Below are 144,179 nucleotides of genomic sequence, written 5' to 3' on the forward strand. Positions count from 1 at the left end.
TTTATTCTTAAAATAGGTAGTCCATGTACCAGTAATGTTACAACCGAAAAAATCAGAATGCCTAGCCTGCCCAAAAAACGAGTTCAAAATGGCCATTTCCAGTTTAAGTTAATTTCAAGAAAGCTGAAAGTACCGGTATTGTCCTAAGACGCTTCACATCTCTGACAATACCTTCACTGTACGATGTACTCAGACAGAAATCATGGTAACACCCTCACAGTATGAGGTGTGATTTCAGCAGCTCATCTGACCATTGTCTTTCTATACAAGGAGTTGCATAATTAAAGTATGTTGCAACAACACAGTCTGCAATGGGGCTGCAGAAAAATAAAATTTGACAACTTTGAGGTATAATGTTTTTTCAGTACTCGGCTGCTATTATTTAAGTGACTGTTTTTGGGCTTACCATAATACCTCAACCTCAGAACCGCCCTTTATATGTAATTAATGATAGCAACCTTGCAGTTGTACTCTAACTATCAGTAATGATATACAATGCTGCCCTCAATGGTACAACGATTAGTATTTCTCTTTATTTAATTTCTTCACAAGTGGTAGTTAGATACAAAATTATCTTAATACAAAAAAAGTATTATTTCTAACATTGATGGATATTTGAAGGTGAACATTTCAAGTTAACAAAACTCTTTGCTTTTCTATTATACAGTATCATACTTTGCTGCAATTCAAGAAAAAGAAAACTACAAAGAACACAAAAACAGATTTCAGCATGAGAAAAATGTGTTAAATGGCGATAAAGTTAAAAAATATACATTAAAGCTGAAAACAATGAGTTTACATAGTTTAATACTTCAAAGCGAAATATTGAATTTAATGACCATTTCAAATAATTAACGATACCCTGGCGATTGAAGCAGTGTTTATACATATACATGTATATACTGTAATTTTACATTAAGTAATAACAGATGAGTAATAAATTAAGCCTGTTTGCATTATTTATAGCTACAGCTGAACATTTCTAGGAAATCGAATTGAAAGACATTTATCACAATATTCCATACCAATTATACAAAATACTGCCAATAATAATTTATACTAAGGAATGATGGAGTAAGTAAAGAAAATAGATCTCTATTTCCGATAGAAAGTGAGACACCCAATGGATGCTAGATTTTCCGATTTATTCTGGCATTTCGGAGTTGGGTTTCTCTGTTTTGGACTTGGTTCTGTACTTTATCTGGCAGGTCTGGATTGGTGAAATAGAAAGCAGCAAACTCTCGAACATTCTCTGGTCTTTTCATTAAAATGTCACTTGAAATGAAAAAAAAAAATCAGTATGATCCAGATAAACAAAACTAGCATTTTCAGTAGTTGAGCTAAATTGAACAATTTCAACCCAAATATAGACCATATATATATAATACTGCTGATAACACCCCCTCCAAAAAAAACATATACAATGTACATGTATGTGTATGGTGGAATGTGAAGTTTTAATGTGATTGATTAATTTCATTACATAGCTCTCAGGAGTATATATATTATATGAAATAGCATAGATATCGACTGCCATGAATATTTTGTGAATGTGTAAATCGTATGTAAACTACGCTTCAAAATGACCTGTTAATGAAAATGAAATGTGGTAAATACTTCATGCCATATTCAGTTTACCTATAATTGCTAGTTACCAGTATTTGAAAAAAAAATCATGTTGTTTATTCACCGAAATCAATTCCAATAGACATCGATAATTCACTTCCACATTGCATTACCAGAATAGTTTCTGAAATTTCCAAAGAATTGCGTCGGTACAATACAGCATTGTGATTAGATAATAAAAGACTAGACCCATTAGTCTAAGCACTAAGTGTCCAGTGTTGAGGACACTGGGTGCTAACATGGTCAAGTATGGTATACCGGTATGCTTCTTTTTGATCTAATGACTTGGACTGTGAGACATCACATCAAGCGTTTACATGTGACCGAAATCATTCCCTTACAATGAAAATAAGTTGAGTTTTACTAGCATTTCATAACAATTCAACAAATTTATTTTTTGTACATTATTATAATCACTACTGGGTACTAATCAACAATTGCAACGATTCGAAAACAAGAGTTGGCAGAGCCATCTCGATGCTGGGAAAATAAGAGTTTAAAGGTGTGTATTTGGAGCAATGGATTGGTGAAAGGCAGAAAAGCAATTTTAACAAGTCATTGTCAATGACACGTCCCCGTTCCGTTCATATTTGAGTGACATATACATTCAAAGCAGATCATGACCGAAATGCACCTGCATATGTACAACACATTGTACTAAATCTGAACAAAATCCATCCATGCATGACTGAGATCTGGTTCCGGAATTGTGAAAATACGTGATTTTAATGCATTTTCGGTCTTAAAATGGCCATCATTCAGCTATTGTTAAGCGGATCATGAAACAAATGCACATATCTATTTGTGACATGATGTACATGTACCATGTGTGTGTGAAGTTTGAACTTGATCAATCCAGACATGTCTCGGATACGGATCCAGAACTGAATTCTTTAAAACAAAATGGCCGCCAGTCGGCCATTTCGAACTTGATCCAAAAAAAAAATGACATGCATTAAGGTCCTATTATGTTTAATGTATGTACCAAATTTGAATGAAATCCGTCCATGCATAACCGAGATCTGGGTCCGGAATGGTGAAAATGTGCGATTACAATGCATTTTCAGCCTTAAAGCGGCCGCCATTTGGCTATCGTTAATGGGATCATGAAACAAATGCACATACATATTTGTGACATGATGTACCTTGTGTGTGTGAAGTTTGAACTTGATCAATCCAGACATGTCTCGGATACGGATCCAGAACTGAATTTTTTAAAACAAAATGGCCGCCAGTCGGCCATTTCGAACTTGATCCGAAATAAAAAATGATGTGCATCTAGGTCCTATTATGTTTAATGTATGTACCAAATTTGAATGAAATCCGTCCATGCATAACTGAGATCTGGGTCCGGAATGGTGAAAATGTGCGATTTCAATGCATTTTCGCATTTTCGGCCTTAAAGCGGCCGACATTTTGCTATCATTAATGGGATCATGAAACAAATGCACATACATATTTGTGACATGATGTACCTTGTGTGTGTGAAGTTTGAACTTGATCAATCCAGACATGTCTCGGATACGGATCCAGAACTGAATTCTTTAAAACAAAATGGCCGCCAGTCGGCCATTTCGAACTTGATCCGGAAAAAAAAATGACGTGCATCAAGGTCCTATTATGTTTAATGTATGTACCACATTTGAACGAAATCCGTCCACGCATAACTGAGATCCGGGTCCGGAATGGTGAAAATGTGCGATTTTGATGCATTTTCGGCCTTAAAATGGCCGCTATTCGGCTATCGTTAATCGGATCATGAAAAAAATGCATGTGCATATGTCCCATATGATGTGTGATGTATGAGTGAAGTTTGAACTTAATCGGTCCATGCATGTTCAAGATACAGGTGATCACGGACGCACGCACGGACGCACACAGGGCAAAACATAAGTCCCCGTTTTCGGACTACGTCCGAACGGGGACTAAAAACTTTGAATTTGTTTCAATGAAAACTTGAAGTATACATAAGGGTACGACGTACATGTTATTATTTATTTATTTTGGAAACTCAATTTTTAACTGAAGGAATTAAACTAAATTAAATAATCATGTTTGTTTATTTTGAACCTTAGAAATGACCACTGTTCAACTTGGGACGTTTAAATGTACTTAGCGTATGTTACTATGAGAATCAACCAATTAAAAAAAAAAAACAGTCGACAATGACTATATTGCATGGCCATAGCCAAATCGCTGTTTAATTGAAATAAAAAAAATCAAAGAAAACAAAGAAGGAAGAGAAACACGAGCAATGTAGTCGAACGACAGGCGTTACGGCAGCCATATTTGTTTCACCCCGATCAATACAGTATTACCCACTATGCACTATTCCCATTAGCGTGGGTACATGTATATGGAAGTTCATAGCCAAGTGTACTGCGGTCAATAACAAGGTAAGAAATTACGTGACAGGACCATCCCGATTTGCTGTCGATTTCCGGGTTCGGGTGCGTTTCATACAAGAAGATCGATACGCACTACACCGCCGAGTGTAGTAGACATAATCCCGATGCAATAGGACGTTCGAAGGAAGCTAATATAACAGACGAAGTAAATTGAAATCACTTCAGTCGAGAACACAAACATATTTAAATGAGTTGGTGAACAAGAGACGATGGCAACCCCATGTTGTGGTAGATTTACACACTACTACAGTTCGACTAATGTTTACAAACACCACGGTCAGTCACACAAAGTCCCCTAAATCCAAAAGGATTTTTAAATGCATGGGGGAACACAAGACGAACAATTGTGCATACTCCACGTTATGACGCAGCGTGAAAATGGCAATTTAAACTTTACTTGCAGATTTTCCCGGGGCAGATTTACATAATACTAACAGTTCGATAACACGGCCAGTCACACAAACTACATCAAAAGGGAACTGCAAGTCGTATAATGCTAAAACAGTACTATGATTTCACAACTTTCGAAATACGTTCGCTTTTTTCGATGTTCACTGTATACCAGTAAATGTCTTCCTGTTCGCAAGAACACAAAGCCTAAACTATCAGAAATTCGTAACACATAATTCGAGTGATGGTACTACAAAATAACTCATCATTTGTAAATTCTATCCATTGAAAAAATATAAAAAACATTTTCATAAACAATTTTTATTATATAAATACACTTTGAAAAGAAACAAGATTCATAAACATAAATCTATTTGAATACCGGTACATTCTCACTACAAATTACACAATACTTATTTTCTAATGGCGTTTCTTCACACCACAAACTATTGGAATCATGCACACGTGTGAGTACTTCGGTGACACATTTTATAGCTACACCCAAAATAGTCCATTTATTGCACAACTGTGACCAAACGACATCATTCTGTTAACATCCACATATTTTCATAAAATTTCCATGGACTTTTTAATCTTTCATAAGTAAAATACACTACAATTTACTCCAGAAAAACAATTTTCCTGGTACATGTATATTCCTACATTCTTGCATACTAATATTACTAATGAGGGGTTCAGACACATTCCAAGCTGAACAATTTTCTTGGACTAATAACAAAGCTGGTCAATAGTTTCCAAGCAACAAGTAAGTTAATCACTTGTGAAATGCAATGCTACCATACCGTGATCTTTTGCTACTAAGCTGCAAGCAATGTGTTTGTTTTTATTCGAAACTTCTTTTAGAATATACTTTTCATTACAAAATTAAATCAAAGAAAGCTTAGAAAGAACTCCCGTGTGCTGAGAGTATTGAAGACACATTAAAAATAAATTAAAAATTACTTGTATTTGAAATATTGATGGAATAGCTGAAAACTAATTATGTAAATCAGGTAACTGATATGAACAGATTTGAGTGTAAAACTAATAAGGCCAAAATCCAATTAGTGTTTTTTTTATATATCAGTGGAACATTCATGGAAAAAATTTACTAATTATGCAAATTAGGTAATTAATATCCTCAATTATTTACCCTAAAACTAATCAGGTCTCTGCATAGTCCTAGAGGATCTATGTAGCAAGTCCCATTGAAATATGATGATCAGTACTCAGATGATCAGTTATCAGGTGAAAAGCTAAAAATTAACTAATTATGCTAATAAAGTGATTAATATGCACAAATATTTACCCCAAAACTAATCAGATCTCTGCACATTTCTTAAGTAACTATGTACCAAGTTTCATTGAAATGTGATGATTACTACTTGTAATATCAAAAGCTGAAAATTAATTAATTATGCAAATTAGGTAATTAATATGTACTGATATTACCCTAAAAAATATCAGGTCTGTGAAGTGTCATATGATATTTATGTACCAAGTTTCATTGAAATGTGATGATTACTACTTGAAATATCAAAAGCTGAAAATTAATTTATTATGCAAATTAGGTTATTAATATGTACTGATATTACCCTAAAAACTATCAGGTCTATGCAGTGTCCTAGGATATCTATGTACAAGTTTTATTGAAATGTGATGATTAGTACTTGAGATATCAGGGGAAAAGCCAAAAATTGATTAATCATTATGCAAATTAGGTAATTAATATTGCACAGATTTTCACCCAAAACTAATCAAATCTGCGCATTAGTTCAGAGCATCTATGTGCCAAGTTTCATCAAAATCCAATGAGTGGTTCTTTAGATATCAGTGGAACAATCATGGAACAGCTAAAAACCAGCTAATTATCATGCAAATTAGGTAATTAATATGCAGTGGAACAGACACACACACACACACAGACAGACAGACACACTAACTGCAAAGACTCCCTTTTTGTGCTACGCACACAGGAGTAAAAAAATAATGATATTAAATATACTGAGTATTTTTTGTTGTCATGCGAACAATTTTTTTGACTGTAATTTTCCAACATTTCGTGACGCCCTTTGTAGAATCAAATTAAGGCCTTTCACTCCTCCTTGACGCCTATATAAAAGATTATAAGGTATTTCGCTTTTCGCCAGCCATGAAGGTCACACCAAACGAACTTGATCAATACTACCGACCATTTCGTGCATTTTTTATCGACGCATGGCGGCATGCAAATCGAGAAAAGTATTGTTCTTGCAACAATTTTGCGCAATACGTCACCATTGTACCGTGACTGATTTCATTATAATTATAATATTTATTCAACACTAAAACAAACTACAGTGAGTTGTTCCATAGACGTATAAAAATAAAAAAAATAAACTACATTGAAATACATTAAGGTTAACCAACTAAACAGAATGCTAAATAAAACTAAATAATATTACAAACACATAAAGAATCACAATAAACTTGTACGATACGGTACAGTTCAATACAATATACTAACTACTATTGCTAAAGAGTGGAAAATCACATCAAAATCACATTGGAGTCATGGTGGAAAGAATATTTTTTAATTTGGTGGAGCAGTTTCCCAGCCGACTTGGGTAGTGATTGGTTTACTATTTCATTACATCTTATGGCCTTTCAAACAGAGATTTGAAGTATATTGCTAGAAATTCATCAAATTGTTGTCTATTTATGTTCCTAATTACAAGGGACAGTGAAAAATTTGCTTATACACCAGTAAGAGCACATTTCAGAAGCAAGGAAACAATTAACCAGTAGTTCCGGAAATTTTCCGAGGGGTACACTGTATGTTTATTCCGGGGGGTATGTTTATTTGAGACATGAGAGTATGATTTATGCATTTCACTCAAAATTATATTTATACATATTAATGAACTCACATGACCCAATTTAAGAGTACTACTTGATAAAGACCATCCTGTAAAGTAAATAGAATTTAAAATGCTTACCCAAGGAATCCAGCAAGTAAAAGATCCACTTCAGGATGCTGTCTTAGATATCTCTCATTTGCCATTCTAGTTTGAATCTACAATTTAAATTAATACAAGACTTATAAATATATATTGTTGAAATCAGCACGATAAATTACTAATAATTCACTGATTTGTGTTAGATTTTGCTAAAACTTTTTAACATCCTATATTTGACCAAATTAAAAAAAGGTGTCTGAAATTACAAGTACCGGGAGTATACAGGTATTGTTTGAATTGTAGCAATAGTCTTATTGTGTATAAAAAGTACATGTCCACGATTTGTAGCAATAGTCTTATTGATTAGCGTATATATGTACTGGTATGTACCATATTTCTGCTGGTCATAAGCCCAGGCATCTCAACAATCAAATCAGGGTAAGTAAGAAGTGGACCTCCTCAGAAAAGTAGAAGATTTTTTTGTTTACTATTGTAACCATGTTATCCTTTGAACAATTATCCAAAAGACAATTTTCGTTTACCACGTAAGGAGTAATATTACATCTTTTTTGCGTCACTGAGTATTTGGAAAAGTAAAAAGATGTCAAATGACCAGGTTTCATGAATCAACGGTCACATTTGTTGGAATTTAGAAAGCTACAATTGTACCTGCATCTAATCGGTCAAAGAGATATGTTTTACCTGAATACTGTAAAATGACTAATTTTCACTGGGTTTAAATTTCACTGATTTACCATTTCAGGCATATTCAGTGGGTTTTAAATTCACGGTTTCGTCATTTAGACAATGTGTTCTATGCTAAATTTTACATATTCACTGGGTTTTAATTTAGCGCATTTTCCAGTCAGCGAAATAAGCTAAATTAAAACCCAGTGAATAATTACCCCCTTTACAGTATTGCAGCATTGGGTTCATCATGAGCGATAACAGAAGAGAAAGAATATGTTGCATTGTTGGCTATGTATTGTGAAATTTACATGAGTTTTTCTCATAAAAGCGTAAACCAACCGACCCTTTTCAGGGCCACCAAACAATCTTAAACAAGAACTACTGTACCAATAACAATTTTTATGCACTAAAACTGTTTACACATATTTTAATAAGCATCTTTATTTTTTTAGTTTATTCGACACCGATGAAAAACACCCTAGTATATAACCAAGGAAGCCCTCAACTCATTAATTAAATGTCTAAAAATAAAGGGTCAGCTTATGCCCAGTTAGAGACGATATATACATTTTGTACAGGTGAATTGTAGTAACAGTCACATTGAATATAAAAATGACCAAGTACATGTTTTCTGCATAGGGGCCATGTCATCCGTTACATATACAAATGTAGACGCATCGGTAATACTCTTAGTAATGTGTACATGTATGTATGAATGTAAATTCATTTATATACAATTGTAATTTTGTGAAAACGTTTTTTCATCTCTGGTATATCACATGTAAATATTTATACTATTTGTACTGTATACTGTATACAGTACAATGGTGTAAGTCAGGTAGACTCTTTTATTGTTCAAAAGATCTTCTTATCACAGATTAGATATTTTAGAGTTAACCAGTTAAACCACCTATCAGATCATTGCTCAATAACAGTTTCAATTAATGCCAATTATGTTACTAACAAGGACATTGACATCTCATTGTTTCCTTACAAAAAATATATCTGGAACAATTCTTCAAAATCAAGCTTCATTTCGCAACTAAATTCTCAAGAAACTACTAGTAAAATTAAACATTTTCTGGAAACTAACTTTGAACACAAAGACAGTGATAGCTTGGTATTAGAGTTCAATGACATAATTCATTCTGCTGCAGACAAATCTATGAAATTTGTCAAAATTAAGAATTCTAATAAAAATACAAAAAGAAATACTAAGCATAAATGGTTTGACAGTGATTTGGAAACTATCCGAAAGAACTTGAAAAACATTTCAAAGAAAGTTGACAAATTTCCAATTGATGTAACACTGAGAATGGAAAGACAAAAACTGAACAAGCTTTATAGAAAGCAAATCAAATTAAAAAAATGTAAATTCAAACAAAAACTGTTGAACAAATTATTAAGTATGGAGAAATATAATCCGGCACATTTTTGGCAAACCATTAAACAAGTTAAAGAATTTAACAACTATGATGGTAAACAAAGTTCACCTTCAGTTTCTGCAGCAGAATGGATTAATCATTTCTCTTCCCTCTATAACGTAAAGTCTGGAACTTCTGACAAAGCTACTGAGTTAGAAGTACAGACAGCACTAGAGGAGAGCATCACTAAACTAAGTGGTAACCCTGATCTTGATAAAAAAATTACCATTAAAAAAATTAATGGTGCTATTCACAAACTAAAAACTGGAAAATCATCTGGTCCTGATGCTATAACCAACGAGATGTTCAAATACTCCACGCCATCACTTCTACTTTGTTGACCTGAGCACCGCAACGGTGCCGAAAAAGTTCGCTATTTAAAATGTAGACATCGATCAGTCTCAGCGATCCATCTGCGTCAGCCACCCCATCATCGTCACCATGTGATGATAATTTCCTTTCTTATGCACTTCTTGACACTTTTTCTAGTTCTTCAATTCTGAGCTACATGTAGATAAATGTTGCACCGTCGTTGGAGTCCGAACTTTCCGAACCGCGATCGATGTTATTTTTTCTGAGACGAAGTTTTGCTTCTTCAGACATTGGCGTCATATTCTTCCTTTTTTGTCCCTTCCTTCTCTAATAATATTTCTGATAACAATTTTAAGGAGCGCTAATTTTTTGATGTGTCACACACGGTGGACTAATATAGAACGATCACAGGGCGTGCGTGCGTTGTTTCCGTTGCTAAGTAGGCCAACTTATGCAAATTAGGTCAACATTTATTGTTTACGCTCAAAGCCGATAATCCTGAAATCAAAGTGAGCGGTCTGCTGTTATAAACACATATCCTAACTTTTTTGTTAAAAATGCTTTTTTTGGGTGTACTGGTTACTATTTTGAGTGGAAAACACATCCATTGCATGCAGATAGACAAATGCCACCAAAATAGACAATAAACAAAAAATGTATAAAATAGTGACTGTTATGTCTACTACATCCTTAACAAACTTTTCAATCAAATCTTATCAAGTGGAAGATTTCCAACTGAGTGGAACACTAGTTATCTAGTACCACTGCATAAAGCTGGGGATATTACAGATGTTAACAACTATAGAGGAATTGCCTTATCAAATTCTATTTCAAAACTTTTTAATATTATTCTTAACAATAGGCTACAATTATATTTAGACAACCAAAACGGTTTTCGAAAGAACCACCGTACAACTGACAGTATTTTCATATTAAAATCACTCATTAATAAATATACCAATAAGGGGAATAAAGCATATCTATATGCTTGTTTTGTCGACCTGCGAAAGGCTTTTGACAGTGTTTGGCGGGAAGGCATGTTGTTTAAATTACTGAAAGCAGGAGTCGGGGGTAAATTTTTCCACTTGATAAGATCAATGTACTGTACCACAAAATATGCAATCAAAACAACACATGGTTGCACTGATAGATTTTTGTCATCAACTGGTGTAAAAAACAGGGGTGCAATCTTAGCCCACTTCCTGTTTAACATTTTTATTAATGATCTTTCTAAAAATATTTATTCAAATCCTGTGAATCTGAAAGGTGTATCAATCAATTCATTACTCTTTGCTGATGATGTTGTGATACTCTCAGATACAAGCGCAGGAATGCAAAATAGTCTTGATGAACTTGAACAGTACTGCGAAAAGTGGAAACTTCAAGTCAATATCAATAAGACAAAAATTATTGTATTTAATAAATTAGGTAGGCTAATTGAAATGGATTTCTACCTAAATGATAACAAAATCCAAGTAGTTACATCATATGTATAACTATCTTGGTATCATTTTTCAAAGTAATGGTAATTTTAAACTTGCCATTGAAAATCTGGTGATGAAAGCACAACATGCATTAGATATTCTTAGGCAAACTATCACTTTACATAACCAAACTCTTTCTATTAGTAATGCTTTACAGCTTTTTAAAAGTAGTCTTACCGATCTTAATGTATGGCTCAGAAATTTGGGGGGTTTTACCTTCAAGATTTACAAATCTAAACAGGATGATCAAATTGATACAAAAAGATTTGTTAATAATCTCTTTAATGACAGATCACAATTTGAGCAACTTCACATTAAGTTCTGTAAGAGTGTATTAGGAGTGCACAGGCGTTCAAGTAATATTGCTTCTAGAGCTGAACTTGGAAGTTATCCTGTTATTACTGAAATATGTGCACAATTATTTAAATACAAGAAAAGAATTGAAAACAACACCGGCAATTGCAGTCACTTAGTACATTGTGCTTATATCTCAGAAACCAAAATCAAAGGTAATACATGGGCAACATTTGTAAATAAATTACAGGAGATAACTAAAACTGGTGATGCTGATGACAATACTCTGCTTAAGTCAAAATTAAAAGAAATCTATGTTGAAAAAGTTTGGCTACCAACAGTCCAGACAACCCAAAACAATAAATTACGTACATACACTCAGTTCAGTATTTGAATCAAGTAAAAAATGCACAACATAGAACCAGCTTCATCAAATCTAGGATATCTGCACATACCCTACCAATTGAAAAACTTAGATATCAAGGGATACCTCCAGAGGAAAGAAAGTGCCAACTTTGTAATAATGGGGCTATTGGCAATGAAATCCATGCACTTTTAGACTGTAACCATACTGGAATAACAAATGCTCGTACTGAATTTCTGAATGTAGTTAGCATTTATAATGAAAGTATCCTTAAACTATCAAAACAACAAATGTTTACAGAAATGTTAAGTTCGAGAGATGGGTTCATTGCTAATAGTGCTAGCAAATTTATTGACAGCATACTAATTTACTATAAGTAATTTTACTTAGACTTTAGTTATTTATGTATTTTCTTTTGTCTCGTGTGTGTACTTGTGTTTTATTATATTTAATGTCTTTTGACCACAGATAATGTAACAAAATATATTATTTAGTGTCAAATAAAATATACTTTAATATACTATACTACTAAGGTACTACATCTCCAAAAATATAATATAAAAGGGAAAATATTATTTGGACATTGTTCATAACTATTCGGTGCAGAATTCGACAAAATTTAAAAAATCCCCCTGTTCGACCCTCACTCCTCAACTTCACTAAGTATATATTTGTTTTACAATGTAAATCTACCACCGCAACACCTAGTACATAGTCAACCCCTGACTGTTGAACATCAGTGTCACAGTAACCTTCAGTCTAGTGTTAGTAACAGAAACGGCATTGTATTACACTCGCTAAGCTGTCAGGGCTGTTAATTTAGACTTCCAAATCTGGATACCTTCAAAGGTTACCATGCCGGCTCACCAGGCAGTTACTCAGTATTCAAAACGGTTGCAGAATAAGAGGATCAAAAGAGAGCCATTCAATGAACATTTTGTTTACGCGCGAGCTGCATTGACGGGTATGCAAAACTGGTGCGTATGCGCTAGCAACTGACCACAAGACACTAATATATTTACTGGCCATTTTAAATCAAATACTCACTTTAAATTGGTTAAGTTTTTCCTGCTGTTCTTGGCTAAGAGCGCCAATATCGTAGGCTTCCATACCGTGGGGAGGGTTGTGATTCGGCATCGCCATATTGCTTCTTGTTGACATGACGACCGGAAGTGCCCGAACGTTTCCGAAATAATTCGATCATTGTCGAAGTTGTTTGAAACTATATATGTAGGTCTCATGCCACTAAGGCCAGACTTTTTTTATTCATTGTTTCTCGAGGTTTTATACGGCAATTTTTTTGAGGAGGGCGGAAAAAAAAAAAATTAATTCTTTTTTTCCATTAGATTTGTGTGATTCTCAAAGAATTGCAAGTGAGATCATTGATCGAAGAGAAGAAATGAAATAACATTTTATTCCATGTATAACCTTGTTTCTCATCTGCGCGAGACTTCGGTACTTTGATCAAGATACTCACACGAAAATGCGACTTGGGTTTGTTATGTGGTGGACGAAAAAAAATGAAGATAAAAATATTTTATTTTTAGCAATTTTTTGCACTAATAAGTCGGCGGGCGTGAGAAATTACGCTGAAATAAAATTTTATTTGGCCTATCTGGCCTAATCAACCAATGGCTGCTCGTAGCCTTGCAAGAACCAATGAATTTTTTTAATATTTTTTTCTCAGGTGCTCCCTGTTTGAGGGCGTGATTTCCTGGGTCAAAGGTGAGACCAGCTTGTGATCTTTTGTTTACTACTTAGCGGCTGTGTACCTGTGGGTTTATTCTGTGTGTACTAGTATTTGGATGTTCTAATCTTGCTGTTTTTCCAGTGATTTCTCTAGGTGCAATCCAAATACAGTAGGTGTGTCTTGTTTACCTGACATTTGTAAGAGTTTGAGCTGGCCAACATGTTAGTTTTTTCATGTGGTTGATTATTTGGCATGTTGATTTCCCATTTTTGAACCATGTTTTCAACTTTGTTCGTCATTTTCATATAGCAATCTCGTCATATGTTAACATTGTCGTCTATGGAAGTTCAATTAGTGGTATGAGCCCTGAACGGGGTCCGTGTCTAATAACGGCTAAGTGAATTGACATGGTCGTCATTAGCCTCGGACCTTTCGGCGGAGGATTTAATTTCAACCAAACAAGTAACGGTTAAATAATATATAACAACGACGTATCTGTATTTTGCTTGTACTATTACTGAATACAGACCTTATATTACTTAATCACTAAGCTCCAAGGGTTCGTGGCTAATGACGGTAAAGTGAAACATCTACATACCGTCTTTCATTTTTGACCACGCAAATAAATATCAAAATTAAAAATAGGTTCAATAAATTCAAGGAAGCACTTAAAAAATGGCAATGTTAAAGTGCGGCTCCGCAATCCCAGGGATTGCATCAGTGCGTCATGGGAAATGTAATTTGCATGGTTTGCCCAGTTGTTTACTTGGTACACTTGGTACTTGGTTCAAAGTAACTTGCATTTGAATAGAACAATTTACAGCGGTGATATAAATCAGAACGGCCACTTTGACACACGGACATGCTAACTTTGGTTCAATCTTACAATTCATAGCAATATAACAATTATAAATCAATCGTTAGAGCGCCCTCATATACCGCATTTCCTCGGATATAGATATAATAACCGGTGCAACTTCATATTTTTTAGGCAGTCTCCGTGCACCCGTACGCGCTCCCCGACTGTATCTTGGACATGCCTGGGCCAGCAGGCAATGACAATGCACGCTTTCTATACTAATTCCACAGCTGGGCAAGGCTGGCTAGCTAACTGGGCGTAAGCACAATACATTACTATTACAGCAATAAATATCACAACACAAATCAAGATGTCATTTTAGCGGCCAATTTTATACTTAATATTCCACAAAATTAAGATTTTCTGCCATTCCGAAAAACACATAGAACATAATGGGACCTTGATGCATGTGTATGCGCCGCTGTTTGAACCACATTTTCACGTTCGAATAGATTATTTTTACTCCCAATTTTAAGACTTCCAGTCATTTCGGGCATTTTTGAGCCTAATAGCGCGAGCAATGACGATCTCTTTGGGTTAATTTTTAATTGGCCGTGGGGCATTCCATGTCGCATACGACTTATTTACCACTTCCGTGTCACTGAGAATGTTCTAGAACCGTGCTGTGTCTGGGTGGAATATTCTATATTTTTTAGAAAATGGTTGAATAGGTAATAGAACACTGTAGGAGGCAATAGAAGGTAATGGAACATTCTAGAAATTTGTAGTAAGTTCCAGACTCATTATGTATGCTGATGTAATGGTCTATTTATAGACAGTGGGGGTATATATAGGAGAGTTGTTCAGCACTGAGTTCAGACCGGAGATCTTGTTGAATTGCATTGGAGTTTAAGTATCTAGTTATTGGAGTAGTGGAGTTTTACCGCGTTATTGTACTTGATGTTTGCAGAGTATAATAATACCAGTACCAGTTGAAACCTCATCTGTTGGCTCCGTGTTCGTATGTTATCATCGCCGCCAGGGAAGTCTTTCTGTTACTGTTGCCATTTTGGCATTTGAGCCATCACACCTGTACTATACCAATTACGGTAATATTACGTTGCGTATGACATTCCAACTCTAAATCCAGGTGGCTACCCTTCCCTTGGGATATACTGTATATTGCGGTATAATGTGCATTAACGAATGCTGTTCTAGAACAATGTCTCCGACATGTCTTGAATAGTTGTAATCAAACTTTACGACCCCAGTGTACGTCATGTTACAGTTATTAACATTCATTTGTTGCAAGATCTTATTAATAGTAATAAAATTCAGAGCTAATTTGCCAACTTTAAATTGGCTATTTTAGTTAGCGATTTGGGGGATTTTTTCAGAAAAATAGTGTGCATCACTGCGTGACAAAAAGAGATTGTTCACATGACAAGATGGTTAACGCTACATCAAATTGAACTGCATATGATTGAGATATTCAGCTTCACACACTTTCACAAGAAAAAATATTTTTTTTCCCAGTATTGTCCGCGGTTAGTACGTAACCATTTACACAGAATGGAGTTTATCATTTCTCTCTACGAATACCCTACGAAGGTCCCTCCTACAAGATATCAAAAAAGAAATACCATATTCATTTTTCAGTCGATATTCGCGAGTTGATAATTTTGATAGCTTGTTTGTAATTATATATAAAAGTTATAAAGTAGCCATGGACGTATGGAACAGCAATGTACATGAAACTAGAAATAAACAACATACTTTAGATGTTTTAAGCCAACGGTTTAACCAACACAACGCCGAACTGTCGATGGTTAGCTGCAATCTAACCGTGGCGCCCAATGACCATACCCTAAAACTGACAACGTCGAGTATCCGAAGAAAAAGTTCTTGCTCATTGTATATAGGATTAAATGTTTACAATCATAGAAGACAAGTTAGTGTAGCTCATACTGTTACCTTATACAAACAAACAAAACACAAAGCAGTGACGCAGAACATACAATGACATATTTAATAATATAACAATCACATGACATCCATACAACGAAACTAATTTGCCAGCGACCATGACTCGAATTACATTATTGTACTATCAAAGTGATGTCATAGGATGGTATTTGATGAACATTCAGACAGCTGATGACTTCTTCACTGATCAGCCGATCCAATCACTAATGACGCAAACATACTATCTTCTTTCTTGAGTAGATTATGTGGTGTATCATATTCTATAACTTTACCGTCACTCAGCACAAGTACAACGTCAGAGTCGAGGATTGTGGATATACGATGCTGAAAATATAACATTAAATCAATCTTTATGATGTCAGTTGATATGCTCGACATTTTAGATATTTGTTGTAGGATTTGCCAGCCGCCAAATACTTAGATACCACACCTAAACACACACACATACTTACAGCAACAGTGATGACAGTTCTATCAGCAAACGCTGTGGCAATTACGGACTGTAAAATATTATCCTGTATAGAAAGTATATATCTAGTCAGTTTCATTTGAAATGATTCAGCTGAATTATGATATATGACAATAATATAAGGTTATACTTCCAGAGATTCAGCAAATCCTAAGAAAATAGAATAACATTTCGGAGTAGAAACTAATATAACGTAAAATGGTTAATGAATTAATAACCGTTTTCAAGTCAATTGAAGCTGTTGCTTCATCCATAACAAGGACATGGGCTTTCCGTAAGAATGCTCTTGCAAGACATATTAATTGTCTCTGGCCAACACTAAAATTGTCTCCTTCTTCTGAAACATCAGCATCTGCCGAAAGACAAAAGCAATGGCGATTGAGAATGATTAAACACCGTTACACCTCCACCAATTATTTAAAATTAGTTTATTGACGTTGTAATAAAATCATCATCGCCAGTAGACGTACCCAACTGCATGTCTAGATCAGCTATAACTTGTTTCAACTGCGCAATCTCCAATGCTTTCCACAATTCTTCATCCGTCCTGTCACTTTCTGGATTCAGGTTAAACCTTTAATAATATAAGCAGTTAAGTTAAAATGAAATTTAGCATTCATTTGACAAGTACTTCATTAAATTACATTCATAAATTTACCTTATTGTCCCTTGAAATAAAACCGGATCTTGTGGTATAATTGCAAGCCGATTACGAAGTGTCAACAAAGGTACGGTTGAGATATCAACGCCGTCAATAACAATGTGACCTACAATTGAACCAATGACATTAAACATCCAGATTGTATATATAAATATTTGATTTGGGAATAATCTACAATGTTATTACATATATTTACACCTACCTTTAAAAATGTCAATGATTCTAAATATTGATAATACCAGAGACGATTTACCACTTCCTGTACGTCCACATATGCCGATCTATAACAATAATGACAATGCAACATATGGTCGTTATCCACATAATTTGAAAACCAGCTCAATTATAACATGTAAAAAATATATTTATATGCTGTTTTTGCTTTTCATTCGAACAGAGGGGAGACGTATCCCTACGTTACACTATAGTTTCCTTTCAATAAAACCATATTCAAAACTACAGTAACGTAATCCAACCTTTTGGCCACACTTGAATGTGATGTTTACGTCCTGTAACACGGGTTCCAAACCAGTGGCGTATCGGACAGAAATATTCTGTAATTGGATGGTTCCCTTGTCTGGCCAGGTGGGCGGTGGTTCGTATGTACCTATTACGTGATTAAATGACATATCAACGTATTACACAAATTCACGTTATAACACCATAGCCACGAATGTACACATGCTAACACCCATACAACATGTTAAACACTTAAGTCACCTTGGTAAGGTTCTGGCTGTACATTTGTGTAATATTCGACTCGTTCCACAGCATTCATTTGCATTTCACAGTCTGATGACAGACGTACTAGGTATGTCAAATGTCCAGATATCTGAAATAATACAATGCGTTATATGAATTAAACGTAAATATAATCTTTATTGCAAGTATAACAAGATGTAATACAAAACATTAACTGGGTTTCCACTCACAGTAAGTGCATAGGTTATAGACAAGCCTACCAAACTTGCTTCAAGACCAACAAACACACTGGTTAGCAATCCAGACAAGCCTGATATTAAGATAACCATAGCTCCGATGAGTTCCTGTGTAAATATACATGTGTGTAAGTGTACAGCATATATTTGAAATATGGAATCAAATTTCAAGATGGTTTTTAGAGAATATTAATTACGGATGTTCTCATATACTTTAGTAATCAGCATTCGTATAGTCCACCGTAGATGACGTTGAAATTGTACGTCGACATTCCACAATGCTTCAATTCAATTGTGGAAGTAACTTTCGCGAAATACACAACATACTTTATGTAAATAAACAGTGTGCAAATAGAGACTTACTAGACGAACAGCCACCCACCGAATACCCATGGATAAATATATCTGTGCCACGTTGTGAGCATCCAAGTGTCGTGATAAATATTCCCGGAAGCGTTTTTCATCTCTGCAAAATTCAATATCTTAAAAATATTTTCTTAAATGTACAGAGTTATGTGTAATTGAGAAATAACAAAACAGCTAGTCTAACGAGACGCATACATTGATTCAAATTAGTAAATAGATGAATACTGCTCGCACCGATTAATATAATATACAGTAGATGAAATTTGATAATTGTTGTATTGAGTAACTATTCAAAATAACTAGACGTTTCGAGCAACGGTATTCCAAATAGTTACATAACGACTATCAATAATTGTTTATCCTATAGCATAAGCTACTTAAAGGGCTACAATTTGGTTTATGGTGCATGATGGTACTTCTTGGTATCTCAATGAAAGAACATGACTTCTCGAAAAGACAGACAAGACAGTGAAATAGATTGGATCTATTTTACCTGTAGGCTCGTATTGTGGTCAGACCACCCAGTGTTTCTGAGAAATGAGCATATACAGGCGATCTTGTTATGCTCGTAACCCTTTGAAGTTCCCTTGAAATTGAAAATACAGTTAAATCGTAGTTGATACATTAAACCATTAGATGGCGATAACAGAGTAAATGAAATAGTATATATAGATATATATATATATATATGTGAAATTCTATTGTTAAGTAATATGGCTTCTGATAACGATCGTTAAACATACTCGTACCTTGATGTAGTGAGGTAGTACTTTTGTAACACGAAAAATCCAATGATCACAGGCGTAACAACAGCGAGGAATATTGGTGTAACAACGCTATTAACAATTATGGCAGACAGACAAAGACTCGTATTGTTTAATATTCCAGAAACTGTCACCCATAATCTCTGTGAAAAAGAAACGGATCTTACATCTTTTAATGATTTAACACAGAGTATCAGTAGCATAGTACTAACATATATGTTTAGATATGAGAATTATACAAATATTCAACAATCCATGTTAATTACCTGATCTATTAGATTTGTATCATCTGATAATCTATTCAATATCCGTCCAACTGGCGTTGTGTCGAAAAACCTCAATGGTGCATGGACAATATTACGCAATAGCTTTATATGCAGTCTTTTTGCACCAAGTAACGAGAATATAATCTGAAAGCTGATTGCTACAAATACTAATCCAATATATGTGAATGAAAATCCTGCATATCCACGAAGGTAATAATCCAATTCATCGTCCAACTCGTCCTAGATAAATGGTAAATATAATTTGAAATGTATATAATCAATAAGATTAATACAATATTAGACAAAATTTTGTGAAAACGTACTATTGTTTTGTTATTTGAGTCCTTTCCAGCTTCTGACCATTCTGCCAACCAAAAGTTGTTCAAAATAAGCGCTGTAGCTTGGGCGATATATGCAAACAGAGTTAATAAAACCAATGGATATCTAATGGCCTTTGCATATGCTAAATAAATAGCCCAGGATACTGACCCAGTCTCGCGTTCCTCTTTCACAATTAAAGTCCCAGTCTCATCTGTTAAATCAAATACATTTATTTTAGAAATAACATTTTATACAAATATACATTTTAACTGAATTAAGTAATTGATTCACATTGTGTGGCACAACATAACAGATACAGAGGAATAAATGATGATATCTGAATTATAGTTTATTGTCCCTCGTACTCACCATCGTTATCATCAATATCATCCCCCTTTTTTGAAATTATTGGTTTTAAAATTTCTCCCCCTGTTTTAGTAGTATCGTCTTCACACTCGCTTTCTTTTTCGGATTCGCTTATCATTGTTATCGTCTGCTGCCATTCTGCATACATATCTGGGTCATTACTCTGTATATCTTTGAGATTACCACTTCTAGATATCATACAGTCATCCATTACAACAACCTAACCGTGCACAAACCAATACACAATTTTATATGTAGTAATCAATAGGTATTTTAAAAAAATGTCACTTTGTTGATACAATTTACCTGATTTTTTAATTGTACTTTTACCTGATCTGCATAACGTAAATACTGTATTTGATGTGTCACTAGAATGACTGTTCTGTTTTCATCTTTCAAGAATCCCAGAATTCCCTCTTTCATAAGATGGGATCCAACATGTACATCCAATGCAGACAGTGGATCATCCTACATATAATAACAACATATTCAAACTTTGTACAAACCTTGCAATGGATCGATATTTTTTAAATGAGTTCGATTTGTATTATATAAATTATTCAGCGACTTGTTCTGCAACTTTTGCGTCAGTAATATTGCTCGCTAATTTGTTCAGCTCACCAGTAAAACTATATCTGTCTGACTATATAAGGCTCGTGCAACACTAATCCGTTGTTTCTGTCCTCCACTGAGGTTGATACCTTTCTCTCCGATCTCTGTCTGATCACCGGCAGGTAGTATATTTATATCAGGATGAAGTGCACACACTTCTAAAACAGTTTGGTATCTAAATTGTTATAATAATATGTAGACGATGAAAGTTTACCATAATCTGATGAATAAATAACGTAAATGCACTCTTACTTTAGGTATCAATATATTTGTTAATGTTATTTACCTTTTATAATCAAATTTGCTACCAAAAACGATGTTATTCCGAAGTGAAACGTTTTGTAGCCATGGTTTCTGGGGACCATAAGAGATTTTACATCTTGCTCTGAAATATAAGGTAATCAATGAAGCGACAACTTTTGAAAAAATATCCCACATTTATAAATCTTGAACACAAACTTACCTATTGAATTGTACTGTTCCAGATAATGTCGTCAATTCTTTTAGCAATGCAGATAATAAAGAAGACTTGCCACTACCTACCATTCCAACTATCATGGTTAGTGTTCCTGAGACGTGAAAGGAAACATTAACAGTTATCGAAACATTTTATTTCATAATTTTATTTAGATATTTGAATAACATATGAATGTATAGATTAAGACATTTGCGGAGAATGTGGTTACAATAAAATATCAACGAAAGCTTAGAAAGAATCCCATGTGCTGAAGGTATTAGAAGCATAAAAAAATAAGGAATACTGTATTTTCTATATTAGAAGCACACCTTTATTACACAGTAAAAATTGTGCTTATTGCATGGAAAATCATTGACATATTGTATTTTCATTGCCTTATTTTTACCATATTCTTGAAACGTGTTTCATTAAAATCTGTTGAATGGTAAAATTTTCTGATTAGTATGCAAATTAGGTATTATTAATATGCTACAATAAACTAATCAGGTCTGCGAATATTCCAAGGCAACTATGTGCCAAGTTTCGTTGAGTATATGAGAAACAAGTGAAAATGCTTAAAATTGTCTAATTATTATGAACATTAGGTAATTAATAGGCACGTATTTTAACCAAAAACTAATCAGGTCTGCGCATTATCCCATAGCATTTATGTACCAAGTTGTATTAAAATATGATGACCGTGCTACATAAACAAATGAAAATGATTAAAATTGGCAAATTGAACATTTCTAAGTGTAGTTATTTATTAGAACTTTGCAAACTCGGATAATTTTGTTATGATAACAATTCGAGATTGAATATTTGTCTCATTCTCATTGACTATTTTATCATTACCTGTAGGTATTTGAAGATTGATATTACGTAAGAGTGCTGCATCTACATCCCTGTCCCAAGCGAAGTTACCATCTGTAATCTATAAAACAAGGTTAAAAGTAAACTTTTTTTAACATATTGTTTTTTGCTACTCTTTTTCAAATTTTGAATTACCTTTACCTTTATAGCAACGCCCTCTGGCAGGTCACTCGTTTTTGTCAAAGCCATATGCGAGTCCATACAATCAAATGTGCCATATGATAGTGTCACGTTGTTATCCAACAGAGGATCAGTATGTTTCTCTTCATAATACTCATTGTTTGGCGTGGTCTGCTCAGTATCACCGCTTTGGTTGTTATTCCCGACCTACAAAATAGAAAACAAAATAACTTAAAACTTCATCGTAAAAGGTGATTCAATTAATAGCATAAGGTAAAAGCTAGAAAGGAAACATATTTGGTGTGTAATATAATCCAATACATACTTGAAATGTGTCGGATTGCTCGAAATATTCATCACTACATTCATTATCATCGTCGATGGAAGAATGATCATATCCCCTGCTTAGTGGTTGCCGGCCATCATCATGCTGTTCAATTTCGATAGCAATAAAGAACTGTTGCAATCTTGCTGTACTCGCAATAGCTGACACAAAGAAGCCAATGGCATTTGGTAACAACACTAAAGGAATTATCAATTGGTTGAAGAGTGCCAATGAAGAGAAGGCCAGCTCTGGCGTCAACGGAGTCGGACTGACGGCAGAGTAAACAGCGAATGACTGGACAATGAAATTAAATACATAATGTTAAGGTAGAATGCTATTCTTCAACGTGTGGACATATGTTAGCGCCAATGGCAATATACTATATGTCGTTTCATTCATCGTTATATATATATATATATATATAGTGGTTTTAAAGAGAAACTTTTGAGAGAAACTGTCAAATAATAAGCATGAAATAACAATTTAGCAGCGATTCCTATTGATTACAATAACAACACATTTAAAACCCAGTAAAACATTTTTAAATAACATGTTTCAAGTACATTGTTGACGCTATCATTTGTTAACCCTTTCTTTCAGCCATATGAAACGTGCTCTAAAAATGTCCTAAATATACATACATATAATTGTATATGACAACTTTATTCATTCAGTATTGTACATGTACATCGATCCCATTATTTTATTTCATTTCTTTAACATCATGACATGACATTTCACATATGTAAAAATAAAATAAATTACATTCCTACCTCAAATTTTGTCAAATTCTAATCATTGCCACAACGCATATGTACGCAATAGCAATGTTTTTTTTTTATAAAACACTTAACTAATATATCATAATGTTGTACTTACAACAAATGTTACCAATGTAGGTAGAGCCTGTGCCAGGAAAGCTGAAACGTATAAGCGTGGTTAATTTACTGTGTATAGTCACTTAGGCGAAATAATATGTATACAATACACTTATCGCCAATCAACTAGTATAATTCAACAGACAGGGCCTAATCTTAGCACGTCATTAAAATAGTTTAAAATAAAACCATAAAATACATGACATGATGTATACCCACAGGTGAAAATCATCAGGATGCCTAGGTTCAACATTCTGCTCACTTCACTTGTACGTACAGTCTCAATGGCAGATGAAAATAATTCTTCCCACCCGTAGAGTTTTAGCAACTTGATTCCTTGCAAAAGTTCATTGGATTTCTTCATACGCTGATCGGAATATTTCTGTAATAGATACACTATGTACTAAAATGAATGTCATGTAAACACATATAGGGAATACTATAGTTTGTAGTGTCTATTGTGTAGTTACACAGTGATTCAAATCAAATACATTGTTCACTCACCAGTACTGATCGTTGAACGTTAGACATAATATTTGCAATCTTATATTGTAATGGTGTGGCGATCAGAAAAACTGAAGCTCCTATCAGAGATGCTACTCCTAATTCAAGGTATAGTAGTATCAAAATCACAACAAGCTGGGAAGAGAAAAAAAACATGAACAGAACAGAACAAAAATTGCGTTGAACATTGTATTACTATGTAATACTAGGCAAACCTAATAACACTTTACACCAAATATTAAAATAGTTATCAATACATTTCAGAAATTGTCATTTGAAGTGCAGTTTCAAAACATGTATAATTTCACGTCAGATATTTAAATTTGCTAAATTGTGGTACAATTCTGTGAATTAGGCCAAGAGTTCTCCAAAATAAAAAAAAAACATTCTACAACACATTTGACATTACAATAGTTTTAATTCATACTATAAAGTACAAAGCATTACAGTCTGGTTGAAATTTGAAGAAAGGTGTACATCCATTCATTTTCTTTTGACCACAAAACATTACGTCATCTGTCTGTGACCTGTTATTATTATTTATTCAAGTGATATATTAAAAATACAACATTGTAGTTATATGACAGAAAAGAAGCTCTAAACACTGCCTAATACATATAGTATAGAGCGAAGATTAAAACACCTGATATGGTATGGTCCAGAAGAATATTTGAAAGAAACAAAAGAACTGCAATGCCATTGCATCCACGGACATGTGATTAGTGATCTGACCAACAGTTCTTTCACCACTAGATAATGCCCAAGATGATAAACGAAGTGACTTCTCATAAGTGAAGCTCTGAAATGAAAATTACGTTCTTAGTATTCAATAGCAACTCGAATAGTAGCTCAGATTTGCAAATGTGAATAGTAGGCCAACTAACTCCCTCCTTCAAATCATATTATCGGTAAGAATATTCAAAATGGATTTGGGTTTGGGCAAGGTCATAATTAAGTATGTTTACATGCCATTCTCGGGGCTCTAGTATGGGTCAGACAGTATATTCAAATACAATACCACGTATATATTGCGACCGAGACTTCTACTATACATGATCAACATTTCAGAAAACCTATTAGAGATCATACCAGGGTTCAATTAGACGAACCGTGTGATTGGAGAACAATCAAATAAGAACAATTCCTTGTCCGCCACTTCATTTTGGTTCAACGTTGGGAAGCCATTAAATACTGCTTACAGCTATATTGATAATCAAATATGCAAAACTTTGTCTGACATTGAAATTAACGTACAACGCCAGCACTAGAGAAAATTGGTATATCTGATAGATATTAACCGAAGTCAACATTTTTATTAGTTTCTTCACTTCTGTAACCATGCTTAAATTATTCGACAAGTGATTATTTATTCAGAAATATTCACTCGCCTCAATGTTCCATCGTTCATTAAAGTGATAGATATTATAACATATGATTGAACTTACCTGTAGTGCCGATCGTACATTGACGGACTGGAACACAGAGTTATTTAAGGCCTGATGTTGAAATAAAGATTTTGCTAACACTGCCAAGAATATAACACCAAGAAGTACAAATCCGTTGCTGAAGAACTCGTTTACTGTAATATACGGAGTGATCTGTAATTCAAATCATGGAAATGTAAACGTTCATCATTTAATGTACGAGTGGTTTATTAGCTATACCTATAACATTTACGTGTCTTGACGACAGTTACTTACGTATTGATCAGGTTCTACGTCACTATACAGAGCAGCTGCATAGGTCACCACTCCTCCAACTGCAATAGGTGGTATGAAGCCCAGTGTATCAGCAATCAGTTTTAAAATCAAACACTGCAGGATGGTTACACCATAGACACGAATGTATGTTCGCCAAACAGATGGAATGCCATTCTTTTTTCTAGCTGCTCGTTCCTGTCAAAGACATAATAAAAAATGCACTTACATTAGTCGTTCAAGTTGAATGGATATTTGGAGAAGCTGTAATTTCTTAGCATTAGGACTTTTGGAATACATGCACAACCTCAGATTTACCATTTTTGTCATATATAATAATGCTTACTAACCCGTTCTTTTTCATACCCAGCTTCAAAAGCCCTGTGAATATTTTTACTCGAAGATTCGTCTGGTAAACACCCCAAATCGGACAGCTGTAACGGTTTCTTGTAACCGAGAATGAACACCCAATTCAAAGACCAGAACGCGACACGGGATAGTATATTTGTATAATTGTACACAAAACGCATGTTCTGATTCTTCAGGTCACGTGGGTACGGCTTTTCTTCGTACAACCAACCCCAAACCTGTTGAGATCAAACAAAACATTCACTAATAAAGCATGTATATTCGCTGGTTTATGTGTGTGATGAAATAATAGGCAAAGAAATGCTTTGGATCGAAATACTTTTATCTGTAATTTCTTGTTGTTAACAAGCTCTAATATTCAGTTTCGTTTTAGTAGCCCGAAAATCAGGACAGTTTTATCAGTACAGATGCAGAACCACGCGTTCACTCCGAACGGTAAAACAACACAAATGAAACACACACTTTGAACACGTAAACAGACTTCCAACATATTCTTGTCAATGAACAAGTTGAGGGACTGTCGTGTCATGTTGCTGTGCTGGAGTGTTTGCAGCTGAGACTTCGGACATTAAAATCACAACAGGATTTGTGTAGGTAAACCCTTAGCTTCGAGATGATTTTTACTAATGATAATACTAATTTTTTGCCTCGTCGCTATTGTCCTTTCAGTCTAGACGTTTTTTTCAGCATTTATTAGGAAAGTGCTCTGTCGAAGTTCCAAACAATACACATTTACTAGTTTTCAAGAAATAAAATAATGTGTACATTTTGCGCGACGTGGGCGGTTACGAACGATGGTAAGCCTCAATTTGACCTCACACTACAAAGTAAATGAAACACTTCACATCGTCTTGGCAACAGAGATACTGCGGACTATATGTAAACATAACCTGTAGTTTATGTTGACAATAAACTGATTAACCAATAATTTTATTAGGATTATAATAATATTGGTGGCATGTGATCAACAGTGACCCGTAGCCGACGTCTTCAATGAGAAAGCTACACCTGCCCTGTACATTGGGAATGAATACCTGTACAAAAATATATTAGACATTATATTATGATAATGTATGTACCTACCTTGCATCTGATTAAGTTGATTTCAACGCAAACACAACTACAATAAAATATTATGAGTAATAACGTAAGATCAAGTCGTAATATTGTGACATCAAACTCCAATTTGTGAGTCAGGTTAACAAGTTGGATACTTTCTCCAAATATAGCGAATATCCAGTAAGTCAATAATAACCAAGCTAATCGTGGTTGATTCCAGTATTCCATATGATGATAATACACTAAGCTGAGAATGGCACTTATACATGCCAGTATCTGAGGTATATAGAGATGTGGTTGCGTCGTGTCATGTCTGGTAATGTCCGTTAGGATCCCCTCACCGACGGCAACGAGTAAAATTATAAACAGAGACATCACCAATAACCACTTAATCGTGTGACCTGGGTATGGAATCAACGCTCGTGAGTAGTACAGTCGTAGACTTGTAAAACGTCCAAGCAGTACGAGAACGACTGGAATTATTACACAGAAAACTAAATGAATACATGCAATTACAGCATGTACAAAACAGTCATTTTTGAGACGACGTCCCTCGGTCACGGCGTACTCTTTGTCATTTGCGCCACACATCCACTCGAACTTAAATGTACTATTGACAGCCATTGCGATTGTTGTACACTCTCAGAATGACACAGTTTAGAAAACAATAATTAGGTATACGTCATCAAAGGATCCATGCGCTGTGCCTTGACGTGTACCTTACGTGTCGCTGGTGTAGTCGTGAATAACCTTCAATAAAACATGAATGTATAATAAGATATATTTGATATTGCAAACATATAGCACGTGACAACACCACGTGATCAAATTTCACCTATCACCAGTGAGGTTGAAAGGTTATGACTTAAATCAACGCATACAATATTAACATACATTTTCAGGGGCGGATCTAGGATTCTGGAATAGGGGGGCGATAAGTTGGTCGAAGACCTAGTTCGCGAGCGCCGATGGTGCGAAGCCCTTGCGGGGGGTTAAAAATAGGGGGCCCCCCTGATTTTTACAGGTGTTACAGTAAATACAGCGACGCCGAAGTCCAAGTTCTCTCGCTACACATGAAAACATTTTTTCTAAGTAAAACTAGGAATAAAACTCCTCAATAGATGGGTCATGCCTTCGTAAACGGAACCAGATGCACTAGCAGATGCACCAAGAGCCAAGTTTCAGGAGTCACTTGAATAAATATTCACAAAACACTTTCATTTATTCAGCGCATAGGTCTGCCGGGATAATAACCTTAAATATATACTATTTGTAGTCCTAAGGCATTTTGCCGCAAGTCACTCATTTGTAAACATTGCTCTAGACTCACAAATGTCTAAAAAAAACATACCGTTAGCGTTGTGACGGTTTTATTCTTCTTTCTGTTTTCAATCTATGTCACATTTTATCAATACTGGAGATCGATGACACAAGCTCATCCACTATCATGAGAAACGGTCTTTCAGTCAACGCAGCAAACTCTATCTCTATCTAACTCTCCTATTCTAGAATATTCTGGCATAAACTGTGCCCTCTAAATGTTCACTAGTCAATCACATGGTCATTACTGGTCGTAATAGAACATTATGCCAATCATAGACACTTCCGTTAACATAAAAGCCCCATAAAAGTCACCACTGGGGTTGGTTTGTATTCATAAACACGACCTCGGAAGTCTTTTTGCCGAATTATATATGTCAGTATTACTAATATTTTAGGACAATTGTAAAAAAGGTGAATGCAGACCTCAAACTTTTGGTATTATCATCTTTTATCAACAAATGAAGAAATTACATGGATTCTGTGCGCATGGACAAAGCGAGTTGAGACGGTTGGGGTAGAAACCTGGAATAACTCAACTGTTTATTCGCTTCAATCGATTACAAGCAAGTTACAATAAGACAACAACCTTTGGTTGGTTGGTTGAAAGAACTGTGGATGTGGCAACAGCAGTGGGTGTCTAATTAGGCCAGACTAACAGTTTCCACAAACATCAGTGCGTGATTGCCAAACGCTTCAACCCGAATCTGGCCGGTATTGTGAGGGAGCTTACACTGATGGCAAGTCTAATGGAATTTCGCGATCACATGATTTTCGCGTTCACCCCTCGTTTACGCAACTTATATTTATTTTTCAAGAATTGTTATCGGAATCGCAACAGACTGCAAGCAAGTCTAATTGTTTGGTAACTATTTGCTGCAAATGCAACAAAAATCAATATAAAAATAGTACCCACACAGCATTCTACAGGTTACTTGTATTGTAAGGACGTTGTTGACTTGTCCCCGCTACTGAATGGTTCAATACTAGTACTAGTAGTTTATTACGCAACTGTAATCTGCTTTGGATACAGTAAGGTAAAAATAGTGTAAAATAAAATATAAGTAATACAATAAAAAATAACTATAAATTTAAAAGGTCTAATACCTACAAATAAATCAGAAAGTACTACAAATCAGTAAATCAATGTATACACATACAAGCTTTAAGGATGTAGTAGACTTTCGTGGTAATTTTTTTTCTTGTATTAAACGGTGACTTATACAGGCCTTATATAGGCAGCCATACGATCTTGTTTTCTTTTATTAAATCACGTTTTTATTTCAAGAAAAAAACGGCTTTTTAAAACTAAAAAATAATTTACAAGTAACGGAAATCCCTGGAATGTGCACTTCGGCTAAGCCCCTCTGAACCGAAACAATAACATTTGTAATTAGCATAATCCCGCAAATAAACATTGCGTGTACTCGCCCCGTCAAATAACCGGATACACTCACTTTTTGCTGATAGTTCATCACATCGCATTTCTCTACTATATATTACTGTTCATTTATTTTGTATTGACTTAGAGTTAACAGGACCAGTGCAATATAAACGTGACCTTGATACTGGGATTGTGTTTCCCAGAGTGTTCAATAATAGAAGCTGATTTTTTGACTAACGTTATGTAATTGAAACAAAATACAAAAGTATATGATGGATTACAAAAGAGGCTATAGTTAATATGGGCAAATGGCTTGCTGTAGCCATTGGTAAATGTTATTGATTTTGCTGTGACAATGTATACATGTATGAACAATTACGTGAATATTGTGTTGTGTGTACTTGACTGTGACCCACCCACCTCTCAATTGTAATTTGACCAGTTGCTATTAGGCATCACTAGCATGGCTAGTTAAAAGACAACCATGTAAAGATAATGTGAATAGAATAAACGTCTGTTAATGAACAAGAAAATAATAAAGTTTTTATTTTTCATCTTAGCCAACAATAAACAACATTCGAGTAAGAATAAAGTAACAATAATTGTCAAGTTTAACCAGTAGGAGATACAGGTGATGGTTGAATTATCTCACTGGAAGAAAATAAAAAAACAAGTAAGTGGTGAGGATTATATAAAGGTAATGAATGATTTAAGTAATGTGTTGAGTTGTGGAATGTTCAATAGGAAGAACATTGTTGAAATAGATAATGCTTTGAAAATGATTGAACTTTCCATAATTAAATTTTGAGGCACATTGTAAATAACTGGTGAGAGGATGCTGAAAACACTACCGTGCATTCAAGCATCCTCTCAGTGAAAATAAACACAGGTTATGCTCATTTCCATTATAATGAGGTAAATTAGTGTTGTAAACATAGTGTCATGATTAAATCTGGTATGATGCGCATGAAACGATTCATGTGCAAAAGTGCATAAGTGTTGACGTAAGATCCAAATGATAGGTATCACCACCGACAACCAACTTGGTAGTAGTCATATTGCCGAAATACTATATCTTGTTGTTTTCAATGTGCAGCAACAATAAACTGTATACACAACCAGTGGTTAACTGTTTACAACATTGTACAAGACAGTATTATAGACCACATCATGCAAAGCTACAGGGTGTCGTACAAATCTACTTACTTACTTTTAGGCTATTCAGAATGAATAGGTGCAAAGAGTCTATATGAAATGTAATTGTACTTCATAGGAATATCACTGCCTTATATGAATGATATCAATCCCATCAGACTGATAGAACCCGTAAAGGTCATGAATTTATCGCATGGCAATGTGCCATCTGACATATAACCGGAGTAAATTGAACATGTGCAAATACAGCATTGTTGGTTTGCATAAGACAGTCCACACACATGCTATAGGAAGTAAATTCTGGTATCACCAATAACAGGGCTGTAAATGAGTCAACATCAAACCAGAAACATAGAATGTAAATGCATGGACCTGTTTGTACAGAATACCAGTTCATCCCTCATTATTTATGTGGGCCATGTTGAAAAGATCTCAAACCATTATGATGCCAATGAAAACACATTCGGTGTTTCCAGTATTAGGGTAAAAATATTGAGTAGTTAGGCAGAAATTTTATTAGTTTAAATTTGTTTTTTCCCCAACATGTTCAGTCTACATCAAATACAATTATTTTAAACAATTGTTTTTTTGACATGATGATATTAATATCAACTTTTGTTAATTTTAGTAAAAGGTAAATCATTTCCATAAAAAATAAATGTGGCCTTAATAACAAATGGCAACACATGTCATTATTTCAGGTTGAGGTGAGTGATAAGAACTGTTGATCGGGTGGCACCATTTCAAGAATGGCAGCTGGCGACAGCAAAACTTTCACTGATGTACATGTCCGCCTAAATCACAAGAAATTATAATGGGCCAAACAATGGCCATGAAAAAGTAAGACTTGCTGAGGGGCTTCAAATCCCCTTTTCTACTCTACTTTATTTATCTATCATGTTACAAGTGATTTATTGTAATTCCTTTAATATGCAAATATCTTTTGCCAATATTACAATACACTTCATCTAATTTCGTCTGCGCCACAGCTTGTGATTGTAAGGTTTGAAAAAAGGTTCCTTAAGGCCAATGTAATTGAATATGCCCGTATAAATAACGACAATTGAACCAAAACGAGGAATGCGAGAGGGGCCCAAGGAACTCTTGGATTTTCCATATTTGTCGTTTGTAGAAGATCTGTTGGTAGAGTGTGTACAATAGTTTTAGTGCATTTAGGTCCATGATAACAGTCTTCATACTGAGAAACCCAACAAGCACATCGACTATCATCGGTGAGTGTATTAGGGTCTCGAGCCCTATGGGGTGAAACCCTTTAGTTATTGCCGTATGTATTACTCTTATTTTTCCGCCATTGTTTGTAAACACTGTCATTTAGTTTTCAAACTTACTGTGCTGATTGGTGGTGATGTGACCTTGTGCAGAGAACTTAAATTTGTATTGGTCAACTGTCATGGCCGCTGTCGAGGTTCACAATTTTACGAGAGGGGGGGGGGGGTAATCACCCCTTTCTAAGGGCATAGGGCTTTCAATTTGTTTTACTGTATACAGTACTGTCTAAATTTCTGTTATGTCCATTAAAATCTCTTGTTCTCCTGAACAACATTGCTGGTCGCCATGAAACTTAGTATATAGCTTCTACTAACCTATATCTACTTAGTTTAAAAAAAAACAAAATTTGATTGATCCAGTTGGTTTTTAGTGAAAATCGAAAGCGGCCATTTTGACCATTTTGTGGCGGTCTAAAAGTTCCAATTGTTGTTGTTTCGCATATGCAGCCTATGCCTATCCTAATAAGATAAAAGAGGTCATGTGACTTCGTCCGCTATTTTTTTTTCGAAAACATGGCTAAATCCTTTAAAAATCTTCTTCTCATAAAGTTGCAGACCGATTGACATGAAATTTGGCATAATCCATCTACATGCATAGCTCTTTCAAGTTTGAGCCCAGAAGTTGATTGGTCACGTGGTTCGGCCGCCATTTTGTATTATTAACAAAAATTACCAAAAGTTTGCACATTTCTTTCTGATTGGTGCTTCAAGCAATTAACTGCCGATTTTGTATGTAACATGTCTGGTCATAGCTGCATATGAGAAAAATAATATATTTTCGATCAGTCACGTGGTTTGGCCGCCATCTTGGATTATATGAAAAACTGACCAAAAATGTAGGCATTTGTTTCTCAAAGGTGCATCCACAGATCAACTAAATAATACCCCAGACCATTCGTCCCGGTGTTATCGCTATCGCCACACGTGTGCGATAGCGATAACACCGGGACGAATGGTCTGGGGTAACTAAATAAACATGTATGTGACATGTCTGGTCATAGCTTTATATGAAAAAGTAATAAAATCTCGATCCTTCACATGGTTGGCCGCCATCTTGGATTTTGTGAAAACGGGAAATGAGCAATTACATGTGTTGTATTAGTCCGATTGGGGTGAACATTTGTACGTGCATTCTAATCTTGAGATACATTGTTCCAACTGAATGGCACATGGCTAGGTTCTGTGGCTGGGCGCCCATTGGGTGGGGGCTTCTAACCTCATTAATATGCATAACTGTTATATCTCAAGCACTGTTGAAGTTAGAAAGATGAATCCTTTGTTATTATGACAACATTAAACAAGTGATTTGTTTAAAATAACAGATGACCATACATGGTCATGTGAGGTGAGCTCGTTAACATGCATAACTGTTAGATCTCAAACACTATTGCAGTTAGGAAGATGAATCCTGTGTTATTGCAATGTTGAACAAGAGATTTGACTAAAATGGTCATGTGAGCTCATTAATATGCATAACTGTCTTATCTGTAACACTGTTACAGAACATAACCTGCAACTAGTGCCATAATGAAGGCATCAGACAAACGATGTAACTGTCATAAGAAATGGTCATATATGATTATGTAACCTCATAAATATGCATAAGCAATACACTCAAATGTTATTCTCACATTATTATCAGTCACATGGTTATGCTGATGTTGAATATAAAGAAATATTTAACAAGTCTACACTTCATTATGCAGGGATATTGGTATCAACAACCCATTTCAATAAGTATCTGCAGATAACTTTTCTGACAATTCTGCTTGGACCCCGCCAATGCTGCTTGCATGTATTATAAAAAGTGACAGATTGTCCAACAGCATACGTTTATTTGCAGAAAAAAAAAACTGCGAAATACATGTGATTTTCAGTCACGGTTACTCTTTTACCGTGTTTCACCAGTGTGAAACACTCAATTTGACGAATATAAAATTATTGAAATGAATTGATAAATTTAATTTATTTCACCACTCGCCAGATAAAAAGTGCCGTGGGAGCGGCTGCAATGGCTTTATCGCGAACGTACCACACCTCCTATTCACAAGTCACTCAGTGAGGTCGCCGAAGCCTCAATTGCATATCTACAATCAATCACGGCACGGAGTGCGACGATTTCGTGTTAAAAGCAGACAGTATTAAATGTGCCTACTGTGGATGTGTGCCAGGGAAGCATAAAGAACACAGCGGGGAATTCGGATGAAGAATTGGAAGGCACTCAATGATCAAAACGAAGGCGGATATTGGTAGTCTTTGAATCAAATTGATAGCCACAATTTTCCAAATTAACCATGTTATATATTCGCATCACATCTGATCATCAGATGGGATTGAATTTGCTCCTATGAAATTATCTGTTCTTCTATAGGGATGATATCCGCTCGTTTCTCAAAAATGCCAAAAGCAACAATTTGGCTTTGGTGGTTAGTTCTACTATTATGCGACTTACCTTTATTGTGTATATGATTTGAGACATACTGTAGGCCTAATCCTTAGACTGTAACAGCCATGAAATACCTGGCTGAAATTCCAGGATGATATTCACTCTTTAAAGCCCGTTATGGACCATGAAGTACGGAGCAATTCCGTCATAAAGGGTGACATTTTGATCCTGCACCCAATCTTTATCTTTGTTCTAATCAAATAACCCCCGCAAATAACAAAGAATAACATGATTGGTAATGCTCGCAATAGGGGTAGGATGTTCTCAATATATATCTGCAATAGGGGCCTATTATTTGCACATTGTGTAAAATTGTTATATAGAATGACCCCACCGGGGAAATTAACAATACTTCGCTAGCATGTACATTGTATCTATATTTTATAGTACAAGTCATGTTTGATTCCATAAGGATTGTGTAAGACTTGGCCGAGGAATTTTCGACGGGCAAGTGGGAAGTAACCCGGATGAGGACCTATGACCTCAAAGATCTCAATATTGCGTTGAAACCCGGTATATATATATATATATATATATATATATATATATATATATATATATATATATATATATATATATATATATATATATATATATATATATATATATATATATATATATATATATATATATATATATATATATATATATATATATATATATATATATACATATTATATATAAATAATGAAGCTCTCAATATCTGAATTTATGACAGATCAATGAAGAATCTAGGAGAGATCACTTTGATTTGATCTGCAATTGTCAATTTTGTAAGCTGTCTAATTATTTATTTGTTAATGGATTGTAAAATACATACCAAATAAACTATTACCCTAGATATATCTGGACCTTGTTTTTAATTAATAAATAAGTCAAGAACTGGTTCTTCAGTGTCTTATAAAATATTTCATGTTATAAGAAAGCAATACAAGCAAAGGTTTTTAGAGTAAAATACATTTAATTGACAGTACACAGCTTCATTACACACATTTTCCAACAGACAATATTGTTTCTGCATTATATGAACACAGTTAAAGTAAAAAAACAAACATGAAACTGGTTTAATATATATATATAACATTATGCCAAGGAAAAATGGAATTTTTCCTAAAATTCTATTCTTTCTACAATCAAATTTCTTTTTTACGTAAAATAACTAATTGTTTTGTTATTCAAATCACCAATACTTGCCAAATGACATCATTGTCAATTCATAATGTATAATTTGGAGCTATTTTTTTTAATTGAAACCTATCCATATACAGTGCATATTTTCCAAATATAGTCAATGTTCTCAATATTTAATTGACTAGATGCAAGAAAAGTCTTTAATTTCAAAATATCTAATACTATAAAATGTTGTTCCGACATTTGTTGGATACAATAGGTTGATGAATACAAATAAATTATGATTTATTATAAACTAACAATATAGTTCAGAGCAAATGAGAAATGTCTCTACCCGTCCTTGGTATTAAACTCAAACAAAGTTCCCATTTTAATAGTGACAGAAAACAAAAATTCAGTCTTCAATTACACCCAAATTATAACATTTTGCATTCGGTCGGAGCTGAGACAAGGCATATCATGTACGTGTCACGAAAACGATGCGAGAATGCGATTTTACTCCATCAAGCTTACCCCAGAACAACGACAAAACTTGTCAGTCATACTGTCACAAAACTGTGGTTATAGTAAAGCTATCCAGGTCAGATGTTGGAACTGAGGTCACCGTGTCGGTCGCCGTACATGATACACCGCGTCCCGCCGCGTCTCAAATTTTGGTCGAGCTAAGTACCGCTGAACGTCAAATATCCACAGTTACAAGTAGTATGATGAGTCACAAAACCGGTTTATTTCACAACTGTACTTTCAATGGGCAGATTACAGTCCAAATTGTACAAAAACCGGAATGAAAACGTGGAAAATCCGTTGAATGATTCAAACTGTACAGAGGGGGAGGCAAGCGTTATTTTCGTGCAACGTAATTGCAATATTTTTTTGTTCGTACAACGTAAATTGAAAAAATAAATTACGTAATTCTGTAATCACAGGCTAGACGTACAACGTAATCAATCAAATATTTTTTTCGTACACTGTAAAATTGTGTCATTTTTCTCGGTACGTACAAGACATTACATCCAAATAATAAAATCGTAGAGAATAATCCAGGGAAATTACATTTTAGAAACTGTAAAACGACTAGATGACACAATTCACTACAATATTGAATGTCAAGACGTAAAAGGCCCTCTAACCGAATGAAGAGCATTACGGGGGTAGTATGCGCATGTGTCTCTGCACACGGCAGAGTAATGGCGGAGAATTTGAGTCGGAGAGCTCTTCGGACCATTCAATGTTCCGTTATTTAACACTGTAAACTGTAAAAACGTATTTTTTCCCTTGTAAATTGTGAAAGGCCCTTTTTATTCCCGTAAAACTGTACCAGCTACCCCATTGCCTCCCCCTGTACACGAACCTGTATTTCAATGGCGTTGACGCAGTCAGTAAAAGGTCAGAAAGGTCATCTTTTGTTATGCTAAATTTTGTGTTTACGTTTTTTTTTCACGCGGAATAAAAAACAGTCTGTATTCAATTTGAACTGTGTTGTGCATGTAATTTTAGTATGCATTCAGCGTACAACTACATACTATTCTTATAAATATCCATGTTCAAGGGCCATAATCATGATCTTTTAGTACTATTTTTATGGAATTGTCAATATACTGTTATAATATAATAGCAATAACCCCCCGCAGAAGTTAGGTATACCACTTGATATTGCACAATTCACTCCATATATGCACTCTCCTGCGGCTCGTGCATATATGTCGTGAATTGTGCAATATCTCGTGGTATACTCGCTATCGGCGGGGGGTTATTGCTTAAATATACCATTGATTGCATACACAAATCAATGGATTAACACCATCAATATATTGGTATAATATAATTTGGGATATACAATAGCTGTAATTTACAATAACAATGAATACAATAGAGGTAATTAACATAATACATTGTTATGCAAATTGGTCAATACTCTTACCCGATAAGCTAAACAAACAGCTGTAAAAAAAACTATTTTTACCTCCATTAGACAGGAACGAATTGAACATTGTAAATTTACAACCTAAAAGTATCTTAGAAGAAAATACTCCTGAGGATTTCAGAAGTTATTGTTTTCAGCAAAGATTCCAGAGAAATATTAGATACATAAGCCCTAAACTTTCTGGCCAAATTGTCATCAAGGCGTCCTTGATTTTCCCATGTGTGCACTACACAAACCAATATTTGTATTTTACGATACAGTGTATGTTTTCAGTATTACATTTTTAGCATGTAATATCATATTACTATCAAACAAAATTATTTACAAATACATATAGGAAGGACTTGACCAGCTTTTTTACAACATAATTTTGAACACCATCAACATATACAACTTTGTTCAGGGTTACTACAGGTATTGGTAAAAATAAAGTTAGCCGCGATTTCGGCCAAGTCGTGTGTAGTTGGATGGCTCCCAAAAATTCTATTGTGTTTTGCCTGCAGTTTTGAAGTAAAAGAACTAATGTTTCGTCGTATCGTGTATTTATTTTGCAGTTAAAGGGCTGGAGGAGACAACTTAACACCTACACCTAATACAAAATTACATCTCTTAACTGTAATACATTACAATAATTAAATACGCAATTGTATCTCTTTTAAACAGTACACAATTCGGTTCTTATATTATAACCCAGACGCCTCGAGACAATGTTTAATATTAATTTCATATTTTTTGCAATGGATCATGGGATGGGGGGGGGGTGTCCCCAATATGATATGTATACTGAATAGCATTGAACTTATATAGGGAATTGAAAAACAGTTGCGACGGTGATGGGGTGGTTGTTGGTGTCATGTGACCTCATTCATATGCATGACAGTAATATCTCAAGCATTGTTGTAGATAGGATCATACAAGCAGTGATGTAATGGCATTAGACAAGAGATATAGCTAACATAAAAGATGGCTACCACGAGGTTTGAGTCAAACACCCAATAATATTTTACCATCTCGTGTGCAGTAAAGCTCAATACAATTGCATGCAAATAGAATAAGAAAACAAATGCATAAAGGTTGATCTCACACATATGATGTCATGCAAGAGTTACTATAAACCGTATTCATCAGGTGTACACCAAATATATGTTTGGTATAGTATCTTTGGAAAATTTGTTCATTCTTCGCATGTCCACATTACTTTACCTGGGACATATGCACATGCAGGGGTTTACTGATTCAATCAGATAAGTCTGACTGGCAGCCATTTTGTTTTTTGAAAATGTGGTATCTTATGCATGCTTTGTCAGTTTTTGTTCAAATTTGGTACATGCATTGTACGCTTTAGATTACATGTCCACGGAAATTTTGTTTTACAATCAGATTAAAGATAGTCGACTGGTGGCCATCTTGCTTTTTGGCCATATAAATGTATCACCAAGGTTTTTATTCATGATTGGCACATACATCATAAATATTGGAATACATGTTCATATCAATTTGTTCCATAATCAAACCAAAGATGGCCGACTGGCATCCATCTTGTTTTTTGAAAAATGTGGTTTCCTCGACAGGATTTGTAGTTTTTTGTTCAAATTTGATACAAACATTGTTTATGTTAGAATACATGTTCTTGGTGTTTGTTTTGTGTTCGAATCCAAAATAACCAACTGACAGCCATCTTGTTTTTTTCAAAAAGTATTGTAAAAAAACTTGTGACCCTTCCCTTTATGCCTGTGAAATTCAGTGACCCCCCCAAAAACACCAATCTATCCCCTTTCTGTCTAGTCCCTTAGGAAACGTGAGACGTATTGTTTCCCGGCAAGTAAAATAACTAAAACAAAATTGAATTTTAAAAAAATCAAACAGATCTTATTTAATTTCTTGCTCTCGATCGTGTTGTTTTATTATCATTGCACATTATATTACATATTCTATTAAAAGAAACGATATTACATGTATAATTTATTCAAATGCATTGTAATTTTATGTAGCATATAGTTGAGTTACAAGTCTGGCCCAAACCCCCTCTCTCCATTGTCAGAAAGTAGTTCGAGTTGCAAAATGCCCCAAATTCGTTAGAGTCATATATGGCACCTAGATATAAACATTTCAAAATCAAAATTTCGCATCTTTAATAAAGCTGGCAAACTCCTTATTAAATACAAATTCTACATAAATCAAATAGAACTGGAAAATGTATCATTTTATACCAGAAAAGATGTGACAGACAGAAACTGCCAAATTTGTGAATGAAGAACATTTCCCTTTAAAATGTAGATTGTACTCTGCGGAAAAAAGAAAAGAATTTTATGAAAAAGCTAATATCAGAGGCAATCAACAAGTAAACATAACACAGTTGTTCATCTCCAAACATCGTAAATGGTCCGCCACGATGTGAACGGCTTGATTCGTATTAGCACATTAATTGCGGTGGCCTTCTTTCCCCTGTGTATAATATCGGTTTCCCTTTAAACGCATACACCACAGCAAGGTCGGTAACGATCCCACGACATTTTATAGTCGTAATATATACACTTGTAAACTAGTGTGTGTGAAAGAATGTTCGGTTCCTGACATTTCCCGACGTTCGGCTAATCAGTCGGCGTAGTTGTCCAGTGATTTTTAGGTAGTTAGTGACTGGAGTTAACGAATTTAAGCGTCGAACTCCACGTTCGCCACTGTAGCACCATGCTTCCTTCTCAGTGTGACTACAAAACTTAACAGTTCTTGATGTTAAACGCCGAGTCGGCCAGTAGTACATCAGTAGCGGCGGCACCGGGGGAGGAGGGGTGCTGCAGAGGGGACGGCCGCCCATTTGAAAACAAATGTTGGGGGTGAGGTGGGGGCGTCGCCCCTCCAAATCAAACTGAAACCCTTTGTGTCAGCAAAACTTGCCCCTCGAAATGCAGGAAATAGCGTTTTAGAGGGTCTAGATTTCAGATCTCGCCCTCATGCAAAATTCGTGGTGCCTCCTCTGTACATGGATCTACTTGCTAGATTTCGGGGTCACGCAAAATCACAAGCAGCCACCAAATTATAACCACTCTGTCTTCGTTTTAAATATCATGACGTCACACAGTTTATTGTGTCAATCAGTAATTGGTTCATGACACCTGTAAGAGGATCCACTTTCTGTTTGTGTTGCGTTAAACGCGTCTACTATTATACCATGATAATAATTAAATAAATAAATTTTTGCGTCTTTTGTGTTCAAGACATAATTTATTTCTTATAATATGATTCAGATAATGACCATATGGTCCGTATTATTATGCATATCTGTAATATCACACAGAAACAAACTTGCAACCAATGCTATAATGAAGACATGACACAAAATATATGATTAATCCGGTGACCTGATATTGCCGTGTGACCCACTATATATGCATATATATTATTCCAAGCATATTTTTTACATAAATGTGGCTCAACACTGCTATGCAGCTATATTTTTGCTTGTTTTTATGTAACACGTTTTGATTTAGATTAACTGAATTGAAAACAAACCCAATTGTAGCAGACACCAATTTCCTTAACATGAGGGAAATTACACAATACACTAAATCAAAAGAATAAGGGATAGAACTTAGGACAACGAGTAGAAGTGAACACATGCAAATAGCAGAATAATCACAGAGAACCGTAGAATGGGAAATAATCATAGCGGATCTATACATAAGGCACGTTGGAGTATCAACGCAATTATGATTGAACGACTTCATCAGATTATTGCTACATCATAGATGTAGAATGGATCTCATAACGTACTTTATCAGATTATTGCTACATCATAGATGTAGAATGGATCTCATAACGTACTTTATCAGATTATTGCTACATCATAGATGTAGAATGGATCTCATAACGTACTTTATCAGATTATTGCTACATCATAGATGTAGAATGGATCTCATAACGTACTTTATCAGATTATTGCTACATCATAGATGTAGAATGGATCTCATAACGTACTTTATCAGATTATTGCTACATCATAGATGTAGAATGGATCTCATAACGTACTTCATCAGATTATTGCTACATCATAGATGTAGAATGGATCTCATAACGTACTTCATCAGACCATTGCTACATCATAGATGTAGAATGGATCTCATAACGTACTTCATCAGACCATTGCTACATCATAGATGTAGAATTGATCTCATAACGTACTTTATCAGATTATTGCTACATCATAGATGTAGAATGGATCTCATAACGTACTTTATCCGATTATTGCTACATCATAGATGTAGAATGGATCTCATAACGTACTTTATCAGATTATTGCTACATCATAGATGTAGAATGGATCTCATAACGTACTTCATCAGACCATTGCTACATCATAGATGTAGAATGGATCTCATAACGTACTTCATCAGACCATTGCTACATCATAGATGTAGAATGGATCTCATAACGTACTTTATCAGATTATTGCTACATCATAGATGTAGAATGGATCTCATAACGTACTTTATCAGACCATTGCTACATCATAGATGTAGAATGGATCTCATAACGTACTTTATCAGATTATTGCTACATCATAGATGTAGAATGGATCTCATAACGTACTTTATCTATTCAGACTAGCCAACAAACTCAGGTATAGCTCTTTTTGTATGACGTAGAATGGAATCAGTAGATTGAGGAGTATAACATTTTTAGTAGGCGCAAATAAGACTGCTTATTCCACTGGTATTCAGATATTTCTAATTTTAAAATATGTTTCATTTCTGTTATTAGGCAACCATGACGGATCACAAAAAAATGTTTAATCGTCTTATATCCACAGTAAAAAACCACAAAGCGTCCATTACCAATTTGATTATAATATTGCTAACTGTTGGAAGTGAAGAAATATTCGATGTGACTGTTTTTGCTTGTCCATGTAAACACCGTGTGTTGTACGGATGGCTCTTTATATTTGCTCCAGCTGTATTTTTATTCGGGCTTGGTGAGTGGCCGTTCTGACTTAATCCTTACTTTTAACATGTATAAAAAGAACATGTTTTAGTCTAGTGTGAACATTGTAACACCAATCCAACGTATACTACTATTTGTTAACAGGAATATTGATGAATAATACATTATGGCGGCTGGTAACTGGTTGTCGTCAGATGGAAAGAAAAACTTGCTGTCGACGTACTGTGGGAGACACCGTGATATTGAATTTAGGAGTTGCAATATTTCAAGCAACGCTGGCTCCTCTTGTCTGGATTTTTATTGTATTCATGGATGGCGAGTAAGTCAATAGTGGAGTTTTCATTCGTGTGATCCACTGTCACATTCCAGATTGAGAAGGGGGACACAAAACCTGGTATCTCCACTATGTGAATGTAAATGCGAATTTAGACTAATCAATGAGTGAGAGCCATTCTATGAGTATTGTACCTTGTGTGACATATATATATATATATATATATATATATATATATATATATATATATATATATATGAATATGAAACAATATTATACATCTGACACGAAAAAATTCAATTCATTCGTTTGAATGTGTTATTTTTACAATGCGTCACATTCGATTACTTTCCTTTGTTTACGCTACAGAACTAAAACCTTCACAGAGCACAATACATTGCCATTTATGGCTTTTATACCTCAATAAATTATTACAAGCAGAACAAAGATGTATAATAATAAGGTTGTAACAAGAATACATCAAATTATGCACAACGAGTCAATACAATCAATGTACCGCCTTCGTGTACACTTTGCGTTTTTCTCAGGATAATCCCATATTAAGCGAGACCAGTATGTCAATACTCCGTGGCATATGGGTAGTGTAACGCGGGATTAGTATGTAGGTTTGTACAAACAAAAATTTGCGGTACAGTTTTGCTGATCAGAAATGTGACATAACAGTGAAATTCGTGTGAAAGAAGCATCCATTTCAATCATGTTCAAGATTCAAGGAAGTTTGTTTATTTATTGACCAATTGTGTTTTTAGATTTGTATTTTGCATAATTTAAGATAATTATGTATAAGTTCATTTATTTAAAGTGTCCAAAGCATTGTGCTTCACATTGTTGTAATGCTGACCTCACTGTATATGTTAATCAATGATCTTCCGAATAACATATGCAAATTAGTGAGACATATCATTTTGTACTGCAAATACATGTTTCTGTGACGTACCGAAGTCATAATATGTAATTTTTCACCTCTTTGACAGTTACTTTGCTTGTGTCCGTTCAAAGGACTGTGACATCGATAATCCGTCTCCTGTATTGAAGAACGAAGATAAGTCATACTCTCAGATGATTGGCTGGTTCGTAGTCACAATCGCCACTGTGTTAGTCGTCTGCTTATATTGTATAAAACAATGTTGTAATAAATTTACGTTCGAACAACAACAGTATGCTACAATATATGATGATGAAGAAAAGGAAATATTAACTTCCAAAGCTAAGGTACAGAGTCTTTCTACTAAAACATGTCCTGTAAATACATAAAAGCCCATCAAGTCTTTATCAGAGCGGATAGTTTTTACATTTTTAAAACCCCACACCCTTCGCGTGGCTTTCGTTGCGTACAGAAGTTATTTTCACTGATGCGGTGTATACTGCGGCCGTACTTTCACGAGCGAAGCCACGCGGAGGGTGTGGGGTTCTGTTATTATTACATATGTTCCACACTTGATTATTTCATATTAAAGAAAGAACGTGCAAACAAATCGGATGGAATTTAGATCGGGGAACCCCATTGCCCATTAATATGTTCCAAGACAGTGTTACGCCCTAGCAGCGCGTGTCAGTGTAGAACGCGTGTCACTGTCTGTGTGGAAATAAAATAATCATACGTCTAATCTGAATCACTGTCCGAATAAATTACTCGTGGACGTTTAGTTGGGGCCACGACAGAACCAGAACTTGAACTGGACGATTATGATGGACAGTTTATGTTGAAGTTAAAAGTTCCTCCACAGAATTGTGCATTGGAAAACAAGCCGTGCAGCTGCGGTATTCCACGGACGGGATGACTTTCGTCGACAGCGGTCGTCGCTGAGATGCAAGCTACAGCTTCTTTTGTGATATTGCTTGCTGGTCGTGGATTGATTGAGTCTTGGTTACCGGTTAAAATGTTGCTCATTTGGCGTTAATAATCTTTATTTGGAACTCAGTAACGCCGCAACGTCGCCAGCAGAAACCTCCTGGTATCTCGGTTGCGGCTCTATAGTAATCGCTAATTTTACTGTGGATGGGTCCTTCGAGAGCCCTTCAAAGTTTATATAACTCAATTTCCAGGTGATCAACATACATTAAGTTCTCCCAATCGTAGTATTTTATGTGATATACACCTGACATGCCAAAAAAGTTGCTGAACGATTTGAACCGGATAAAAATAGCAGACGAAAATGTGTTTACAAAATAAAAATAGTTCGGTAGCCAATGGAAATACCGTGTTCATTTGCATATCGACCGTGAAAATACAGAAAACATTATTGCATGGGTGATATGCAAATTAGTTTGACTCAAAATAAGTGACTGCCTAAAAGTACCATTCTGTGATCGTATCGAGCAAGTGTGTTAATAAAATCACTCCAATCATTTAAGATAAAGTGCATCTGCTTAAATATACTCGTGTCGATTAGATTTTTCAACTTTTGATTTTTACGAATCCAATAATACTTAATTCTGAATTTCACACCTTTAAGTTCTGAAATATAATTATAATATAATATAATATAATATAATATAATATAATATAATATAATATAATATAATATAATATAATATAATATAATATAATATAATTCCAAGGGGAAATCAAAACATTTACAGAACAAGTAACATAACACATATATGCGCTGCTGCAAGTGTGTGCAATGATAGCCCACCAAGAGAACAAAACTCTTGGCTCCTGTGCGTGTGCTAAGTTTGCTAATACAATGATGTTCGTTTGTATCGATGTTTAACCACAAGACAATGCAACTTCCTGTTTTAAATAGATTATACCTGCCACAATCACAGTAGAATGCGAAGTGTGTTATCTTCGATTTTACATAGTGCATCCTCTGCCGTCCACATAATTTCAAATTCAGGCAGTTGGTTCGTGATCCGGGAACATTCATATTCTGTTTCAAGCCTCGACTTAATGCTTTGAATACAAATTTCCAGAGGCTCACTCGAGCCTTTGTTTTGCCTTTTATTACGACGGCTGACATGAATTGCAACCTTAGCCATGCACGCTAAGAAACAAAATATACCTTGTGCTTTGCTAGACATAAAGTGCTTCGAGCGATGGGGTGGTAAAATGGTGAACCACCAAATATACATGCGAAAGTCTGGTTGAAGCAGTCGCGACGTGATGTTATTAAAATAGTGGAGTAAGGCGCTATTTGATGGACAATCATAAAAACTGTGTTGAAGTGTGTCAACTTCATTACAAAAAGGACATTTATCTGAATTGTTCAAACGAGCTTTGAACAGAAATCTCCCCGTTGGAAAGGCACTATGGGCAATACGCCACTGCAGATCTCCATATTTGTTAATGACTAATAATATAATATAATATAATATAATAATACTGCTTGTTTAGAAAGTAAATTTGTTTAAAGTTTTATCTTTGAAACTTAATTGTTCAAAATTACTAATTATGTAGAGAATATTAGAATTTGAAGATTTAGTTTCAATTATCTATCATATGAATTTAAAGACCTAACTTTAAATAAACTTCATTTTCAAACAAATTGAATGATAAATAAACAAATAACATGATTTTGTTCTCCCACTTAGATTTTGGTACATTGATGTTTAGGGGTTATTTGTTGTAAATTAAGTGCCAGGTCTGAATGCACATTGACTAGATTATACCAGTTTTCATATGAATAAAAGTGTATAACGTAGATTAGACATATGCATATATCTATATATATCATATAAAATGTATGCAACTATTACTCTACTCCAAGGGATACAAAAAATACACAATTTTTGTTTATTGCTCAAATACAATAAATTATTGCTGCTCTTTCATTTCTAGCAATCAGCTAAGGCCGATGTAGAGCGTAATGCTGAGAAATTCTTTGAAGAAATATCGAAGCTATCAGAACGTTCACTATCTGACAGCAAGTCACGGGATAAATTGACATCTGCATGGAATTCTATTACCATCCTAGGCTCAAGGGGACAAGGTTATACTCCGTTAGATAATTGGTCGAGATGTGAGAATACTGACGGCAAACTGGACAGTACAAATAACGATACGTCCACTGACCAGTACGAAATATCAATAAAATTAGAAACAAAGGCGGGTGGAACCAACGCATGATCATTTAATGTAAACGATATTTCAATCTAATAAATAGTTGCGGAAAGTTAATAATTTTTGGTTTGGGCACGTACTACCGGCATTCGGTTCCATTTACCCGGCGTAAACTATATTTTGAAGAATAATTTGGAAATATTTCCACATGAATTCACATTTCACACAATATAAATAGTATTTGGCAAAATTCTTGTTTCTTATTCTATAAAAATCAATAATAAATAACCCCAAATCATCGTTTCTATAGATATTTTCATGTGACCAGATAATTTTTTTGAGATTTTCAATCTTAGAACAACAGTGTACAATAAAAGCGTATTGTAAACATTGAAGAAATAATATCGTGGTAATCAACTACCTGAAAGACGATGTAGTTTTTTCAATGTTATTTACAGTCACCAGTAACTGATAATAATTTCTCTAGGTAATGAAATGCTTATTTTTGATGAATATATATATAGTGTTAATGAGACTGCAAACTTTAATATGACATCATCGTTATCACAATGTGATTAGTTAATGTAACAATAGAGGGCGGCGTTTATAGCAGTGATTTTTAAAATGTAGCATGCTTTGCATTGTCTGGTTTAAATATGTTGATATACTCAGATTGTCAGATTGCTGCCTTATTATACAGTATCGAAATATAGAAACGAGGTATCTTCTTATTACATGCTTACATGTACGTTAGTATTGATGTACAGTTAGATTTACGACGTGTTTTTTATTATTTTATACTCTAATTGTGTTGTTGGGTGTTTCACCTTGTTATACTGCTATATGTTAATGTATTAATATATGTTATATGTTAATATAATATATTAAAATAGTATTTTATGTACTTACTATTCCCTAAAAGTTTTGAACGTTTTGATCACAATAAACTATCCATTGTAAAAAAATAAATACTGTGCTTGATTGTTTGAGAGAGCTACAATAAATATATATATATATATATATATATTGTAAACCAGAAACATAAAATACAATGCAAAATTGTTTGATTGATTTATCGCTCGGTCTTTCTACTCAACCATTTATTAACATATTTTAATACTGTTTTGATAACAATGAGTAATTTGCTTCATGGCAGAAGCTGTCGATTTTTATGCGTACTACTCAGGTTACAACACGGTATTATGCAAAAAGAGAAGGTCGATAATTTATATGTATCCTCAATAGAATTATTGTGATAGCAATTGTTGCATCCTTAGTCTTGTAGCTCTCTCGACCTTAACGAGATCTCGTGCATCGTTAGTCTCGTAGATCTTTCGCCCTTAACGAGATCTCGACAGCCACTTGCACCTTAATTTTTGTATTGAACATCTACAAGCCCATTTCGTGAAATTATGATTTTGAATATTCGTAAATCCAACCTTGGGTGATAGTATGTGAAAATAATTTTCACAATTGTACGACTGATCACGATAAACTTATTTTCTAACCGTTGTGCGATACATGGTGACATTTGCGGATACAAAAATCGACGTCAAAAAAAAATTCCCATTCGTTATAAACGGAAGCAAATTGATGTAACGATATATATCATGATTTATCTTGGGTTTACTAGTCTGGGAATTAAATTCTCAATTATATATGCATCTATGGAGGCTCCGTGTCGTTCTTGAATGTTACCACTAGCATAGCCATTTTGCATCTATACTGTCCTCTACAAGCTCAATTCCCAGTGGTCTAATTCCTGCATTGTGAACGCATACGTTATAATTACATGTTATTCATTTCACTTCGAATTAAGTATGGTATTTAGTCTTTGGTAATTATTTTATATAACCAGAAACCATTTCTGAAGATGATCTTTCTTCAGTGAAATATTTGTTCATATATTCCACTGACGAAAGGCCAACCTCGAAAAACTTTACTGGAGTCACTTATTTAGGCGTCATGGAAGATCTCAGCGCTAAAATACTGTTCACGCAACATCAAATCAATCAGCGCCACTACATTAAGTAATATAGTGTTCAACTACAAATTGTTTTACCGTTTTCAACTGAAGTTGTATGTTTTAACAATAATAAGCTTAACCACAACTCAGTCACACATTTTATCTGGTCCAGGTGCATTATGTATCTCCCACACAGTTATGCACTAAACACACCGCTCATCTCGTCTTTTTTTTACCTTCAATTAATCGATAAAAGCAAGACAAACAGTCTAATCAGTAGTAAAGAATATTATATAGCTTGAATAACACGGTAAATTCTTCACCGTTTGAGAAAAATGGCTTGAAGCAGGTACAAATCCAGGTTAGTAAAAACAAACAGTCTCTGTTAAAAATAAAAAATACGATACAGCAAAATGTCAAGTAAAAATAAAAGTAAAAATACGACGCTTCGCATGCTCAATGCTATCCTTCTTCGGGTGCACTAAATAATGCTTGTTTGTTTGTATCTTGTGTTATGTTGTTGAAAATATTTAACCCAGTAAGCAAGAGAAACTGCTAAAAACAAGTATAATAGTGTTTCCTTTATCCTGTTGAATGACGTGTGCACATAATTTGCAGCGACTTCATTGGAATTCGAAGCAGTTGATGACCTGAATCTGGTCGTGATGAGGCTATCTGATGAGAATGTGTTTGCCGTGTTTGACTGATGTACAATTGGTAGGTTTTTGTGAAGAATTTGTTGCATAGATTGTAGACTTGTGGCGTGGCTTTGACAGTAGGACGATCTTTTTTTCTAAGGAGTGTGTGACGTTCTTTTTTTCTGGCTTGTGACATGGGCTGTCTAACAGATCTATTATAGTTACAGTTAAGGAGATGGTGACATACTTCATTAAATCTCGTATCAAAAAGATAAGAAGAGCAGATTCGACGAAGACTGCGGACTTGGCTGTATTGTTTGGATTTAAAGCAGTGTTTAGGATGTTCCGATGATGCAAGAAGATATTGGTCATTGTATGTAGGTTGGGTGTACAGGTCAGTAATAAGACAGTCCTGGAAGGGAACTGAATTAAGTGATAATTCGAAGATGAACTTGATAGTAGGGTGAATAGAGTTGACGTTACATATGATTTAAACTATTATACACATATTTATAGTAATTTATTTTTCAGTCATTGTCAACCATTAACCCTGCGCTTTACTAGATATCTAGACATAAAACCTAAAAAACAAATGAACAAACCCATTTCAAATACTCCTTTGACAGATGAGAGAGCACTTCCCCGAATGAACTCTCTACTCAACCAACTCGGATAACTATCATGCATGATTCCAGCTTTTTGATTAAAACAAACAAACAATGCAGATATTATATCCGACAGTACATACAATTTGAATTTAACAATTACTTAATGACGTCACACGTCATTGATCATATATGACGTACTTACATCGGCATGCATGACAAGGTATTGCAATTATTTATAAGGTGACAGGTTATTAAAACATTTTTAATATTTCATGATATTCATCCAATTAAATATTCATATATTATTTAATTGCAATAAATACCACTTTACTCGAATAAAAGACATCTTAGAATACAGTTTGTTATTATGACGTAGACCACCTGTGCATTGTTGCTCCACCTCATAAGTGAACATGACGGTAAGTATGAATGCTGCTATTTTCCAAATTGTATCTCTGAAGTTTACATTTATCAACGTCACTTTTACGAATGGAACTGCGTTAACCGTCGTTAGGCAAACTAGAAAGGTGGATAACAGTCAATCAGCATTGCGTTTTTTTATATTTCTACAGAAGAAAGTGAGTAAGACAGAAATACTGACAAATTTGTTGCAAGATATTGTTACTAAGTTAAGAAAGAATAAGACGACGTTATTGTGCATTGCCATTGTTCTGACTACAATTGGGTGTGCGCAACTTTTCAGCGCACTTGCTTTTGTGTGTCCATGTAAAAACAAGATGATCATAGGGATTATCTTCATCTCAGCCCCAGCTGTTATCATTTTCTGTCTTGGTGAGTACAAAACTGTATCAGTTATATCAGGAAATTTTGAGAGTGCTGCTAATGTGTACACGATGATAGGCAGTGTGATAAATCATATCGTCTAACACATAGCTATCTCGTACTGCCTGTATTATGATTAAACAGTTTGTCTTTCCTATACTCGTATTTGAGTGATATATAATATCCCCGAGGAATACATTTACGCCAACACGATCAGTTGTGTGAAGTCAGGTTATTTTATTTCAGTCACGCCGTTGTAAAGAAAGTAAAGGGTTCGAATGTGACGGAAATATGACTATATTATACATTTAGGAAAGCTCAAGAATTGCATTCAAACGCGTTCGTAACGCTTAGAAGCATATTGCGAATGAATTCTATTGATGTCGCAATAATAACAAATATTGCAAACAATTATAGGATGGCTCTTTGAAATAATTTCAATAAACGTTGAATCATATTACATACACATGCTGGACAATACAACAGAATACATTGCAGAGACATCAGGGAAGTATAATGGCGTTTGAAGACATTTGACATCATTGAAATGAAATGAGCCTTTGCAGAGGAAGCCTGGAAATGAAATGAACTGTGAACAAATTAAATGGATCTTTGCATAATTACAATTATTCTTTACAGAATTATCCGGAAAATAAAACAAGTCTTTACAGAGGCATATGTGAAATTAAATAGGCCTTAATAAACGTATATGGAAAATGAAATTCACAAAATTCAGTCAAAGCTATGTTAACCTTGTTATTCACACCCAAAGTATTTCATCTCTTTATTTGTTCTGAATGGCCCAATGTTTGCGAAAGGAAGATTAAAAATAAATCTGATTATTTTATTCTGGCTGATGTGTAGGTTATTGTAGATATTATAGTCATTTATTTCAAGAATATCAGGAGCATTGTATACTGTGTTTTGTAGTAGCAACTTGTAGAAGCAATGTTTTAACCTTGGAGACACAACCCCTGTGAATGCACCTTGGATTATCACATGTTTAGTCTGTCACACCTTAAAGTTTTATTTGAAGTATATTGTTTTAATATCAGCTGGCAGCAAGACAACATTGTTACTGGTTGTTTTAGGAATAAATGCCGAACCATTAGCTAAATTATGTATTCTTTGGGTCGAGTCTAGTACTTTTCCAGTGTAAGTGTTATATTCTAAGTGAGTTAAAGTCTCTACATGTAGCAATCATACTCGTATTAGTAAGATGAAAGGCTCCATATGGAACAGCGATAATGTTGCAAGTTTGTATTCAAATGTATTGACCAAACTGTCTTGTTTGTTGAAATATCAACAATAATACCAGTATGTATTTTAGATTTATATATTTATTAATTCAAATACAATATGTTTATACTATGTAGAGTTGGTAGAAATAGTATCGCCCATGAAGGAGACTCATCCGATTAACTTTAGTACTTCAACGACTTACAGATTACCAATGTTGGATATGTTGTCATTGAATCATTTCTAGGTATACTGGCACAGAGTTCAACCTGGAGAGTTGTAACTGGGTGCTATACGATGACTAGTCATATAAGCGGAGGTGAATGTCATTCCCGTATATTAGTTGTGATTGGGCAATCCTTGTTGGGACCACTAGTGTGGCTTTTTGTAGCTTTCATGAATGGAGAGTAAGTATTATGAAATGGTATATAGTTACAACGAATGACGTAATGCGATGTACACTGCATTCATTGTGTATAAGTGAACACTGATATATGTAGTTTCATATTACATTTAGCCACTGAATTTATTGTTGCATAACTCTTATATTCCCCAGATATAGTTGATACAGTAACTTAGTTTACATACATAAACCACAGAGGTTTGTTTCATTCTTCATGATAGATTATCGACATTGAGTCATATTATTCTGTTATTAAATACCCACATACTTTGCCCACATTACAGCTACTACGCATGCATCAATTCTAGCACAAACTGTGATGTTGATGAAGACCCGTCAATTGTTGAGTTTTCTGACAAGGACAAGGCACAGTCACAGATTATCGCGTGGTTATTACTGGCGGTCATTTCAATTCTTGTTTTGTTTTGCTATTGTATACTGCGTTGTTGCAATCGTTACTCGTATGAACAGCAACAGTACTATAAAGAATATGTTGAAGCAGAAGAGGATGAGTTCAATGAACAATGCAAGGTAAAGTCGTAATAGATGGCGGGTTACATTCTCAGTAATGCTCGGTCTTTTTTCTTTCATACAATTTTCAACAATATTGGGAAAGACAATGTCACGTATTTGTCACAGATATTTATCAACAACAGACTTCATTATTATAAGATGTTCAACAATGTACCATAAAGATATTCGCGTTTAAAACAGTAATTAACAAACCTGAATAACTTGTCTCCTCCCCGCATTACTTGCCACTTTTCCTATGTAAGATTTATGAAAGATAATAGAATATTTTCCACTTCTCTATGTACAATACAGCGATTCTAGTCTGTCAATCATATTAGGGACAACACAAATGGATCGTGGTTCAATCGTTGTTGTTCTCAACAATGCTCCGACATGTTTGTATGGCTTAGCTTTTCATGCTTTACAATTATGTTGTTAGTAATGAACTAAGCGTCAATCAATTCACGTTCATTATCGTTAAATTGTATGAAGATTGTTAGTCTTAGTATTTGTGGAACTCAAATAATTTTATGTTTATATTTCTGTGTTGAGCCCGTCTCATCTTCAACATTTTAACTTATAGGTGTGTCTCGGAGATCAGTTTTATAACACCCCTATAGTCACATTCTATAGTGCTCTTTTATCAACAAATGAAGAAATTACATGGATTTTGTGCGCATGGACAAAGCGAATTGAGTCGGTTGGGGTAGAAACCTGGAATAACTCAACTGTTTATTCGCTTCAATCGATTACAAGCAAGTTACAATAAGACAACAACCTTTGGTTGGTTGGTTGAAAGAACTGTGGATGTGGCAACAGCAGTGGGTGTCTAATTAGGCCAGACTAACAGTTTCCACAAACATCAGTGCGTGATTGCCAAACGCTTCAGTCCGAATCTGGCCGGTATTGTGAGGGAGCTTACACTGATGGCAAGTCTAATGGAATTTCGCGATCACATGACTTTCGCGTTCACCCCTCGTTTACGCAACTTATATTTATTTTTCAAGAATTGTTATCGGAATCGCAACAGACTGCAAGCAAGTCTAATTGTTTGGTAACTATTTGCTGCAAATGCAACAAAAATCAATATAAAAATAGTACCCACACAGCATTCTACAGGTTACTTGTATTGTAAGGACGTTGTTGACTTGTCCCCGCTACTGAATGGTTCAATACTAGTACTAGTAGTTTATTACGCAACTGTAATCTGCTTTGGATACAGTAAGTTAAAAATAGTGTAAAATAAAATATAAGTAATACAATAAAAAATAACTATAAATTTAAAAGGTCTAATACCTACAAATAAATCAGAAAGTACTACAAATCAGTAAATCAATGTATACACATACAAGCTTTAAGGATGTAGTAGACTTTCGTGGTAATTTTTTTTCTTGTATTAAACGGTGACTTATACAGGCCTTATATAGGCAGCCATACGATCTTGTTTTCTTTTATTAAATCACGTTTTTATTTCAAGAAAAAAAACGGCTTTTTAAAACTAAAAAATAATTTACAAGTAACGGAAATCCCTGGAATGTGCACTTCGGTTAAGCCCCTCTGAACCGAAACAATAACATTTGTAATTAGCATAATCCCGCAAATAAACATTGCGTGTACTCGCCCCGTCAAATGACCGGATACACTCACTTTTTGCTGATAGTTCATCACATCGCATTTCTCTACTATATATTACTGTTCATTTATTTTGTATTGACTTAGAGTTAACAGGACCAGTGCAATATAAACGTGACCTTGATACTGGGATTGTGTTTCCCAGAGTGTTCAATAATAGAAGCTGATTTTTTGACTAACGTTATGTAATTGAAACAAAATACAAAAGTATATGATGGATTACAAAAGAGGCTATAGTTAATATGGGCAAATGGCTTGCTGGAGCCATTGGTAAATTTTATTGATTTTGCTGTGACAATGTATACATGTATGAACAATTATGTGAATATTGTGTTGTGAGTACTTGACTGTGACCCACCCACCTCTCAATTGTAATTCGACCAGTTGCTATTAGGCATCACTAGCATGGCTAGTTAAAAGACAACCATGTAAAGATAATGTGAATAGAATAAACGTCTGTTAATGAACAAGAAAATAATAAAGTTTTTATTTTTCATCTTAGCCAACAATAAACAACATTCGAGTAAGAATAAAGTAACAATAATTGTCAAGTTTAACCAGTAGGAGATACAGGTGATGGTTGAATTATCTCACTGGAAGAAAATAAAAAAACAAGTAAGTGGTGAGGATTATATAAAGGTAATGAATGATTTGAGTAATGTGTTGAGCTGTGGAATGTTCAATAGAAAGAACATTGTTGAAATAGATAATGCTTTGACAATGATTGAACTTTCCATAATTAAATTTTGAGGCACATTGTAAATAACTGGTGAGAGGATGCTGAAAACACTACCGTGCATTCAAGCATCCTCTCAGTGAAAATAAACACAGGTTATGCTCATTTCCATTATAATGAGGTAAATTAGTGTTGTAAACATAGTGTCATGATTAAATCTGGTATGATGCGCATGAAACGATTCATGTGCAAAAGTGCATAAGTGTTGACGTAAGATCCAAATGATAGGTATCACCACCGACAACCAACTTGGTAGTAGTCATATTGCCGAAATACTATCTCTTGTTGTTTTCAATGTACAGCAACAATAAACTGTATACACAACCAGTGGTTAACTGTTTACAACATTGTACAAGACAGTATTATAGACCACATCATGCAAAGCTATAGGGTGTAGTACAAATCTACTTACTTACTTTTAGGCTATTCAGAATGAATAGGTGCAAAGAGTCTATATGAAATGTAATTGTACTTCATAGGAATATCACTGCCTTATATGCATGATATCAATCCCATCAGACTGATAGAACCCGTAAAAGTCATGAATTTATCGCATGGCAATGTGCCATCTGACATATAACCGGAGTAAATTGAACATGTGCAAAAACAGCATTGCTGGTTTGCATAAGACAGTCCACACACATGCTATAGGAAGTAAATTCTGGTATCACCAATAACAGGGCTGTAAATGAGTCAACATCAAACCAGAAACATAGAATGTAAATGCATGGACCTGTTTGTACAGAATACCAGTTCATCCCTCATTATTTATGTGGGCCATGTTGAAAAGATCTCAAACCATTATGATGCCAATGAAAACACATTCGGTGTTTCCAGTATTAGGGTAAAAATATTGAGTAGTTAGGCAGAAATGTTATTAGTTTAAATTTGTTTTTTCCCCAACATGTTCAGTCTACATCAAATACAATCATTTTAAACAATTGTTTTTTTTGACATGATGATATTAATATCAACTTTTGTTAATTTTAGTAAAAGGTAAATCATTTCCATAAAAAATAAATGTGGCCTTAATAACAAATGGCAACACATGTCATTATTTCAGGTTGAGGTGAGTGATAAGAACTGTTGATCGGGTGGCACCATTTCAAGAATGGAAGCTGGCGACAGCAAAACTTTCACTGATGTACATGTCCGCCTAAATCACAAGAAATTATAGTGGGCCAAGCAATGGCCATGAAAAAGTAAGACTTGCTGAGGGGCTTCAAATCCCCTTTTCTACTCTACTCTACTCTACTCTACTCTACTTTTCTATCATGTTACAAGTGATTTATTGTAATTCCTTTAATATGCAAATATCCTTTGCCAATATTACAATACACTTCATCTAATTTCGTCTGCGCCACAGCTTGTGATTGTAAGGTTTGAAAAAAGGGTCCTTAAGGCCAATGTAATTGAATATGCCCGTATAAATAACTACAATTGAACCAAAACGAGGAATGCGAGAGGGGCCCAAGGAACTCTTGGATTTTCCATATTTGTCGTTTGTAGAAGATCTGTTGGTAGAGTGTGTACAATAGTTTTAGTGCATTTAGGTCCATGATAACAGTCTTCATACTGAGAAACCCAACAAGCACATCGACTATCATCGGTGAGTGTATTAGGGTCTCGAGCCCTATGGGGTGAAACCCTTTAGTTATTGCCGTATGTATTACTCTTATTTTTCCGCCATTGTTTGTAAACACTGTCATTTAGTTTTCAAACTTACTGTGCTGATTGGTGGTGATGTGACCTTGTGCACTGCACTGAACTTAAATTTGTCTTGGTCAACTGTCATGGCCGCTGTCGAGGTTCACAATTCGACAAGAGGGGGGGGGGGTAATCACCCCTTTCTAAGGGCATAGGGCTTTCAATTTGTTTTACTGTATACAGTACTGTCTAAATTTCTGTTATGTCCATTAAAATCTCTTGTTCTCCTGAACAACATTGCTGGTCGCCATGAAACTTAGTATATAGCTTCTACTAACCTATATCTACTTAGTTTGAAAAAAAACAAAATTTGATTGATCCAGTTGGTTTTTAGTGAAAACCGAAAGCGGCCATTTTGACCATTTTGTGGCGGTCTAAAAGTTCCAATTGTTGTTGTTTCGCATATGCAGCCTATGCCTATCCTAATAAGATAAAAGAGGTCATGTGACTTCGTCCGCTATTTTTTTTTCGAAAACATGGCTAAATCCTTTAAAAATCTTCTCATAAAGTTGCAGACCGATTGACATGAAATTTGGCATAATCCATCTACATGCATAGCTCTTTCAAGTTTGAGCCCAGAAGTTGATTGGTCACGTGGTTCGGCCGCCATTTTGTATTATTAACAAAAATTACCAAAAGTTTGCACATTTCTTTCTGATTGGTGCTTCAAGCAATTAACTGCCGATTTTGTATGTAACATGTCTGGTCATAGCTGCATATGAGAAAAATAATATATTTTCGACCAGTCACGTGGTTTGGCCGCCATCTTGGATTATATGAAAAACTGACCAAAAATGTAGGCATAAATAAACATGTATGTGACATGTCTGGTCATAGCTTTATATGAAAAAGTAATAAAATCTCGATCCTTCACATGGTTGGCCGTCATCTTGGATTTTGTGAAAACGGGAAATGAGCAATTACATGTGTTGTATTAGTCCGATTGGGGTGAACATTTGTACGTGCATTCTAATCTTGAGATACATTGTTCCAACTGAATGGCACATGGCTAGGTTCTGTGGCTGGGCGCCCATTGGGTGGGGGCTTCTAACCTCATTAATATGCATAACTGTTATATCTCAAGCACTGTTGAAGTTAGAAAGATGAATCCTTTGTTATTATGACAACATTAAACAAGTGATTTGTTTAAAATAACAGATGACCATACATGGTCATGTGAGGTGAGCTCGTTAACATGCATAACTGTTAGATCTCAAACACTATTGCAGTTAGGAAGATGAATCCTGTGTTATTGCAATGTTGAACAAGAGATTTGACTAAAATGGTCATGTGAGCTCATTAATATGCATAACTGTCTTATCTGTAACACTGCTACAGAACATAACCTGCTGTCACAGATCCGAGGATTGGCTAAGCACGCGAAGCACACAATGAATGGTGATGACAAAGTGCATACAGTTAACTAAGCTATTTTATTCTCTAAACCTCATCAACAGATATTCATACTCAGAAATTAACATGAAACTTGTGCACAAGAACTTATCACTAATAAATCACGTTAATCAACAAATCAACGACTTCAATCTATTATCCATTTATGCGAAATACAACAATATGCTTAATACACAGTTACGTAAAACCAAGTTGAGCCATACAAGGCCTTCGGGTCAGGGAATTAAGGCAAAGCAAAACTGTGATAAAGTTTACAGTATCAGTATCCTATTGTAGTCCTGCAGTGTTCTGTCATGCTCCTCAAATTTTGGCATCGACGATACTTCAGCTACCGTCCACATCAAGTCCATAGAGCTTCTAACACTGCCTGTGCCACCAGTAACCGATCCGGGTAGATACAATAGAAACCATTCACCACCACCAGTTGCCAATATTAACGTACGTCCACACGACCACGATACACCAGTTCACAATTACCAAGCCAACTGAAAATAGCAATACCAATTGCACATGCTAATTAATTAAATTCCCATCACACGACGAGTATTCTATAGGACTATTATGTATCGCTACATTACACTTAAAGAAAGCTTAAATAATGCGACATATATAATTCACAATAAATTCCATGCTTCTATTCATCGCTTTAACGCCATATAAATAATTGTGTCTACACGACACTCCAAAATATGCAAAGTACGACTTACGGTTGATATGCCGTCACTCCCCCCTGTTCCATTCAGCAAAGGACAGAACCACAGAAACCAACAACTCGCCCTGTCTGTACACAGGTATAAACGTAACGCTGGTTGACTATTAGTCTGGTTCTGCAGCATGAGCAAGGTGACTAAGAGCCTGAAATGCCCTTACAAACTGCTGCTAGGCAGAGCTGAATACGGTGCTCATACTTCGTGGTGTACTGACTTGCCACGTCCACCACACAACTCACATGAATTTACATAACAAAGCCACCTGCAAGACGCATGCAACCTTACATTCCCATTCATACGCAAATATCCACATCATACACTGTACAAAGCAAATGCAACACTTGGCTTGGTTAAGCTCGACCAAGGGTCGGGCCAATTTTATTTATAAATTTAGCTCGCATTTACATAGCAGAAAACTAGGCTGATTTTCCTACAACACCTGCAACTAGTGCCATAATGAAGGCATCAGACAAACGATGTAACTGTCATAAGAAATGGTCATATATGATTATGTAACCTCATAAATATGCATAAGCAATACACTCAAATGTTATTCTCACATTATTATCAGTCACATGGTTATGCTGATGTTGAATATAAAGAAATATTTAACAAGTCTACACTTCATTATGCAGGGATATTGGTATCAACAACCCATTTCAATAAGTATCTGCAGATAACTTTTCTGACAATTCTGCTTGGACCCCGCCAATGCTGCTTGCATGTATTATAAAAAGTGACAGATTGTCCAACAGCATACGTTTATTTGCAGAAAAAAAAACTGCGAAATACATGTGATTTTCAGTCACGGTTACTCTTTTACCGTGTTTCACCAGTGTGAAACACTCAATTTGACGAATATAAAATTATTGAAATGAATTGATAAATTTAATTTATTTCACCACTCGCCAGATAAAAAGTGCCGTGGGAGCGGCTGCAATGGCTTTATCGCGAACGTACCACACCTCCTATTCACAAGTCACTCAGTGAGGTCGCCGAAGCTTCATTTGCATATCTACAATCAATCACGGCACGGAGTGCGACGATTTCGTGTTAAAAGCAGACAGTATTAAATGTGCCTACTGTGGATGTGTGCCAGGGAAGCATAAAGAACACAGCGGGGAATTCGGATGAAGAATTGGAAGGCACTCAATGATCAAAACGAAGGCGGATATTGGTAGTCTTGGAATCAAATTGATAGCCACAATTTTCCAAACTAACCATGTTATATATTCGCATCACATCTGATCATCAGATGGATTGGTTTTGCTCCTATGAAATTATCTGTTCGTCTATAGGGATGATATCCGCTCGTTTCTCAAAAATGCCAAAAGCAACAATTTGGCTTTGGTGGTTAGTTCTACTATTATGCGACTTACCTTTATTGTGTGTATGATTTGAGACATACTGTAGGCCTAATCCTTAGACTGTAACAGCCATGAAATACCTGGCTGAAATTCCAGGATGATATTCACTCTTTAAAGCCCGTTATGGACCATGAAGTACGGAGCAATTCCGTCATAAAGGGTGACATTTTGATCCTGCACCCAATCTTTATCTTTGTTCTAATCAAATAACCCCCGCAAATAACAAAGAATAACATGATTGGTAATGCTCGCAATAGGGGTAGGATGTTCTCAATATATATCTGCAATAGGGGCCTATTATTTGCACATTGTGTAAAATTGTTATATAGAATGACCCCACCGGGGAAATTAACAATACTTCGCTAGCATGTACATTGTATCTATATTTTATATTACAAGTCATGTTTGATTCCATTAGGATTGTGTAAGACTTGGCCGAGGAATTTTCCACGGGCAAATGGGAAGTAACCCGGATGATGACCTATGACCTCAAAGATCTCAATATTGCGTTGAAACCCGGTATATATATATATATATATATATATATATATATATATATATATATATATATATATATATATATATATATATATATATATATTATATATAAATAATGAAGCTCTCAATATCTGAATTTATGACAGATCAATGAAGAATCTAGGAGAGATCACTTTGATTTGATCTGCAATTGTCAATTTTGTAAGCTGTCTAATTATTTATTTGTTAATGGATTGTAAAATACATACCAAATAAACTATTACCCTAGATATATCTGGACCTTGTTTTTAATTAATAAATAAGTCAAGAACTGGTTCTTCAGTGTCTTATAAAATATTTCATGTTATAAGAAAGCAATACAAGCAAAGGTTTTTAGAGTAAAATACATTTAATTGACAGTACACAGCTTCATTACACACTTTTTCCAACAGACAATATTGTTTCTGCATTATATGAACACAGTTAAAGTAAAAAAACAACATGAAACTGGTTTAATATATATATATATATATAACATTATGCCAAGGAAAAATTCTTTCTACAATCAAATTTCTTTTTTACGTAAAATAACTAATTGTTTTGTTATTCAAATCACCAATACTTGCCAAATGACATCATTGTCAATTCATAATGTATAATTTGGAGCTATTTTTTTTAATTGAAACCTATCCATATACAGTGCATATTTTCCAAATATAGTCAATGTTCTCAATATTTAATTGACTAGATGCAAGAAAAGTCTTTAATTTCAAAATATCTAATACTATACAATTGACGGGAAAATGTTGTTCCGACATTTGTTGGATACAATAGGTTGATGAATACAAATAAATTATGATTTATCATAAACTAACAATATAGTTCAGAGCAAATGAGAAATGTCTCTACCCGTCCTTGGTATTAAACTCAAACAAAGTTCCCATTTTAATAGTGACAGAAAACTAAAATTCAGTCTTCAATTACACCCAAATTATAACATTTTGCATTCGGTCGGAGCTGAGACAAGGCATATCATGTACGTGTCATGAAAACGATGCGAGAATGCGATTTTACACCATCAAGCTTACCCCAGAACAACGACAAAACTTGTCAGTCATACTGTCACAAAACTGTGGTTACAGTAAAGCTATCCAGGTCAGATGTTGGAACTGAGGTCACCGTGTCGGTCGCCGTACATGATACACCGCGTCCCGCCGCGTCTCAAATTTCGGTCGAACTAAGTACCGCTGAACGTCAAATATCCACAGTTACAAGTAGTATGATGAGTCACAAAACCGGTTTATTTCACAACTGTACTTTCAATGGGCAAATTACAGTCCAAATTGTACAAAAACCGGAATGAAAACGTGGAAAATCCGTTGAATGATTCAAACTGTACAGAGGGGGAGGCAAGGGTTATTTTCGTGCAACGTAATTGCAATATTTTTTTGTTCGTACAACGTAAATTGAAAAAATAAATTACGTAATTCTGTAATCACAGGCTAGACGTACAACGTAATCAGTCAAATATTTTTTTCGTACACTGTAAAATTGTGTCATTTTTCTCGGTACGTACAAGACATTACATCCAAATAATAAAATCGTAGAGAATAATCCAGGGAAATTACATTTTAGAAACTGTAAAACGACTAGATGACACAATTCACTACAAAATTGAATGTCAAGACGTAAAAGGCCCTCTAACCGAATGAAGAGCATTACGAGGGTAGTATGCGTATGTGTCTCTGCACACGGCAGAGTAATGGCGGAGAATTTGAGTCGGAGAGCTCTTCGGACCATTCAATGTTCCGTTATTTAACACTGTAAACTGTAAAAACGTATTTTTTTCCCTTGTAAATTGTGAAAAGCCCTTTTTATTCCCGTAAAACTGTACCAGCTACCCCATTGCCTCCCCCTGTACACGAACCTGTATTTCAATGGCGTTGACGCAGTCAGTAAAAGGTCAGAAAGGTCATCTTTTGTTATGCTAAATATTGTGTTTACGTTTTTTTTCACGCGGAATAAAAAACAGTCTGTATTCAATTTGAACTGTGTTGTGCATGTAATTTTAGTATGCATTCAGCGTACAACTACATACTATTCTTATAAATATCCATGTTCAAGAGCGATAATCATGATCTTTTAGTACTATTTTTATGGAATTGTCAATATACTGGTATAATATAATAGCAATAACCCCCCGCAGAAGTTAGGTATACCACTTGATATTGCACAAGTCACTCTATATATGCACTCTCCTGCGGCTCGTGCATATATGTCGTGAATTGTGCAATATCTCGTGGTATACTCGCCTTCGGCGGGGGGGTTATTGCTTAAATATACCATTGATTGCATACACAAATCAATGGATTAACACCATCAATATATTGGTATAATATAATTTGGGATATACAATAGCTGTAATTTACAATAACAATGAATACAATAGAGGTAATTAACATAATACATTGTTATGCAAATTGGTCAATACTCTTACCCGATAAGCTAAACAAACAGCTGTAAAAAAAACTATTTTTACCTCCATTAGACAGGAACGAATTGAACATTGTAAATTTACAACCTAAAAGTATCTTAGAAGAAAATACTCCTGAGGATTTCAGAAGTTATTGTTTTCAGCAAAGATTCCAGAGAAATATTAGATACATAAGCCCTAAATTTTCTGGCCAAATTGTCATCAAGGCGTCCTTGATTTTCCCATGTGTGCACTACACAAACCAATATTTGTATTTTACGATACAGTGTATGTTTTCAGTATTACATTTTTAGCATGTAATATCATATTACTATCAAACAAAATTATTTACAAATACCTATAGGAAGGACTTGACCAGCTTTTTTACAACATAATTTTGAACACCATCAACATATACAACTTTGTTCAGGGTTACTACAGGTATTGGTAAAAATAAAGTTAGCCGCGATTTCGGCCAAGTCGTGTGTAGTTGGATGGCTCCCAAAAATTCTATTGTGTTTTGCCTGCAGTTTTGAAGTAAAAGAACTAATGTTTCGTCGTATCGTGTATTTATTTTGCAGTTAAAGGGCTGGAGGAGACAACTTAACACCTACACCTAATACAAAATTACATCTCTTAACTGTAATACATTACAATAATTAAATACGCAATTGTATCTCTTTAAAACAGTACACAATTCGGTTCTTATATTATAACCCAGACGCCTCGAGACAATGTTTAATATTAATTTCATATTTTTTGCAATGGATCATGGGATGGGGGGGGGGGTGTCCCCAATATGATATGTATACTGAATAGCATTGAACTTATATAGGGAATTGAAAAACAGTTGCGACGGTGATGGGGTGGTTGTTGGTGTCATGTGACCTCATTCATATGCATGGCAGTAATATCTCAAGCATTGTTGTAGATAGGATCATACAAGCAGTGATGTAATGGCATTAGACAAGAGATATAGCTAACATAAAAGATGGCTGCCACGAGGTTTGAGTCAAACACCCAATAATATTTTACCATCTCGTGTGCAGTAAAGCTCAATACAATTGTATGCAAATAGAATAAGAAAACAAATGCATAAAGGTTGATCTCACACATATGATGTCATGCAAGAGTTACTATAAACCGTATTCATCAGGTGTACACCAAATATATGTTTGGTATAGTATCTCTGGAAAATTTGTTCATTCTTCGCATGTCCACATTACTTTACCTGGGACATATGCACATGCAGGGGTTTACTGATTCAATCAGATAAGTCTGACTGGCAGCCATTTTGTTTTTTGAAAATGTGGTATCTTATGCATGCTTTGTCAGTTTTTGTTCAAATTTGGTACATGCATTGTACGCTTTAGATTACATGTCAACGGAAATTTGTTTTACAATCAGATTAAAGATAGTCGACTGGTGGCCATCTTGCTTTTAGGCCATACAAATGTATCACCAAGGTTTTTATTCATGATTGGCACATACATCATAAATATTGGAATACACGTTCATATCAATTTGTTCCATAATCAAACCAAAGATGGCCGACTGGCATCCATCTTGTTTTTTGAAAAATGTGGTTTCCTCGACAGGATTTGTAGTTTTTTGTTCAAATTTGATACAAACATTGTTTATGTTAGAATACATGTTCTTGGTGTTTGTTTTGTGTTCGAATCCAAAATAACCAACTGACAGCCATCTTGTTTTTTTCAAAAAGTATTGTACAAAAACTTGTGACCCTTCCCTTTATGCCTGTGAAATTCAGTGACCCCCCCAAAAAAACACCAATCTATCCCCTGCTCTTTCTGTCTAGTCCCTTAGGAAACGTGAGACGTATTGTTTCCCGGAAGTAAAATAACTAAAACAAAATTGAATTTTAAAATAATCAAACAGATCTTATTTAATTTCGGGCTCTCGATCGTGTTGTTTTATTATCATTGCACATTATATTACATATTCTATTAAAAGAAACGATATTACATGTATAATTTATTCAAATGCATTGTAATTTTAGGTAGCATATAGTTGAGTTACAAGTCTGGCCCAAACCCCCTCTCTCCATTGTCAGAAAGTAGTTCGAGTTGCAAAATGCCCCAAATTCGTTAGAGTCATATATGGCACCTAGATATAAACATTTCAAAATCAAAATTTCGCATCTTTAATAAAGCTGGCAAACTCCTTATTAAATACAAATTCTTCATAAATCAAATAGAACTGGAAAATGTATCATTTTATACCAGAAAAGATGTGACAGACAGAAACTTTCAAATTTGTGAATGAAGAACATTTCCCTTTAAAATGTAGATTGTACTCTGCGGAAAAAAGAAAAGAATTTTATGAAAAAGCTAATATCAGAGGCAATCAACAAGTAAACATAACACAGTTGTTATTATTATTATTATTATTATTATTATTATTATTATTATTATTATTATTGTTTCGACCAAAAACAGCAACATTTATATATCAAAAGCCTAACCAGATGAGTGAATCGATAGAGTACATATTCATCTCCAAACATCGTAAATGGTCCGCCACGATGTGAGCGGCTTGATTTGTATTAGCATATTAATTGCGGTGGCCTTATTTCCCCTGTGTATAATATCGGTTTCCCTTTAAACGCATACACCACAGCAAGGTCGGTAACGATCCCACGACGTTTTATAGTCGTCATATATACACTTGTAAACGAGTGTGTGTGAAAGAATGTTCGGTTCCTGACATTTCCCGACGTTCGGCTAATCAGTCGGCGTAGTTGTCCAGTGATTTTTAGGTAGTTAGTGACTGGAGTTAACGAATTTAAGCGTCGAACTCCACGTTCGCCACTGTAGCACCATGCTTCCTTCTCAGTGTGACTACAAAACTTAACAGTTCTTGATGTTAAACGCCGAGTCGGCCAGTAGTACATCAGTAGCGGCGGCACCGGGGGAGGAGGGGTGCTGCAGAGGGGACGGCCGCCCATTTGAAAACAAATGTTGGGGGTGAGGTGGGGGCGTCGCCCCTCCAAATCAAACTGAAACCCTTTGTGTCAGCAAAACTTGCCCCTCGAAATGCAGGAAATAGCGTTTTAGAGGGTCTAGATTTCAGATCTCGCCCTCATGCAAAATTCGTGGTGCCTCCTCTGTACATGGATCTGCTTGCTAGATTTCGGGGTCACGCAAAATCACAAGCAGCCACCAAATTATAACCACTCTGTCTCCGTTTTAAATATCATGACGTCACACAGTTTATTGTGTCAATCAGTAATTGGTTCATGACACCTGTAAGAGGATCCACTTTCTGTTTGTGTAGCGTTAAACGCGTCTACTATTATACCATGATAATAATTAAATAAATAATTTTTTGCGTCTTTTGTGTTCAAGACATAATTTATTTCTTATAATATGATTCAGATAATGACCATATGGTCCGTATTATTATGCATATCTGTAATATCACACAGAAACAAACTTGCAACCGATGCTATAATGAAGACATGACACAAAAGATATGACTAATCCGGTGACCTGATATTGCCGTGTGACCCACTATATATGCATATCTATTATCCCAAGCATATTTTTGACAAAAATGTGGCTCAACACTGCTATGCAGCTATATTTTTGCTTGTTTTTATGTAAAACGTTTTGATTTAGATTAACTGAATTGAAAACAAACCCAATCGTAGCAGACACCAATTTCCTTAACATGAGGGAAATTACACAATACACTCAATCAAAAGAATAAGGAATAGAACTTAGGACAACGAGTAGAATTGAACACATGCAAATAGCAGAATAATCACAGAGAACCGTAGAATGGGAAATAATCATAGCGGATCTATACATAAGACACGTTGGAGTATCAACGCAATTATGATTGCACGACTTCATCAGACCATTGCTACATCATAGATGTAGAATGGATCTCATAACGTACTTCATCAGACCACTGCTACATCATAGATGTAGAATGGATCTCATAACGTACTTCATCAGACCATTGCTACATCATAGATGTAGAATGGATCTCATAACGTACTTCATCAGACCATTGCTACATCATAGATGTAGAATGGATCTCATAACGTACTTTATCAGACCATTGCTACATCATAGATGTAGAATGGATCTCATAACGTACTTTATCAGACCATTGCTACATCATAGATATAGAATGGATCTCATAACGTACTTTATCAGACCATTGCTACATCATAGATGTAGAATGGATCTCATAACGTACTTTATCAGATTATTGCTACATCATAGATGTAGAATGGATCTCATAACGTACTTCATCTATTCAGACTAACCAACAAACTCAGGTATAGCTCTTTTTGTATGACGTAGAATGGAATCAGTAGATTGAGGAGTATAACATTTTTAGTAGGCGCAAATAAGACTGCTTATTCTACTGGTATTCAGATATTTCTAATTTTAATATATGTTTCATTTCTGTTATTAGGCAACCATGACGGATCACAAAAAAATGTTTAATCGTCTTATATCCACAGTAAAAGACCACAAAGCGTCCATTACCAATTTGATTATAATATTGCTAACTGTTGGAAGTGAAGAAATATTCGATGTGACTGTTTTTGCTTGTCCATGTAAACACCGTGGATTGTACGGATGGCTCTTTATATTTGCTCCAGCTGTATTTTTATTCGGGCTTGGTGAGTGGCCGTTCTGACTTAATCCTTACTTTTAACATGCATATAAAGAACATGTTTTAGTCTAGTGTGAACATTGTAACACCAATCCAACGTATACTACTATTTGTTAACAGGAATATTGATGAATAATACATTATGGCGGCTGGTAACTGGTTGTTGTCAGATGGAAAGAAAAACTTGCTGTCGACGTACTGTGGGAGACACCGTGATATTGAATTTAGGAGTTGCAATATTTCAAGCAACGCTGGCTCCTCTTGTCTGGATTTTTATTGTATTCATGGATGGCGAGTAAGTCAATAGTGGAGTTTTCATTCGTGTGATCCACTGTCACATTCCAGATTGAGAAGGGGGACACAAAACCTGGTATCTCCACTATGTGAATGTAAATGCGAATTTAGACTAATCAATGAGTGAGAGCCATTGTATTGTACCTTGTGTGACATATACATGAATATGAAACAATATTATACATCTGACACGAAAAAAATACAATTCATTCGTTTGAATGTGTTATTTTTACAATGCGTCACATTCGATTACTTTCCTTTGTTTACGCTACTGAACTAAAACCTTCACAGAGCACAATACATTGCCATTTATGGCTTTTATACCTCAATAAATTATTACAAGCAGAACAAAGATGTATAATAATAAGGTTGTAACAAGAATACATCAAATTATGCACAACGAGTCAATACAATCACTGTACCGCCTTCGTGTACACTTTGCGTTTTTCTCAGGATAATCCCATATTAAGCGAGACCAGTATGTCAATACTCCGTGGCATATGGGTAGTGTAACGCGGGATTAGTATGTAGGTTTGTACAAACAAAAATTTGCGGTACAGTTTTGCTGATCAGAAATGTGACATAACAGTGAAATTCGTGTGAAAGAAGCATCCATTTCAATCATGTTCAAGATTCAAGGAAGTTTGTATATTTATTGACCAATTGTGTTTTTAGATTTGTATTTTGCATAATTTAAAATAATTATGCATAAGTTCATTTATTTAAAGTGTCCAAAGCATTGTGCTTCACATTGTTGTAATGCTGACCTCACTGTATATGTTAATTAATGATCTTCCGAATAACATATGCAAATTAGTGAGACATATCATTTTGTACCGCAAATACATGTTTCTGTGACGTACCGAAATCATAATATGTAATTTTTCACCTCATTGACAGTTACTTTGCCTGTGTCCGTTCAAAGGACTGTGACATCGATAATCCGTCTCCTGTATTGAAGAACGAAGATAAGTCATACTCTCAGATGATTGGCTGGTTCGTAGTCACAATCGCCACTGTGTTAGTCGTCTGCTTATATTGTATAAAACAATGTTGTAATAAATTTACGTTCGAACAACAACAGTATGCTACAATATATGATGAAGAAGAAAAGGAAATATTAACTTCCAAAGCTAAGGTACAGAGTCTTTCTACTAAAACATGTCTTGTAAATACATAAAAGCCCATCAAGTCTTTATCAGAGCGGATAGTTTTTACATTTTTAAAACCCCACACCCTTCGCGTGGCTTTCGTTGCGTATAGAAGTTATTTTCACGAGTGATGCGGTGTATCCTGCGGCCGTACTTTCACGAGCGAAGCCACGCGGAGGGTGTGGGGTTCTGTTATTATTACATATGTTCCACATTTGATTATTTCATATTAAAGAAAGAACGTGCAAACAAATCGGATGGAATTTAGATCGGGGAACCCCATTGCCCATTAATATGTTCCCAGACAGTGTTACGCCCTAGCAGCGCGTGCCAGTGTAGAACGCGTGTCACTGTCTGTGTGGAAATAAAATAATCATACGTCTAATCTGAATCACTGTCCGAATAAATTACTCGTGGACGTTTAGTTGGGGCCACGACAGAACCAGAACTTTAACTGGACGATTATGATACACAGTTTATGTTGAAGTTAAAAGTTCCTCCACAGAATTGTGCATTGGAAAACAAGCCGTGCAACTGCGGTACTCTACGGACGGGATGACTTTCGTCGACAGCGATCGTCGCGGAGATGCAAGCTACAACTTCTTTTGTGATATTGCTTGCTGGTCGTGGATTGATTGAGTCTTGGTTACCGGTTAAAATGTTGCTCATTTGGCGTTAATAATCTTTATTTGGAACTCAGTAACGCCGCAACGTCGCCAGCAGAAACCTCCTGGTATCTCGGTTGCGGCTCTATAGTAATCGCTAATTTTACTGTGGATGGGTCCTTCGAGAGCCCTTCAAAGTTTATATAACTCAATTTCCAGGTGATCAACATACATTAAGTTCTTCCAATCGTAGTATTTTATGTGATGTACACCTGACATGCCAAAATGTTGCTGAACGATTTGAACCGGATAAAAATAGCAGATGAAAATGTGTTTACAAAATAAAAATAGTTCGGTAGCCAATGGAAATACCATGTTCATTTGCATATCGACCGTGAAAATACCGAAAACATTATTGCATGGGTGATATGCAAATTAGTTTGACTCAAAATAAGTGACTGCCTAAAAGTACCATTCTGTGATCGTATCGAGCAAGTGTGTTAATAAAATCACTCCAATCATTTAAGATAAAGTGCATCTGCTTAAATATACTCGTGTCGATTAGATTTTTCAACTTTTGATTTTTACGAATCCAATAATACTTAATTCTGCATTTCACACCTTTAAGTTCTGAAATATAATATAATATAATATGGTATCAGAAACGAATAAAACTTGATTGGAGGCCGCTGATATGTCGGATAAAATTAAAATCCATTCCGAGCGTATTCTCCATCTCAGTATCAAGGTCATTCACGATTCTATTCCTACCAAATGGAAAGATACTATCAACACCTACTTCAAAGGGAACGGGAAGTGTAATCAACCTCTTTCACATCATAGCTTTGAACTGCACTTTTCTGATGAACTAAATTTGCCACTATATAAGTTTGAAAAAGGCACAATCTATAAATATCTAATACGTGTCCAGTCAATAACACAACACTTACAAAAACTTGACACTGTTTGGCGGGACATCCTTAGTCTGCCTGAAAGTGCTAAACCCAACTTCAAGCATTGCTATGAAACACCAGTCATTAACAAATATGGGGATCTGCAGTGGCGTATTGTCCATGGTGCCTTTCCAACGTGGAGATTTCTGTTCAAAGCTCGTTTGAACAATTCAGATAAATGTCCCTTTTGTGATGAAGTTGACACACTTCAACACATTTTTTATGATTGTCCATCAAATAGCGCCTTACTCCATTATTTTAATAACATCGCGTCGCGACTGCTTCAACCAGATTTTCGCATTCCGATTTGGTGGTTCACTATTTTACCACCCCATCGCTCAAAACACTTTATGTCGAGCAAGGCACAAGGTTTATTTTGTTTCTTAGCGTGCATGGCTAAGGTTGCAATTCATGTCAGCCGTCGTCATAAAAGGCAAAACAAAGGATCGAGTGAGCCTCTGGACATTTTTATTCAAAGTATTAAGTCGAGGCTTGAAACAGAATATGAATGTTCCCGGATCATGAACCAACTGCCTGAATTTGAGATTATGTGGACGGTAGAGGATGCACTATGTAAAATCGAGGATAACACACTTCGCGTTCTACTGTAAACATGGCAGGTACGATCTATTTAAAGCAGGAAGTTGCTTTGTGTTGTTGTTAAACATCGATACAAACGAACATCATTGTATTTACAAACTTAGCACACGCACAGGAGCCAAGAGTTTTGTCCTCTTGGTGGGCTATCATTGCACATATAATATAATATAATTAATATAATATAATATAATATAATTCCAAGGGGAAATCAAAACATTTACAGAACAAGTAACATAACACATATATGCGCTGCTGCAAGTGTGTGCAATGATAGCCCACCAAGAGGACAAAACTCTTGGCTCCTGTGCGTGTGCTAAGTTTGCTAATACAATGATGTTCGTTTGTATCGATGTTCAACCACAAGACAATGCAACTTCCTGTTTTAAATAGATCATACCTGCCACAATTACAGTAGAATGCGAAGTGTGTTATCCTCGATTTTACATAGTGCATCCTCTACCGTCCACATAATCTCAAATTCAGGCAGTTGGTTCATGATCCGGGAACATTCATATTCTGTTTCAAGCCTCGACTTAATGCTTTGAATACAAATTTCCAGAGGCTCACTCGAGCCTTTGTTTTGCCTTTTATTACGACGGCTGACATGAATGGCAACCTTAGCCATGCACGCTAAGAAACAAAATATACCTTGTGCTTTGCTAAACATAAAAGGCTTTGAGCAATGGGGTGGTAAAATGGTGAACCACCAAATAGACATGCGAAAGTCTGGTTGAAGCAGTCGCGACGTGATGTTATTAAAATAATGGAGTAAGGCGCTATTTGATGGACAATCATAAAAACTGTGTTGAAGTGTGTCAACTTCATCACAAAAAGGACATTTATCAGAATTGTTCAAACGAGCTTTGAACAGAAATCTCCCCGTTGGAAAGGCACCATGGGCAATACGCCACTGCAGATCCCCATATTTGTTAATGACTAATAATATAATATAATATAATATAATATAATATAATATAATATAATATAATATAATATAATATAATATAATATAATATAATATAATATAATATAATATAATATAATATAATATAATATAATATAATATAATATAATATAATAATACTGCTTGTTTAGAAAGTAAATTTGTTTAAAGTTTTATCTTTGAAACTTAATTGTTCAAAATTACTAATTATGTAGAGAATATTAGAATTTGAAGATTTAGTTTCAATTATCTATCATATGAATTTAAAGACCTAATTTTAAATAAACTTCATTTTCAAACAAATTGAATGATAAATAAACAAATAACATGATAAATAAACAAATTGAATGATAAATAAACAAATAACATGATAAATAAACAAATTGAATGATAGATAAACAAATAACATGATTTTGTTCTCCCACTTAGATTTTGGTACATCGATGTTTAGGGGTTATTTGTTGTAAATTAGGTGCCAGGTCTGAATGCACATTGACTAGATTATACCAGTTTTCATATGAATAAAAGTGTGTAACGTAGATTAGACATATGCATATATCTATATATATCATATAAAATGTATGCAACTATTACTCTACTCCAAGGAATACAAAAAACACACAATTTTTATTTATTGCTCAAATACAATAAATTATTGCTGCTCTTTCATTTCTAGCAATCAGCTAAGGCCGATGTAGAGCGTAATGCTGAGAAATTCTTTGAAGAAATATCGAAGCTATCAGAAGCTTCACTGTCTGGCAGCAAGTCACGGGATAAATTGACATCTGCATGGAATTCTATTACCATCCTAGGTTCAAGGGGAGAAGGTTATACTCCGTTAGATAAGTGGTCGAGATGTGAGAATACTGACGACAAACTGAAAGTATAAATGACGATACGCCCACTGCCCTGGACATGAAAACAATGGATCAGAATTAGAAACAAAGGCCGGTGGAACGAACGCATGATCATTTAATGTAAACGACATTTCAATCTAATAAATAGTTGCGGAAAGTTAATAATTTTTGGTTTGGGCACGTACTACCGGCATTCGGTTCTATTTACCCGACGTAAACTATATTTTGAAGAATAATTTGGAAATATTTCCACATGAATTCTCGTTTCACACAATATAAATAGTATTTGGCAAAACTCTTGTTTCTTATTCTATAAAAATCAATAGTAAATAACCCCAAATCATCGTTTCTATAGATATTTTCATGTGACCATATAATTCTTTTGAGATTTTCTATCTTTGAACAACAGTGTACAATAAAAGCGTATTGTAAACATTGAAGAAATAATATCGTGGTAATCAACTACCTGAAAGACGATGTAGTTTTTTCAATGTTATTTACATTCACCAGTAACTGATAATAATTTCTCTAGGTAATGAAATGCTTATTTTTGATGAATATATATATAGTGTTAATGAGGCTGCAAACTTTAATATGACATCATCGTTATCACAATGTGATGAGTTAATGTAACAATAGAGGGCGGCGTTTATAGCAGTGATTTTTAAAATGTAGCATGCTTTGCATTGTCTGGTTTAAATATGTTGATATACTCAGATTGTCAGATTGCTGCCTTATTATACAGTATCGAAATATAGAAACGAGATATCTTCTTATTACATGCTTACATGTACGGTAGTATTGATGTACAGTTAGATTTACGATGTGTGTTATTATTTTATACTCTAATTGTGTTGTTGGGTGTTTCACCTTGTTATACTGCTATATGTTAATGTATTAATATATGTTATATGTTAATATAATATATTAAAATAGTGTTTTATGTACTTACTATTCCCTAAAAGTTTTGAACGTTTTGATCACAATAAACTATCCATTGTAAAAAATAAACACTGTGCTTGATTGTTTGAGAGAGCTACAATAAATATATATATATTGTACACCAGAAACATAAAATACAATGCAAAATTGTTTGATTGATTTATCGCTCGGTCTTTCTACTCAACCATTTATTAACATATTTTAATACTGTTTGGATAACAATGTGTAATTTGCTTCATGGCAGAAGCTGTCAATTTTTATGCGTACTACTCAGGTTACAACACGGTACTATGCAAAAAGAGAAGGTCGATAATTTATATGTATCCTCAATAGAATTATTGTGATAGCAATTGTTGCATCCTTAGTCTTGTAGCTCTCTCGACCTTAACAAGATCTCGTGCATCGTTAGTCTCGTAGATCTTTCGCCCTTAACGAGATCTCGACAGCCACTTGCCCCTTAATTTTTGTATTGAACATCTACAAGCCCATTTCGTGAAATTATGATTTTGAATATTCGTAAATCCAACCTTGGGTGATAGTATGTGAAAATAATTTGTTTTTGTTTTCACAATTGTACGACTGATCACGATAAACTTATTTTCTAACCGTTGTGCGATAAATGGTGACATCTGCGGATACAAAAATCGACGTCAAAAAAAATTCCCATTCGTTATAAACGGAAGCAAATTGATGTAACGATATATATCATGATTTATCTTGGGTTTACTAGTTTGGGAATTAAATTCTCAATTATATATGCATCTATGTAGGCTCCATGTCGTTCTTGAATGTTACCACTAGCATAGCCATTTTGCATCTATACTGTCCTCTACAAGCTCAATTCCCAGTGGTCTAATTCCTGCATTGTGAACGCATACGTTATAATTACATGTTATTCATTTCACTTCGAATTAAGTATGGTATTTAGTCTTTGGTAATTATTTTATATAACCAGGAACCATTTCTGAAGATGATCTTTCTTCAGTGAAATATTTGTTCATATATTCCACTGACGAAAGGCCAACCTCGAAAAACTTTACTGGAGTCACTTATTTAGGCATCATGGAAGATCTCAGTGCTAAAATACTGTTCATGCAACATCAAATCAATCAGCACCACTACTTTAAGTAATATAGTGTTCAACTACAAATTGTTTTACCGTTTTCAACTGAAGTTGTATGTTTTAACAATAATAAGCTTAACCACGACTCAGTCACACATTTTATCTGGTCCAGGTGCATTATGTATCTCCCACACAGTTATGCACTAAACACACCGCTCATCTCGTCTTTTTTTACCTTCAATTAATCGATAAAAGCAAGACAAACACGTCTAATCAGTAGTAAATAATATTATATAGCTTGAATAACACGGTAAATTCTTCACCGTTTGAGGAAAATGGCTTGAAGCAGGTACAAATCCAGGTTTGTAAAAACAAACAGTTCCTGTTAAAAATAAAAAATACGATACAGCAAAATGTCAAGTAAAAATAAAAGTAAAAATACAACGCTTCGCATGCTCAATGCTATCCTTCTTCGGGTGTACTAAATAATGCTTGTTTGTTTGTAACTTGTGTTATGTTGAAAATATTTAACCCAATAAGCAAGAGAAACTGCTAAAAACAAGTATAATAGTGTTTCCTTTATCCTGTTGAATGACGTGTGCACATAATTTGCAGCGACTTCATTGGAATTCGAAGCAGTTGATGACCTGAATCTGGTCGTGATGAGGCTATCGCAAATATTTATATGCCACTGAAGGTGCTCTGATGAGAATGTGTTTGCCATGTTTGACTGATGTACAATTGGTAGGTTTTTGTGAAGAATTTGTTGCATAGATGGTAGACTTGTGGCGTGGCTTTGACAGTAGTACGATCTTTTTTTCTAAGGAGTGTGTGACGTTCTTTTTTTCTGGCTTGTGACATGGGCTGTCTAACGGATCTATTATAGTTACAGTTAAGGAGATGGTGACATACTTCATTAAATCTCGTATCAAAAAGATAAGAAGAGCAGATTCGACGAAGACTGAGGACTTGGCTGTATTGTATGGATTTAAAGCAGTGTTTAGGATGTTCTGATGATGCAAGAAGATATTGGTCATTGTATGTAGGTTTGGTGTACAGGTCAGTAATAAGGCAGTTATAGTCATTATCCTGGAAGGGAACTGAATTAAGTGATAATTGGAAGATGAACTTGATAGTAGGGTGAATAGAGTTGACGTTACATATGATTTAAACTATTATACACATATTTATAGTAATTTATTTTTCAGTCATTGTCAACCATTAACCCTGCGCTTTACTAGATATCTAGACATAAAACCTAAAAAACAAATGAACAAACCCATTTCAAATACTCCTTTGACAGATGAGAGAGCACTTCCCCGAATGAACTCTCTACTCAACCAACTCGGATAACTATCATGATTCCAGCTTTTTGATTAAAACAAACAAACAATGCAGATATTATATTCGACAGTACATACAATTTGAATTTAACAATTACTTAATGACGTCACACGTCATTGATCATATATGACGTACTTACATCGGCATGCATGACAAGGTATTGCAATTATTTATAAGGTGACAGGTTATTAAAACATTTTTAATATTTCATGATATTCATCCAATTAAATATTCATATATTATTTAATTGCAATAAATACCACTTTACTCGAATAACAGACATCTTAGAATACAGTTTGTTATTATGACGTAGACCACCTGTGCATTGTTGCTCCACCTCATAAGTGAACATGACGGTAAGTATGAATGCTGCTATTTTCCAAATTGTATCTCTGAAGTTTACATTTATCAACGTCACTTTTACGAATGGAACTGCGTTAACCGTCGTTAGGCAAACTAGAAAGGTGGATAACAGTCAATCAGCATTGCGATTTTTTATATTTCTACAGAAGAAAGTGAGTAAGACAGAAATACTGACAAATTTGTTGCAAGATATTATTACGAGGTTAAGAAAGAATAAGACGACGTTATTGTGCATTGCCATTGTTCTGACTACAATTGGGTGTGCGCAACTTTTCAGCGCACTTGCTTTTGTGTGTCCATGTGAAAACAAGATGATCATAGGGATTATCTTCATCTCAGCCCCAGCTGTTATCATTTTCTGTCTTGGTGAGTACAAAACTGTATCAGTTATATCAGGAAATTTTGAGACTGCTGCTATGTGTACACGATGATAGGCAGTGTGATAAATCATATCGTCTAACACATAGCTATCTCGTACTGCCTGAATTATGATTAAACAGTTTGTCTTTCCTATACTCGTATTTGAGTGATATATAATATCCCCGAGGAATACATTTACGCCAACACGATCAGTTGTGTGAAGTCAGGTTATTTTATTTCAGTCACGCCGTTGTAAAGAAAGTAAAGGGTTCGAATGTGACGGAAATATGACTATATTATACATTTAGGAAAGCTCAAGAATTGCATTCAAACGCGTTCGTAACGCTTAGAAGCATATTGCGAATGAATTCTATTGATGTCGCAATAATAACAAATATTGCAAAAAATTATAGGATGGCTCTTTGAAATAATTTCAATAAACGTTGAATCATATTACATACACATGCTGGACAATACAAGAGAATACATTGCAGAGACATCAGGGAAGTATAATGGCGTTTGAAGACATTTGACATCATTGAAATGAAATGAGCCTTTGCAGAGGAAACCTGGAAATGAAATGAACTGTGAACAAATTAAATGGATCTTTGCATAATTACAATTATTCTTTACAGAATTATCCGGGAAATAAAACAAGTCTTTACAGAGGCATATGTGAAATTAAATAGGCCTTAATAAACGTATATGGAAAATGAAATTCACAAAATTCAGTCAAAGCTATGTTAACCTTGTTATTCACACCCAAAGTATTTCATCTCTTTATTTGTTCTGAATGGCCCAATGTTTGCGAAAGGAAGATTAAAAATAAATCTGATTATTTTATTCTGGCTGATGTGTAGGTTATTGTAGATATTATAGTCATTTATTTCAAGAATATCAGGAGCATTGTATACTGTGTTTTGTATTAGCAACTTGTAGAAGCAATGTTTTAACCTTGGAGACACAACCCCTGTGAATGCACCTTGGATTATTACATGTTTAGTCTGTCACACCTTAAAGTAGTATTTGAAGTATATTGTTTTAATATCAGCTGGCAGCAAGACAACATTGTTACTGGTTGTTTTAGGAATAAATGCCGAACCATTAGCTAAATTATGTATTCTTTGGGTCGAGTCTAGTACTTTTCCAGTGTAAGTGTTATATTCTAAGTGAGTTAAAGTCTCTACCTGTAGCAATCATACTCGTATTAGTAAGATGAAAGGCTCCATATGGAACAGCGATAATGTTGCAAGTTTTTATTCAAATGTATTGACCAAACTGTCTTGTTTGTTGAAATATCAACAATAATACCAGTATGTATTTTAGATTTATATATTTATTAATTCAAATACAATATGTTTATACTATGTAGAGTTGGTAGAAATAGTATCGCCCATGAAGGAGACTCATCCGATTAACTTTAGTACTTCAACGACTTACAGATTACCAATGTTGGATATGTTGTCATTGAATCATTTCTAGGTATACTGGCACAGAGTTCAACCTGGAGAGTTGTAACTGGGTGCTATACGATGACTAGTCATATAAGCGGAGGTGAATGTCATTCCCGTATATTAGTTGTGATTGGGCAATCCTTGTTGGGACCACTAGTGTGGCTTTTTGTAGCTTTCATGAATGGAGAGTAAGTATTATGAAATGGTATATAGTTACAACGAATGACGTAATGCGATGTACACTGCATTCATTGTGTATAAGTGAACACTGATATATGTAGTTTCATATTACATTTAGCCACTGAATTTATTGTTGCATAACTCTTATATTCCCCAGAAATAGTTGATACAGTAACTTAGTTTACATACATAAACCACAGAGGTTTGTTTCATTCTTCATGACAGATTATCGACATTGAGTCATATTATTCTGTTATTAAATACCCACATAATTTGCCCACATTACAGCTACTACGCATGCATCAATTCTAGCACAAACTGTGATGTTGATGAAGACCCGTCAATTGTTGAGTTTTCTGACAAGGACAAGGCACAGTCACAGATTATCGCGTGGTTATTACTGGCGGTCATTTCAATTCTTGTTTTGTTTTGCTATTGTATACTGCGTTGTTGCAATCATTACTCGTATGAACAGCAACAGTACTATAAAGAATATGTTGAAGCAGAAGAGGATGAGTTCAATGAACAATGCAAGGTAAAGTCGTAATAGATGGCGGGTTACATTCTCAGTAATGCTCGGTCTTTTTTCTTTCATACAATTTTCAACAATATTGGGAAAGACAATGTCACGTATTTGTCACAGATATTTATCAACAACAGACTTCATTATTATAAGATGTTCAACAATGTACCATAAAGATATTCGCGTTTAAAACAGTAATTAACAAACCTGAATAACTTGTCTCCTCCCCGCATTACTTGCCACTTTTCCTATGTAAGATTTATGAAAGATATCAGAATATTTTCCACTTCTCTATGTACAATACAGCGATTCTAGTCTGTCAATCATATTAGGGACAACACAAAGGGATCGTGGTTCAATCGTTGTTGTTCTCAACAATGCTCCGACATGTTTGTATGGCTTAGCTTTTCATGCTTTACAATTATGTTGTTAGTAATGAACTTTTCGCTAAGCGTCAATCAATTCACGTTCATTAGCGTTAAATTGTATGAAGATTGTTAGTCTTAGTATTTGTGGAACTCAAATAATTTTATGTTTATATTTCTGTGTTGAGCCCGTCTCATCTTCAACATTTTAACTTATAGGTGTGTCTCGGAGATCAGTTTTATAACACCCCTATAGTCACATTCTATAATGCTCAACTAGAGGACATACTTTTTCTTCATGGTTATGATTATATACCTTTGCTTAGCGACACTCAATTAATGTAACGTGCAAAAGACATCACGATATGTCTTAGAATCGTTGGATTTTGCCTGAACGGTTCGTTTTAAATGATGTTAAAACAGGGTTTTGTGGGCATAGAAGATATACCGTTAAATTGACATCCCCCTTAGTCGGCACGTCAGACATCACCCATTCCACTCAAGTCAGAAATATTGGTGTTTGATGGAACTATCTACCTTTACTATTGTAATTTAATTTTAAAAGGTATACCACATGAATACTTGATAGAAATCATCCACACTAAGCCATATGATCAGATTACACAAATGCTCAAAAAGTATGCCTTGGTTACGAATCATGCAGCGCAATAAATTCTATTTAATTATACATTGTCAATTTTCAAGATGTAAAACACTTCTTACATGTTATGCTCCAGTGTTTCAAGCCAGGTCTTCAGACAGCGGTCAATTACAACCTCATTATAAGAAAATGACACATACAGCCTATGTGTTGAGGCATTTTGTTGAATTCTACAAAAGTCTGAACAAACTCTTCCCATCTTTTAAGAAATTCTCATCAATTACAGTTAAAGCAACCGAGGACAAAACGCTACGGACTGGAGTCATTGTCTTATTATGGTTCTAAAATGTGGAACTTGCTTCCTAATCGAACGAAGGAGTGCAATGATTTGTATTCTTTTAAGCAAATGGTGTCATTGAGGTCACCATCATTTCAGGATATTTAATTACTTAAACAATTAATTATTTGTGAAGTCTTACTGTTGTTTTTCTCTGTGTTTGATGTTTGTAATTTTTGCTTTTGTTTGATGTAATTTTTAGTAGTCAGTGATATTAGCCTTTGGCTAGGTACTTCAAACTGACTTTAAATAAAAGAATTGAATTGTATTTTATTGCGCCAAGAAACCCACTTTCAATCTATTTATGCCCACTACTATGATAATAATACTTTTTTATTTATCATCTATAATCTCTCAGGCATAAGTGTTTCTACCGATAGTCGATACCTTGAGGCTAGTACCTTCTCTAAGTAAAATACCACAATACTTGCCACCTTCAATAGATTTAGTTCTTACGATATTTACCCGCTTCCCAGAACAAAGATGCTTCCCTCTTCTCCTGTTAGTTTCCACGATATTTGCGTGGCGTCCTTCTCCATGTCACAATTCCCCATGAACTCAATCTGTTTGTAAATATAAATGTTAACTCTCCACAGGTAAATGGACAATTATCTCTTTCCATTGGGTGTCCGTATTGTTCACATGTTCTCTTTCTTTCTCTTAAATTTAGGAAGCAGCAAAGATCGAAGCAAAGACAACTGTTAGCAAGTTTTACGAACAGAAAAACATAAAAGGACAACCAATCATTCATCATGGTGATTGGAAAGAGATAAAAACAACATGGGAGGCCATAACGGTTTTAGGTTCTGGGTTCGCAGGTAAAGAGGGTTATACACCATTGTACTATTGGGCAAAGTGCAGTGAAGATAGATGTGAACGCCAAGACACAGTGGTGATAAATGTCATTAATGAGCAGAACAAAGATGGGGTGAAGGAAGTATCAGAACACGCTGCACCAAACACAGCAGTTGACGAAACTTGGAGTGAGTCTGATGAGGACATACTTCCAGGGTCACTAAGTTCTTGTCACTGATATTATGCCATAATGATGTTATATCATTTAGTGTTATACTTTCAATATATATTGTGTATTTGTATTTTTTCACATTGAAATATACTATGTTTTTAATGAGATTTCAAATTTATTTTATTCGCTTTATTTGTTTTTGCTTTCCGATTGTTACTCGCGATGAAGTGAACAGAAATTAGTTTTTATTTACGTCAGTTTCTTTCCCTTAAATACCAAAATAAATAAAACATCTATAAATCGTCTTATTTGGCATAATTATTTACTCGTTAGTAAAATGAAACCATGAGGCTATATTCTAGACATTCCAGAGGTATTTTCACTCGATCAGCAGCTTGGCGATTATTTAAACACACATAATAACAAAACCTCATATTGAAGTAGATTTCTTTGTTAACGAACCCCCATAATTACATAACAAACCCGCTGAATTCATATGATGCAGTGACGAGATAAACAAAAGCTTCTACTGTTCAAAGGTTCCACAAGATTAAACTAATATTTTAGACTCACAGATAACAAACAATGAAACGAAAAGTTACAATAACATATTTCTACTAAATTTACAATAAAATATTAACAATACGTATATAATATAAGGTAATAAAAATACGTACCGATGAATGTTTGAAACAGAATAAAATATCAATGACTGGGAAATGTTACGTAATGTTATTAGAGACAGATAATACACATAGAATATATCATTTCGTTTCAAAATACCCATTCAAAGAATCTAATCGCTTTTGTTTACAATAAAATACAATACAATACTGGTCGTGTGAGCACGTCGTCTCCAGCGCTCCGTGCGTTTTCGCCCGGTTTTGGTGTCCTGCTTCCGACTGAGTCTTACTTTTGCTTTAGGCGTTTTTTGGTTGTTATTGTCACTACGTGAGTAACTTTCTGGTTTACTATAACATATTTTGGTGCTTTTTGGAGTGTTTATTTGCCTCTGCCTTGGCAAGGTGGTCGGCGACCAAGATGGCTGCCGCTCACACACGACCACCTTCAACGTCAACAAGTCAGTTAACGAGAAATCATGCGATAAGGTGTGAAAATATTGGTAGAATCCCAGTCGAAACCTATGTGGAGGCAATTGCTGATTTGATCGGGGCATGAATCGATCTGTTATCATTTTTCTGTCTAATGTCTCATGAGTTGATATGGTCTCTGCCGCTGGCATTGATGTTGGAGATTTACATGCTTCAGTCGAACCTCTGGTCCGTCCCTCAATTAAAATTGTTTTATCAAATGTACCCTTTTTTTGCCAGATAAATGTATTACTGACACCTTGGCCAACTATGGGCGTGTTATGAGCGCGGTGCGAGCGATCCCACTCGGGTGTAAAAATCCAACACTAAATCATGTTATTAATAAGTCTTTTCGCCACCAGGTTTATGTTCATTTAAAAGATCTAAATATTAATGGTTTATTACATTCCAAGGTCAAACGTACAACATTTATGTTTCATCCGATGAACTGACTTGATTTTCATGTAAGATGAAGGGTACTCACTAAAACGAAGGACCGCGAAGGACCGAAGGACCCCGGCGAAGGACCTAACCGAAAGACCGAAGGACTTAAACGGGTGTAATGACTATAAAACGGTGATACGAATTACGTTGTTATACGTTGCATTTGTTCACAAATTATGCAGTAGCGATTAAATTTACAAAAATAATAAAAAAGCGAAGGACCTCAATTATATTATAAATATGAGCGAAGGACCTCGTTTTTATTGTAAATATGAGCGAAGGACCACGTTTATATTATAAATAAGAGCGAAGGACCACGATTACGTGATAAATATGAGCGAAGGACCACGTTTATATTATAAACAAGAGCGAAGGACCACAATTACGTGATAAATATGAGCGAAGGACCACGTTTATATTATAAATATGAGCGAAGGACCACGTTTTTATTAAAAATATGAGCGAAGGACCATGATTACGTGATAAAAATGAGCGAAGGACCACGTTTTTATTGTAAATATGAGCGAATGACCGTTATTACGTGGCTAATATGAGCGAAGGACCACGATTATATTATAAATATGAGCGAAGGACCGTGATTACGTGACAAATATGAGCGAAGGACCACGTTTATATTATAAAAATGAGCGAAGGACAACAATTATATTATAATTATGGGCGAAGGACCACGTTGATATTATAAATATGAGCGAAGGACTATGATTACGTGATAAATATAAGCGAAGGACCACGTTTATATTATAAATATGAGCGAAGTACCACGTTTTTATTATAAATAAGAGCGAAGGACCACGATTACGTGATAAATATGAGCGAAGGACCACGTTTATATTATAAATATGAGCGAAGGGCCATGATTACGTGATAAATATGAGCGAAGGGCCACGTTTATATTATAAATATGAGCGAAGGACCACTTTTATATTATAAATATGAGCGAAGAACCACGTTTATATTATAAATATGAGCGAAGGACCACGTTTATATTATAAATAAGAGCGAAGGACCACGATTACGTGATAAATATGAGCGAAGGACCACGTTTATATTATAAATATAAGCGAAGGACCACGTTTTTATTAAAAATATGAGCGAAGGACCATGATTATATTATAAATATGAGCAAAGGACCACGATTACGTGATAAATATGAGCGAATGACCACGTTTATATTATAAATATAAGCGAAGGACCACGTTTTTATTAAAAATATGAGCGAAGGACCACGATTATATTATAAATATGAGCAAAGGACCACGATTTCGTGATAAAAATGAGAGAAGGACCACGTTTTTATTGTAAATATGAGCGAATGACCGTTATTACGTGCCTAATATGAGCGAAGGGCCACGATTATATTATAAATGTGAGCGAAGGACCGTGATTACGTGACAAATATGAGCGAAAGACCACGTTTATATTATACATATGAGCGAAGGATCACGTTTATATTATAAATAAAGGCGAAGGACCACGATTACGTGATGAATATGAGCGAAGGACCACGTTTATATTATAAATATAAGCGAAGGACCACGTTTTTATTAAAAATATGAGCGAAGGACCACGATTATATTATAAATATGAGCGAAGGGCCATGATTACGTGATAAATATGAGCGAAGGACCACGTTTATATTATAAATATGAGCGAAGGACCACTTTTATATTATAAATATGAGCGAAGAACCACGTTTATATTATAAATATGAGCGAAGGACCACGTTTATATTATAAATAAGAGCGAAGGACCACGATTACGTGATAAATATGAGCGAAGGACCACGTTTATATTATAAATATAAGCGAAGGACCACGTTTTTATTAAAAATATGAGCGAAGGACCACGATTATATTATAAATATGAGCAAAGGACCACGATTACGTGATAAAAATGAGAGAAGGACCACGTTTTTATTGTAAATATGAGCGAATGACCGTTATTACGTGGCTAATATGAGCGAAGGGCCACGATTATATTATAAATGTGAGCGAAGGACCGTGATTACGTGACAAATATGAGCGAAGGACCACGTTTATATTATAAATATGAGCGAAGGATCACGTTTATATTATAAATAAAGGCGAAGGACCACGATTACGTGATGAATATGAGCGAAGGACCACGTTTATATTATAAATATAAGCGAAGGACCACGTTTTTATTAAAAATATGAGCGAAGGACCACGATTATATTATAAATATGAGCGAAGGGCCATGATTACGTGATAAATATGAGCGAAGGACCACGTTTATATTATAAATATGAGCGAAGGACCACTTTTATATTATAAATATGAGCGAAGAACCACGATAATATTATAAATATGAGCGAAGGACCACGTTTATATTATAAATAAGAGCGAAGGACCACGATTACGTGATAAATATGAGCGAAGGACCACGTTTATATTATAAATATAAGCGAAGGACCACGTTTTTATTAAAAATATGAGCGAAGGACCACGATTATATTATAAATATGACAAAGGACCACGATTACGTGATAAAAATGAGTTAAGCATCACGATTATATTATAAATGTGAGCGAGGGACCGTGATTACGTGACAAATATGAGCAAAGGACCATGATTACGTGACAAATATGAGCGAAGGATCACGTTTATATTATACATATGAGCGAAGAATCACGTTTATATTATAAATATGAGCGAAGGACCACGTTTATATTATAAATATGGGCGAAGGACCATGAGTACGTTATAAATATGAGCGAAGGACCACGTTTATATTATAAATATGAGCGAAGGACCACGTTTATATTATAAATATGAGCGAAGGACCACGTTTATATTATAAATATAAGCGAAGGACCACGTTTATATTATAAATATGAGCGAAGGACCACGTTTATATTATAAATATGAGCGAAGGGCCACGTTTATATTATAAATATGAGCGAAGGACCACTTTTATATTATAAATATGAGCGAAGAACCACGTTTATATTATAAATATGAGCGAAGGACCACGTTTATATTATAAATAAGAGCGAAGGACCACGATTACGTGATAAATATGAGCGAAGGACCTCTTTTATATTATAAATATAAGCGAAGGACCACGTTTTTATTAAAAATATGAGCGAAGGACCACGATTATATTTTAAATATGAGCAAGGGACCACGATTACGTGATAAATATGAGCGAAGGACCACGTTTATATTATAAATATAAGCGAAGGACCACGTTTTTATTAAAAATATGAGCGAAGGACCACGATTATATTATAAATATGAGCAAAGGACCACGATTTCGTGATAAAAATGAGAGAAGGACCACGTTTTTATTGTAAATATGAGCGAATGACTGTTATTACGTGGCTAATATGAGCGAAGGGCCACGATTATATTATAAATGTGAGCGAAGGACCGTGATTACGTGACAAATATGAGCGAAAGACCACGTTTATATTATACATATGAGCGAAGGATCACGTTTATATTATAAATAAAGGCGAAGGACCACGATTACGTGATGAATATGAGCGAAGGACCACGTTTATATTATAAATATAAGCGAAGGACCACGTTTTTATTAAAAATATGAGCGAAGGACCACGATTATATTATAAATATGAGCGAAGGGCCATGATTACGTGATAAATATGAGCGTAGGACCACGTTTATATTATAAATATGAGCGAAGGACCACTTTTATATTATAAATATGAGTGAAGAACCACGTTTATATTATAAATATGAGCGAAGGACCACGTTTATATTATAAATAAGAGCGAAGGACCACGATTACGTGATAAATATGAGCGAAGGACCACTTTTATATTATAAATATAAGCGAAGGATCACGTTTTTATTAAAAATATGAGCGAAGGACCACGTTTATATTATAAATATGAGCGAAGGGCCACGTTTATATTATAAATATGAGCGAAGGACCACTTTTATATTATAAATATGAGCGAAGAACCACGTTTATATTATAAATATGAGCGAAGGACCACGTTTATATTATAAATAAGAGCGAAGGACCACGATTACGTGATAAATATGAGCGAAGGACCACTTTTATATTATAAATATAAGCGAAGGACCACGTTTTTATTAAAAATATGAGCGAAGGACCACGATTATATTTTAAATATGAGCAAAGGACCACGATTACGTGATAAATATGAGCGAAGGACCACGTTTATATTATAAATATAAGCGAAGGACCACGTTTTTATTAAAAATATGAGCGAAGGACCACGATTATATTATAAGTATGAGCAAAGGACCACGATTTCGTGATAAAAATGAGAGAAGGACCACGTTTTTATTGTAAATATGAGCGAATGACCGTTATTACGTGGCTAATATGAGCGAAGGGCCACGATTATATTATAAATGTGAGCGAAGGACCGTGATTACGTGACAAATATGAGCGAAAGACCACGTTTATATTATACATATGAGCGAAGGATCACGTTTATATTATAAATAAAGGCGAAGGACCACGATTACGTGATGAATATGAGCGAAGGACCACGTTTATATTATAAATATAAGCGAAGGACCACGTTTTTATTAAAAATATGAGCGAAGGACCACGATTATATTATAAATATGAGCGAAGGGCCATGATTACGTGATAAATATGAGCGTAGGACCACGTTTATATTATAAATATGAGCGAAGGACCACTTTTATATTATAAATATGAGTGAAGAACCACGTTTATATTATAAATATGAGCGAAGGACCACGTTTATATTATAAATAAGAGCGAAGGACCACGATTACGTGATAAATATGAGCGAAGGATCACGTTTATATTATAAATATAAGCGAAGGACCACGTTTTTATTAAAAATATGAGCGAAGGACCACGATTATATTATAAATATGAGCAAAGGACCACGTTTTTATTGTAAATATGAGCGAATGACCGTTATTACGTGGCTAATATGAGCGATGGGCCACGATTATATTATAAATGTGAGCGAAGGACCACGTTTTTATTAAAAATATGAGCGAAGGACCATGATTACGTGATAAAAATGAGCGAAGGACCACGTTTTTATTGTAAATATGAGCGAATGACCGTTATTACGTGGCTAATATGAGCGAAGGACCACGATTATATTATAAATATGAGCGAAGGACCGTGATTACGTGACAAATATGAGCGAAGGACCACGTTTATATTATAAAAATGAGCGAAGGACAACAATTATATTATAATTATGGGCGAAGGACCACGTTGATATTATAAATATGAGCGAAGGACTATGATTACGTGATAAATATAAGCGAAGGACCACGTTTATATTATAAATATGAGCGAAGTACCACGTTTTTATTATAAATAAGAGCGAAGGACCACGATTACGTGATAAATATGAGCGAAGGACCACGTTTATATTATAAATATGAGCGAAGGGCCATGATTACGTGATAAATATGAGCGAAGGGCCACGTTTATATTATAAATATGAGCGAAGGACCACTTTTATATTATAAATATGAGCGAAGGACCACTTTTATATTATAAATATGAGTGAAGAACCACGTTTATATTATAAATATGAGCGAAGGACCACGTTTATATTATAAATAAGAGCGAAGGACCACGATTACGTGATAAATATGAGCGAAGGATCACGTTTATATTATAAATATAAGCGAAGGACCACGTTTTTATTAAAAATATGAGCGAAGGACCACGATTATATTATAAATATGAGCAAAGGACCACGATTACGTGATAAAAATGAGAGAAGGACCACGTTTTTATTGTAAATATGAGCGAATGACCGTTATTACGTGGCTAATATGAGCGAAGGGCCACGATTATATTATAAATGTGAGCGAAGGACCGTGATTACGTGACAAATATGAGCGAAGGACCACGTTTATATTATAAATATGAGCGAAGGATCACGTTTATATTATAAATAAAGGCGAAGGACCACGATTACGTGATGAATATGAGCGAAGGACCACGTTTATATTATAAATATAAGCGAAGGACCACGTTTTTATTAAAAATATGAGCGAAGGACCACGATTATATTATAAATATGAGCGAAGGGCCATGATTACGTGATAAATATGAGCGAAGGACCACGTTTATATTATAAATATGAGCGAAGGACCACTTTTATATTATAAATATGAGCGAAGAACCACGATAATATTATAAATATGAGCGAAGGACCACGTTTATATTATAAATAAGAGCGAAGGACCACGATTACGTGATAAATATGAGCGAAGGACCACGTTTATATTATAAATATAAGCGAAGGACCACGTTTTTATTAAAAATATGAGCGAAGGACCACGATTATATTATAAATATGAGCAAAGGACCACGATTTCGTGATAAAAATGAGAGAAGGACCACGTTTTTATTGTAAATATGAGCGAATGACCGTTATTACGTGGCTAATATGAGCAAAGGACCATGATTACGTGACAAATATGAGCGAAGGATCACGTTTATATTATACATATGAGCGAAGAATCACGTTTATATTATAAATATGAGCGAAGGACCACGTTTATATTATAAATATGGGCGAAGGACCATGAGTACGTTATAAATATGAGCGAAGGACCACGTTTATATTATAAATATGAGCGAAGGACCACGTTTATATTATAAATATGAGCGAAGGACCACGTTTATATTATAAATATAAGCGAAGGACCACGTTTATATTATAAATATGAGCGAAGGACCACGTTTATATTATAAATATGAGCGAAGGGCCACGTTTATATTATAAATATGAGCGAAGGACCACTTTTATATTATAAATATGAGCGAAGAACCACGTTTATATTATAAATATGAGCGAAGGACCACGTTTATATTATAAATAAGAGCGAAGGACCACGATTACGTGATAAATATGAGCGAAGGACCTCTTTTATATTATAAATATAAGCGAAGGACCACGTTTTTATTAAAAATATGAGCGAAGGACCACGATTATATTTTAAATATGAGCAAGGGACCACGATTACGTGATAAATATGAGCGAAGGACCACGTTTATATTATAAATATAAGCGAAGGACCACGTTTTTATTAAAAATATGAGCGAAGGACCACTATTATATTATAAATATGAGCAAAGGACCACGATTTCGTGATAAAAATGAGAGAAGGACCACGTTTTTATTGTAAATATGAGCGAATGACCGTTATTACGTGGCTAATATGAGCGAAGGGCCACGATTATATTATAAATGTGAGCGAAGGACCGTGATTACGTGACAAATATGAGCGAAAGACCACGTTTATATTATACATATGAGCGAAGGATCACGTTTATATTATAAATAAAGGCGAAGGACCACGATTACGTGATGAATATGAGCGAAGGACCACGTTTATATTATAAATATAAGCGAAGGACCACGTTTTTATTAAAAATATGAGCGAAGGACCACGATTATATTATAAATATGAGCGAAGGGCCATGATTACGTGATAAATATGAGCGTAGGACCACGTTTATATTATAAATATGAGCGAAGGACCACTTTTATATTATAAATATGAGTGAAGAACCACGTTTATATTATAAATATGAGCGAAGGACCACGTTTATATTATAAATAAGAGCGAAGGACCACGATTACGTGATAAATATGAGCGAAGGACCACTTTTATATTATAAATATAAGCGAAGGATCACGTTTTTATTAAAAATATGAGCGAAGGACCACGTTTATATTATAAATATGAGCGAAGGGCCACGTTTATATTATAAATATGAGCGAAGGACCACTTTTATATTATAAATATGAGCGAAGAACCACGTTTATATTATAAATATGAGCGAAGGACCACGTTTATATTATAAATAAGAGCGAAGGACCACGATTACGTGATAAATATGAGCGAAGGACCACTTTTATATTATAAATATAAGCGAAGGACCACGTTTTTATTAAAAATATGAGCGAAGGACCACGATTATATTTTAAATATGAGCAAAGGACCACGATTACGTGATAAATATGAGCGAAGGACCACGTTTATATTATAAATATAAGCGAAGGACCACGTTTTTATTAAAAATATGAGCGAAGGACCACGATTATATTATAAGTATGAGCAAAGGACCACGATTTCGTGATAAAAATGAGAGAAGGACCACGTTTTTATTGTAAATATGAGCGAATGACCGTTATTACGTGGCTAATATGAGCGAAGGGCCACGATTATATTATAAATGTGAGCGAAGGACCGTGATTACGTGACAAATATGAGCGAAAGACCACGTTTATATTATACATATGAGCGAAGGATCACGTTTATATTATAAATAAAGGCGAAGGACCACGATTACGTGATGAATATGAGCGAAGGACCACGTTTATATTATAAATATAAGCGAAGGACCACGTTTTTATTAAAAATATGAGCGAAGGACCACGATTATATTATAAATATGAGCGAAGGGCCATGATTACGTGATAAATATGAGCGTAGGACCACGTTTATATTATAAATATGAGCGAAGGACCACTTTTATATTATAAATATGAGTGAAGAACCACGTTTATATTATAAATATGAGCGAAGGACCACGTTTATAATATAAATAAGAGCGAAGGACCACGATTACGTGATAAATATGAGCGAAGGATCACGTTTATATTATAAATATAAGCGAAGGACCACGTTTTTATTAAAAATATGAGCGAAGGACCACGATTATATTATAAATATGAGCAAAGGACCACGTTTTTATTGTAAATATGAGCGAATGACCGTTATTACGTGGCTAATATGAGCGATGGGCCACGATTATATTATAAATGTGAGCGAAGGACCACGTTTTTATTAAAAATATGAGCGAAGGACCATGATTACGTGATAAAAATGAGCGAAGGACCACGTTTTTATTGTAAATATGAGCGAATGACCGTTATTACGTGGCTAATATGAGCGAAGGACCACGATTATATTATAAATATGAGCGAAGGACCGTGATTACGTGACAAATATGAGCGAAGGACCACGTTTATATTATAAAAATGAGCGAAGGACAACAATTATATTATAATTATGGGCGAAGGACCACGTTGATATTATAAATATGAGCGAAGGACTATGATTACGTGATAAATATAAGCGAAGGACCACGTTTATATTATAAATATGAGCGAAGTACCACGTTTTTATTATAAATAAGAGCGAAGGACCACGATTACGTGATAAATATGAGCGAAGGACCACGTTTATATTATAAATATGAGCGAAGGGCCATGATTACGTGATAAATATGAGCGAAGGGCCACGTTTATATTATAAATATGAGCGAAGGACCACTTTTATATTATAAATATGAGCGAAGAACCACGTTTATATTATAAATATGAGCGAAGGACCACGTTTATATTATAAATAAGAGCGAAGGACCACGATTACGTGATAAATATGAGCGAAGGACCACGTTTATATTATAAATATAAGCGAAGGACCACGTTTTTATTAAAAATATGAGCGAAGGACCACGATTATATTATAAATATGAGCAAAGGACCACGATTTCGTGATAAAAATGAGAGAAGGACCACGTTTTTATTGTAAATATGAGCGAATGACCGTTATTACGTGCCTAATATGAGCGAAAGACCACGTTTATATTATACATATGAGCGAAGGATCACGTTTATATTATAAATAAAGGCGAAGGACCACGATTACGTGATGAATATGAGCGAAGGACCACGTTTTTATTGTAAATATGAGCGAATGACCGTTATTACGTGGCTAATATGAGCGAAGGGCCACGATTATATTATAAATGTGAGCGAAGGACCGTGATTACGTGACAAATATGAGCGAAAGACCACGTTTATATTATACATATGAGCGAAGGATCACGTTTATATTATAAATAAAGGCGAAGGACCACGATTACGTGATGAATATGAGCGAAGGACCACGTTTATATTATAAATATAAGCGAAGGACCACGTTTTTATTAAAAATATGAGCGAAGGACCACGATTATATTATAAATATGAGCGAAGGGCCATGATTACGTGATAAATATGAGCGTAGGACCACGTTTATATTATAAATATGAGCGAAGGACCACTTTTATATTATAAATATGAGTGAAGAACCACGTTTATATTATAAATATGAGCGAAGGACCACGTTTATATTATAAATAAGAGCAAAGGACCACGATTACGTGATAAATATGAGCGAAGGATCACGTTTATATTATAAATATAAGCGAAGGACCACGTTTTTATTAAAAATATGAGCGAAGGACCACGATTATATTATAAATATGAGCAAAGGACCACGATTACGTGATAAAAATGAGAGAAGGACCACGTTTTTATTGTAAATATGAGCGAATGACCGTTATTACGTGGCTAATATGAGCGATGGGCCACGATTATATTATACATGTGAGCGAAGGACCGTGATTACGTGACAAATATGAGCGAAGGACCACGTTTATATTATAAATATGAGCGAAGGATCACGTTTATATTATAAATAAAGGCGAAGGACCACGATTACGTGATGAATATGAGCGAAGGACCACGTTTATATTATAAATATAAGCGAAGGATCACGTTTTTATTAAAAATATGAGCGAAGGACCACGATTATATTATAAATATGAGCGAAGGGCCATGATTACGTGATAAATATGAGCGAAGGACCACGTTTATATTATAAATATAAGCGAAGGACCACGTTTTTATTAAAAATATGAGCGAAGGACCACGATTATATTATAAATATGAGCAAAGGACCACGATTTCGTGATAAAAATGAGAGAAGGACCACGTTTTTATTGTAAATATGAGCGAATGACCGTTATTACGTGGCTAATATGAGCGAAGGGCCACGATTATATTATAAATGTGAGCGAAGGACCGTGATTACGTGACAAATATGAGCGAAAGACCACGTTTATATTATACATATGAGCGAAGGATCACGTTTATATTATAAATAAAGGCGAAGGATCACGATTACGTGATGAATATGAGCGAAGGACCACGTTTATATTATAAATATAAGCGAAGGACCACGTTTTTATTAAAAATATGAGCGAAGGACCACGATTATATTATAAATATGAGCGAAGGGCCATGATTACGTGATAAATATGAGCGTAGGACCACGTTTATATTATAAATATGAGCGAAGGACCACTTTTATATTATAAATATGAGTGAAGAACCACGTTTATATTATAAATATGAGCGAAGGACCACGTTTATATTATAAATATGAGCGAAGGACCACGATTACGTGATAAATATGAGCGAAGGACCACTTTTATATTATAAATATAAGCGAAGGATCACGTTTTTATTAAAAATATGAGCGAAGGACCACGATTATATTATAAATATGAGCAAAGGACCACGATTACGTGATAAATATGAGCGAAGGGCCACGTTTATATTATAAATATAAGCGAAGGACCACGTTTTTATTAAAAATATGAGCGAAGGACCACGATTATATTATAAATATGAGCAAAGGACCACGATTTCGTGATAAAAATGAGAGAAGGACCACGTTTTTATTGTAAATATGAGCGAATGACCGTTATTACGTGGCTAATATGAGCGAAGGGCCACGATTATATTATAAATGTGAGCGAAGGACCGTGATTACGTGACAAATATGAGCGAAAGACCACGTTTATATTATACATATGAGCGAAGGATCACGTTTATATTATAAATAAAGGCGAAGGACCACGATTACGTGATGAATATGAGCGAAGGACCACGTTTATATTATAAATATAAGCGAAGGACCACGTTTTTATTAAAAAATATGAGCGAAGGACCACGATTATATTATAAATATGAGCGAAGGGCCATGATTACGTGATAAATATGAGCGTAGGACCACGTTTATATTATAAATATGAGCGAAGGACCACTTTTATATTATAAATATGAGTGAAGAACCACGTTTATATTATAAATATGAGCGAAGGACCACGTTTATATTATAAATAAGAGCGAAGGACCACGATTACGTGATAAATATGAGCGAAGGATCACGTTTATATTATAAATATAAGCGAAGGACCACGTTTTTATTAAAAATATGAGCGAAGGACCACGATTATATTATAAATATGAGCAAAGGACCACGATTACGTGATAAAAATGAGAGAAGGACCACGTTTTTATTGTAAATATGAGCGAATGACCGTTATTACGTGGCTAATATGAGCGATGGGCCACGATTATATTATAAATGTGAGCGAAGGACCGTGATTACGTGACAAATAATAGCGAAGGACCACGTTTATATTATAAATATGAGCGAAGGATCACGTTTATATTATTAATAAAGGCGAAGGACCACGATTACGTGATGAATATGAGCGAAGGACCACGTTTATATTATAAATATAAGCGAAGCACCACGTTTTTATTAAAAATATGAGCGAAGGACCACGATTATATTATCAATATGAGCGAAGGGCCATGATTACGTGATAAATATGAGCGTAGGACCACGTTTATATTATAAATATGAGCGAAGGGCCACTTTTATATTATAAATATGAGTGAAGAACCACGATAATATTATAAATATGAGCGAAGGACCACGTTTATATTATAAATAAGAGCGAAGGACAACGATTACGTGATAAATATGAGCGAAGGATCACGTTTATATTATAAATATAAGCGAAGGACCACGTTTTTATTAAAAATATGAGCGAAGGACCACGATTATATTATAAATATGAGCAAAGGACCACAATTACGTGATAAAAATGAGAGAAGGACCACGTTTTTATTGTAAATATGAGCGAATGACCACGTTTATATTATAAATATAAGCGAAGGACCACGTTTTTATTAAAAATATGAGCGAAGGGCCACGATTATATTATAAATATGACAAAGGACCACGATTACGTGATAAAAATGAGAGAAGGATCACTATTATATTATAAATGTGAGCGAGGGACCGTGATTACGTGACAAATATGAGCAAAGGACCATGATTACGTGACAAATATGAGCGAAGGATCACGTTTATATTATACATATGAGCGAAGAATCACGTTTATATTATAAATATGAGCGAAGGACCACGTTTATATTATAAATATGGGCGAAGGACCATGAGTACGTTATAAATATGAGCGAAGGACCACGTTTATATTATAAATATGAGCGAAGGACCACGTTTATATTATAAATATGAGCGAAGGACCACGTTTATATTATAAATATGAGCGAAGGACCATGTTTATATTGTAAATATAAGCGAAGGACCACGTTTATATTATAAATATGAGCGAAAGACCACGTTTATATTATAAATATGAGCGAAGGACCACGTTTATATTATAAATATAAGCGAAGGACCACGTTTATATTATAAATATGAGCGAAGGATCACGATTATATTATAAATATGAGCGAAAGGTCATGATTACGTGATAAACACACATGGAAAAGATATAAGGCAACGTTCCAGCATTTGTTCTAACAGTGATGGTAATTATTTATAGCGGAAAATCATGGAATGTTTGTAACTTTTTCAATTGACTGAAAGTTTTCAAATTCCTTCTGATTTTCAGGAACTCGTTGTTGATGTTGTCGGCACGTAATGGGTTTTAAGCTATTATCGCGCCATGCAAAGTTGTTCAAAATGATTGAAAGAAAAGTTGTGCAAAGTTATTGCAAAATTGGTAGACGTATTTGTATATATGAGCTATGTTGCTTGCATATAGAAACGCGCAGTTGTAATGTCGACAAATTTAATAGAAGCCAGTTGAAAGCGGCCTATATATGTTCACATGAGCTGACTGTAAAATGTTAGAAAATAGCGTGCAAAGTTGGAATGAGCGAAGGAAATGTTGGCAGAGTTGTCTTGATATTTAACCTAAGTCATTATCATGACAACCCCGCAGTTAATTTTCGAAAACATTAGGTTGATGTTCTGAGAATGCCTCATATATAGCATATTATCACAACAGTCATCCGACAAATCAACAACAAACTGCTTACAAAGTTGTGAAAAGCGATTGCAAAGTTTGTAATTTAATTCGGGATTGTTACCTGTAATATATTAACAAGTCCCATGGTTAAAAGTTCGAAAATTCGAGTAAATATTTTGTAAATTGCTGTTAAATTACTGTTGTGTTAATCCAAGTATGTAGAGGTCAATTCTAAAAGGTACTTGTGCAATCGATATCGATTTTAAAACATCTAAAAACATGAAATAGCCGCCAATTCGGCTTAATTTAAAATAACCCATGCAGTTGTCTGGTTAGGCGACCGACAAATTTTAAAAGTAAAGCACAATCGGGCGTGGTTAGTACTTGCATGGGAGACTCCCTGAGTAAGCGAGCTGTAGAATTTTTTTTTGGTTTCATCACCACATGGAAAAGATATAAGGCAACGTTCGTGCATTTTTTTAACAGTGATGTCAATTATTTATAGTAGAAAATCATGGAATTTGTGTAACTTTTTCAATTGACGGAAAGTTTGTTTTCAAATTCCTTATAAATTTAAAGAACTCACTGTTGAGGTTTTAAGCTGTTATTGCGCAATGCAAAGTTATTCAAGGTGATTGCAGAGTTATTCAAGGTGATTGCAGAGTTATTCAAGGTGATTGCAAAGTTATTCAAGGTGATTGCAGAGTTATTCAAGGTGATTGCAGAGTTGTTCAAGGTGATTGCAAGGTGATTGCAGAGTTATTCAAGGTGATTGCAGAGTTGTTCAAGGTGATTGCAGAGTTATTCAAGGTGATTGCAAAGTTATTCAAGGTGATTGCAAAGTTATTCAAGGTGATTGCAGAGTTATTCAAGGTGATTGCAAAGTTATTCAAGGTGATTGCAGAGTTATTCAAGGTGATTGCAAAGTTATTCAAGGTGATTGCAAAGTTATTCAAGGTGATTGCAGAGTTATTCAAGGTGATTGCAAAGTTATTCAAGGTGATTGCAGAGTTATTCAAGGTGATTGCAAAGTTATTCAAGGTGATTGCAGAGTTGTTCAAGGTGATTGCAGAGTTATTCAAGGTGATTGCAGAGTTATTCAAGGTGATTGCAGAGTTATTCAAGGTGGTTGCAGAGTTATTCAAGGTGATTGCAGAGTTATTCAAGGTGATTGCAAAGTTATTCAAGGTGATTGCAGAGTTATTCAAGGTGATTGCAGAGTTGTTCAAGGTGATTGCAGAGTTGTGCAAAATTATTGCAAAGTTGGTAGACGTATTTGTAGATGTTAACAAGAGCTGACTGTTGGATCTAGTGGAAGAAATGTTGGCGTAGTTGCCTTGATATTTAACCTACGTCATTATCATGACAACCCCGCAGTTAAATTTCGAAAACATTAGGTTGATTTTATGAGAATTGCTCATATATAGGCAGACCAAACATTGATTGAGTAATTCATTGTAGCATGTATAGACCAATCGCTCTTTGAATAATTTAGTGTAGCACGTCTATACCAAACATTGATTGAGTAATTCATTGTAGCATGTATAGAACATTCACTCTTTGAGTAATTAACTTTAGCACGTCTAGACTAAACATTGATTGAGTAATTGAATGTACTATGTATATACGAATCACTCTTTGAGTAGTTTAGTGTAGCACGTCTAGACCAAACATTGATTGAGTAATTCATTGTAGCATGTATATACCAATCACCCTTTGATAAATTTAGTGTAGCACGTCTAGACCAAACATTGATTGAGTAATTCATTGTACCATGTATATACCAATCAATCTTTGAATAACTTAGTGTAGCACGTCTAGACCAAACATTGATTGAGCGATTCATTGTAGCATGTATAGACCAATCACCCTTTGACTAATTTAGTGTAGCACGTCTAGACCAAACATTGGTTGAGTAATTCATTGTACCATGTATATACCAATCACTCTTTGAATAACTTAATGTAGCACGTCTAGACCAAACATTGATTGAGTAATTTATTGTAGCATGTATAGAACAATTATTTACTGAGTAATTCTTTGTAGCACGTGTAGATGAATCATTCGTTCAGTGGTTCATTGTAGCATATATGGGTCATTTATTCACTGAGTAATTTATTGTAGCACGTCTAAACCAATCATTGATTGAGTGATGCATTATAGTAATCTAGACCAATGTTACTTGAGTAATTCAGTGTATCACTTCTACACCAACCAGGCACCGAGTAATTAATCAGAGCATGTCTAGGCAAATCGTTCACTGACTTACTCTCTGTGGTACATCTAGACCTATTGCCCACTGGAAACATTTAATGCAGCAGTATTGGCCATCGTCACTTCACTCTCCATGTTACAGCGATGCTCATACATAGGATATTGAACCATGCATTCCTTCTGTTGTTGCCTTTAATTCTACATATTGCAAGCCGCAAGGTAAACTATTGAATTATTGAAGTAATTCCTTACAGGAAAGTAATACGTAGAACCATGCCTATCTCACACGCATTGTTCTTGCTAAAATGGCATATTAATAAGAAAAATATTTGCCCATCAGTGTTTGTCAGTGAAATAATTGTATTTTCAATTGTATTTTTCCATTCGTCCAAATTTTATCAGAAATTAACCACAAATTTGGCATGCATGTGTGATGGGTAATAATGTTCTTAATTGATTACTATGGTAAATATCCTACTCATACTTTTCTACCAATTCCATTTCGAGAGTGCTCGTTAGGCTTGTCTCATAATGTCATTGGCCTTAATGATAAATACAACCTGTCAGTGAGTGAGTGTCTTTTGTGCACAAATCTTGACTATTTCAGTAGACAGGTTTTTATTCTTATTCTACAGTTTTTTATTACCCATCTATAACATTTGACAGAGAATATGTTGATCAAGGGAAGGTACTACATAAATCTTCAAAGTGAGAATGCAACTCTAACTTTTAGCTGAGGTAATGAACTACTGTTGTAACGTCGATCCTTACTCTGTCGCGAACACGTGCTCAGTATTAAACGTAACAACCACGAAACTAGTCTATTACTATTCAGCAGTATGAGAAGTATTCATGTCACATTGACAACCAATGTGTTATTTGCTTTTAATTGTTATTTGATATTCAATATTCAAATACTATCATGGGTGTGCTAAAACACCCATGCAATTTTCAGTTATTGTTTCGATGTTTAAATGTCCAATTTCATTTTAGTTCCCGTTCGATATATTTATCCTTGTGTTCACATGTGTGTTGTGTGCGTACGTGTATGTGAGTGCTTTCCTGGCATTGATTGATTATCTGATTAATTAATTTCGACATACACGTTTGACATTTTGTGAATATACAATACATGCATCACACGCTTGAAAACTAAAATGACATTAAAAAAATATGACATTTGTACACGGGAAAGATTTGCACGTTTAACATTTCTGGTAGCTTAGGCATTTTTAAAACTATTATTTTTTTGAAATGCAAGATTTGTTGAAATTTTCATATTTTGATTTTTTTAAATCCCGCTTTGATATAAGGTTTGCACGTTTGGCATATTTTAGACACGTTTGGTATTTCGGGAACGTTGGTCATTTTAAAAAATCTTTATAATTTTTTGAAATGTTTGCATTCTTGAAATGCGCGGTTAACATTTATGAATTTGAGCAGCAAAGACCTGTACGCACGATATTTTAGACACGTTTTTTAAATATGCGTTTGACATTTTTGAAACCAAACTTTAGCTTAGGAAAACTGATGCGTTTTACATTTTAGACACTATAAACATTTACATTTTTGAAATGCACGTTTGATAGTTTAAAGCTTAAATATTTTGAAATGCGTCATTGGTATGCATGCTCTCTGGCTTGCCTGTCTGTGATGACAAACCACGGTGCTTTAGGAAAAGTACTTTAAGGAATGGAGTCTTCGTGCGAATGTTGATTGATTGATTGTTGACAAGTGTTTTAAGATTGAAAGTATATTGATTCTTACGGAAGCTTATTAGGGACATACTTTAAAATGAAAAAAAATAATAAAACTCGTGGCCACTACTATAAAAACAAATAAATAAAATAATTCAAAAAACATTATTTTACTTTATTAATAATCGTAACGTAAGAAATCAAGTCTGAACATATTTGGATAAACTGACGTTTCTATTTAGTCTTCCGTCAAAAATGAACAGTTAAATCCTCGCGATACAATAATAGTGAATGAATGTTAAAGTTACCTTATTAGTTTTTGTTAAATTTAGACTTTGCTATAAAGTTATCGTTAAAAGTTAGCATTTTTAGTTTCATATACTTTTATAGCACTACTCGTGCAATATTCTACCATCTAAACCAAAGTCCACTCAACCATGTTCTTTTCGCAATGCAACTTTAACGAACACCAACTCGCCCTATATTTAACCACACTTTTTCGTTTATGCAATTTATTACGGTGTAAATAATTACTGTTAATTTAGTGCTCTTTACTTCTTGAGAATCCACTGCTTCTACTATTTGTTATCACAGATGATGATGGCAATTATGCACCTTTTAATGGCAGGTTTTCAAAATGCGCAAAATATCCTGTGAAATTACGTAGTAATTTAATTTCTTTACAAATTAAAAAACAGGGAGGCTGGAAAACCGGGTCTTCGGTGAAAGCTTGTCAAAATATACGGCATATTGAAGTAGTATAGCTACAATCAGTGAGTATTCATCTAAGTATACGATACTGTCACAAAGCATAATACTAGTAATAGAAAAGAACGAAAGCAAAAATAAAATAATTTATTGATTTATCATGAAATGAAAGATGCTTTTGAACAAAAAACATGCATGCGTAACTGAAAATGTAATATAAGTGTTTATCAAATCATGTTTGTCCACCCATAAACATGCAAACATTTACATAATTAAAATCAAATATAAAACCTAATAATTAAGTAGAAAATGAATTTAATTTCTAGTATATTTTGTCCGGCATGCGAAAACAAACAAGCTATAATAATACTTGGAACTTCTAGATCTCAATAATCGCACATATGCTGTTCAGTATACGTAAATAAAATTGTATACTGATATTTAATTTTATTTATTTATTTTATTTATTTGGCAAATATGGGCAAGAACTCAGGAACGCAAGAACGCAGGAACGCAAGAACACAAGAACACAAGAACGCAGGAACGCAGGAATAGTTCAGTGGATTTAGCCCTGAAACAGACCGTACCGGGAAGTAAATAGTACATAAACAAGTTTGGTATCAACAGATTTTTTGTAGATTTACCAAAAAAAAAAAAAAAACCCCAAGAACTGATAACATGGGCATTTTTTTACACGGGTAGAAGTAAGGGGTAGAGGTTTTCGTACATTTTAGATTTTTCTTACATTTATATTTTGTAATTAATATTACTTACAGCCTACACACTATTTCATATAGATATTGCTAGTGTTTTGAGTACACTTTTTATTTAGATAAACTTTATTTAGATAGTTTAAGAAACTATCCGCCAGTTATAGAACAGAAATTTGCTGATGTCAGAATTTTTTTTACAATTATTTTAATCCTGTCAAGTAGTCGACCAACCTTTTGTTTTACCAGATACCTATCGGTATAAACAAAATATCTTTCCTTTATTTCTAAACAGCAGCATCTAGGAAACTAAGCACTGTTTGAACTTTTAATGACTCGTTTGTAATTTCCAGGGTTTTTTAAACACCTTGTTATTTCCAAAATATAGCTGAATCCTGTTACACAACGAAGATTGTTATGGCAAGACTTATATAAACACTTTTCTATGATTACTTCTTATTTTCCTTTATATATTAATTACTCTAATTGGAAAAAACACTGATGTTAAGGTGGCATCCATAGGGCAGGCCATCATGCAGTCAGTTCGCCTACGAGTTATAGTGACTCTACTACAAATAGGACTTGCTGTTCAAGTGCATCGCCAGTTTGGCTCACGATTTCTCATTGATTCTCTCCATAATCATGGGTTTTGTTAATCATATGCAGAGGTACAGAAGTTTGAACGTAGTGCCACCTTGCACCAAGGAACTGACATTCCTGGTTTCACACCCAGTCAATTTATACAACATGAAGCTGATAATGTTGACCATAATGTCCAGACTATTGACGGGCTGAACACGTTTCATGGTATTAGCATAATAACGACCATAACACCAGGGATATTGTGGACCAACACTATACCTAAAGTTCATGTCACATTCGAGGATATATTTTCTATTGCAAAAGTCAATATTAAATATTATAAGCAGTTATCAAAGGGCATGACCAAATTAAAGTATGCCCAGTTACCCAGTTTGATAGCAGGTGATGATACATTGAATGTGGATCTTCTGTTGAAAATCTCTTGGTTCTTACACCTATCTAGACCATCTTGGAAGAGTTTTATGCAAATGGTACATCAAGGTCCTAATCCTGGATTCTCATCTATAATGTTCATGCCAATCGATATGAAATCAACCAATGAATCATGTATCTTCTCAACTATGTGCTTCATCAGTGAACACACCAAGAAGTATGATGTATCACCAGTGCTCACCTTTGACCAGCCTTTGTGGTGGGAATCACTGGAAATCCAACATAATGAGACCACAAGTAGCAGTGTGAGGAATATTGTTCTCAGACTGGGTGGTCTGCATGTGCAGATGAGTTTTCTGGGTTGCATTGGACATTTGAAGAGTGCATCTGGACTTAAAAAACTATTTGAGACAATTTATGCCGAGAATGCTGTTGGACATATGTTGAGTGGCAAGGCCATTTCAAGGGCTATTAGGGGTCACATTCTAGTGGAAGCAGCATTATATGCATTGCTTTTGTCAATGATGTATGACCTTCCATTACCAAGAAGATGCCAGTGCTAGTGAATTAACAGATATACCCGAACATGGCGATTCCAGTAATGCAAATCAGTCACAAACAGAAGATACAACAAATGAGTTGAAAGAAGCAGGGACCATCCTAGAGAGGCTGTGTGCACACGAGACAGAGATAGAATCGGTCTGTTCGGAGGAAGTACTGACTCTAATACAGGAAAAAATCAACCAATTCAAGGAAACACTCTTTCCTTAGAACATCCAAGTTATGGCTACAGTACATAGAGATGATTGAAATACTCCAGCAGTTCATTAAAGCTGAAAGAACTGGTAACTGGTCTCTCCATCTAAAAGCTTTTTCAGGCATGCTTCCATACTTTGCTGCAAAAATGTCTACTGGAGTTTACTTTGATTCTGACATGGTTATGAATAATGAAGAAACAACAGTTTCTTGCAAATGCAGCAAATAAGCAGCGGTTCATTAATATCCTGAAAACTGAACTGGAAGTGAATGGAATCAAGGTTCGAAATGTCGAGATGTCCTTATATTGATGACAGATGTAGACTCTGCTGTCAATGCACCAATGGTAGTTGTAGGTGAGGACACGGACTTGTTAGAGTTGTTGATCTACCATGTCAACTTAATCCAAAAAACGAAGTCAAAGTGTTTGCAAAAACATATTATTTATACATGCTGTCTTGGGCTGTGACACCACATCCAGGATATATGGCTTAGGAAAGGGTCTCTCCTTGAAAAAATTCTAAACCAACAAGCATTTTCAATGTCATGCTTTAGTGTTTGACCAAGATGATGCTTCAAAAGACGACATTGTGATTATGGAGTCAGGAGAAAAAACGTTGGTCCTTTATATGATGGCAAGTCCGATGAAACATTGGATTCACTCACAATGGGAAAATTCTTTCAGAAAGTTGCTACAATATTCCACCAACATCTGCAGCTGTAGGTTATCAAAGTCAACGGGTATACCACCAGGTTCTGATGTGGAAAGGGCAAACTCATGTTAATCCAGAAGAATGGGGCTGGAAAGTGAAGAAGGGAAAATTGATTGCTATCCAAACTTACAAGCATCCTGCAGCTGACAAATTACTAAAAGTTATCAGATGTAAATGTAAATGTAAAGCAAACTGTCGAACGATACGTTGCACATGTAGAAAACATGGACAAAAATGCTCTCCCATGTGTGATGAATGTAGAGGTGTAAGCTGTAGAAATTCACCCAATCTGGGCCTTGATGATGATGATGATGATGATCAACTATAATATTATAAACTTAAAATTATACTGACTTGATTTTATGATTGGCCAACCAACCAACCAACCAATTTTCATACCAATTCCAAACAGAATGAAGGTATGGCAAAACACAAGTCTGATTATGTTAGTTTGTAAATGTCTCATTCTACCACAAACTTGATATAATCGATACCTCACAAGTCTTGCCAATCACTTTTTTTATATTACCACATCAAACCATGATATGAGCCCCCTTCATTATGTGATCATTGCCACATTCCACATACCTGTAACTGTGAAATGTCCTTCATATATATTACCATTGTGTCACCAATCTTTACATGATACAATCAAATATACTTTGATAAACATGACTCATTAGTGTGTTTTTATGCGGATGTATAATTTGTTGGAGGTGCGAGTTATGGAGACCGACTGCAGCAAAGTATCATGTTGATTTGGCGAATGATGGATATAAATACGCCCAAAGTATTCCTGCAATTTTGTTTTATAATAATAAAAATGATATTTGAAAAATAATCGCAGAGTTTTCCATATTGTGTAGAATTTATACTGACAAAATGCCAATGAAACAAGACTAATACCAGACCCTGTATATTTCTGAAAATTATATTATATTATATGGGCAATATCAATACCTGAAAAAATTAACTTTCCCTTTGTCCGATTTTGGTAGACTTTTGATATGTTGTTTATAGATGTCCATTGTTGCTAAATCTGCAAAGAAACTTTCTGTTGCAATTTTGTCCGGGTTTGACCTAAAATCAAATCAGATTGACTGGACTACTAGCTTTTAAAAGACATCGGCTTCACAAGGTCGACGGACGTCTGACGTCAGCAATGCGTCATCATGTATATGACGTCATCATGCATGTTGAAGTGATCTGTTGCAGATGCAGATTTATATTTCATTCATTGTTTTTAAAATATTGTAGCTATACAGTAATACATTTCAATGGTAATTAGAGGTTAATTAGATGTAATTAGAGGTTATTGCATTTGCGGTAGGTAAAATCAGTGCTAAAAAACAATAAATCTTCAACATGCTCTAAAAAAGAATTGTCCAACGGTTTAGGTCTTGGGTTTTTTTGGCCATTCTCAATGACCTTAGCCAACATTTGAAACAAAATTCGCTAATGTACTATTTTATTCCGGGTCAAACACTAAATCCACTGGACTAGAACGCAAGAACACAAGAACGCAGGAACGCAAGAACGCAGGAACGCAAGAACGCAGGAACGCACATTTAGGGTGTCCCCGTCATTTCTGTCACTTCCCGATTGATAGTATTAAGATGTTACTGTTACCTTCTACATTATTCATGTTTTTAGATATGTTGTATGTTATTTGTACCTCTCACTGTGAGATCCCGGGGTACTCCAATTGCTGAAGTATTCGGGTATGTGCCGCTGTTTTTACCCCATTTGTTCGCGGTCGAGCCCCCTAGTTTTGTATATTAATTAACCACATTTAATCATTTTTACTTGTTTCTCGTGTACTATTAAACAAATGTTAATAAAATTGATATATAGATGCTCTGGGATAATGTGCAGACCTGTTTAGTTTTTGGTTGAATCTGTGCATAATAATAACCTAATTTGCATAATAATTAGCCAATATTAGGCATTTTCACTTGCTTCTCATGCACCATTAAACAGATTTCCATGAAACTTGGTAGAATGTACAGTACTGATTAGTTTTGATTGAAATTGTTTGCATATTAGTTACCTTATTTGCATATAAATAAGCCAATTTAACCATTAAACAGATTTCAATAAAACTTAATAAATACACATGTAGGTGCTTAGGGATAAGCCATATACATATTCAGTTTAGGGTTACATTTTACTGCTTACTAATTACTTAATTTGCATAAATTAACCAATTCATTGGTACTCCACAGATATGAAACTAGGAACATAGGTGCTTTTAAATAATCCACAGATCTGATATTAATTTTATTACTTACCTCCTATAAGTTTCATATGTATTTCTTAATGAACATAACTGTAATATACTAAGTACTGTCGCATATAGTGACATGCAATCGGTGTATAATTGTGCTGTCTGACAAGATATATAACCAAAATATCCAGCCATTATTTATGGTAATTTTTCATTAAATATTTATAATTGTTAAACCATAGCTAATTGGGACCAACTACATTTTTAAATACTGTATATGCTTGATTATAAGCACATGTGCTTACTGTAAAAATATCAAGTCTATTGTCAAAGTAAAACGTATTTCAATGATTTTGCATGCAATAGGCACAGTTTTTGTTCTATGTGTATTGAAGCTATGCTTGCAATTACAGCAATTGTACTTCATGCCTCAAATGCCTTCAGCATTCGGGAGTTCTTTCTAAGCTAAAATCTTGTCTGTCAAGGACAATGGTGTATTTTAACAAGTCCATTTATAACATACAACTGTATTGAAAGAAGAACTCAAATGATAAAATGTATTTTATGATCTGACTGAGTGACATTTTAAATCAAATCACAAACAATAATTCCATTTTATACTGCTTTATAACTTCCGCTGCTACTGCTTTATAAAGTAATTTTCAAACGTACTTTGCATTTTTTATTATCACAATTGTAAAATCTTTAATATACAACAGTTAAAGATGATTGGGGATTGTGTGAAGCTAAGTCTGTGTCATATCAATGACCCCACTTAGCCAAGCATGATTTTGGCAGCTGTTATCATGAAACACTATTGGGCACTCTATTGAATCACTGGCATTCAATTCTAGCTTATCTGCAGTTACTCCTTAATGCCTTGAACATAGGTGGTATATTGTGAATAAATCTCAATTTATTTATTGAATAATAATTATTTAAAATTAGTATTAAGCAATGTCATCACAAAAATACAATATGTTTTTTATTCACATTGACCACATAATATGTTTTACATTCCTACAGTACTGAAGTAGCCATGGCAGACCAATTATATGGCTTTTTGAGACGTCGTGGTGTATCAAGAGAGGTGATAGATAAGCTGAGAGATGATAAGGTACTTTTTCTACAAATTGGCACCTGATGTGTATGCGTGTTTGTGTGGGAGAGTGTGTGTAGTCATCTGCCTGTCATATCATTAATGCAGCTGTATATAATACTACATATATTGCATCAATGTTAATATATCAAAGTAAACATATATTCTGTTTTCAATTCATGTTTAGATTGATACAGCTGTGGTTATTTTGATGGAGGAAGACATGTTGTCAAAATACATCCTTTCTTATGGTGATCGTTTAGCAGCTATTAACTTTTGTGAGAAAATGGATCGTGTCGGTGAAAGTCATCATACTAGAGGGAAATCTGCCCTGTTGAATAGGCTGCAAAGCAAATCGGGGTTGGAGAGCAGAACGAAGATTAAACAACAGTTACAATCATCTGATCAAGATCAGTAAAAAACTGAACTTTTACAATTAGGGTTAGGGATGTTCTTTCCGAATAGACTTTCAAAAAGAGGGAGGCTTGACGAATTTGAAGTTGATCTAAAGGATTTTGAGATTCATACTATTGATGATGACAGCACATTTCAAGATATTTATGACACATCTGGTTTCAAGCTCCTTCGCTTTTATCTAGCAACAAAGAAAAAGTCCATGTCAGCGCATTCTGTGAATCTCAAAAAGTCTTCTGATGAAACTGGTGTGGAAATGGCTGAGCCACTGTGTGTGGATTTTGAAACGTTGCAATCAGACACAGCCGTTCCAAGTACTAGCACAGGTGTTACAAAGAAAGACAATCGAACACCTGTATTGAATAATTTAGAACACTACCAAGTAGACAGAGAACTACATGTCGTACTAAAGTTGAAGAAGCTTTGTATGATGATGGCATAGTTCAGTTTTGCAGTGATGATGTGCTATTACAAGATAGTCTCAGCAATGTTAATGATACCATCCTAAATGTAGATAACACTGAAACCATACATGATTGTGATACATAGAAGCAAAATTCTGGAAGACATGTTGAAAGTTTGGTATTGCCAGACAGTTCAGCCATGGAACAGGCAGTTGGTAGTGAAGTCATTAGTGGAGTCGTTTCTGATCTGTTGCCTGAGGATCCTCTAAACATATCATTTGTCAAGCTGTCTTGTATAAGCCGTCGTCCAGTAGCACATACCTGCTCAAATTAAGTGGAACTGCCTTCATCATATGACAACTATACAGACTTGAGAGCCGAATTCAACACTATTTTGAATGCTGGTGTTTGTGTGATGAACATTATTTAGAAAGAGAAAATGTTCAGTTGCATTGCACAGAAAGTTTGTTTTCACTTGCTAATTCTGTGATGAAATTGCTTGTATTTGGCATATTTCTTTGCCTGTTTTTGTTTTACCCATATATATCCTATTGTTCAGTTCAAGAGGCAGTCATTAATGCCCTATTTTTGTCGTGTATCAGTAATCTCGGAGGCATGAGAATCATGCTATCAACACTAGAGCAGTTATAACAGTTACATTTCAAAATACTGTTGCGTTGTGTTACATAAATCGTTCATAAATCACCTACTTTGCTATCAGTGACCATTAGTATTAAAGGAAAGAAGCATGCCTTACCGTGTTTTCTATTATGAATCCTGTTTTATCTACTAATATTATGTTGTTTGTTTCTCCTCTTGTTATGGTATTGAATTTCAGTGACTATTACATATATTCACATGTCGTGGATCAGACGTTCAGTTTTAGCTGCATTGACCACATGTAGGACGTTGGTATGTTTTACTTGTTACTGTATACTCTGCTAAATGAGTCACTGAATTAATAAACGTTGTTGTTTGGATATTCAAGTGTTATTTTATTTATTAATACAAATGAAATAATCGTAATTCATGGTTTCCAATTGAGTTAGTCAGTGATGCAATCTCATATCTAAATTTGCTAAAATTCACCCGAAGGCTACTTTCAAATTAATTAAACTCTCAATCGACATTTGTCTGCAATTATTATAAATTTTTACCCACGGTGTTTATGAATATTTTTTCAAATGACACAGTATATTATGATGAATATAACAATTTATTCAAATCAAACGTGAATATTTACTACAAAAAATACTAACATCTTTGATTGAAGTTGTTATATGCAATTAGATCAAAGTAGGCTACGGATATTTGAAAACAACGTTCATAAATGACCACAACAACTACTCCGTCATCCTCTTTTGAACAAACGCCATGTTATCAAATTAATATATCCAGGGTCCCCCATTTTCTCTAAACGCAATATGATTACAGTATCGTCAAGCCAGTGCCTGTACGATAGCAGTGCGCAGGTTAATATATAGTTCGGCAGCTTGATATGCATCTGTTGGGACATCTCTGTTGATTTCCACCATAATTATACAACACAATTCGAAAATATCTTCGTCACAAGGAAGTGCGCCTTTAAACGTACACTCCTCTTTACATGCCTCGATTTGGGTTTCCGACACAGGCAAGGAGATATCTTCAGCTCCAAATAGTTGTGGGCAACTGAAAAGCATAATCGGCCGATCATTCGGAACAATTTGGTTGCGTGTTGGACGCATCCTATGTGCGCTCCATACTGAAACTACCTCGTCCAATTCTTCCTGGAAAATAGTTAAAGACGGTATAGTATAAGTAAAATCGTAACATTACAATTTCTGTTCACACTAGTAAATTGATTTGATATAAATTGGTATATTCACGATTAGGGCGAATTGGCATGATTTTGTTATGTTGATTTACCACTGAACATGCGGTAAAAACACTAAATGTTTAAAGAACTTCAATTAATTTAATATTAGCTAACTCATAAAAATGAATTAACAAAGCACTTTGGTTAAGAAAATCGACATAAAATGTGGAAGTTGGTGGTGAGTTTCAAAATCACCTTACAATATATCCATGGCTACTTATATTTTATAGTTATATTTTAATAGTTATATTTTAATACCCTCAATGTTCATTCTTAATATTTAATTTTCCTGAATCATTGCAGTAAAGCAGAAACGTATCAAATTTTTATTCAATGCAGTACCATCAAAATAGCCATCATCTTTAATTTTCTGAAAAACATTCATCCAGAATTGACTGTTTTCTCTTCTCAATATTCCCCACCAGGACTCAATTCTCTGATTAGTTGGACTTGTTCCATACAAAAAGGCGGGCACTGAAAGTGAATTATCGTCTCTACGTAGAAACTTCTGAAATTGTTCTACGTGGCCGTTCTTGGTCCCGAAATCTCCTCTCACGATCTTAGGGCATGCTTGATTATTTTCGACTGCTGTAATGTAGTAATTTGCTATGACTTTGGGGTCACTGTTAGTTCGAAGTGCTTCTAACCACATTATTTTACGAGAGTATCCATCGATTGCACTGTTTATGCAAATTCTGTATGGTTTTAGCTTGTCGTAGCCATCTATATGCCATACGAAATTTGGCCCAAATGAACGATATGCTCGTCTACGTATACGTAGTCGATGTCTTGAACGCAGTGCTACACCTTTGGGGTTCAAGTCTTTAATGATATTCAATGTATTCAACGGTGTCCATGAAGTTGACCTGATCAATTAACTGTTTGTTCAATAAACAACCGAACAACGTCATCGTCAGTTCTATTCTTGCGACGAAAAAGTCCTAACTTAGCTAAAATACGTTTTAAATGCCTCACACTAATACCATAGTTGTGATATGATGCTGGAATGACACATATCTCCATATAGTTTAAACCAAGGTTGAAATAACGGGCTATCAACTGTTCCCTTTCCATGTCCATAATGGCAGTCAATAGTAGCCGTGATAGTAAGTCGTGGCCACGCGATAGTAAGTCGTGCCCATGAGATAGTAAGTCGTGCCCATGAGATAGTAAGTCGTGGCCACGAGATAGTAAGTCGTGCCCACGAGATAGTAAGTCGTGGCCACGCGATAGTATGTCACGGCCACGAGATAGTAAGTCGTGGCCACGAGATAGTAAGTCGTGGCCACGCGACAGTATGTCGTGGTCACGAGGTAGTAAGTCGTGGCCACGAGTTTTATTATGTTCAAGTATGTCCCTAATAAGTTTCCGTAATACGATTCAGAAGTGAAAAATATTTAAATATACGCTAGAATAAATTTAAAATGTCAGTGTGGAAAAAATAGGGGGAATCACCAATAAATGTAACTGTCAAACACCCCTCTGTGTGTAGGTTTTTGTTCGAGTAAGTGGCCATTGATTTCATTGGTCAGGTTATCTCTGTTTGAGGGTCACGGCAGCCTTTAACGTATGTACAGAATTACCTAAAATTTGGCTTATGAGTCACATTAAATGTGTATATTTCTCCGAAAAAAATTGAGAAAACTGCAAAACATTTTGTCGAGATTTTTATTTTGGGTCCTGCATCCTGCTACTGACGTAGACGTATAGAATTGCTAGATATGTATTGTATATGTTTTATGTAACACTGTTGTGAGATTCATTTCATAATTCCCTTTTCAGCACATCCGTGCGACATTGTTCGGGACTACTTTTTGAGTTTACACAGTCAGGTTACCAAGTATTGTTAATATAAACCAACAATTTGTAGACTTAACACCCTTGGAAAATTATGTTTTTCAACAAGTAATTTCTGAATAAATTCTCAGCTCCAAGATTTCAAAATAGACACGCGTCGTGGTACAAATTCTAACAATGGTGAAATCTATAAAATGTCACGACTCGTCACATCTCGGGTCAGAACTTGCAGCGATTGTCCATTCAGGTAAGATTGTTATTGTCTACTTCATAGTGCGAAAAAAGTATTTTTAATTTAAATTTTCCTATGCTTTCGTTTATATGTGTTCAGTGATATTCCCTGGTCATTGACGATTAAACAAATATGTTTATATCTACTTCAATCACGGAACATTCAAATATAATTTGCCGCGCTTGTAGGCTTGCTGTTTTTTTCTGGTTTTGAAGAAAACAACATTCTCAGGCTATTTACGCATATACTTTGGAAGGATGTATTGAACACTGATTTCATTCAAAGGTATTTTGCAACAACAACATGTTTTCTAATAAATGTTTCATAATATTTCTGTTTTGAATTAATTATATTTTTCGTGCATACAAAGTTTCTATTCAGTTTATAAAGTGAGTAGTTTAGTGTATAATCTAATGCTTTTCGACAACTTTGAAAATATTACCTATTTCTAAATGTAAATATTGCACATTTTGTTCTAATCGATCGAATATCGTATGCAGATTTAGCTTGCAAAACGCGTTTTTTAAATTGATTAAAGTAACCGGGAAAGTAAACATCATTGTGTTAAACCGACATAGACTTTTAGTTCGAACATATTCGTAATTGCAAATCTGCTTTGTGTAGCGACGATTATAAGTAGTGCTGATCGAACAGTTTATTAATTCCGCTTTTTGTTAGTTCCAGGTGGAATAGAGTTGTCAGATAACAAATACATGAAATGCCATACACATTCCCGGTATTACAACTGATCTCCTTTTACAAGCATGAACTAATTTCCTCTTCAAATTAGTGTCACGATGCCGAGCAGTGGCCGGCCTGTTATTTGCTGAAATGATTAACGTTAACGTTATAGTATATCGAAATTTACATAAACTTGGCGAATCTTTTTTTTAGACAATCTACGTCGATAGTCGCGTTTATATTAAAAGTGAAATAAAATATTATCCTCCTCCGAAAATCTGTATCAATCGCTACAAAATCGACACACACGGAAATTGGTTTAGAATTCTTGCATTTAGTTGGATAAAATAATTACTTATCGACCCAAGTAGATATATCAAAAAAGGTAGCGTTACTTCTGATGTATCCTGTGAGCACTGGCTCTTTAGCAAGATTTTTATCACAAAATCGATGAACTCTCACAACTCATCTCAACATCCCGAAATCACGCCACGTGCATCATTAATGTAGCAAACATACATCCTGGAAACGCATGAATAACTCTGCCAAAGAAAAATGCACATTGCGATTTCGCGTTTTTAGAAAAACTCGTTAAACAAATATACAAATCTCCTCTAACTTTACTCGGGTCCAGATTTTATTGAATGCGCTATCCAGGCCAAATAAAGTGATCATGTCATATCATAATATTATGATACTAGTAGCTTATTATTGCACCCCCTACAAAACATAATTGCCTGACATAGGTTCAACAAAATGGGAGCCAGAGAGTTGATGCACTTGTTTATTTCAGACTCGCATGTTGTAATATCGAATAATTTTAGTTCCTTTTTCGTAAATTTCTAATTCTATTCAAGCGATATTGTTTGTGTCAACAGTAAAACTGTTGAATATTAAAGGACTAGTTACTAGGAACGTTCCACCGGTTTAATAGGTAAGTTAGGTGCCAGCCACGGTGTGCGTTTCTATCTCTAAACATTAGAAAATGATCACGTTATATATATGATATACCAACGTGTCTGCTCAACGTATAATACGATACACCACTCAAACATTGTGATAACTAGATTTATATCATGAAGTAATTTTAAAACGATGACACTTTGAGAAACTGTATTTGATCTGAAAACTAATCCAGTTCGTGAAGTATTCTAATTTTTCTTTCTATAGACTATATGCAAAATGTCTAGACTGATCTTACAAGTTGTTATCCTGGTGGCAATGCTGAGTTATTCTGGAGGGGTTGAGACATGTGTCCGCGAAGCCTATCAAAAAACGTATGAGATCGGTGGAACAAGAGTCACGGTCAACACTGGCCAGTGTGTGTCCTATATACGGTAGGAACATGTAATGTTCATCTTTTGGACTGAGGCAGATATTAAGTGCATTAACCTTTTTACGCCTGTGGAGGGCGCTATCTTTGAATAATCTTTTTCATGTGTGTGTTAAAAAAATCGCGTTCATTAACTTTTTCACGGCTGTTGAGGCGTGGTCTCAAGTGGTAGCCATTTTCGTTTGTGGATTCTATAACGTCAATAAGGTACGTAAAAAGGAACGTGTCCAGCACGAACGTTTTATTCATTCAGCCCTATAAATTTACCAACATTGTCAGAGGCCTGTCGATGTATTCATGTGGTTAGTTGCAGAAGACAATACGGGGACGTCTAGGTCCATGGGGCCAAATACTGGCCTATCTGTAATAAATCGACAGGCCTCTGACAGCTTTTAAAATGCATACATCATTTTAAAACACACACGCCACGGCCCCCAATACGTACGTTATTTTTAATTATTAGTCCGTTTTATTCTAGTATACACGAAATAATAAATTTACATTCCACGCCTCGTAAAAGCAATACTTACAGTTATATATCATTGCTTTCTCACAATCATTGTTGTTTTTTTCACAGACCACGCGTTATCCTGGAATCCAAGTTATTGATGAGTAACGTAAAATATCGTGAGTCGCTAAAACACCGTTGCTGCCAAGCAACCAGTTTCATTGAACGGTCAACACGCATTCGACGTGATCGTTTATTGTACAACCAGGTCTTGAAGTGTAGCTTCAGACCGTGATGAGCTTTGACGACAAGCAAACAAAACAGATCCTGTTATTGTCTTCAATGTATAGCTTTGCTTTTGTATTTCAGATGTGTTTCACCAACTGCAGAAAAATAACCGTATGCTACTTTTTTATTTGGTCGGCTCATAATGTGATAATATTGTTAACTGATTGTGATTCCTTACGTAGTGTAATGTGTTTAATTCCCCAGACACAGACGAATTGTGTTCCAATAAACTTAATGCATATAGTAGTGGTGTGGTTACCTAGGTGATACTAGTACTCTGCATACATTATCCGAGTTCAACCACAATCATATTACGTTGAAACTTAGCTAACTTGTTTTATTTTTTCTATTAATACATTTATTTATTGGTCAATTTAACAAAAAAATACATTTCATAGAAAATATCACTTATTACAAGAGTAACTTTTCCGAAATATTATAATAATTCCAACTTCTACCTCAATTTATGGTTCAACAATGCCGTAACATACAATTTGACGCAGTCCGCATGCGTTCCATGAATTTAATTAAGTTTTCTGATGGAAATCGAAAAGCGTTGTCAAACTCTCCAGGAATTCAGGTTTGAATTTCGTTGGAAGCACCAGAGTTAGTTTACAACAGTACATAGTAGAGCAAAACTTTTAAATAACAGACACTTCATATTATTGCTCTTACGAATTTGCGTCAAATCAAATGTATTTGTGTTACTTTTGTTTACTTGACTATTTTTTGGTTTTACTTGCTGCTATCATATTTTGTGCACATATATTATATATCGTATCCCGGTAGCCTTAATTACATAACATCACGCGTTACAGGCTCCTGAAAACTACAATGTCAAGTGAAGCAATTTACCTGATTTTTCAAAATGAAGTCAGAAGCACTTACCAAACCCAGTTTATAAGATAACTGGAACATTACTAATCGTCTACACGCCTAACATAGATATACGAAGTGCATAACGAATACAATAAATTACACACAGTCACAGGTGTTAGAATCAAATTCGTTGATCATAAGCAGACTGCTTACAAAGTTGTAAAACGCGATTGCAATGTTGGTAGATTCACATGGAAATGTGACCTATGTTGTTATATTATCGAGACCGATCGTTAAATGTTCGAAAGAGTGTATAAATATGTTGTGAACGGTCGTTTATTATCGTATTGCCTCTTGAAGCATGTGGAGGTCATAGGTCAACTTGCGAAAATACAAACTGCAAAAGGAAGCAATTTTGAGCATCCTAACATCACTAGGCAGAAAATTCGGATAAAATTCAAATGCCCCTCCTAGCCGAGTAGTCAGGTGATTGACGCATCACAAACGTTAAGATCAATCGGACACGGCTATTACTTGCATTGACACACATAGAAAAGACATAAAGAAATATTTCGTGTATTTTTCATCATTATGATGTCACTATTTTTTGCGGTCGGCACATAATGAATGTAAGCTGTAAGACGAATTACAAAGTGAGTGCAAAGTGAGTGCAAAGTGAGTGCAAAGTGAGTGCAAAGTGAGTGCAAAGTGAGTGCAAAGTGAGTGCAAAGTGAGTGCAAAGTTGGTAGATTTGCGTGTATACACGAACTAAGTTGCTGTCATATCACAAAGTTATAAAGTAGAAAAAATGAATAAAATCCAAGCCAAGGCCCCGAATATTAGCAGAGTGCCATACGAGCTAATCGTAACATGTTCTAAAACAGCCCTGTCTAACTTATCATGTACCAATGTACTCGGCCACTAGAATTATTGGAAGGTGCACTACCAGTGTCTGTGAATGCCCTCACTTTCATTAGAACCGTAGTAACATGTACTATGGTACATTTGAGGATTATTAGTATCCTTGGCCAAGTTTTGGCGTTCGGAGGAACTGGCAGAGGGAGGATTGCCTTATACAGATATGCAGACAGCAGACTGGACAGAACTCGCTAATTATAGCTGATCCCAAATCTCAGTATGACCCTGGAACTGGGAAATATTATACTTGACCTGAGTTTATTACCACATACGCTGCAATCAGAATGCAACTCTTATGAATAATTATACAAAATACAATCAAATTCTTCTCGAGCTTCGTAAAAAGATTATGATCTAAACATTTCAAATGCAATTCAAAACTAGAACTGGAACGTGACTACCAGCAATACTCGCCAGGTCTAGCCATAGAACCAGTCAGGGATTGTCGGTTGTAGATTCGGAATAAGCAACGGCCTCACGACCAGTATGTATTCCATGTGTCGGATTTTTTGGCTTTCGCTGGATACCTGGGCCAACCGCTGCGTCAACATTGATTTCTTCTGTTTTGGTGTATAATAACAAGCCGTGTGACAATAGCTAGTTGTGCCTAATAAACATAAACTCAGAAACTAAGTGAGATTAGTCACAACTTAGTATTATTGTTATATTTCAAATCGTTAATAACCGTGCTGATATGCTACGTTTTATAGGTCAGTCTCATCTCAAGATAACGGGTGGGTAAACAAATAAATGCAACAACTACATGCTTATTTGTATTGCAACATTTCGCCGAATTACTGAATACTGGAAACATTCGGAACAGTTTTGTAAATGATTGGCTACAAACATTCAACTGATAATGTCCTTGGCATACTTGTATATTATTATACAGATAAGTGAAATACGCAAGAATGAAAGTAGTATTTTCGATAGATTATAACACTTTGCTAACCCTATGTTTATAGCCGTATTATTTCATGTCAAACGCCAACCTCAATATGTTTGTGTGAGAGTATATACTCACATCAATCATCAATTAGTAATCCGGTAATAGTTGTACTTTGGAAAATCCAGATTATGCGTAAAGCGCCCTCTTTAGGTCAAAATATTGAAAATGTTGGACCCCGCCCTAAAATAGAGTTGTTGGGTGAGTGGATATTATCAAGTTACTCCCAAGACGTGATATTAAGAGCCCAGAATTACAATAATTAGCATACTGTAGCTTTTGCATTCAGTTGGGTGAGTGGATATTATCCAATTACTCCCAAGACGTGATATTAAGAGGCCAGTATTACAAAAATTAGCATACTATAGCTTTTGCATTCAGTTGGGTTCGTGGATATTATCCAATTACTCCCAAGACGTGATACCAAGAGAACAGTATTACAATAATTAGCATACTGTAGCTTTTGCATTCAGTTGGGTGAGTGGATATTATCCAATTACTCCCAAGACGTGATATTAAGAGGCCAGTATTACAAAAATTAGCATACTATAGCTTTTGCATTCAGTTGCGTTCGTGGATATTATCCAATTACTCCCAAGACGTGATACAAAGAGAACAGTATTACATTAGCATACTATAGCTTTTGCATTCAGTTGGGTGATTGGATATTATCCAATTACTCCCAAGACGTGATATTAAGAGGCCAGTATAACAATAATTAGCATACTATAGCTTTTGCATTCAGTTGGGAGAGTGGATATTATCCAATTACTCCCAAGACGTGATATTAAGAGAACAGTATTACAATAATTAGCATACTGTAGCTTTTGCATTCAGTTGGGTGCGTGGATATTATCAAGTTACTCCCAAGACGTGATACTAAGAGAACAGTATTACAATAATTAGCATACTGTAGCTTTTGCATTCAGTTGGGTGAGTGGATATTATCCAGTTACTCTCAAGACGTGATATTTAGAGGCCAGAATTACAATAATTAGCATACTGTAGCTTTTGCATTCAGTTGGGTGAGTGGATATTATCCAGTTACTCCCAAGACGTGATATTCAGAAAACAGTATTACAATAATTAGCATACTATAGCTTGTGCATTCAGTTGGGTGAGTGGATATTATCCAATTACTCCCAAGACGTAATATTAAGAGAACAGTATTACAATAATTAGCATACTATAGCTTTTGCATTCAGTTGCGTGAGTGGATATTATCCAGTTACTCGCAAGACGTAATATTAAGAGAACAGTATTACAATAATTAGCATACTATAGCTTTTGCATTCAGTTGGGTGAGTGTATATTATCCAATTACTCCCAAGACGTAATATTAACAGAACAGTATTACAATAATTAGCATACTATAGCTTTTGCATTCAGTTGGGTGAGTGGATATAATCAAGTTACTCCCAAGACGTGATATTAAGAGAACAGTATTACAATAATTAGCATACTATAGCTTTTGCATTCAGTTGGGTGAGTGGATATTATCCAATTACTCCCAAGACGTAATATTAAGAGAACAGTATTACATTAATTAGCATACTGTAGCTTTTGCATTCAGTTGGGTGAGTGGATATTATCCAGTTACTCCCAAGACGTGATAATAAGAGAACAGTATTACAATAATTAGCATACTATAGCTTTTGCATTCAGTTGAGTGAGTGGATATTATCCAATTACTCCCAAGACGCGATATTAAGAGCCCAGTATTACAATAATTAGCATACTGTAGCTTTTGCATTCAGTTGGGTGAGTCGATATTATCCAATTACTCCCAAGACGTGATATTAAGAGAACAGTATTACAATAATTAGCATACTGTAGATTTTGCATTCAGTTGGGTGCGTGGATATTATCAAGTTACTCCCAAGACGTGATACTAAGAGAACAGTATTACAATAATTAGCATACTGTAGCTTTTGCATTCAGTTGGGTGAGTGGATATTATCCAATTACTCCCAAGACATGATATTAAGAGAACAGTATTACAATAATTAGCATACTATAGCTTTTGCATTCAGTTGGGAGAGTGGATATTATCCAATTACTCCCAAGACGTAATATTAAGAGAACAGTATTACAATAATTAGCATACTATAGCTTTTGCATTCAGTTAGGTGAGTGGATATTATCAAGTTACTCCCAAGACGTAATATTAAGAGAACAGTATTACAATAATTAGCATACTATAGCTTTTGCATTCAGTTGGGTGAGTGGATATTATCCAATTACTCCCAAGACGTAATATTAAGAGAACAGTATTACAATAATTAGCATACTATATCTTTTGCATTCTGTTGGGTGAGTGGATATTATCCAGTTACTCCCAAGACGTAATATTAAGAGAACAGTATTACAATAATTAGCATACTATAGCTTTTGCATTCAGTTGGGTGAGTGGATATTATCCAATTACTCCCAAGACGTAACATTAAGAGAACAGTATTACAATAATTAGCATACTATAGCTTTTGCATTCAGTTGGGTGAGTGGATATTATCCAATTACTCCCCAGACGTAATATTAAGAGAACAGTATTACAATAATTAGCATACTATAGCTTTTGCATTCAGCTGGGTGAGTGGATATTATCCAATTACTCCCAAGACGTAATATTAAGAGAACAGTATTACAATAATTAGCATACTATAGCTTTTGCATTCAGTTGGGTGAGTGGATATTATCCAGTAACTCCCATGACGTGATATTAAGAGGCCGGTATTACAATAATTAGCATACTATAGCTTTTGCATTCAGTTGGGTGCGTGAATATTATCCAGTTACTCCCAAGACGTGATATTAAGAGCCCAGTATTACAATAATTAGCATACTGTAGCTTTTGCATTCAGTTGGGTGAGTCGATATTATCCAATTACTCCCAAGACGTGATATTAAGAGAACAGTATTACAATAATTAGCATACTGTAGATTTTGCATTCAGTTGGGTGCGTGGATATTATCAAGTTACTCCCAAGACGTGATACTAAGAGAACAGTATTACAATAATTAGCATACTGTAGCTTTTGCATTCAGTTGGGTGAGTGGATATTATCCAATTACTCCCAAGACATGATATTAAGAGAACAGTATTACAATAATTAGCATACTATAGCTTTTGCATTCAGTTGGGTGAGTGGATATTATCCAATTACTCCCAAGACGTAACATTAAGAGAACAGTATTACAATAATTAGCATACTATAGCTTTTGCATTCAGTTGGGTGAGTGGATATTATCCAATTACTCCCCAGACGTAATATTAAGAGAACAGTATTACAATAATTAGCATACTATAGCTTTTGCATTCAGCTGGGTGAGTGGATATTATCCAATTACTCCCAAGACGTAATATTAAGAGAACAGTATTACAATAATTAGCATACTATAGCTTTTGCATTCAGTTGGGTGAGTGGATATTATCCAGTAACTCCCATGACGTGATATTAAGAGGCCGGTATTACAATAATTAGCATACTATAGCTTTTGCATTCAGTTGGGTGCGTGAATATTATCCAGTTACTCCCAAGACGTGATATTAAGAGCCCAGTATTACAATAATTAGCATACTGTAGCTTTTGCATTCAGTTGGGTGAGTCGATATTATCCAATTACTCCCAAGACGTGATATTAAGAGAACAGTATTACAATAATTAGCATACTGTAGATTTTGCATTCAGTTGGGTGCGTGGATATTATCAAGTTACTCCCAAGACGTGATACTAAGAGAACAGTATTACAATAATTAGCATACTGTAGCTTTTGCATTCAGTTGGGTGAGTGGATATTATCCAATTACTCCCAAGACATGATATTAAGAGAACAGTATTACAATAATTAGCATACTATAGCTTTTGCATTCAGTTGGGTGAGTGGATATTATCCAATTACTCCCAAGACGTAATATTAAGAGAACAGTATTACAATAATTAGCATACTATAGCTTTTGCATTCAGTTAGGTGAGTGGATATTATCAAGTTACTCCCAAGACGTAATATTAAGAGAACAGTATTACAATAATTAGCATACTATAGCTTTTGCATTCAGTTGGGTGAGTGGATATTATCCAATTACTCCCAAGACGTAATATTAAGAGAACAGTATTACAATAATTAGCATACTATATCTTTTGCATTCTGTTGGGTGAGTGGATATTATCCAGTTACTCCCAAGACGTAATATTAAGAGAACAGTATTACAATAATTAGCATACTATAGCTTTTGCATTCAGTTGGGTGAGTGGATATTATCCAATTACTCCCAAGACGTAACATTAAGAGAACAGTATTACAATAATTAGCATACTATAGCTTTTGCATTCAGTTGGGTGAGTGGATATTATCCAATTACTCCCCAGACGTAATATTAAGAGAACAGTATTACAATAATTAGCATACTATAGCTTTTGCATTCAGCTGGGTGAGTGGATATTATCCAATTACTCCCAAGACGTAATATTAAGAGAACAGTATTACAATAATTAGCATACTATAGCTTTTGCATTCAGTTGGGTGAGTGGATATTATCCAGTTACTCCCATGACGTGATATTAAGAGGCCGGTATTACAATAATTAGCATACTATAGATTTTGCATTCAGTTGGGTGCGTGAATATTATCCAGTTACTCCCCAGACGTGATATTAAGAGAGCAGTATTACAATAATTAGCATACTATAGCTTTTGCATTCAGTTGGGTGCGTGGATATTATCCAGTTACTCCCAAGAAGTGATATTAAGAGAGCAGTATTACAATATTTAGCATACTAAAGCTTATGCATTCAGTTGGGTGAGTGGATATTATCAAGTTACTCCCAAGACGTGATATTAAGAGACCAGTGTTACAATAATTAGCATACTATAGCTTTTGCATTCAGTTGGGTGAGTGGATATTATCCAGTTACTCCCAAGACGTGATATTAAGAGGCCGGTATTACAATAATTATCATACTATAGCTTTTGCATTCAGTTGGCTGCGTGAATATTATCCAGTTTCTCGCAGGACGTGATATTAAGAGACCAGTATTACAATAATTAGCATACTATAGCTTTTGCATTCAGTTGGGTGCGTGAATATTATCCAGTTACTCCCAAGACGTGATATTAAGAGGCCGGTATTACAATAATTAGCATACTATAGCTTTTGCATTCAGTTGGGTGAGAGGATATTATCCAGTTACTCCCAAGACGTGATATTAAGAGGCCAGTGTTACAAAAATTGGCATACTATAGCTTTTGCATTCAGTTGGGTGAGTGGATATTATCCAGTTACTTCCAAGACGTGATATTAAGAGGCCAGTGTTACAAAAATTGGCATACTATAGCTTTTGCATTCAGTTGGGTGAGTGGATATTATCCAGTTAGTCCCAAGACGTGATATTAAGAGGCTAGTATTACATAATTAGCATACTATAGCTTTTGCATTCAGTTGGGTGAGTGGATATTATCAAGTTACTCCCAAGACGTGATATTAAGAGACCAGTGTTACAATAATTAGCATACTATAGCTTTTGCATTCAGTTGGGTGAGTGGATATTATCCAGTTACTTCCAAGACGTGATATTAAGAGGCCAGTGTTACAAAAATTGGCATACTATAGCTTTTGCATTCAGTTGGGTGAGTGGATATTATCCAGTTAGTCCCAAGACGTGATATTAAGAGGCTAGTATTACATAATTAGCATACTATAGCTTTTGCATTCAGTTGGGTGAGTGGATATTATCAAGTTACTCCCAAGACGTGATATTAAGAGACCAGTGTTACAATAATTAGCATACTATAGCTTTTGCATTCAGTTGGGTGAGTGGATATTATCCAGTTAGTCCCAAGACGTGATATTAAGAGGCTAGTATTACATAATTAGTATACTATAGCTTTTGCATTCAGTTGGGTGAGTGGATATTATCAAGTTAATCCCAAGACGTGATATTAAGAGACCAGTGTTACAATAATTAGCATACTATAGCTTTTGCATTCAGTTGGGTGAGTGGATATTATCAAGTTACTCCCAAGACGTGAGATTAAGAGACCAGTATTACAATAATTAGCATACTATAGCTTTTGCATTCAGTTGGGTGAGTGGATATTATCCAGTTACTCCCAAGACGTGATATTAAAAGGCCGGTATTACAATAATTAGCATACTATAGCTTTTGCATTCAGTTGCGTGCGTGAATATTATCCAATTACTCCCAAGACGTGATATTAAGAGGCCGGTATTACAATAATTAGCATACTATAGCTTTTGCATTCAGTTGGGTGCGTGAATATTATCCAAATACCCCCAAGACGTGATATTAAGAGGCCGGTATTACAATATTTAGCATACTATAGCTTTTGCATTCTGTTGGGTGAGTGGATATTATTCAATTACTCCCAAGACGTGATATTACGAGGCCGCTATTACAATAATTAGCATACTATAGCTTTTGCATTCAGTTGGGTGAGTGGATATTATCCAGTTACTCCCATGACGTGATATTAAGAGGCCGGTATTACAATAATTAGCATACTATAGCTTTTGCATTCAGTTGGGTGAGTGGATATTATCCAGTTAGTCCCAAGACGTGATATTAAGAGGCTAGTATTACATAATTAGCATACTATAGCTTTTGCATTCAGTTGGGTGAGTGGATATTATCAAGTTACTCCCAAGACGTGATATTAAGAGACCAGTGTTACAATAATTAGCATACTATAGCTTTTGCATTCACTTGGGTGAGTGGATATTATCAAGTTACTCCCAAGACGTGATATTAAGAGACCAGTATTACAATAATTAGCATACTATAGCTTTTGCATTCAGTTGGGTGAGTGGATATTATCCAGTTACTCCCAAGACGTGATATTAAGAGACCAGTGTTACAATAATTAGTATACTATAGCTTTTGCATTCAGTTGGGTGAGTGGATATTATCCAGTTACTCCCAAGACGTGATATTAAGAGAGCAGTATTGCAATAATTAGCATACTATAGCTTTTGCATTCAGTTGGGTGCGTGAATATTATCCAATTACTCCCAAGACGTGATATTAAGAGGCCGGTATTACAATAATTAGCATACTATAGCTTTTGCATTCAGTTGGGTGAGTGGATATTATCCAGTTAGTCCCAAGACGTGATATTAAGAGGCTAGTATTACATAATTAGCATACTATAGCTTTTGCATTCAGTTGGGTGAGTGGATATTATCAAGTTACTCCCAAGACGTGATATTAAGAGACCAGTGTTACAATAATTAGCATACTATAGCTTTTGCATTCAGTTGGGTGAGTGGATATTATCAAGTTACTCCCAAGACGTGATATTAAGAGACCAGTGTTACAATAATTAGTATACTATATCTTTTGCATTCAGTTGGGTGAGTGGATATTATCCAGTTACTCCCAAGACGTGATATTAAGAGAGCAGTATTGCAATAATTAGCATACAATAGCTTTTGCATTCAGTTGGGTGCGTGAATATTATCCAATTACTCCCAAGACGTGATATTAAGAGGCCGGTATTACAATAATTAGCATACTATAGCTTTTGCATTCAGTTGGGTGCGTGAATATTATCCAATTACCCCCAAGACGTGATATTAAGAGGCCGGTATTACAATAATTAGCATACTATAGCTTTTGCATTCAGTTGGGTGCGTGAATATTATCCAGTTACTCCCAAGACGTGATATTAAGAGGTCGGTATTACAATATTTAGCATACTATAGCTTTTGCATTCTGTTGGGTGAGTGGATATTATTCAATTACTCCCAAGACGTGATATTACGTGGCCGGTATTACAATAATTGGCATACTATAGCTTTTGCATTCAGTTGGGTGAGTGGATATTATCCAATTACTCCCATGACGTGATATTAAGAGGCCGGTATTACAATAATTAGCATACTATAGCTTTTGCATTCAGTTGGGTGAGTAGATATTATCCAGTTACTCCCAAGACGTGATATTAAGAGAGCAGTATTGCAATAATTAGCATACTATAGCTTTTGCATTCAGTTGGGTGAGTGGATATTATCCAGTTACTCCCAAGACGTGATATTAAGAGAGCAGTATTGCAATAATTAGCATACTATAGCTTTTGCATTCAGTTGGGTGCGTGAATATTATCCAATTACTCCAAAGACGTGATATTAAGAGGCCGGTATTACAATAATTAGCATACTACAGCTTTTGCATTCAGTTGGGTGCATGAATATTATCCAATTACTCCCAAGACGTGATATTAAGAGGCCGGTATTACAATAATTAGCATACTATAGCTTTTGCATTCAGTTGGGTGCGTGAATATTATCCAGTTACTCCCAAGACGTGATATTAAGAGGCCGGTATTACAATATTTAGCATACTATAGCTTTTGCATTCAGTTGGGTGAGTGGATATTATTCAATTACTCCCAAGACGTGATATTACGAGGCCGGTATTACAATAATTAGCATACTATAGCTTTTGCATTCAGTTGGGTGAGTGGATATTATCCAGTTACTCCCATGACGTGATATTAAGAGGCCGGTATTACAATAATTAGCATACTATAGCTTTTGCATTCAGTTGGGTGAGTGGATATTATCCAGTTAGTCCCAAGACGTGATATTAAGAGGCCAGTGTTACAAAAATTGGCATACTATAGCTTTTGCATTCTGTTGGGTGAGTGGATATTATTCAGTTACTTCCAAGACGTGATATTAAGAGACCAGTGTTACAAAAATTGGCATACTACAGGTTTTGCATTCAGTTGGGTGAGTGGATATTAACCAGTTACTCCCAAGACGTGATATTAAGAGGCCAATATTACGAAAATTAGCATACTATAGCTTTTGCATTCAGTTGGGTGAGTGGATATTATCCAGTTACTCCCAAGACGTGACATTAAGAGGCTAGTATTACAATAATTAGCATACTATAGCTTTTGCATTCAGTTGGGTGAGTGGATATTATCAAGTTACTCCAAAGACGTGATATTAAGAGACCAGTATTACAATAATTAGCATACTACAGCTTTTGCATTCAGTTGGGTGAGTGGATATTATCAAGTTACTGCCAAGACGTGATATTAAGAGACCAGCATTACAATAATTGGCATACTATAGCTTTTGCATTCAGTTGGGTGAGTGGATATTATCAAGTTATCTCAAGACGTGATATTAAGAGACCAGTGTTACAATAATTAGCATACTATAGCTTTTGCATTCAATTGGGTGAGTGGATATTATCCAGTTACTCCCAAGACGTGATATTAAGAGGCCAGTATTACAATAATTAGCATACTGTAGCTTTTGCATTCAGGTGGGTGAGTGGATATTATCCAGTTACTCCCAAGATGTGATATTAAGAGGCCAGTATTACAAAAATTGGCATACTATAGCATTTGCATTCAGTTGGGTTCGTGGATATTATCAAGTTACTCCCAAGACGTGATATTAAGAGACCAGTGTTACAATAATTAGCATACTATAGCTTTTGCATTCAGTTGGGTGAGTGGATATTATCCAGTTACTCCCAAGACGTGATATTTAGAGGCCAATATTACAATAATTAACATACTATAGCTTTTGCATTCTGTTGGGTGAGTGGATATTATCCAGTTACTCCCATGACGTGATATTAAGAGAACAGTATTACAATAATTAGCATACTATAGCTTTTGCATTCAGTTGGGTGAGTGGATATTATCCAGTTACTCCCACGACGTGATATTAAGAGGCCGGTATTACAATAATTAGCATACTATAGCTTTTGCATTCAGTTGCGTGCGTGAATTTTATCAAGTTACTCCCAAGACGAGATATTAAGAGACCGTGTTACAATAATTAGCATACTATAGCTTTTGCATTCAGTTGGGTGAGTGGATATTATCCAGTTACACCCAAGACGTGATATTAAGAGAGCAGTATTACAATAATTACCATACTATAGCTTTTGCATTCAGTTGGGTGCGTGAATATTATTCAATTACTCCCAAGACGTGATATTAAGAGGCCGGTATAACAATAATTAGCATACTATAGCTTTTGCATTCAGTTGGGTGCGTGAATATTATCCAATTACTCCCAAGACGTGATATTAAGTGGCCGGTATTACAATAATTAGCATACCATAACTTTTGCATTCAGTTGGGTGCGTGAATATTATCCAGTTACTCCCAAGACGTGAAATTAAGAGGCCGGTATTACAATAATTAGCATACTATAGCTTTTGCATTCAGTTGGGTGAGTGGATATTATCCAGTTACCCCCAAGACGTGATATTAAGAGGCCAGTGTTACAAAAATTGGCATACTATAGCTTTTGCATTCTGTTGGGTGAGTGGATATTATTCAGTTACTTCCAAGACGTGATATTAAGAGGCCAGTGTTACAAAAATTGGCATACTACAGGTTTTGCATTCAGTTGGGTGAGTGGATATTAACCATTTACTCCCAAGACGTAATATTAAGAGGCCAATATTACGAAAATTAGCATACTATAGCTTTTGCATTCAGTTGGGTGAGTGGATATTATCCAGTTACTCCCAAGACGTGACATTAAGAGGCTAGTATTACAATAATTAGCATACTATAGCTTTTGCATTCAGTTGGGTGAGTGGATATTATCAAGTTACTCCCAAGACGTGATATTAAGAGACCAGTATTACAATAATTAGCATACTATAGCTTTTGCATTCAGTTGGGTGAGTGGATATTATCAAGTTACTGCCAAGACGTGATATTAAGAGACCAGCATTACAATAATTGGCATACTATAGCTTTTGCATTCAGTTGGATGAGTGGATATTATCAAGTTACTCCCAAGACGTGATATTAAGAGACCAGTGTTACAATAATTAGCATACTATGGCTTTTGCATTCAATTGGGTGAGTGGATATTATCCAGTTACTCCCAAGACGTGATATTAAGAGGCCAGTATTACAATAATTAGCATACTGTAGCTTTTGCATTCAGGTGGTTGAGTGGATATTATCCAGTTACTCCCAAGATGTGATATTAAGAGGCCAGTATTAAAAAAATTGGCATACTATAGCATTTGCATTCAGTTGGGTTCGTGGATATTATCAAGTTACTCCCAAGACGTGATATTAAGAGACCAGTGTTACAATAATTAGCATACTATAGCTTTTGCATTCAGTTGGGTGAGTGGATATTATCCAGTTACTCCCAAGACGTGATATTTAGAGGCCAATATTACAATAATTAACATACTATAGATTTTGCATTCTGTTGGGTGAGTGGATATTATCCAGTTACTCCCAAGACGTGATATTAAGAGAGTGTATTACAATAATTAGCATACTATAGCTTTTGCATTCAGTTGGGTGAGTGGATATTATCCAGTTACTCCCACGACGTGATATTAAGAGGCCGGTATTACAATAATTAGCATACTATAGCTTGTGCATTCAGTTGCGTGCGTGAATTTTATCAAGTTACTCCCAAGACGAGATATTAAGAGACCGTGTTACAATAATTAGCATACTATAGCTTTTGCATTCAGTTGGGTGAGTGGATATTATCCAGTTACTCCCAAGACGTGATATTAAGAGAGCAGTATTACAATAATTAGCATACTATAGCTTTTGCATTCAGTTGGGTGCGTGAATATTATTCAATTACTCCCAAGACGTGATATTAAGAGGCCGGTATAACAATAATTAGCATACTATAGCTTTTGCATTCAGTTGGGTGCGTGAATATTATCCAATTACTCCCAAGACGTGATATTAAGTGGCTGGTATTACAATAATTAGCATACTATACCTTTTACATTCAGTTGGGTGCGTGAATATTATCCAGTTACTCCCAAGACGTGAAATTAAGAGGCCGGTATTACAATAATTAGCATACTATAGCTTTTGCATTCAGTTGGGTGAGTGGATATTATTCAATTACTCCCAAGAAGTGATATTACGAGGCCGGTATTACAATAATTAGCATACTATAGCTTTTGCATTCAGTTGGGTGAGTGGATATTATCCAGTTACTCGCAGGACGTGATATTAAGAGACCAGTATTACAATAATTAGCATACTATAGCTTTTACATTCAGTTGGGTGCGTGAATATTATCCAATTACTCCCAAGACGTGATATTAAGATGCCGGTATTACAATAATTAGCATACTATAGCTTTTGCATTCAGTTGGGTGCGTGAATATTATCCAGTTACTCCCAAGACGTAATATTAAGAGGCCGGTATTACAATATTTAGCATACTATAGCTTTTGCATTCAGTTGGGTGAGTGGATATTATTCAATTACTCCCAAGACGTGATATTACGAGGCCGGTATTACAATAATTAGCATACTATAGCTTTTGCATTCAGTTGGGTGAGTGGATATTATCCAGTTACTCCAATGACGTGATATTAAGAGGCCGGTATTACAATAATTAGCATACTATAGCTTTTGCATTCAGTTGGGTGAGTGGATATTATCCAGTTACTCCCAAGACGTGATATTAAGAGGCCAGTGTTACAAAAATTGGCATACTATAGCTTTTGCATTCTGTTGGGTGAGTGGATATTATTCAGTTACTTCCAAGACGTGATATTAAGAGGCCAGTGTTACAAAAATTGGCATACTACAGGTTTTGCATTCAGTTGTGTGAGTGGATATTAACCAGTTACTCCCAAGACGTGATATTAAGAGGCCAATATTACGAAAATTAGCATACTATAGCTTTTGCATTCAGTTGGGTGAGTGGATATTATCCAGTTACTCCCAAGACGTGACATTAAGAGGCTAGTATTACAATAATTAGCATACTATAGCTTTTGCATTCAGTTGGGTGAGTGGATATTATCAAGTTACTCCCAAGACGTGATATTAAGAGACCAGTATTACAATAATTAGCATACTATAGCTTTTGCATTCAGTTGGGTGAGTGGATATTATCAAGTTACTGCCAAGACGTGATATTAAGAGACCAGCATTACAATAATTGGCATACTATAGCTTTTGCATTCAGTTGGGTGAGTGGATATTATCAAGTTACTCCCAAGACGTGATATTAAGAGACCAGTGTTACAATAATTAGCATACTATAGCTTTTGCATTCAATTGGGTGAGTGGATATTATCCAGTTACTCCCAAGACGTGATATTAAGAGGCCAGTATTACAATAATTAGCATACTGTAGCTTTTGCATTCAGGTGGGTGAGTGGATATTATCCAGTTACTCCCAAGATGTGATATTAAGAGGCCAGTATTACAAAAATTGGCATACTATAGCATTTGCATTCAGTTGGGTTCGTGGATATTATCAAGTTACTCCCAAGACGTGATGTTAAGAGACCAGTGTTACAATAATTAGCATACTATAGCTTTTGCATTCAGTTGGGTGAGTGGATATTATCCAGTTACTCCCAAGACGTGATACTTAGAGGCCAATATTACAATAATTAACATACTATAGCTTTTGCATTCTGTTGGGTGAGTGGATATTATCCAGTTACTCCCAAGACGTGATATTAAGAGAACAGTATTACAATAATTAGCATACTATAGCTTTTGCATTCAGTTGGGTGAGTGGATATTATCCAGTTACTCCCACGACGTGATATTAAGAGGCCGGTATTACAATAATTAGCATACTATAGCTTTTGCATTCAGTTGCGTGCGTGAATTTTATCAAGTTACTCCCAAGACGAGATATTAAGCGACCAGTGTTACAATAATTAGCATACTATAGCTTTTGCATTCAGTTGGGTGAGTGGATATTATCCAGTTACTCCCAAGACGTGATATTAAGAGAGCAGTATTACAATAATTAGCATACTATAGCTTTTGCATTCAGTTGGGTGCGTGAATATTATTCAATTACTCCCAAGACGTGATATTAAGAGGCCGGTATAACAATAATTAGCATACTATAGCTTTTGCATTCAGTTGGGTGCGTGAATATTATCCAATTACTCCCAAGACGTGATATTAAGTGGCCGGTATTACAATAATTAGCCTACTATACCTTTTGCATTCAGTTGGGTGCGTGAATATTATCCAGTTACTCCCAAGACGTGAAATTAAGAGGCCGGTATTACAATAATTAGCATACTATAGCTTTTGCATTCAGTTGGGTGAGTGGATATTATTCAATTACTCCCAAGACGTGATATTACGAGGCCGGTATTACAATAATTAGCATACTATAGCTTTTGCATTCAGTTGGGTGAGTGGATATTATCCAGTTACTCGCAGGACGTGATATTAAGAGACCAGTATTACAATAATTAGCCTACTATAGCTTTTGCATTCAGTTGGGTGCGTGAATATTATCCAGTTGCTCCCAAGACGTGATATTAAGAGGCCAGTATTACAATAATTAGCATACAGTAGCTTTTGCATTCAGCTGGGTGAGTGTATATTATCCAGTTTCTCCCAAGACGTGATATTAAGAGGCCAGTATTACAATAATTAGCATACTGTAGCTTTTGCATTCAGCTGGGTGAGTGGATATTATGCAGTTACTCCCAAGACGTGATATTAAGAGGCCAGTATTACAAAAATTGGCATACTATAGCATTTGCATTCAGTTGGGTTCGTGGATATTATCCAGTTACTCCCAAGACGTGATATTAAGAGGCCAGTATTACAATAATTAGCATACTATAGCTTTTGCATTTGGTTGGGTGAGTGGATATTATCCAGTTACTCCCAAGACGTGATAATAAGAGAACAGTATTACAATAATTAGCATACTATAGCTTTTGCATTCAGTTGGGTGAGTGGATATTATCCAGTTACTCCCAAGACGTGATATTAAGAGGCCAGTGTTACAAAAATTGACATACTATAGCTTTTGCATTCTGTTGGGTGAGTGGATATTATCAAGTTGCTCCCAAGACGTGATATTAAGAGACCAGTATTACAATAATTAGCATACTATAGCTTTTGCATTCAGTTGGGTGAGTGGATATTATCAAGTTACTGCCAAGACGTGATATTAAGAGACCAGCATTACAATAATTGGCATACTATAGCTTTTGCATTCAGTTGGGTGAGTGGATATTATCAAGTTACTCCCAAGACGTGATATTAAGAGACCAGTGTTACAATAATTAGCATACTATAGCTTTTGCATTAAATTGGGTGAGTGGATATTATCCAGTTACTCGCAGGACGTGATATTAAGAGACCAGTATTACAATAATTAGCATACTATAGCTTTTGCATTCAGTTGGGTGCGTGAATATTATCCAGTTACTCCCAAAACGTGATATTAAGAGGCCAGTATTACAATAATTAGCATACTGTAGCTTTTGCATTCAGCTGGGTGAGTGGATATTATCCAGTTACTCCCAAGACGTGATATTAAGAGGCCAGTATTACAATAATTAGCATACTGTAGCTTTTGCATTCAGCTGGGTGAGTGGATATTATCCAGTTACTCCCAAGACGTGATATTAAGAGGCCAGTATTACAAAAATTGGCATACTATAGCATTTGCATTCAGTTGGGTTCGTGGATATTATCCAGTTACTCCCAAGACGTGATATTAAGAGGCCAGTATTACAATAATTAGCATACTATAGCTTTTGCATTTAGTTGGGTGAGTGGATATTATCCAGTTACTCCCAAGACGTGATAATAAGAGAACAGTATTACAATAATTAGCATACTATAGCTTTTGCATTCAGTTGGGTGAGTGGATATTATCCAATTACTCCCAAGACGTGATATTAAGAGCCCAGTATTACAATAATTAGCATACTGTAGCTTTTGCATTCAGTTGGGTGAGTGGATATTATCCAATTACTCCCAAGACGTAATATTAAGAGAACAGTATTACAATAATTAGCATACTATAGCTTTTGCATTCAGTTGGGTGAGTGGATATTATCCAATTACTACCAAGACGTAATATTAAGAGAACAGTATTACAATAATTAGCATACTATAGCTTTTGCATTCAGTTGGGTGAGTGGATATTATCAAGTTACTCCCAAGACGTAATATTAAGAGAACAGTATTACAATAATAAGCATACTATAGCTTTTGCATTCAGTTGGGTAAGTGGATATTATCCAATTACTCCCAAGACGTAATATTAAGAGAACAGTATTACAATAATTAGCATACTATATCTTTTGCATTCAGTTGGGTGAGTGGATATTATCCAGTTACTCCCAATACGTAATATTAAGAGAACAGTATTACAATAATTAGCATACTATAGCTTTTGCATTCAGTTGGGTGAGTGGATATTATCCAATTACTCCCAAGACGTAACATTAAGAGAACAGTATTACAATAATTAGCATACTATAGCTTTTGCATTCAGTTGGGTGAGTGGATATTATCCAATTACTCCCCAGACGTAATATTAGGAGAACAGTATTACAATAATTATCATGCTATAGCTTTTGCATTCAGCTGGGTGAGTGGATATTATCCAATTACTCCCAAGACGTAATATTAAGAGAACAGTATTACAATAATTAGCATACTATAGCTTTTGCATTCAGTTGGGTGAGTGGATATTATCCAGTTACTCCCAAGACGTGATATTAAGAGGCCGGTATTACAATAATTAGCATACTATAGCTTTTGCATTCAGTTGGGTGCGTGAATATTATCCAGTTCCTCCCCAGACGTGATATTAAGAGAGCAGTATTACAATAATTAGCATACTATAGCTTTTGCATTCAGTTGGGTGCGGGGATATTATCCAGTTACTCCCAAGAAGTGATATTAAGAGAGCAGTATTACAATATTTAGCATACTATAGCTTATGCATTCAGTTGGGTGAGTGGATATTATCAAGTTACTCCCAAGACGTGATATTAAGAGACCAGTGTTACGATAATTAGCATACTATAGCTTTTGCATTCAGTTGGGTGAGTGAATATTATCCAATTACTCCCAAGACGTGATATTAAGAGGCCGGTATTACAATAATTAGCATACTATAGCTTTTGCATTCATTGGGTGAGTGGATATTATCCAGTTACTCCCAAGACGTGATATTAAGAGGCCGGTATTACAATAATTAGCATACTATAGCTTTTGCATTCAGTTGGCTGCATGAATATTATCCAGTTTCTCGCAGGACGTGATATTAAGAGACCATAATTACAATAATTAGCATACTATAGCTTTTGCATTCAGTTGGGTGCGTGAATATTATCCAGTTACTCCCAAGACGTGATATTAAGAGGCCGGTATTACAATAATTAGCATACTATAGCTTTTGCATTCAGTTGGGTGAGTGGATATTATCCAGTCACTCCCAAGACGTGATATTAAGAGGCCAGTGTTACAAAAATTGGCATACGATAGCTTTTGCATTCAGTTGGGTGAGTGGATATTATCCAGTTACTCCCAAGACGTGATATTAAGAGGCTAGTATTACAATAATTAGCATACTATAGCTTTTGCATTCAGTTGGGTGAGTGGATATTATCAAGTTACTCCCAAGACGTAATATTAAGAGGCCGGTATTACAATAAATAGCATACTATAGCTTTTGCATTCAGTTGCGTGCGTGAATATTATCAAGTTACTCCCAAGACGTGATATTAAGAGACCAGTGTTACAATAATTAACATACTATAGCTTTTGCATTCAGTTGGGTGAGTGGATATTATCCAGTTACTCCCAAGACGTGATATTAAGAGAGCAGTATTGCAATAATTAGCATACTATAGCTTTTGCATTCAGTTGGGTGCGTGAATATTATCCAATTACTCCCAAGACGTGATATTAAGAGGCCAGTATTACAATAATTAGCACACTATAGCTTTTGCATTAAGTTGGGTGCGTGAATATTATCCAATTACTCCCAAGACGGGATAATAAGAGGCCGGTATTACAGTAATTAGCATACTATAGCTTTTGCATTCAGTTGGGTGAGTGGATATTATCCAGTTACTCCCAAGACGTGATATTAAGAGAGCAGTATTGCAATAATTAGCATACTATAGCTTTTGCATTCAGTTGGGTGAGTGGATATTATCCAGTTACTCCCAAGACGTGATATTAAGAGAGCAGTATTGCAATAATTAGCATACTATAGCTTTTGCATTCAGTTGGGTGCGTGAATATTATCCAATTACTCCCAAGACGTGATATTAAGAGGCCGGTATTACAATAATTAGCATACTATAGCTTTTGCATTCAGTTGGGTGCGTGAATATTATCCAATTACTCCCAAGACGTGATATTAAGAGGCCGGTATTACAATAATTAGCATACTATAGCTTTTGCATTCAGTTGGGTGAGTGGATATTATCCAGTCACTCCCAAGACGTGATATTAAGAGGCCAGTGTTACAAAAATTGGCATACGATAGCTTTTGCATTCAGTTGGGTGAGTGGATATTATCCAGTTACTCCCAAGACGTGATATTAAGAGGCTAGTATTACAATAATTAGCATACTATAGCTTTTGCATTCAGTTGGGTGAGTGGATATTATCAAGTTACTCCCAAGACGTGATATTAAGAGGCCGGTATTACAATAAATAGCATACTATAGCTTTTGCATTCAGTTGCGTGCGTGAATATTATCAAGTTACTCCCAAGACGTGATATTAAGAGACCAGTGTTACAATAATTAGCATACTATAGCTTTTGCATTCAGTTGGGTGAGTGGATATTATCCAGTTACTCCCAAGACGTGATATTAAGAGAGCAGTATTGCAATAATTAGCATACTATAGCTTTTGCATTCAGTTGGGTGCGTGAATATTATCCAATTACTCCCAAGACGTGATATTAAGAGGCCAGTATTACAATAATTAGCACACTATAGCTTTTGCATTCAGTTGGGTGCGTGAATATTATCCAATTACTCCCAAGACGGGATAATAAGAGGCCGGTATTACAGTAATTAGCATACTATAGCTTTTGCATTCAGTTGGGTGAGTGGATATTATCCAGTTACTCCCAAGACGTGATATTAAGAGAGCAGTATTGCAATAATTAGCATACTATAGCTTTTGCATTCAGTTGGGTGAGTGGATATTATCCAGTTACTCCCAAGACGTGATATTAAGAGAGCAGTATTGCAATAATTAGCATACTATAGCTTTTGCATTCAGTTGGGTGCGTGAATATTATCCAATTACTCCCAAGACGTGATATTAAGAGGCCGGTATTACAATAATTAGCATACTATAGCTTTTGCATTCAGTTGGGTGCGTGAATATTATCCAATTACTCCCAAGACGTGATATTAAGAGGCCGGTATTACAATAATTAGCATACTATAGCTTTTGCATTCAGTTGGGTGCGTGAATATTATCCAGTTACTTCCAAGACGTGATATTAAGAGGCCGGTGTTACAATATTTAGCATACTATAGCTTTTGCATTCAGTTGGGTGAGTGGATATTATTCAATTACTCCCAAGACGTGATATTACGAGGCCGGTATTACAATAATTAGCATACTACAGCTTTTGCATTCAGTTGGGTGAGTGGATATTATCCAGTTACTCCCATGACGTGATATTAAGAGGCCGGTATTACAATAATTAGCATACTATAGCTTTTGTATTCAGTTGGGTGAGTGGATATTATCCAGTTACTCCCAAGACGTGATATTAAGAGGCCAGTGTTACAAAAATTGGCATACTATAGCTTTTGAATTCTGTTGGGTGAGTGGATATTATTCAGTTACTTCCAAGACGTGATATTAAGAGGCCAGTGTTACAAAAATTGGCATACTACAGGTTTTGCATTCAGTTGGGTGAGTGGATATTATCCAGTTACTCCCAAGACGTGATATTAAGAGGCCAATATTACGAAAATTAGCATACTATAGCTTTTGCATTCAGTTGGGTGAGTGGATATTATCCAGTTACTCCCAAGACGTCATATTAAGAGGCCAGTGTTACAACAATTGGCATACTGTAGCTTTTGCATTCAGTTGGGTGAGTGGATATTATCCAGTTACTCCCAAGACGTGACATTAAGAGGCTAGTATTACAATAATTAGCATACTATAGCTTTTGCATTCAGTTGGGTGAGTGGATATTATCAAGTTACTCCCAAGACGTGATATTAAGAGACCAGTTTTACAATAATTAGCATACTATAGCTTTTGCATTCAGTTGGGTGAGTGGATATTATCAAGTTACTCCCAAGACGTGATATTAAGAGACCAGTATTACAATAATTAGCATACTATAGCTTTTGTATTCAGTTGGGTGAGTGGATATTATCAAGTTACTGCCAAGACGTGATATTAAGAGACCAGCATTACAATAATTGGCATACTATAGCTTTTGCATTCAGTTGGGTGAGTGGATATTATCAGGTTACTCCCAAGACGTGATATTAAGAGACCAGTGTTACAATAATTAGCATACTATAGCTTTTGCATTCAATTGGGTGAGTGGATATTATCCAGTTACTCCCAAGACGTGATATTAAGAGGCCAGTATTACAATGATTAGCATACTGTAGCTTTTGCATTCAGCTGGGTGAGTGGATATTATCCAGTTACTCCCAAGATGTGATAATAAGAGAACAGTATTACAAAAATTGGCATACTATAGCATTTGCATTCAGTTGGGTTCGTGGATATTATCCAGTTACTCCCAAGACGTGATATTAAGAGAACAGTGTTACAATAATTAGCATACTATAGCTTTTGCATTCAGTTGGGTGAGTGGATATTATCCAGTTACTCCCAAGACGTGATATCTAGAGGCCAGTATGACAATAATTAACATACTATAGCTTTTGCATTCTGTTGGGTGAGTGGATATTATCCAGTTACTCCCAAGACGTGATATTAAGAGAACAGTATTACAATAATTAGCATACTATAGCTTTTGCATTCAGTTGGGTGAGTGGATATTATCCAGTTACTCCCACGACGTGATATTAAGAGGCCGGTATTACAATAATTAGCATACTATAGCTTTTGCATTCAGTTGCGTGCGTGAATTTTATCAAGTTACTCCCAAGACGAGATATTAAGAGACCAGTGTTACAATAATTAGCATACTATAGCTTTTGCATTCAGTTGGGTGAGTGGATATTATCAGGTTACTCCCAAGACGTGATATTAAGAGACCAGTGTTACAATAATTAGCATACTATAGCTTTTGCATTCAATTGGGTGAGTGGATATTATCCAGTTACTCCCAAGACGTGATATTAAGAGGCCAGTATTACAATGATTAGCATACTGTAGCTTTTGCATTCAGCTGGGTGAGTGGATATTATCCAGTTACTCCCAAGATGTGATAATAAGAGAACAGTATTACAAAAATTGGCATACTATAGCATTTGCATTCAGTTGGGTTCGTGGATATTATCCAGTTACTCCCAAGACGTGATATTAAGAGAACAGTGTTACAATAATTAGCATACTATAGCTTTTGCATTCAGTTGGGTGAGTGGATATTATCCAGTTACTCCCAAGACGTGATATTTAGAGGCCAGTATGACAATAATTAACATACTATAGCTTTTGCATTCTGTTGGGTGAGTGGATATTATCCAGTTACTCCCAAGACGTGATAATAAGAGAACAGTATTATAATAATTAGCATACTATAGCTTTTGCATTCAGTTGGGTGAGTGGATATTATTCAATTACTCCCAAGACGTGATATTAAGAGGCCGGTATTACAATAATTAGCATACTATAGCTTTTGCATTCAGTTGGGTGCGTGAATATTATCCAATTACTCCCAAGACGTGATATTAAGAGGCCGGTATTACAATAATTAGCATACTATACCTTTTGCATTCAGTTGGGTGCGTGAATATTATCCAGTTACTCCCAAGACGTGATATTAAGAGGCCGGTATTACAATAATTAGCATACTATAGCTTTTGCATTCAGTTGGGTGAGTGGAAATTATTCAATTACTCCGAAGACGTGATATTACGAGGCCGGTATTACAATAATTAGCATACTATAGCTTTTGCATTCAGTTGGGTGAGTGGATATTATCCAGTTACTCGCAGGACGTGATATTAAGAGACCAGTATTACAATAATTAGCATACTATAGCTTTTGCATTCAGTTGGGTGCGTGAATATTATCCAGTTACTCCCAAGACGTGATATTAAGAGGCCAGTATTACAATAATTAGCATACTGTAGCTTTTGCATTCAGCTGGGTGAGTGGATATTATCCAGTTACTCCCAAGACGTGATATTAAGAGGCCAGTATTACAATAATTAGCATACTGTAGCTTTTGCATTCAGCTGGGTGAGTGGATATTATCCAGTTACTCCCAAGACGTGATATTAAGAGGCCAGTATTACAATAATTAGCATACTGTAGCTTTTGCATTCAGCTGGGTGAGTGGATATTATCCAGTTACTCCCAAGACGTGATATTAAGAGGCCAGTATTACAAAAATTGGTATACTATAGCATTTGCACTCAGTTGGGTTCGTGGATATTATCCAGTTACTCCCAAGACGTGATATTAAGAGGCCAGTATTACAATAATTAGCATACTATAGCTTTTGCATTTAGTTGGGTGAGTGGATATTATCCAGTTACTCCCAAGACGTGATAATAAGAGAACAGTATTATAATAATTAGCATACTATAGCTTTTGCATTCAGTTGGGTGAGTGGATATTATCCAATTACTCCCAAGACGTGATATTAAGAGCCCAGTATTACAATAATTAGCATACTGTAGCTTTTGCATTCAGTTGGGTGAGTGGATATTATCCAATTAATCCCAAGACGTGATATTAAGAGAACAGTATTAAAATAATTAGCATACTCTAGCTTTTGCATTCAGTTGGGTGCGTGGATATTATCAAGTTACTCCCAAGACGTGATACTAAGGGAACAGTATTACAATAATTAGCATACTGTAGCTTTTGCACTCAGTTGGGTGAGTGGATATTATCCAATTACTCCCAAGACATGATATTAAGAGAACAGTATTACAAAAATTAGCATACTATAGTTTTTGCATTCAGTTGGGTGAGTGGATATTATCCAATTACTCCCAAGACGTAATATTAAGAGAACAGTATTACAATAATTAGCATACTATAGCTTTTGCATTCAGTTGGGTGAGTGGATATTATCAAGTTACTCCCAAGACGTAATATTAAGAGAACAGTATTACAATAATTAGCATACTATAGCTTTTGCATTCAGTTGGGTGAGTGGATATTATCCAATTACTCCCAAGACGTAATATTAAGAGAACAGTATTACAATAATTAGCATACTATATCTTTTGCATTCAGTTGGGTGAGTGGATATTATCCAGTTACTCCCAAGACGTAATATTAAGAGAACAGTATTACAATAATTAGCATACTATAGCTTTTGCATTCAGTTGGGTTCGTGGATATTATCCAGTTACTCCCAAGACGTGATATTAAGAGACCAGTTTTACAATAATTAGCATACTATAGCTTTTGCATTCAGTTGGGTGAGTGGATATTATCAAGTTACTCCCAAGACGTGATATTAAGAGACCAGTATTACAATAATTAGCATACTATAGCTTTTGTATTCAGTTGGGTGAGTGGATATTATCAAGTTACTGCCAAGACGTGATATTAAGAGACCAGCATTACAATAATTGGCATACTATAGCTTTTGCATTCAGTTGGGTGAGTGGATATTATCAGGTTACTCCCAAGACGTGATATTAAGAGACCAGTGTTACAATAATTAGCATACTATAGCTTTTGCATTCAATTGGGTGAGTGGATATTATCCAGTTACTCCCAAGACGTGATATTAAGAGGCCAGTATTACAATGATTAGCATACTGTAGCTTTTGCATTCAGCTGGGTGAGTGGATATTATCCAGTTACTCCCAAGATGTGATAATAAGAGAACAGTATTACAAAAATTGGCATACTATAGCATTTGCATTCAGTTGGGTTCGTGGATATTATCCAGTTACTCCCAAGACGTGATATTAAGAGAACAGTGTTACAATAATTAGCATACTATAGCTTTTGCATTCAGTTGGGTGAGTGGATATTATCCAGTTACTCCCAAGACGTGATATTTAGAGGCCAGTATGACAATAATTAACATACTATAGCTTTTGCATTCTGTTGGGTGAGTGGATATTATCCAGTTACTCCCAAGACGTGATATTAAGAGAACAGTATTACAATAATTAGCATACTATAGCTTTTGCATTCAGTTGGGTGAGTGGATATTATCCAGTTACTCCCACGACGTGATATTAAGAGGCCGGTATTACAATAATTAGCATACTATAGCTTTTGCATTCAGTTGCGTGCGTGAATTTTATCAAGTTACTCCCAAGACGAGATATTAAGAGACCAGTGTTACAATAATTAGCATACTATAGCTTTTGCATTCAGTTGGGTGAGTGGATATTATCCAGTTACTCCCAAGACGTGATATTAAGAGAGCAGTATTACAATAATTGGCATACTATAGCTTTTGCATTCAGTTGGGTGCGTGAATATTATTCAATTACTCCCAAGACGTGATATTAAAAGGCCGGTATTACAATAATTAGCATATTATAGCTTTTGCATTCAGTTGGGTGCGTGAATATTATCCAATTACTCCCAAGACGTGATATTAAGAGGCCGGTATTACAATAATTAGCATACTATACCTTTTGCATTCAGTTGGGTGCGTGAATATTATCCAGTTACTCCCAAGACGTGATATTAAGAGGCCGGTATTACAATAATTAGCATACTATAGCTTTTGCATTCAGTTGGGTGAGTGGATATTATTCAATTACTCCGAAGACGTGATATTACGAGGCCGGTATTACAATAATTATCATACTATAGCTTTTGCATTCAGTTGGGTGAGTGGATATTATCCAGTTACTCGCAGGACGTGATATTAAGAGACCAGTATTACAATAATTAGCATACTATAGCTTTTGCATTCAGTTGGGTGCGTGAATATTATCCAGTTACTCGCAGGA

At 35.1% G+C, this 144,179-nt stretch overlaps 5 protein-coding genes and 1 long non-coding RNA gene across 9 annotated transcripts; 3 read left to right on the top strand and 3 right to left on the bottom strand.

Moving 5' to 3' along the window:
* Positions 1 to 504: 504 nt before the first annotated feature.
* Positions 505 to 13,092, bottom strand: LOC100369985 (RIIa domain-containing protein 1-like). Its single transcript, XM_002739742.3, has 3 exons — positions 12,979 to 13,092; positions 7,403 to 7,479; positions 505 to 1,275 (listed from the first exon to the last, which is right to left on the bottom strand). Exons 1-3 carry the CDS (start codon positions 13,090 to 13,092, stop codon positions 1,131 to 1,133), a joined length of 336 nt encoding a protein of 111 aa, XP_002739788.2. The 3' UTR covers positions 505 to 1,130.
* Positions 13,093 to 16,423: 3,331 nt separating this feature from the next.
* On the bottom strand, positions 16,424 to 28,075 carry LOC100370280 (ATP-binding cassette sub-family C member 9-like). Its single transcript, XM_078013486.1, has 30 exons — positions 27,476 to 28,075; positions 26,374 to 26,610; positions 26,027 to 26,221; positions 25,772 to 25,924; positions 24,970 to 25,125; positions 24,327 to 24,461; positions 24,042 to 24,204; positions 23,824 to 23,864; positions 22,945 to 23,238; positions 22,641 to 22,826; positions 22,482 to 22,560; positions 21,633 to 21,738; positions 21,456 to 21,554; positions 21,179 to 21,344; positions 20,888 to 21,025; positions 20,561 to 20,777; positions 20,194 to 20,402; positions 19,871 to 20,110; positions 19,590 to 19,747; positions 19,334 to 19,426; positions 18,838 to 18,940; positions 18,469 to 18,582; positions 18,257 to 18,368; positions 18,013 to 18,143; positions 17,739 to 17,817; positions 17,534 to 17,642; positions 17,346 to 17,449; positions 17,094 to 17,227; positions 16,859 to 16,921; positions 16,424 to 16,730 (listed from the first exon to the last, which is right to left on the bottom strand). Exons 1-30 carry the CDS (start codon positions 28,073 to 28,075, stop codon positions 16,587 to 16,589), a joined length of 4,758 nt encoding a protein of 1,585 aa, XP_077869612.1. The 3' UTR covers positions 16,424 to 16,586.
* A 4,262-nt stretch (positions 28,076 to 32,337) lies between these two features.
* LOC146734926 (calcium homeostasis modulator protein 6-like) lies at positions 32,338 to 48,232 on the top strand. Of its 3 annotated transcripts, none has more exons than XM_085506684.1 (5): positions 32,338 to 32,542; positions 42,859 to 43,069; positions 43,183 to 43,357; positions 44,308 to 44,545; positions 47,118 to 48,232. In XM_085506684.1, exons 2-5 carry the CDS (start codon positions 42,865 to 42,867, stop codon positions 47,403 to 47,405), a joined length of 906 nt encoding a protein of 301 aa, XP_085362810.1. In that variant the 5' UTR covers positions 32,338 to 32,542; positions 42,859 to 42,864; the 3' UTR covers positions 47,406 to 48,232. The 3 variants fall into 3 exon arrangements, with proteins under 3 accessions (XP_085362810.1, XP_085362809.1, XP_085362811.1); XM_085506683.1 differs by having other exon boundaries at positions 42,908 to 43,069; XM_085506685.1 differs by lacking the exon at positions 42,859 to 43,069.
* A 2,732-nt stretch (positions 48,233 to 50,964) lies between these two features.
* On the top strand, positions 50,965 to 53,519 carry LOC102808686 (calcium homeostasis modulator protein 6-like). The gene is made up of 3 exons (XM_085506828.1): positions 50,965 to 51,133; positions 52,821 to 52,980; positions 53,261 to 53,519. Exons 1-3 carry the CDS (start codon positions 50,965 to 50,967, stop codon positions 53,517 to 53,519), a joined length of 588 nt encoding a protein of 195 aa, XP_085362954.1.
* Positions 53,520 to 57,235: 3,716 nt separating this feature from the next.
* LOC146734927 (calcium homeostasis modulator protein 6-like) lies at positions 57,236 to 75,074 on the top strand. Of its 2 annotated transcripts, XM_085506686.1 has the most exons (5): positions 57,236 to 57,466; positions 68,457 to 68,667; positions 68,781 to 68,955; positions 69,855 to 70,092; positions 73,883 to 75,074. In XM_085506686.1, the coding sequence occupies exons 2-5, from the start codon at positions 68,463 to 68,465 to the stop codon at positions 74,093 to 74,095; spliced, it is 831 nt and encodes a 276-aa protein (XP_085362812.1). In that variant the 5' UTR covers positions 57,236 to 57,466; positions 68,457 to 68,462; the 3' UTR covers positions 74,096 to 75,074. The 2 variants fall into 2 exon arrangements, with proteins under 2 accessions (XP_085362812.1, XP_085362813.1); XM_085506687.1 differs by lacking the exon at positions 68,457 to 68,667.
* Positions 58,979 to 59,869, bottom strand: LOC144344680 (uncharacterized). The gene is made up of 2 exons (XR_014931285.1): positions 59,685 to 59,869; positions 58,979 to 59,462 (listed from the first exon to the last, which is right to left on the bottom strand). It is a non-coding gene; the product is annotated as an uncharacterized LOC144344680 (long non-coding RNA).
* Positions 75,075 to 144,179: the final 69,105 nt, after the last annotated feature.

Source organism: Saccoglossus kowalevskii, chromosome 13 (assembly GCF_978046115.1).
Source record: "Saccoglossus kowalevskii chromosome 13, keSacKowa6.1, whole genome shotgun sequence".
NCBI lineage: Eukaryota > Metazoa > Hemichordata > Enteropneusta > Harrimaniidae > Saccoglossus > Saccoglossus kowalevskii.

What these genes read in the sequence shown, in the direction of transcription:
- LOC100369985 (XM_002739742.3), bottom strand. Translation starts at nt 13,092, where the DNA reads ATGTCAACAAGAAGCAATATGGCGATGCCGAATCACAACCCTCCCCAC. An exon ending in AAAAACTTAACCAATTTAAA is followed by an intron (nt 7,480 to 12,978) that starts GTGAGTATTTGA and finishes TTTAAATTGTAG; the next exon opens with ATTCAAACTAGAATGGCAAA. An exon ending in TTACTTGCTGGATTCCTTGG is followed by an intron (nt 1,276 to 7,402) that starts GTAAGCATTTTA and finishes TTTCATTTCAAG; the next exon opens with TGACATTTTAATGAAAAGAC.
- LOC100370280 (XM_078013486.1), bottom strand. Translation starts at nt 28,075, where the DNA reads ATGGCTGTCAATAGTACATTTAAGTTCGAGTGGATGTGTGGCGCAAAT. An exon ending in ACGTAGAACCTGATCAATAC is followed by an intron (nt 25,925 to 26,026) that starts GTAAGTAACTGT and finishes TTTGAATTACAG; the next exon opens with ATCACTCCGTATATTACAGT. An exon ending in TCTGGACCATACCATATCAG is followed by an intron (nt 24,462 to 24,969) that starts GTGTTTTAATCT and finishes TTCTCTTCCCAG; the next exon opens with CTTGTTGTGATTTTGATACT.
- LOC146734926 (XM_085506683.1), top strand. Translation starts at nt 32,491, where the DNA reads ATGATAACAGTCTTCATACTGAGAAACCCAACAAGCACATCGACTATC. An exon ending in ATTGTATTCATGGATGGCGA is followed by an intron (nt 43,358 to 44,307) that starts GTAAGTCAATAG and finishes CCTCTTTGACAG; the next exon opens with TTACTTTGCTTGTGTCCGTT. An exon ending in TATTAACTTCCAAAGCTAAG is followed by an intron (nt 44,546 to 47,117) that starts GTACAGAGTCTT and finishes TTTCATTTCTAG; the next exon opens with CAATCAGCTAAGGCCGATGT.
- LOC102808686 (XM_085506828.1), top strand. Translation starts at nt 50,965, where the DNA reads ATGACGGTAAGTATGAATGCTGCTATTTTCCAAATTGTATCTCTGAAG. An exon ending in ATTTCTACAGAAGAAAGTGA is followed by an intron (nt 51,134 to 52,820) that starts GTAAGACAGAAA and finishes AATCATTTCTAG; the next exon opens with GTATACTGGCACAGAGTTCA. An exon ending in GTAGCTTTCATGAATGGAGA is followed by an intron (nt 52,981 to 53,260) that starts GTAAGTATTATG and finishes CCCACATTACAG; the next exon opens with CTACTACGCATGCATCAATT.
- LOC146734927 (XM_085506686.1), top strand. Translation starts at nt 68,463, where the DNA reads ATGACGGATCACAAAAAAATGTTTAATCGTCTTATATCCACAGTAAAA. An exon ending in ATTGTATTCATGGATGGCGA is followed by an intron (nt 68,956 to 69,854) that starts GTAAGTCAATAG and finishes CCTCATTGACAG; the next exon opens with TTACTTTGCCTGTGTCCGTT. An exon ending in TATTAACTTCCAAAGCTAAG is followed by an intron (nt 70,093 to 73,882) that starts GTACAGAGTCTT and finishes TTTCATTTCTAG; the next exon opens with CAATCAGCTAAGGCCGATGT.